The sequence below is a fragment of the Balaenoptera physalus genome (genome assembly GCF_965194825.1).
Source record: "Balaenoptera physalus genome assembly, chromosome: 21".
NCBI lineage: Eukaryota > Metazoa > Chordata > Mammalia > Artiodactyla > Balaenopteridae > Balaenoptera > Balaenoptera physalus.
In genome coordinates this window covers 27,187,064-27,292,113 of record NC_138902.1, presented here as the reverse complement: position 1 = coordinate 27,292,113, position 105,050 = coordinate 27,187,064, and the positions used below count along the sequence as shown (strand labels likewise).

At 38.9% G+C, this 105,050-nt stretch overlaps 1 protein-coding gene and 1 long non-coding RNA gene across 9 annotated transcripts; one reads left to right on the top strand and one right to left on the bottom strand.

The window, feature by feature from the left end:
• Positions 1 to 5,093: 5,093 nt before the first annotated feature.
• Positions 5,094 to 76,936, bottom strand: SLC7A2 (solute carrier family 7 member 2). 8 transcript variants are annotated; one of them, XM_082444495.1, is made up of 13 exons: positions 76,779 to 76,887; positions 74,543 to 74,627; positions 34,643 to 35,033; positions 34,010 to 34,165; positions 30,646 to 30,811; positions 29,350 to 29,483; positions 27,782 to 28,004; positions 25,802 to 25,941; positions 16,521 to 16,623; positions 14,776 to 14,981; positions 13,588 to 13,754; positions 12,751 to 12,859; positions 5,094 to 10,307 (listed from the first exon to the last, which is right to left on the bottom strand). In XM_082444495.1, exons 3-13 carry the CDS (start codon positions 35,016 to 35,018, stop codon positions 10,111 to 10,113), a joined length of 1,977 nt encoding a protein of 658 aa, XP_082300621.1. In that variant the 5' UTR covers positions 35,019 to 35,033; positions 74,543 to 74,627; positions 76,779 to 76,887; the 3' UTR covers positions 5,094 to 10,110. The 8 variants fall into 8 exon arrangements, with proteins under 8 accessions (XP_082300621.1, XP_082300626.1, XP_082300622.1 ...); XM_082444500.1 differs by lacking the exon at positions 74,543 to 74,627 and having other exon boundaries at positions 76,779 to 76,936; XM_082444496.1 differs by lacking the exons at positions 25,802 to 25,941; positions 74,543 to 74,627 and adding an exon at positions 25,411 to 25,547 and having other exon boundaries at positions 76,779 to 76,909.
• Positions 76,937 to 77,063: 127 nt separating this feature from the next.
• LOC309651658 lies at positions 77,064 to 95,759 on the top strand. The gene is made up of 3 exons (XR_014258282.1): positions 77,064 to 77,345; positions 77,616 to 77,697; positions 79,699 to 95,759. It is a non-coding gene; the product is annotated as an uncharacterized lncRNA (long non-coding RNA).
• Positions 95,760 to 105,050: the final 9,291 nt, after the last annotated feature.

Below are 105,050 nucleotides of genomic sequence, written 5' to 3'. Positions count from 1 at the left end.
ATCAGTGTCACGTTATCATTTGTTAAATGATTTGTTCTTTTCCCATCTTTCTGAATTGACTTTTAGTGTGTATTAAATTACACATGTACATAGGTCTGTTTCAGTTTTGTCTATTTTATTCTATTGATCTTTTTATCTGTACCTATAGAAACACCACAATGCATTAATTGGTACCGATTTATAGTATGTTTTGTTATTTGTTTGGGCAAGGGATGCCCCCATTATTGATCTTATGTTAATTATGCTTGTACATTTTCTCTTCCAGATGAAGTTTGAAATCACTTTGTTAACCTCCATAGAAACTTTGTGTTTTGATTATGATTGCATCGAATTTATATTTGGGGGAAGAATGGTCATATTTACAATATTAAGTCTTCCTATCCTAGAATGTGTCATAAAGTTATATATATTTCCATTTGTTCAAGTCTATTTTTATGTCCCCATTATATTCTATAATTGGTGAATGCTGGTATTAGGACAACAATTTTGAAATTCTGTAATCCCAAGCCTGCATTCTTAAGTGTATTTTGTGTCAAATACACTTTAGCTAAATTTGGGCTACCTATGTGTGTGTGTGTATGTGTATATACGTGTGTGTGTAGTTATATAGTTAAGCACTTATACAGTAATAAACACATAGTTATATTTTTTCCATGTAAGTCTTACTTGTTAATTGTTAAACTTAGTTCTTATTTTTACTTGCTTATGTATTTGTTTTGCTATTATGAATGAAATTTTCCCCCATTACATTTTCAAATTGGCTAACTGGTATATAGAAAATAATTTGGGAATTGTATTTTCCCAAACCTCTGTCACATATACTTTAGCTAAATTTACGTGTCTAAACTTATCCTAGGTCTGTGTTATGGTCTGAGTTGTGTCCCCCCACATCCCCCCAAATTTAAATGTTGAAGTCCCTCACGGACATAGAGAACAGACTTGTGGTTGTCAAGGGGGAGGTGGGTGGGGGAGGGATGGAGTGGGAGTTTGGGATTAGCAGGTGCAAACTATTACATATAGGATGGATAAACAATAGGTCCAACTGTATAACACGGGGAACTATATTCAATATCCTGGGATAAACCATAATAGAAAAGAATATAAAAAAGGATGTACATATATATATAACTGAATCACTTTGCTGTACAGCAGAAATTAACACAACACTGTAAATCAAATATACTGTAATAAAAAAAATCGATGTTGAAGTCTGAACCTCTAGTACTTTAGAATGTGGTAAATTAAAGGGGTAATTAAATAAAGGTAATTGAAGAGGTAATTAAATAAAATGAGGTCTTTGGGGAGGACCCTAAACCAGTATCACTGGTGTTCTTATTTATAAGAGGAAACTTGGATATAGACACACACACAGAGGGAAGATGGTGTGAAGATTCAGGGAGAAGACAGCCATCACAGGCCAAGGATCTGGGCCTCAGGAGACGCCAACCCTGCTGACATCTTAATCTCTGACTTCTGGCTTCCAGAACTATGAGTAAATACATTTCTGTTGTTTAAGCCGCACAGTCTGTGGTACTTCGTTATGGCAGCCCTAGGAAGTAATGCAGTCTGTTAGGATGGGAGCGAGGGTTACAAGAGATATAGGGGCTTTCCAAGACATGTAGCTGATAGTCACAAGGCTTACTATCCTTGAATGAGACAATCACAAGATGACTCCAAATTTGAAAAATAAAACTGCCAAAGCTGTATTTTTTATAGGTTGTATTTCACTGAAAAAACCCATCTGCTTTGTCTCTAGGGTGAGAAGGAATTTTATTATTAGATTCTCTGTTTGCATTCATCTCCATTCTTTCTCCAACAATTTCTGTAATATTGGCCAATTAAAATAAGCATTGCCTTACAGCTCTAAGTCAAATACAGCTTGAAGCCTGGTTTCCTAAGGCATGATCACTTTTTGTATGTTTGTGTTTGGTCACCGTAATGGACCCTCTTATTTAGTCTAAATAGTTTTCAGTTGACCTCTTGGGTTTTTAGATAAACGATCATATTACTTGCAACAGCCAGCTTTTCTTTCTTTCTTAGCTGATGCCTGTCTGCTCCCTCCACCACACTCTTACACCGGCCTCTAGTGTTTGCAGCCCACTGACCCCCCAACCTCATGAAGCGTGGGGTGGCTCAGCGATGGAACAAAGCAGGGGGTCCAAGCCTCCCCTGAATCGTCAGCCACTTCCTGATGCTGGAAAAGAGGAGCCTGACGACACAGAATCAGCCTCCTAAAAACAGCCTTTAAGTGTTGAATCATTATGTTGTATACCTGAAACGGACATAATAGTATGCGTCAAAAAAAAAATAATTAAAAATGAAAATAAAACTGTGTCCAGGGAACCACTGTCGTACTTGGGAGGGCACAGCTTTATCCGAGCGACTGTGCATTATCCCCTCTCTCCAAAGAGCAAGGGCAGCAGCCCCTGGCATTGGCTTAACAAACGGAGACTTGGAGAGAAAAGGGGAAAATAGCAGAAGGAGAAGCAGAAATCAGGAAATGGGAGAGCGAGAGAGGTAAATGTGATCCAGGGGTGGGGAGCAGGCCGCGCTTATAGACTTGGGTCTGTAGAAGCACATTTCTTTCAAGTTTCTTTAGAAGCACAGGTTGGTACACAGTGTGTATCTGATGGATGTTAAGAAGCATCTACCAAAGGCTAAGGTGCAATTTCAGTGCTTCCATCATGATGTTCTTATTTGCGAGCTCTTTCACATGTAGCATTTTCATTATAAATCGTAATTAATGGTAATTGTTTATGACTGCTTTGTTCTGAAAAATCTCCCCACTCCTCTGCTTCCTCTTACTCCCACCCCCTTCAAAGTGGTGAATAACATCAGGCATTTGTTAGGTAAGCTAAAAAAAAAATCAGCCTATATTTTGGACATCTACCCCCCCACCCCCAAAATGAGGATATTTCACTTCTCTAACTAGTCCTCATTAACTATAGTAATACCACTAAGATGATTTTTTTAAATTAGTGTTTTAAGCTTTGAGCAGGAGCTAACTTTAGTGGTTTTAAATATAGCTCTGAGAATCTCATTCTAATATAAATGCTAGACATTTTCGATGCTCCCAGAGCCACTCATCAAGAGACACCATGGGGTAAGGTAAGGATCCCAGAACCCTGGTCTACTTAAAATGGGGCAAGAGAAATTACTCTCCTAGCTCCAGGATATGGCATGCTGTAAAGATGTTCCACCTGTTGGCTGGTTACGAGCGCCTCTAAATGGCTAGGGGAAGACAGACAACTATCAGCTAAAATGTAAATGACTCAAAAACCTCCATCCTCTCCTTTCTTTACTCAGTGGTGCCCTCCTTCCTACTTCAGCAGTCCTGTGCCTATTTGTTCTCTCCTGCTTACTTGCTCTAAATGCTCACTTTTTGAAAAGCATCTGCTGTCAGTCATTTACAACTTGGGCCAATTTAAGTCAATGTTCCAAGAATATTGACATTTTACGTCTGATTTCTTCCAGGGCAGTGAAGCTCTTGCTTTTTGCTTGAAGAAATATCAGGCATTAGTGAGTGGATGGGGGAAGGTCCTGGAGACCTGGAGACTCAGCCTTTGGGGAACCCCAGAAACCTGAATCATGACAATGCTGTGGTCCTTGTAGGTTAGGGAATGCAGAGCCCAGAAATGAGCTTGCTCTCCGTCATGGAGATTTGGCCCTACCCTGAGCTGTACGGTTCTCCTGGGTAGGGAAGTCTCTATCTTGTGTTTCTATCTTCATGTTGACTGCTCCAGTCTTAGTAGAGAGTTAACAGGGATTCTTTACCAGAGACTATGACTTTTGGAATCTCTGATACCTAAAAATATCTAAGAGTTGGCTATGAATCTGTTACTAAGAAAGGTTCAGGTAAGTAAATCAGTATTGAGCTGAGTTTCTTTCTAGATAGTTTCACCCATACTTTGACCTACTTTAAAAGACAAGTCGAGATAATGTGATAATGGTGATTTTATGTCCTTTGAGAATTTTTTGGAGATATTTTATGGGATGAAATGAATCACTCTTTCCACACAGACAGATGGGGACTTATCAGCACAGTCTCTCAGCAATCTACTGGCTTCCTAAAATGGAATTCTATCAGTGGCCTTCTTTAAAGAACACTAAGGAGATGGTGGTCTTATCTCCAGGAGTTCCTGGCTGGACCCACAGCCCGACAACTGGGGTCTTGTCATGCCAAGACCCCACTCAACAGAGGTAGCTATAGTTGCTCACACTTTGCAGCTGATCCCATGGTGCCAGCACAGAGGCGGGGCCTCAAAACCTAGTTAACAATACTAATCAAGCCAACAATTAGCTAAATTAGGTTTTAGGCTTCTATTTGGGAAATACTTTGCTGTGTTAGCTTGGTTTTCAATGCAGGCTAAAGTGATACTAAAGTTTATTCAATTCACCATGGTGTTCCCTCCAATTTATATAAACCAATAGCAATTAAGTGTGTACACAGTGACATTTCAAAATTAAACAAGCTAATTTAGGAGATGTGCAATTTTAAGTAACTTAGAGCCATGTTAGAAAACTCTTTGACTCCTCCCTCCCCATCAAAGGGTAAAGAGGGCTGAAGTTAGTAAATATTTATTCACTATACTGTAAAAAATTTCTGTTAGTTACACATAACTGATCACCAATTACTAAAAGCTATGATTTGGTCGGAAGAATATCAAGGAGCTTCTTGCAGACAAAAGCAATGTCAAAGAGATTGGTCCATTAAATAAATGGCAGTTGACGCGGTAGGATCTCAGATGTGTGGTCCTGGGGTGGCATGCTTCAGGCGCAACTGATATTATTTGGAATGTGCCATGAGGATTGAGTATACGTGAAGACATCTCTTTTATCTTACAGGACTTGGTATTCATACGGTAGGCTGCCAGTTGAATATTCTCAACAGTAGATTTGTTTCCATTTAGACTGTACTATTGATATATTTCTGAGCTGTAAAGCTTCCTAAATAAAAAAGCAGTTTAAATCAGGTAAGTGTGAAATGTATGCTTTTGGTAGGTGTGATACACATGCATACTACACTATTATAAGTCGTAGTAAAATTTATTTTAAAAATACATGGTCATGTTAGAAAGCATATTTTACAGTGGTAAAGCAGCAGCAGTTTTTATTCATTACAAATTCTAAAAAAGAATCCAACTTTATAAGTAATACGGAACACTGATTATCATTAAAGACATTTAAATTTAAAATTACCTACTACACAAAAAAATCTCTATATTCGCATAAGACCAATGTATCTGTTGGTTTTTACAGACATAGAATTTCTGCAGGGTTTTAGGCCCTATCAACAGCTTCTATTAAGTACAGTGATAACAAAATAAAGCAATGAAACAATTGGGCACCAAAGATGAAGAGCCTGTCAACCAGGCACGGGCCAGAGAAACCTGTCCTGCTGGCAACACGAGGTTCTTTACCAACTGAGCCGAGGCCCACGCGCTTTCCTGCCCAAGGCTATTAGTGCTGGTGCAGAAACTGCAGTGGGCCAGGACCTATGGTGCCAGTTCCAGGAAGCAGCCGTCCTTTCCATGAGTCATAGAGGTTCCTTGGTCCTTATCATTTACCTTGTACTCATGGGCTATTTGGGGCTGAAGTTAAGGACCCCAAACTACTTTAGTTTCATGTGAAGTCTTTCACTTCATATCCTACCCTGTCATCACAAGCCCCCACCAACGGGGTAGCTATAGACGCTCACACTTTGCAGCCTGCCTGACCCAGGGCCCTGGTTATGACCCCCATGGAGCTGCTGTCAGTGGTCGGTGAAGGCTCTTTAAGGCCAGAGATTATGGCAGTGGCTTCAGCCGTGATGAATCAAAGCTAAGATAGTGCTCCCAGCAAACAGGGCTGCCAATTGGGTTGAGCCATAACAAAATGCATTTGAAATGAACATGACTAAACTGTGTACATATAAACAATAATGAAGTTACGAAACCCAACCACTAAACCAACAACCACAACAATAACAGATCAGGCCTCTCAAAATTCAGAAACCAGAAAGCCATTAAAAAATGTTTAAATATGATTATACAAGGAGATAAAAACAAAAAACAAAACTCAGCTAAACAACAAAGTCAAGCAACCTCATTTTCACATCTATGTGTCTGAAAAATGACCTGTTCTGGCATTAGTTCCTACATGAACTTTGGTACTTTTTCCCTTGATGTTTCAGGACAAGTTAGAAAACGTAGGTAGAAAATATACAGAGAAGGCACTATTTTGGCACTAGTCAAAAACCAAAAACAAACCAAAAAACCCAGTTAATCACAACTCCCCAAGAAATTCACACTAATCATGTGAATATTAATATTCCATGATGCACACTCTAAACCCAGTCCTTTAAAATTCTGTGGACATTGTGCTTTTAGTTTGAATTGGACTGTCGCTTGAAGCACATCAGGAGAAACCCAGACAGGGAACATCAGAAGCAAGATCACAGGTAAGTAAGAGTTGGAATCTTGGCACAATTTTATCATGTGGTTTATAATCTCAGAATATGCTGATCTAAGAGGAAAAAAAGCTAAGACTAATCTGCTCCCTCGGGCAGTATCAGCATTGGCGATGACTTTTCCATATTCTCCCTGCATTCAAATACGTTTTGAAAATAGTTTGGTAAATATAAATTCTAATTCAAAAGATTTTAACATCTACCTGTAAATACCCAGGACTTAGAAGATATTATGGCTAATATTTAAAATAAAAAAAGTTTAAAAATCTTTTATTCAGAAAAATTTGAAGAAGACAGGCCCTTGTCTTTTAAAGGAAGGTAATTCTGAAACATATTTTCTATCAACTGTGGTTGATAACAGTAAAGTTTTATAGATATCATCATTAGTTTTTCGTTAATGTATATCTCTCAAATGATGTTTTGGTCTTTTCCTGATACTCATCTCTGGGGAAAATGTGATTAAGCAGTACTCTGTGTTTCAGTATACATCAAAAGTTTTAAATTTTCTCATAAATAGTTTTTAAACTTGGATTTGCATAGCTACCTAGTTAAATGTAGGGTAGGCATGGCCTTTGTATGGTTATTCACAAATCATCTTTCTTTTTTAAGAGTATAAAATAAAGGTGCTATTATTAAAGTTTCTCACTGAGAATGTTCAGAGAGCATATTTCTTAGTGCAAAAAAGAAAGGTAATTCAAGCTGTTTTTACTCAGTCACAATTAAGAGAATGTATATGTATTTTTTAATTTCTGGAAAGGACTTTATATAAGTGTGACTGATTACTAGTAAAAGCTGTACAGAACATTTTGGCAATCCTAGGAAAGTAAAAACAACATTTTGTTCAAAAGGTTATAAATTCAAATGCAGGAACAGAGAGGTGATAAAAGGCCTGGTAGTACTGGCTTTCCCTAATAAGCACAAACCAAGACAGAAATGTCAGAAAAGGTGCAGCAGAAACAATAAACAGAAATCCCCTAATGCCCCCGCCCCCAACTCCATTTCAGATTATAAAGCACCTGGTATAATGTACCAGACTTCAGTGATTTCATATTAGAAACATTATAAATATATCTTTCTTAAAGAATCTATCTATAGAAAATATTATACATATAAAATCGCTATATATTTCAAAATAGTTTAAAACCTAAAAATTTTGCATAAGCATACCTATCAATATAAAACATTATTTTTTCTCCATCAGTTGGGTTTTTAAAATCTAGACAACAGTATTATTTCCAAACCCCATCCTAAACCCAGCTGACTTCTACACTGACGTTTGAAATATACACACACATATATATACGTGTATATATACACTCACACATACATACGAACATACATTTGAGTTTTCACAGGAAAAAAGCATAGTCACGGATAAAGCATCTTTTCATAGACATTTGTATTTGTAAAGTGTTTCAAGGTAGAAAAATAATGTTTAACTAAATTCTGCTCCTAATTGAACACAGTGGGCATAATAGTTTTAGCTGCCTGTCATGTTCTAAACAAATTTCTTGATATTGTTACAGTAAAAGTTTTAATATTCACATATGAAATTCTTCATGTTCCCTGTGTGAAGGGCCTGTTCTAGAATGATTTCAGAAAAAAAAGGGCTTCTCAGTATACTGCAATAACAGCAAGGACTTATGATTTGGCCCACAGTGCTTACAGAAATACTTTACGCCTTGCATAGCCAACTCTTCCTCTCCAGTAAAACATGCAGCTTAAAAGAATTCTGGGCTTCAGATTTTACCGTGTGCACCCTGGAAATTGTGGAATGTTAGTACTGAGTTCTATGTCAGAGATGCTACAACACTAGCAGCCAGAAACCCAGGCCTTCTACCTGTTTATTGGATACTTAATCACAATAAACTCCTCAACAATCATAACTTGCTTTTTAATGAAAAAAATAAAGTGACATCTCTTGGAAAAGCTGTCAGAAAATAAACGTTTTCCTTGCCTTTGGATTAAGCTGGTCACCTGGGCTTGATAATGTTCTTCCTGGAAATATAACCCATACATATGTAAGTGTTTAGACTCAGTCTCATCTAGTGAACCATATAATTATTTGTAAGAAAAATAATTCATGAGAAGCAAAACACACTGCAGATAAGTAGTCCACTATTAGAGAACCGTATAAAGTAAAATACAGTAATTAGAGAATCTTACATTTAAAAACAAATTATTTACTCATACAAAGGTTATTGTGTTTCTATGGCTTTAATTCAATTTGGTTAATTTTTCAGCTTGACATTTTAAACAATCATGTATTTTACCAAAGTATTCTATTCCCCAACCACTGATGGGTTTTTGTAGAATACTAGAGCTTGTGTCAATAGCTTTAGTGTGGTCATTTAAAAATAAATGAAAGAAAAAGTGCTAAACAATTTATGGGATGGGGGAAGAAAAACATCCCTGTTTCCAAAAGAAACATCAGAGGCAAATTAGATCTGAACCCCTAAAATTGGGTCAAATGCCCTTTAATAACTGAATAGGCACTTTAAAATCAGAATAGGGGAATTTTCTTTTCTTGTATCCCTTCATTTTTTCCTTTTTTTTTGCGTGTAGTAGAAAGAGAATTCGCTACTGAGTTAGAAAACAAAGTTGAACTGTGATTATTTATTAAGCAATGGAAAAAAGTATGAATCATTCCACCAATTGTGTGATCTGGGAGATTCTACTGGCTTATTTTAACTGACTTTTAAAACAGGGGTGCTTGGGGTCTACTTGTCCAAGCACATGTCTACTCTGATCTTCAAACATATCCCCATCTTTGCCACTTACATGAACTTCCTGCCCATGGGGACCACGTTCACTTTCTAGCACAAAGGGTCCCAAGTAGATCACACTACCTCCCTCAAGCCCCTGACTGAACTGGGACAGGGCAGGGGGCAATATATCATTCACAGAAGGTGAAGGCCTCACATTTAAGGACAACTGTTCTCAAAGAAGACAGCAGTTCAAAGGGGTGCCTGACATCTGATGACACAGAGGGCCACTCCTGCCCTGCGCAGTACGGCAGACACGAACACTCCTATTGGCGAAGGTTTTAGCAAACTGTCACACCTCACGGAAGAAAAATCTGTACTAAACCCACTGCTGGCATTTATAAGTTGTAGAAAAGGCTCATTTCCTATCCCCTCCTCTTACTCCAGACCAATGACAGACACTGTGATGGGTAAATGCATTTTTAGCATGTTCTAACTTGATATTAATAAAGCCTAATAAGGAAAAGCAACAGCTATTTCCCCAACCACACCCAGCACATACAAAATGTTTTTCTATTCCGTGATTACCTCCATTTCAGTATGTGCAGTATATGCTACCGATTAATGACAACACTGGAAAAATGCAATACAATAATAGTAAAACACCAACAACTTTTAACATTGATATTCCCCAACATATACAAACATATACACACACACTCCCACGATCCCACTATCTGGGGGATATTCATCACTGAGGAGCGAGCTCAGGGTGCTTTCCCTGGATGCATAATTCACCATCTGAGGAGGTGCTGTCCAGGCGAGTAAGTATAAATTAGGGTGAACTGTGTCTGCAGCAAACCGATGACAACCTAGCATGATGATGACATCCGTCACGGTTCACTCCAGGTAGGACATGTACGTGAAGACTGTGGACCAGCTCTGCTCCTGCAGGTACTAGCATTCACTTGTCTTTTCATGGAATATGAAAGGTAAACTCAGGTTTCTTTGGTGATGGTCATTTGCTTGAATGGCAGATTTTTCTTCTGTCTCTGCATTAATGTTGTCTGAATAAATATCTTCATCATCATCTTCATCCCTCGAATTACCCTCCAGGCTGTGTCTAATGCCATAAGCGAAGTAAATCAGGAAACCTTTTAGAGAAAAAAAATCAGTGTTTTAGGTGTGTCAGAAAATGGCTGTTTGTATGTGGAAGATTTAATACAGAACTTAATAGTGCCTTTTGCCTTCTCTTTCTGTGCTGTTTTAGAAGGACGGAATGCAAGTACAGGATATCCCATAAAAGGTCCCTGACAAACATTTTCCCAGTAGAATGTGCTTCTTCCTTTTTAACCTTTATAATCTTTATATGCGTGTTTTTTTCAATAAATATTTTTCAGATGTTTATGTAGAAAAAAAATTTTTTTACTTTCTCAACACTCAACACTACACTTTAAACAAAAGGATATGTGGGGGGAAATCTCATATACATCCCCAAAACAAGTGGTGGGTTAACAAAGACACAGTCAGATATTTTGGAAAGCATGCCCTGTGTGAACAGGGGACATGGGTGTGCCTGACACACGTTACTGTCACCAGGAGAGGATGAAAAACTGTGTACTAAGCCAACTGTTTATCAACAGCCATGCTGACTGGGGATCAGAGGGAAATGTTTTAAGTATTCTCGCAAGATATGTAGGCATCTTGCTGTATTTTAGCAATATTTTTAAAAATTGGTTGAGCATTTTGGGTTGATGTGAAATGCATTATAATTTTCCCATGTAGGATCATGGGAAGCAGGCTACCAATGAGTATTTTGGTATGTCCAGTTATTAGGAATGATTCTATTTCCTCTCATGTCCTTAGAGGTTTGAAGATCCAGCCTTCCCTGTCCTCAAATAAAGGTACTGTTATCACCATTTTACAAAGAAACTGAGGCACAGAAGCAGGGGTATAACACGGCCTAGGTGACACATCTAATAAATGGCAGGGGTGGATTGAAACGTGGAGAGTCTGGCTCTGCAGTTCATGCTCTTCCCCAAGGTCAAGTACATGATTAAACCTCAGTGAGCTACAACATGAGGAAAGAAGCAGTGGCTTTTGGAAAGGCAGGAAGGGTAGAGAAGTTCTCCACCAGATTACAAAGAGATTCTTCTGGGCTCAGAGTAGGGGAGAGAGTTCTATGGTCCTGTTCCCCGGGGGTTTGGGCTCAGCTTCCTGGCAGCACCTGGGGAGGTGGCGGGATCACAAAGGAATGGCTTTGCGGTGCGTTATGGAGGGCAGAGCCGACTGGCAAGCGATTCCCATCAGGATCCTGGCCCTGATGCAACAGAGCCACCTATCAGAAGTGGCCACAGTGACAGAGAGAATACTCTAGAGTAACCTGCGTGGAGGGATAAACTTTGATGCACCCCAATTCCTTGACACAGTGTCAGATCCCCCAAATATGGGCAAAACTCTAGTGTGGGTATGGGGGGGATGGGCAAAACTGACTAGGTTAAATCTCCTATCAACTCAAGTGGGTTGGTGGCTTGAGACTGAAATTAAGTTAATTTACAGCCACAAAAGCGATTCATTCATTCATAAGAGATTCATTCTTTTTTTTTTTTCAATTATGATTTATTTATTTGTTTATGGCTGTGTTGGGTCTTCGTTTCTGTGCGAGGGCTTTCTCTAGTTGTGGCAAGCGGGGGCCACTCTTCATCGCGGTGCGCGGGCCTCTCACTATCGCGGCCTCTCTTGTTGCAGAGCACAGGCTCCAGACGCGCAGGCTCAGTAGTTGTGGCTCACGGGCCCAGTTGCTCTGCGTCATGTGGGATCTTCCCAGACCAGGGCTCGAACCCTTGTCCCCTGCATTGGCAGGCAGATTCTCAACCACTGCGCCACCAGGGAAGCCCCTAAGAGATTCATTCATATTAAGCCAATGGGAGGACTGTCAAAAAGCATCAACTCTCAAACTCCTCAGGCCACCAAAACCAGTACAGACTTAGCTCTCATCTCTCACTGCTTCACCTTTCAGCCACTTCACTTCATCTTTTTCAAGACAGTTGGTACTCAGTGCTTTAGTTACAACAAAGTTAAACTCTTCATTTCTAAGTCAATTTTCACATAGGAAACTGAAGAAGTCATGATGAAAAACAGTGCAGAATAGATATAAATAAGCTCACTCATGTTATGTAATGCCAAATTCCACCCCAAGGCATTTTGATATCAGAAAAGAAATTTCTTGATATAAGCACATTCAAAACGTTGCCAGAAATCCACTGGTACTCTGGAAGGAACTGGCTTTGGAATCAGACTCTAGGGCTGCCATTTGCAAATTAGATCCTTTGACTTTTAGGGGCTTCATTTTTCTCACTCAAGAAGTTAGAAAAAATAGGACCTATAGAGTTTTACAGGGCTACTGGGAGAACTGAATTTTTAAAAAGTATCTGGAAAAGTAAGCACTCAGATGTTCTAAAATTTGGGAAGGGAAGAAACCGGAAAAAAAAGCCTTTATTTCTAGGAAGGGGGAGTGGATGCATTTCTGTAATCACAGTGCATGACATTGGAAAAGGAGAGCCCACGTTCAGAAAGCAAAAACATTAAAAGACCTACCAAGCGCCATCCAAATGCTAAATCTGATCCAGGTGTCTGCACTCAACTGGACCATCAAGTAAATGTTCACCAGGATGCTGAAGGCTGGCAAAAACGGTAAGAATGGAACCTAAGGGGGGAAATATCTTCTTAAATATACTCAAATTTTGAAAGCACGTTCCCCAAATTATTTCGACATGGTGGCAACTAATTTGACATACATACTTTCACACTGTGTCAGTAAGTTTATATTCTCACAAAAAGGACAACCTGAATAAAACCTACTCATCTTGAGAATACTAAAAGTAGCACCGTATTTCACATTGTTTACTGTAGCCCAAAGCAGCAGAGGATTTATCCAGCCCGCTAACACCTGCATCACCACCAAGATGCAACTGGTTTCAGGGTTTAGTTTAGTTTAGGGTTTACTAGTTTAGTTCAGCTATCAACAGGGCATGCCTCTGGAACTCGGGCTACTCATGGTATCTCAGGTGTATCCTCCTCTTAGTTCAAATGGGACAAGATCATTTCACTTGCAGTGGAAGGGCTTTTGGTGGAAATAATCTTCCTGGGAGGGTACTGAATTTCTAAAATAAAATATTCTAGTTATTCTTCTGATACTTCAGAATATCGGACAAGAAATTTGTTTACTATTATATAGAATAACGTGATAGGAGCACATTCAAGTTTTTGAAAAGAATACTTTAGACAAAAAGGAGCATCTCAGAATTGTGACACTCTTGTTCATTGGTTAACGTCATCAGAAGTGCTTTTTTTTAAAAGAAACAATTCACAAAAACTAATGGACAAGAGAAAATGTGCATAATATTTAGGATCTCCAATCCTCATGACACGTACCATGAAGGCTACTTTTTGCTGATTCTGAGGCTGCCTCCAAATGATGAGCACAATGGCAACGCAGAGAACAAGCAACAGCGCCAGAAGAGCGAGGCTCCACGCTTCCAGCCTGGCAATAGTGTGGACTCCGTGCGTGGTCAGAATACTCAGGCCCAAAATGAGAAATGCTGCAAAGGTGACACATTCACGAAACAAAATCAGAGCACGCCCTTCACTCAGACTCCTATGTTCAAACAGTCTGTTTTGATAAGTCATCAAGTTCTTTATAGATCTGCTCTGCCAAATACTAAGATTCTTCATTTTTATTCTGGGAAGAAATGGCTAATTTCCCTGATTTAAGAAACACGGCTCGCTTACTCATGACTGTCTCCCCTGAGAAGCCAGCCTTCCCCTCTGGGCACTACCGTCTTGCCTTTCGGCTCATGGGCTACAGTCCCAGATGAGATCACATGGATTGATGGGATGTTGTCCGGGGTGGCTACTTTCCTTTTTTCAAATGGGAAAAGCAGGTCTGTTCATGTTCAGCTGTTGTAAACACTGACTGTTTATGTAAACAAATAATATATGATCTGCACCTTTTCTCCCTATTTCAGAGAGCGACATCACCGCCCACCCACCCTTCTCTGACCATCAAGTCTGCATTAGGGCTCCCTCCTGTGTGCTCTCAGAGAAACCTGTACTGCTCTTAGCTTGTCACCAACAGTCCTGTTCTGCAAAGCCCAGTGAGAGCAAGGACCATCCCTCTTGATATCCCAAGTACCCAGCAGAGTTCCTGCCACACTGATGATGTTCAATAAGTGTTGCTGAAAATATGCCCGATTACGTAACTGTGGGTGAGCAAACAGGATCTGCTATATTGCCTCGCAGTCTCCTTGGGTCTCTGTTCAGTTATTGTCAGGTGTACTTTGCTTCACACAGGAAGCACCCTCACAGCTGACAAAATGGACCAATTTTGTACTTCTGCCACTCTCACCTTAGGGAATTTCTTCCTTTCTTCTTCAATTACCAAGATATAATCAATTTATCCTGCTAATATAGAGATGATCTCAATGACCAGTGACCAGTTAGGTTCAAATCTCAGGACCGAGGGTAGTGCTAACATATTCTTTCATCCTCTTTCACATCATACCTGCTCCACCTACATATACCTGCCGGGTCTTTATAACGTACACAGTGAAGGGGACTTACCGAGGAATCCTACCAGAAAGCTCACGAGAGAGGCCGACTGTTTTGTGGGCAGAAGCGAGGGGCTGAAGAGGGTTCGCAGGCTGAAGCCCTGTCCTGGCAGCACAGTGACCTGGGACTCGCTTTTGGAGGCAGTGTTGGCACACGATCTCAGAGCTTCTTTCTCAGGACAATATTTGGGTTGTTCGTAAGATAAGCCAGGCTGGTACCTATTCCCAAATAAAGGCACGTGTTTTATTCTCAACGGACACTTGGTCCAAATGAAACGAGCATCTGAGACTCTAAGCGAGACATTTCCATTCACAGCTGGTGCAGTAAATCCACGTCTTGTGGCTGCAGCCCCAGAGTGTACTGAGCCAAGCCACACATCTGCTCAGTAGAATATCTGCAGCAACTCTGAATTTCCTCTGATAGCCACTAGATTAGAAAGTTATGTACGTTAGATGCCGAAGAGAGTTACATTTTAAAGCGAGGCAAGTGTGACAATAGGATGATTATTCTGGAAATATCTATGTCCAAAGGAGATGCAGTTCACAAAAACAGCACAGAAATTCTGGTTAAATATCAGCTACAGAGTAACGTACAGCCTTCAGTTTGGCCTTCAAAGGCCTCACTGCAACCTGTCTCTCTGGCCTCATCTCCCTCATCTCACACAGCCACCTCCCACCCATTCTCCTCTATTACCGATCCTCTTCCTCTTCAGCTGGCATCAAGATATCAGCCTGCTTCAATTCCTAGTATCTGCCCAGTCTCCCCAGTGTGGTCTTTTCCCTCTGAGCAGCCTTTGGTTAAACTTAAAAGTAACATTTGTCCCCCTTCTGAAGAAGAAATATGCTCACTGAGAAAAAAATACACAAAAAGGGGGGTACGCAGAAGAAAACTGAAGTCACCCATTACACCACTACTCAGTATGAATCACTGCTAGCATGTTGGTACAATTTCAGCCAGGTATAAATGTAAATATGTGTATATGTACGCAAAAATCATTTCTTCGTGTAAATGTATGTTACTATTTAAACAAATTCAGATGCTACATATAGCTTTGCATCCAGAAACTGATATATTTCTCCATATAATTAAATATCATTTTATTTGCTGTTAGAAGAGTCCACTGAAAAACTGTACCCTCTTTATTTAACTATTCTATTTTTTTTTTATTGACGTATAGTTGATTTACAATGTTGTGTTAGTTTCTTGTATACAGCTAAGTGTGTTTATATATATATATATATATATATATATATATATATATATATATATATATATTCTTTTTCATATTCTTTTCCATTATGGTTATTTTAGGATATTGAATATAGTTCCCTGTGCTATACAGTAGGACCTTGTTGATTATCTATTTTATTAACTATTCTACTATTGATATTCAGCTTAGTTCAATTTTTTCACTATTGCATATATCTGTGTGTCCCTCTTTGATTAAATCTTTAGCATAAAAGCTTAGCAGCTGGATCACTGGCATTAAAAATATAGTATTCTTAAGTGTTTTTATACATTATGAGAACTTGTTGTTCACATAGATTAGGCCTACCTTTGGTAATTATCAATTTTAGTTGATTCTTTGCTTAAGGACCAAGTATGCTAATTATGCTTTGTACTCATGTTTGTACCTCTCACCTCTGTGAGACAACTAGCTCCTTGAAAGCAAGGTCAGTGAGCCCTAATTTTCTTTATTTCCCGGGCCCCACATGACACACAGTCTCCAGAACCATCTGGCAATGAGGGCAACTCACCTGAGGATGAGAACACAGGCTGCGACCAGAGAGTAGGCCAGAAGGGTGCCGATGGACATCATGTCCACGAGGGCCTTCAGGTCAAAAAGAAATGCCATCACAGCTATTGGGAAAAGAAAGAACAGTGAAGAAAACAGCCTGTGAGAAAACTCCACACAGCTGATAACTTTCAAGTCAGGGATAAGTGATGGGCACTTTTTTGTTTTAGTGCCAATGATAAGTCAATGAGAAAGGGTATTTCTCACAGTTAATAAGATGTTCTTTAGGTCATACAAATTGCTAATAAAACTTCAAAAACCCTCAGCTGTCTATCTAACAAAACACATCTACTTTGATTACTTAAAAAATATTGGCCTGACAAAGAGTGAAAATATTATATGACAGAATACTCTCCTTTGATGTTTCAGAAGAAAAACACTGCTAGGAAATATTGGCTGGCTCCTTTTTAAAAAAACATAAAAGAATTCGAACAGAAGAGGTTTCATTATAGATGTTACATAATCATTTTAATTCCCATCTGCATTCTGAGTTATATCTTCTACAGAATAAAATAATGTCCAATTAAATTATGTTTCTGATAGAGGCTAAATTCTACTCTGATTAAAACCACACAATCTGACTAAATTTGAGCGATCTGTGGCCCGTCCCCAGGCCCCAATAATGTTAAGAGGCAAAGTATAATTTATACAGTTGAATAGTCAACTTGCATTTAGCAATGTTTTTTCTCCACTGAAACATCAAAATAGTGATGATATTAGCTTGAATTTACCAAATAGTTGTCCCTATCATAATAAGTAGAAAACACCACATTCCACTCATGGGGTGTTCCAAACACCTCAGCAAGCTTTCTATCTCTATGATCTCCATTTATCTTCAATTCAATAATCCTATGAGACAGGGGAAATTATTTACATTCAGCTTTATAGTGCAGTATTTGACTGTTTTTAAACAAAACCCCAGCGATTTCACATGGTTTAACTTAACAGGATTATTATCCTCTTTTTTCTAGACAGGCTAACTTAACAAGGTTACAACTAGTAGGTAGAAGCGGGGTTCCAGCTAAATCAACATGCCTGTGCCCCTTCTATAACAGCACATTGTTTCTTTAAATACACCCCATGCCTTACTTTGAAAAATCTACGTTGCTAGTATAGTTATACATCAGATTAAAATTTTAATATGTTTTGTAAGAACCACAGATAACCAAAACAAGGTAGCCAAAACAGAAGAAAATGATTAATTATCCATACAAGCTCTCTGATTTAAGTTAAAAACAAGCAAAGCAAGATGTGGGACTACAAAATAACAAAATATAATATTTTAGAGCATTAAAAATGCTACAATTATCTTCTTTTAATTATTAATTTCAATATCTTATTATGCTGTCAAATTAAATTCTTCCTGAAGGAAGAAGAGTACATTTTAAAAAATTCTGAATACATAGTGAGAATTAATGGGCAAGATTTCACTGGGAAAAAAAAGCTTTTATGGAGTAAATAAAATATGTTGTCCTTTGTCAAGATTTATGAACTATCTTTAATATCATAATGCACTGTTTAATCATAAAGTGGGCCTTAAATCATCAGTGCAAGCTTCATTTTATGGGGGCAGAAATCTAAGCACTGAGAAAATAAGTGATTTGACCTCCCAACATACATCTAATAAAGTGCCAAATTTATTACAAAACATTTATAAAGTGCAGTTGTTTAGGCAAATACTTTCTGACTCTGAAAGAATCCCATTTCATACATAATTAAGCATTAGTATTCTCTAATCTAATTTCCCCAAAATTCAGAGCCTCAACAAAACTATCATTTTTTGGTTTGAATTTCTACTACCAAGAGTGTTTATTGTTTTATCTATAAAGCTGGCTAAAGTCTTTCTCTTCCTCCATATAACAGGGGCTTTAAGGCCATTCTCTTGATCTGTAAAATCTCTTTGAAAATTTCCCCACGGAATAAGAATCTGGACAACTAGGGTGCCTGCTGGATGCTGGTGGGAGACCTTGACGCCCAAGGAGATGGGAGGAACCCCCAAGTGAACCGGTAGGATGTGGGGGGACTGAGGGGGGAGGAGAAGTGGAGGCCAGACAGGACCAGTGCCCTGGAGGGGTGGATGGAAGTGGGGAGGGGTTCCCACACCTGGAGGGACCCTCGGGGACTCAGATCAAGGGGGAATGCGCTAAGCATTTCCCCTGCCCAATTGGCCCGGCTCTCAGGCAGGTCCTACACCCTCAGAGGCCCCCTCCAGGCCGTGTTACTCCTGGGGGCTAGGAGGGAGCTCGGGGGAGAACAGGAGAGGCAGGCGGGAGGGGCCCTCCAGGACCGGAGGAGCAGGAGAGGAGCAGAGAGTGTTTGCCCCTCCCACTCGGACCAGGAAGCCTGCTGCGCTCTTAGGCCGGGTCCCCCACCCTCTGAGACCAGAGGCACAGCCAGGACCCCTTCTGTCGAGCCTAAGCTCCACACCCCCACCAGGGCCTTTTCCAGCCCTGTGGGTCCTAAGCATAGTCCCCACCCACCACCAAAACCCCACCCCTGCCTAAGTCCCGCCCCCACAGCCAAGGCCTTTTCCACCTTTTTTTTTCTCCTCTTTTTTACTATTGTGGTTCTGTTTTACCTTCCAAAAGTTGTTTCATCTATATTTTTATTTTTATATTCTTTCTAACATACCTGTTAGTTTCCTAGTCTAATTTTATTTTTTACTCTTTGTTATTGTTCTCCTTTTTTTTTTTTTTGCCACCCCATGCGGCTTGTGGGGTCTTGGCTCATGAGCGGGGGTTGGGCTGAAACTCCTGTGGTGGGAGCTCCAAGTCCGAACCACTGAACTAACAGAGAACCTCAGACCCCAGGGAATAGTCATCAGAGTGAGGTCTCCCAGAGGTCCTCATCTCAGCACCAAGACCCAGCTCTACCCAACAGCCTACAAACTCCAGTGTTGGAAGCTTCAGGCCAAACAACCAGTAAGACAGGAACACAATCCCATCCATCAAAAAAAAAAAAAAAAAAAAAAAAAAGAGATGTCAAAAAAATATGCCACAGATGAAGGAGCAGGGTAAAAACCTACAGGACCAAATAAATGAAGAGGAAATAGGCAATCTACTTGAAAAAGAATTCAGAGTAATGAGAGTAAAGATGATCCAGAATCTCAGAAATAGAATGGAGGCACGGATTGAGAAAATACAAGAAACGTTTAACAAAGATCTAGAAGAACTAAAGAACAAACAAACAGCGATGAACAATACAATAACTGAAATGAAAAATACACTAGAAGGAATCAATAACAGAATAACAAGCAGAAGAATGAATAAGTGAGCTTGAAGACAGAATGGTGGAAATAACTGCTGAGGAGCAGAATAAAGAAAAAAGAAGGAAAAGAATTGAAGACAATCTCAGAGACCTCTGGGACAACACTAAACGCACCAATATTCAAATTATAGGGGTCCCAGAAGAAGAAGAAAAAACGAAAGGGTCTGAGAAAGTATTTGAAGAGATTATAATGGAAAACTTCCCTAACGTAGGAAAGGAAATAGTCACCCAAGTCCAGGAAGCACAGAGAGTCCCATACAGGATAAACCCTAGGAGAAACACACCAAGACACATATTAATCAAACTGACAGAAATTAAATTCAAAGAAAAAATATTAAAAGCAGCAAGGGAAAAGCAAAAAATAACATACAAAGGAATCCCCATAAGGTTATCAGCTGATTTTTCAGCAGAAACTCTGCAGTCCAGAAGGGAGTGGCAGGATATACTTAAAGTGATGAAACAGAAAAACCTACAACCAAGATTACTCTACCCAGGAATCATTCAGATTGAATGGAGAAATCAAAAGCTTTTCAGACAAGCAAAAGCTAAGAGAATTCAGCACCACCAAACCAGCTTTACAACAAATGCTAAAGAAACTTCTCTAGGTGGGAAAGACAAGAAAAGAAAAAGACCCACAAAAACAAACCCAAAGCAATTAAGAAAATGGTCATAGGAACATACATATCGATAATAACCTTGAATGTAAATGGATTAAATGCCCCAACCAAAAGACACAGACTGGCTGAATGGATACAAAAACAAGACCCATATATATGCTGTCTACAAGAGACCCACTTCAGACCTAGGGACACACACAGAGTGAAAGTGAAAGGATGGAAAATGATATTCCATGCAAATGGAAATCAAACGAAAGCTGGAGTAGCAATACTCATATCAGATAAAATAGACTTTAAAATAAAGACTGTTACAAGAGATAAGGAAGGACACTGAATAATGATCAAGGGATCAATCCAAGAAGAAGATATAACAATTATAAATGTTTATGGACCCAACATAGGAGCACCTCAATACATAAGGCAAATGCTAACAACCATGAAAGAGGAAATCGACAGTAACACAATAATAGTAGTGGACTTTAACACCTCCCACTTACACCAATGGACAGATCATCCAAACAGAAAATAACTAAGGAAACACAAGCTTTAAATGACACAATAGACCAGATAGATTGAATTGATATTTATAGAACATTCCACCCAAAAGTGGCAGAATACATTTTCTTCTCAAGTGTACATGGAATATTCTCCAGGATAGATCGTATCTTGGGTCACAAATCAAGCCTTGGAAAATTTAAGAAAATTGAAATCATATCAAGCATCTTTTCTGACCACAATACTATGAGATTGGAAATCAATTACAGGAAAAAAACTGTAAAAAACACAAATACATGGAGGCTAAACAGTGCACTACTAAATAACCAAGAGATCACTGAAGAAATCCAAGAAGGTATAAAAAAAAATATAGAAACAAATGACAATGAAAACACGATGACTCAAAACCTATGGGATGCAGCAAAAGCAGTTCTAAGAGGAAGTCTATAGCAATTCAATCTCACCTCAAGAAACAAGAAAAATCTCAAATAAACAACCTAACCCTACACCTAAAGCAACTAGAGAAAGAAGAACAAAGAAAACGCAGTCAGTAGAAGGAAAGAAATCATAAAGACCAGAGCAGAAATAAATGGAATAGAAACGAAGAAAACGATAACAAAGATCAATAAAACTGAAAGCTGGTTCTTTGAGAAGATAAACAAAATTGATAAACCCTTAGCAGAGCCATCAAGAAAGAAAGGGAGAGGACACAAATCAATAAAATTAGAAATGAAAAAGGAGAAATCACAATTGACACTGCAGAAATACAAAGGACTATAAGAGACTACTACAAACAACTAACTATATGCCAATAAAATGGGCAACCACGAAGAAATGGACAAATTCTTGGAAAGGTACTCAACCAGGAAGAATTAGAAACTATAAACAGACCTATCACAAGTAATGAAATTGAAACTGTAATTAAAAATCTTCCAACAAACAAAAGTCCAGGACCAGATGGCTTCACGGGTGAATTCTATCAAACATTTAGAGAAGAACTAACACCGATCTTTCTCAAGTTCTTCCAAAAAATTGCAGAGAGAGGAACACTCCCAAATTCTTTCTATGAAGCCACCATAACCCTGATACCAAAACCAGAAAAAGATATCACAGAAAAAGAAAATTATAGAGCAATATCACTGATGAACATAGATGCAAAAATCTGGAACAAAATACTAGCAAACAGAATCCAGCAACCTATTAAAAGGATCATACACCATGATCAAGTGGGATTTATCCCAGAAATGCAAGGATTTTTCAATATACGCAAATCAATCAATGGGATACACCACATTAACAAATTAAGGAACAAAAACCATATGATCATTTCAATAGATGCAGAAAAAGCTTTTGACAAAATTCAACACCCATTTATGATAAAAACTCTCCAGAAAATGGGCATAGAGGGAACCTACCTCAACATAATAAAGGCCAAAACCCACAGCAAACATCACACTCAATGGTGAAAAACTGAAAACATTTCCACTAAGATCAGGAACAAGACAAGGATGTCCACTCTTGCTACTCTTATTCAACATAGTTTTGGAAGTCCTAGCCACAGCAAGCGGAGAAAAAAAAGAAATAAAAGAAATACAAATTGGAAAAGAAGAAGTAAAACTGTCACTGTTTGCAGATGACATGATACTATACATAGAAAATCCTAAAGATGCCACCAGAAAACTACTAGAACTAATCAATGAATTTGGTAAGGTTGCAGGATACAAAATTAATGCACAGAAATCTCTGGCATTCCTATACACTAACAACAAAAAATCAGAAAGAGAAATTAAGGAAACAATCCCATTTACCATCGCAACAAAAAGAATAAAATACCTAGGAATCAACCTAGCTAAGGAGGCAAAAGACTTGTACTCAGAAAACTATAAAACACTGATGAAAGAAACAAAGATGACATAAACAGATGGAGAAATATACCATGTTCTTGGATTGGAAGAATCAATATTGTGAAAATGACTATACTACCCAAAGCAACCTACAGATTCAATGCAATCCCTATCAAACTACCAATGTCATTCTTTGCAGAATTAGAACAAAAAATTTTACAATTTGTATGGAAACACAAAAGACCCCAAATAGCCAAAGCAATCTTGAGAAAGAAAAACGGAGCTGGAGGAATCAGGCTCCCTGTCTTCGAACTATACTACAAAGTTACAGTAATCAAGACAGTATGGTACTGGCACAAAAACAGAAATATAGATCAGGATAGAAAGCCCAGAGGTAAACCTATGCAAATATGATCACCTAATTTACGACAAAGGAGACAAGAACATACAATGGAGAGAAGGCAGCCTCTTCAATAAGTGGTGCTTGGAAAACTGGACAGCCACATGTAAAAGAATGAAATTAGAATGCTCCCTAACACCATACACAAAAATAAACTCAAAATGGATTACAGACCTAAATGTAAGACCAGACACTTATAAAACTCTTAGAGGAAAACATAGGAAAAACACTCTTTAACATAAAGCACAGCAAGATCTTTTTTGACCCACCTCCTAGAATAATGGAAATAAAAACAAAAATAAACAAATGGGACCTAATGAAACCTAAAAGCTTTTGCACAGCAAAGGAAACCATAAACAAGACAAAAAGACAACCCTCAGAATGGGAGAAAATAAGTGCAAATGAAACAACAGACAAAGGATTAATCTCCAAAATATACAAACAGTTCATGGAGTTCAATATCAAAAAAACAAACAACCCAATTAAAAAATGGGCAGAAGACCTAAATAGACATTTCATCAAAGAAGACATACAGATGGCCAAGAGGCATGTGAAAAGATGCTCAACACTAATTATTAGAGAAATGCAAATAAAAACTACAATGAGGTATCACCTCACACCAGTCAGAATGGCCATTATCAAAAAATCTAGAAACAATAAATGCTGGAAAGGATGTGGTGAAAAGGGAACCCTCCTGCACTGTTGGTGGGAATGTAAGTTGATACAATCACTATGGAGAACAGTAAGGAGGTTCCTTAAAAAACTAAAAATAGAACTACCATACGACCCAGCAATCCCACTACTGGGCATATACCCTGAGAAAACCATAATTCAAAAAGAGTCATGTACCACAATGTTCATCGCAGCACTATTTACAATAACCAGGACATGGAAGCAACCTAAATGTCCATCAACAGACGAATGGATAAAGAAGATGGGGCACATATATACAATGGAATATTACTCATCTATAAAAAGAAACGAAATTGTGTTATTTGTAGTGAGGTGGATGGATCTAGAGTCTGTCATACAGAGTGAAGTAAGTCAGAAAGAGAAAAACATATACTGTATGCTAATGCATGTATATGGACTCTTAAAAAAAAAATGGTCCTGATGAACCTAGTGGCAGGGCAGGAATAAAGACACAGACACAGAGAATGGACTTGAGGACACGGGGAGGGGGGAAACTGGGGTGAAGTGAGAGAAGCATCGACATATATACACTACCAAATGTAAAATAGATAGCTAGTGGGAAGCAGCAGCATAGCACAGAGAGGTCAGCTCGGTGCTTTGCGAGTACCTAGAGGGGTGGGATAGGGAGGGTGGGAAGGAGGCTCAAGAGGGAGGGTATATGGGGATATATGTATGCATGTGGCTGATTCACTCTGTTGTACAACAGAAACTAACACAGCATTGTGAAGCAATTATACTCCAACAAAGATGTATTAAAAAAATTTTTAAAAACTGTGAGAAAAAAAAAAAGAATCTGTCCAAAAGCATTTTACATGGATATTATGACATGCCAAAAGGTAGGCAAATGGAGTTTGTTGTTGTTTTTTTTTTAACATGACTTAATATCAAAACTGTTGAAAGGAAAAATAGATTCCTAATGGGGTTTATGACCGTATAGGTATTAGTAACTCTTAGAGAACCATGACGGCCCAGGAAGTGGGGTTAGCCACCATACTGAGGGCGGTGATAACAATGACCAAGTATAAATTATCTCTGACATTTCTTATATTTAATTAAGAATGGGTAAACTTTAGCTTTTCAAAAATCCTATGGTCGTTTAGCAATGTTCAACTTAAATCCTGGACGAAAAAGAAAATATTGAATCATTATTTTTAATTAACAATTCAAGTATTAAGTAATCATTCTTTAATTAACATTTTGTGTGTCAATAAATAATTTTATGTGGTCTTTCATCGATCTGAAAAGCATTTGATAGCTGATATATAGTGAAGAACCATTACAAACCTTTGCGCATTTGTTAGAAGCCCCAAAGGTTAAGATAATGAAATAGGACCAAATCCCAAAGGGTCAGTTATGAATTTTGGGAGAGCACCACCACCACAATTTGCAGATGTGATTCCAATGTTCATACCCTAATTTATCAGTGATTTTGTTCTTAACTTACATGCACAGCAAGCAGACCCTCTTTATAAGTCCATGCATGCGCATAAAATGCTCAAGTCCAATGTTGAAGAATCCTATGTTTGTAAAGCTTACCAGAGATGACCCCTGCAGTCAATGTGGCAGCTACTGGTGACTGCCTCTTACTCACTCTGGCAAGAAATCTAAACAGTAAACCATCCCGGGCCATGGCAAACAGAATTCGGGGCAAAGGAAACATGGAACCCAGAAGACTAGAACAGAAAAATTCATAATCCACATGTGAGTTATTACAAGTATTATTCTAGATGAGTATATACTGGTAAAGACTGGACACACTAAAGTACAGAACCTATAGCAAAAAAAATTTCAAAATCGGAAATAATCACAAAAAAGTTATTAATCTTTATATATATCAAAACAGAAAACGACCTAATTTTCCATTTCTCTTCCAGAATCCTCGATGAAAAAAGATCCCCCTTTACTTAATAAAAGTCAACTCTCTCACCTGCCACCGCACCCGATGATAAAGTAGCAATTATTGGTGTCTTCGTTTTGGAATTGATTTGAGCTAGACATTTGAAAAGCAACCCATCCTCCGCCATAGCATAGATTACACGAGGCATTGGGAAAATGGATCCAAGAAGACTGAATAAAAAGCAAACACATGCAGTATGGCAAACACATTCATGCAAGATTACATCCCAGAACTGAAATTAAGTAATCGTATAAAACTCAGCATCACAGCTGTGATTATGAAGTCTTGTTATTTTTAAAATGTATTATGATTAGGCATTTAAAAATAGATACCAATTAACCATTGTGCTACTTATTATTCTCTTACAGATATTTGCCCAGCACAGTTATCAGACTAAAAACAATACTGCAAATAATTGTGCAGGCCCATGATTACTACTAAATTAAAACTAAGGAATTAAGACTTAAAAAAAAACCCCAATTGTATCATTAAGACATTTTTAACTTAGAAAATAAAATTTATAAATTGATATGTAATTACAGAAAAGATTAAGTAATTTGATTTTATAGTATAGTCACTTCATTTATTCAATAACTACACATTTTTCATATTTATTTTACCATTATTTTTCCTCATATAGTGTGATCTTTGATCAAATTAATAATTCTTAGCATCATAAGATAATCAAGACAGAAAAAGACAAAAACAAAATCAACTCACTGTAAATTTAGTACATAAAAACAGCCGCAATTAAACGTTAGTAACAGTGCAGTTAAAGAAAATGATTTTTGCTTTAGATGTTTTGAATTACTTGTGCGTTTACTGGCTGCATCATTCTGTACATGAATTAGTTGTAAAAAATAACCATTTAAAGAGAAAGTAAGTAAAACATAATTTTTAAATCCGTCTTCTTTATCTTTTAATAAAGCTGGGTTGAGCTTGGCCACAAATAAATCTTTGTCCATCTCTCTTCTAAGACCATGGTGGCAAGGTATCACCACAGTTCAGATTTTTGAAACTGTTGGAAACTATTTAGAATAAACCTCAACACTGGCAGATGGCTAAGAAACCAACAGGGGTAATTTCTAATTGCTGCTTAATATTATCTTGAATACAAAATAAAAGAGAGTTTGAGGGGAAAAAAAGCTAGGCTGATGAATTATACAAAAAAATTTCTTTTTCCGATTTCAGACTTTTAGAAAATTATTTTCACTTCAAAAAATTAGTAATCAAGCAGAGATTAATTTTTCTCTTTGTAAGAATGCTCTAAGTATAGCACAGTATCAAACTCAAATGAAATATCTTATGATCACATGTTAAATTAAAATATGAGTAGCTCAGGAAACTTGAGAAGTGAATCATAAAATATTAAAATAAGCAGCTACTGAAAATCTGAATACTTGAGATTCAACTATTCTTTTCGCATAGATTTATGCAAATTTCCACCATTAATTTGAGAACAGTAATTTCCATTTCTACACCAAGTTCACTCTGATCAGTGCTGAGAGGAAAAAGTCTCAGTGCTTCATAATAAAAAGCATATTATACTTAACAATGCCACAGCATATAGCTTCCACTCATTACAGACTTGATATTATTTTAAAAGACGGCAGAAAATGTCAAGTCTGCACATAAGGTCTCAATTGTCTGTAGCACTACAAGTTAACACCAAAGCCAGCAGGGCAACATACTAGTATAAGCATTGTAAAGTTTTACAGTGCATATATATATGAATATGTATGAAACATATAAATGTGTATAAATGCCATATATATCCACAGAAGCTTGGATCATCATTATCTTGAAAAACTGACTTTTAACTGACGGGGGAAATGTTTTTATCACTTAAGATTTTGATATGGCAATTTGGGCGAACTATTCAGAGAATACAGTTGTATAATGTGTTCCTCCTGTTAGGATTATTTTTAAAACATACAAAAGCAATTCTCTAGGCACTGACTACCTTTGCAGTAGCCCAGACAGCCCTGCCCCAAAGGCAATGCAATGTACCTTGTTGACAAAGCACAGAGGGAGCCTGCTGCAACGACATATTTGGCTGGACCCCATCCAACATACTCAAACGCTACAGGAAGCGGGCTTTTCTCATCGAGGAGGTAGTATGGCATCATCAGTGTTAAAGCTGCTGAGACCCCAAAATAGGCCATAAAGCAAACGAGCAGAGAAGTCACAATTCCAATAGGAATAGCTTTCTGAGGATTCCGGACTTCCTCACCTAAGGAAACATAAACAAAAGATTTGCATATTTAATAAAACATGAATAGGTAAAACATGAATTCTTCTTCTCCTCCTTCATAGTAATTCTACTTGGCTCTGTCCCTTCTGTTTTCTCAGCTTGCTCCGTCTATGCTAAATGATGTTTCTTCTCTTCTTGAGGGTCCTGTGCTGTCACATAAAGATCAAAGCCCAGAGGCAAGAAGAGAAAGCAAGAAATCCTGCAAGTCAGTTTCCCATTTCCAGAAAGAAAAAATATGCTATCCCAGCACTATTAAATGTTTAGGGAGAGAACAGAGTCTTTTTTTTTTTTTTTAAATTTATTTTTGACTGTGTTGGGTCTTCGTTTGTGTGTGAGGGATTTCTCTAGTTGTGGCGAGCGGGGGCCACTCTTCATCGCGGTGCGCGGGCCTTTCACTGTCGCGGCCTCCCGCTGCGGAGCACAGGCTCCAGACGCGCAGGCTCAGCAGTTGTGGCACACGGGCCCAGTTGCTCCGCGGCATGTGGGATCTTCCCAGACCAGGGCTCGAACCCGTGTCCCCTGCATTGGCAGGCAGATTCTCAACCACTGCGCCACCAGGGAAGCCCGAGAACAGAAGTCTTAATCCATTTGGAAAATGATTCCTCCACAGAGATTACACATCATGGCATTCTGCAGGCCCTTAATTATGAAGGCTTCCATATATATGAAGACAAACTTCTACTCAGTGCATTGATTTATATTAAATGTTAGTTTTAATACAAAACAGCACTTTTTCAATCTTTCTAATACAATTTGGCATTTGAAACACCCAAAATATGGTCAATTATAAGGCCATGCAATAATGTGAACCCAGAGGAAGCATTTAGGGACTAATTAATTGTAGCATGATTACTCTGTTGTACAGGATAAAGAGAAAAGAATTACCACAACATATTTTGTCCTGTTAAAGAAGAAACAATTTAAGAGCATGGTCATCGTTGTTACTCACGGTGATAGCACTTTCAGACCAAAGGTTAAGGGTAGTAATTATGACCGACACTTATAAAGTAGTTGACAACTTGCAAAGCATCTTTCATAATCTTAGGTACCCTTCATAACATCTGAGAGGTAGGTATTGCAGGTAACCTTCATAACATCTGAGAGGTAGGTACTGCTCTCCTGATTTTACCAATATGGAAACCAAAGCTCAGAGAGTTTCACTAATTTTCTTTTTATACAGCAGGTGTTACTTCTGGGTCTGGAACCAGCCCTTATTATCCCAAATTCCACTCTCTTCCCTTGAACCTCTGCTGTCACCTATGGGTACTCATGTGGTTCAAAGAACAATTTTTCCTTCGACATAGAGCCAAGAGTCTGCTCTTACCAGTTGTTGCAATGCAGTCAAATCCCACAAAGGCATAAAAGCAGGTTGCAGCCCCAGCCAAAGTTCCTGCAAAGCCATAAGGCATAAAGCCACCAGCCCCATAGATACTTGTTCCATTTTCAGAAGGTGGCTCCCTGAGGAAGAGGAGAAGCACATTGGAAAGTCATTTTCCTAGAAAACTGCTTCTTCAAGCAATTTGTCTCAAACTACAGCCTCGGAAGGTTATTGTGTTCACCAGCCCTTGGAAGCTGATGTGTACAAAACTGAAGGTAAACTCTGATTTTTTTTCACCCTATCCTAGCGGATGTGGTGGTGTTCTCAGTAGTGGCACCCCTCTCTGGTTACCAGCACTCAACTAGAGGCTGATCATTAGCATAAGCAGAAGACTCAGATCCGCTCTGGCTGGAACTCATAGCCAGGCAGCATTTTGAGAACAGAAACCCCAAATATGGGCCATGATCTGAAATAAAGACAAGACACTTTCTCTTCTCGTGGACAGTGGGGCAGACTGCACATCTGAAAAATTTACTAAGAGGACTTCTGACGAGGTGAAATAAAATTCTCTAATCTTGATTAATAATACTGAAGTTGAATATTCTATTACATGTTACAAATTATATAAAACCAGAGGATACTAAATTTTTGCCTCATCAGAATGGCTACAAACAGCATATGTAAAGAAAAACAGGTACATGTACATCACTTCATGTAATAGACATTTTTGTAATCTTATTTACGCATAGGAATATCATGCTTAAATAAATCTTAGGATGAAACCTTTCATGTATAATTAATTTAATATTTGAGATGATCAGGTTTAAAGTGAAATGCATAGACAATTCTGCTTATGCAATCAATAACATTCTCCAAAAAACCAGCAGGCATGAAAATTACTACACGGTTGAAAGAATGCAATGGAACCAAATAGTGTCCCCAAAGGAAAAACTAAAGGATGCATGACTCAAAAATGCTCATGGTTATTTTGAGGTGACAAATCTTTGGAGGGAAAAAACCATCCTTCCAATGGTTAGGACCTCTCTCTCCTTGCTCCTCTTTAAAACGGGAGCCACGCTTGAGGTTAAGAACCAGCAACTACATGGCTTTAAACAGCTGCTCAGTAGTGAGCACGCCTATGCATTCAGGAAGAACGGTCTTGAAATAGAACAAACCTTCAGAAAGTTCTCTGCAGCAAAAAGTTTGAGAACAGTTGTTCTAGAGGAAAATGTAACATAAGACAAAAGGAAGCAAATATTTTTTAAAACTCAAAATAGGAGGGGAAAAGCCCGAATATTTTACCTGGCACTTGCAGATATATTTTTGAGAAACTCTTCACTAATCTTCCAGTTTGCCACGTTTCCTTTCACAAACCCAGCGACCATAACAAAGAGAAGGACCAGGATATTAATGGCTGTGAAGACTTTATTCACCCAAGCAGACTCTTTTACTCCAAAAGATAAAAGACCTATGGAAAAAGAGAGGGTATTTTAATGTTTACCTAACCTTTAGAAAAAGGCAACAGCATTTTGAGACAGTTACAAGCTTTAGGATATCATTTCACCAGCATTCATATATTTAACTGACATTTATCCCTTCCTATTGAGAGTTCTTAGTCACCTGTGAATAAAACTAACTTGATTTCAGAATGCAGACTGTGCTCATAGCCAGGAGATCCCAAACTCTTCGATAAATGAATAAATTTAGTAACTGGCTTTTATTATCAATGGGTAGGTAAAGTAACAATTTTAATGAAATGCTGTTCTAAAAAGCCATTTCAAGGTTAATGGCTGAAAAAATTTTAAAGTAAAAGCTCAATCATATTGTCTGCCTCATATTTACAGAATACATTAAACAAAATAATTATTCAATTGTCATGACAAAAAATATTTTGTTAAATCCATATTCATTTTAATAGCTTTATTTTTATATTTGGATTGTAAATGCAATCAATTTCCTATTCAAGTAACTTGGAGATACAGAAAAGAAGAAAAAAGAAAGGAAATAAAGATCAAGTGTAATTTCCTTTCCAGAATTTTGCACACACACACGCTAAGACATACAGGCACACATTTACATGTCAACAAACATATAACCTCATTTTTAACAGTCACATACTCTTCTACTGTGTGGAGACACTACATTTTACTCCTATATTTACAGACAATCAGGTCACTGTTAGCTTCTTACAGCTATAAACAGTACTGACCTAATCATCCTTTTATAAATATCTTTTTACACTTTCTAATTATTTCTTTACAATAATTTTCTATAAGGTAATACCATATCAACGGTATACACTTTATATAAGACTTTTGGTTCATACCATCAAAACAGTCTCCAGAAAGTTTGGCCCAATTTAAATTGTCCATTTTTTCCCATTAGGCTATTCTTATTCATACTGATTTATAAGACTTATTTATACACTAATGCTATAAGCTCTCTCACTGTATATGTATATAGCATGTTTTCCCCAATTTATCATGTACTTTTAATCTTAGTGTTGATTAAACATGTAAGAAAGTTTTAGAATATAAATTTTTCCTCTTTAGTTTCTACCTCTAGAAAGATTTTCCCTAATATTAACCCCAAAACATTCACCTTTGTTTCCTTCCAGTACTTTCAAGATTATATCTATCATATCTATATCTTTAATACATCTTGTATAAGATATGAATTATGGATCAAAGAAAGTTTACTTTTTACTGTCGGGGAAATAACTGTGATGAAAGGCTTATATCACGTACATACTTGCTTCTTCCCCGTATCTGTACCACCCATGATCAAATAAGCAAAATTATCCAAGTAGAGATGAGAAAAGCTGAATTTCATTCTCCTACCTGTATAATTCCCAGAATTATATGAGAATACAACTATATTAACATAAAGGAAAACTGTATGGTCAGTACAGTTATTGACTCTGTCAGTACAATTACTGACTCTGTAACTATCTGTCAGATTAGGAAACACTACACAACTCTACACCTTGGAAATACACTATACTACTATACATTTGGGAAAATAACAAAGCCACTGCCAAGTTTTATAAAAGTTTCCCAATACCCCAAGTGCACTCTCCATTCTGAGATCCCCAACTCCCACCAGTAAATTAGCCTTCTCATCTAAATGCTGCATACACTTCCCTTGTATCTTTAATAAAACAACAGCCTCAGTTGAGAAGACATTTGGCATTACAATATGAATAAAGATAACAGCAGGAGGTTTTGGTCTTTGACGTTTCTAAGAACAAAGTTATCATGTAATCTTAGCCTGTCCTGAAAGAAAAGACATGATGGTTGATGAACACGGGACATAAGATGCAGGCCAAGGCCTGAGTCTTGCCATGGAATTTAATGACTGAAACTGTGTCATAACTACATGCTTCTCATCGTTTAGGGATTAAAGCTGAATATTTAAGGTCACTGAAACCATCCTTAAATAAAATGTGATGTAACTAATTTAATGTTAGCTAGGCGTTTGAGAAACCAAAACAAATAAAACCTATCACCTGTTGAAAAACAATTCATGCAATTTTTCTTGACATTAGAAGGAAAATGCCAAATAACTTGGACCTATAAATTTTGTTCATGTCCCTAACCATATCCCTACCTAAAACATTAAATTAGTGGCTAACATTTTAAAGGGTAAAGTTATTTTTTTAATTATGTAATTTTATAAGGAAAAATTATAGAAAGATAGGGAGAAAGTAGCTAGTGATAAGGTTGGACAGGAAAGCAAGGGTCTATCAAGCAGGAAATGGGAACAAACATGGACTTTATTCTTAGTGCAATCCTTGATGGATCTAAGCAGGAGTGCCAGGTAGGATGACAATCAAAATTGAAAATGCTCAAATAATTAAAACAAATATCAGGGGACAGCAGGGATGAGCTATCCCTACAAAATAAAACTGCCTGCCATCTAAGTGCTTACTATGCATCAAGCAAAAAGCCTGCACAAGATAAACACTGAAGTCCTCATTTTATGGATGAACAGACTGAGTCATGGAAAGATTAAGTCACTCAGTGTTCTAAAGATAGGAAGTGGCAGAGTAGAACTGAAAACCTGGTCACTCTAATTCCTATGCCTTTCTAAACTGTTATGCTACACAACTGATGAAAACAGGAAAATTCCAGTATCAAGTATGTTTGTCTCCATAATGTCTACATTAAAAAAAATGACGGGTGGTTTGAATATGCTCCCTTTTCAACCAGATGTCTACGTTACATAGGCATAAATAGAAAGACAGAATTTCTTCTAGACACAGTATGCTTGCAAATATCCTTAGTTGTAACTAACAAGATGAAATAATGCCAAAAATTTTATATCCTTCCTTATTGAAGCTCTGTTGCCATTCCTGCAAATCTCCAATTAGTATTATAAAATTTATGTACCTTATCTGATTATTTAGTGCATTCCAGGTATCATTGACTCAGAAGTACTATTTCTACCGTTCCATGTAATTTAGATTTATTTTTGAAACATACTTATCACAGAAGATAAAATGTGATTCTAGCTAGTCACAAAGCCCACAGATGTCCAATAGTAACTTATGTGTGTAAATATGCTGCCTAGCCGTGGAACTCAGGTCCCAAATTCAGTGGTAACCTATTTTCCTGGGACAACTAGTCCGGCTCATGTCAGGGAGAAGTGTAATTGGTTTGCTTACCTGCTAGAAGTAATATAAGGCACACAGCAAAAAAGTCAGGATACTCTGCAAGGCCAGTATAATTCATTTTGAAGTATGTCCTGAAAAACTGACCAATCTGTTTGCTAAGAAGTTCATCAAAGGTGCCACTCCAAGCCCTTGCAACACTTGATGTTCCTTCCAAAACATAGAACGTTCAGTGAATACAAAGTCAGTGGGAGAAAATTAACATAACATCTTTTGCTACTCTATTCTAGGATAAACATGGGTTAGTTCAGACAGAATTGAACATTTTAATCACATATACAATTATCTTGATAACTTTATAATTATACAATAGCAATCAAATGCTCAAGTCCATAACTGTGGAATCAGGTAATTTTATTTGCATTAAAGAACTATCGTTTTTTAAGAAAGGTTGTCAAACCCACTAAGAGATGGCATATTCAGAGATGAAGCAGAATCACCGAATTCTGCAATTAGAAGGAGACACTTTATTTAGAGATGAGAAAAATGAGACACGCAGGGATCAATAGATACTCTGATCACCTAGTCGCTAATTAATGCAGACCTACCACGGAACCCTAAGGCCGCTGACTCAGAGGTGCCATTTCTACCATTTTACCCAATCAGGTTGATTTTTTGGAAACATACCTATCACGTAAGATAAAATGAGATTCCAGCCAGTGATGAAGGCCCACAGTTCTCCGACAGTAACGTAAGTGTACAAATAGGCAGACCCAGTCTTGGGAACTCGGGCCCCAAATTCAGCATAGCAGAGGCCTGCCATCACGGAAGCCAGCGCAGCGATGAGGAAGGAGACCACGATGCTGGGGCCAGAATCCGCTTTGGCAACCTCGCCAGCGAGGACATAAACCCCGGCACCCAGAGTGCTTCCAACGCCCAGGGCAATGAGGTCCATGGTGGATAAGCAGCGGCACAGTTTGGTATCTTCTAGACTGTCCAGAGTGACGATTTTTCTCCGGATCAGACATCGCGCAAAAGACAGCGCTGCTCTGCAGGGAATCATTCTGAAGATGGCAACCTGAAGGAGAGTAGGGAGGGGGTTAAAAGCTGATCTGGAACCGTCATCCGTCCAGTTACCAGCCCAGCTTCTCCGCACAGCTGTGGCACCTCACTGCTTTTACTCCTTGCTGGAGGTGCGGCCCGGAGCAATCAGAAGGAGGGTCGAATGAGCCAAAGCTGTGATTTTCTCAGAGCTCACTCTGACGTGGCCTTTTAGAAGGATCTGCCACAAATGACTTATTTGGGGAGCAAAGGAATAGGAGCCTTGGGCGATTAAAAAGATTTGCCATTTTTGTTTGTTGTTGCAATTTTTAAGGATATGCCGATAGAAATATATTCCAAGAGATGGCTTATTTGTCGTTGCTTCAAGCAAAGGGGTAAATCACCTCATCTTTCTGGTTCTCTGTCTCTTTTCTTCAATCATTCCTTGAACTCATATTTTTTTAGGCCTTATTACACGCCAGGGATTGTGCCAAGATTATGTCTAGAATGGTGTGGAACGCTGGTATGGTAAAGTCCAGCTTTACCAGACTTACGTTCTAGGTGTTGCCTAAAAGCAGGTAAAAACGCCATCATTATGTGGTCTACAGCTTTATCAAATATGTGTGAGCTCTGCTTTCATTTCATTCTGTTTCATTTTAATGTGGAGCCACTTGAACCTTTTAGAATTAAAAAAATTCCCCCCAAAATATGCTTAGAGTTTTCTAAATAAAACTGCTATTCACTTATGCTTTAAGTATGAATTTGTAATAAAACACACATGCATATTCATATTTACTTGCAATTTCTAAATAAATAAAGTCAAAGTCCATGCCAAGTATGATATGTTCTTTTTTAAATGGAATGAATAAGGTAGACAGAAGGTCTCACTCCCCATACATTACAGGCCCAAACAACCTAACACTGAAAAAAAAAAAAAATGGTCAGGTTATAAAACATGGACTTAGTAAGGAAAAAAATACACATATTACAGCAAAACGTCTGAAGCAAAATATACCAAAATATTAACAGTAATATTGGTAGTGTACAATATATATTATATAGCTAATATGTTTCTAAATTTACCTCCAATGACTATGTACAACTTATATACAAAAGAAATATAAAAATTAAAAGGCACTGTATGGCCTTGTCTATGGAGACATATAACTCAGAAGACTAAGAAATAACTGAGGAATAGGGAATATAATAGTCCATGCTTCTCAGTCAATACAGTTAAATGTATTTAACTTTTAGAAGTTCAGAGTCATGTTTACCCTGATTGCACAATGATCTACAGAGGCTGAATGTTATCCCTTCAATCTTGTTATACGTATTATTAATAACTTAAACTCATGAGATCACAGCTTGACATCTTCTCTGAAGAACTTAGAGCTTTCTATCCTATGAAATAAATCCTTGAATATTTCTCAACCTTAATCTCTATGAAAGAAAACTATTATTAAAACTTATTTTATTTAAAAATAGTAGTATAATAAATTTTCTATACTGAATCTCAATGACTTGTTGCTCATAAGAGAAAAACATTTCTGGGATATGAATAATCCAGTTTCATGTTAACCCTAGTATATAAAGCTAACTCACTCAACATTATTCACACATCCATATAAATGCAAGTCCTTGATGTTGAAAGCAGCTGATTCAAAGAATCTAGAGAAAAATCCTAAAGAAAAATGAAAATGAGTGAAAAGTTCCTTGATAATAAAAATAAAGTTTTATACATCAGTATCTTCCACACCACCTGGCACAGTGCCAAGCATGGCACTTCACAAATACTTGTTGAAAAATTTGCAAAAACAGATGACATCTCCCATTTTGCCCATACTTGCACTTCCAAAGTCAAAATCTATCAAACTTCCATAAATCAAATGTGTATCAATTTCTACCCTTACCTAGCCCTTAAATAGCTATTTTTCATATAACACATCTAGAAGATAAGGGAGAGAAGTGTTTTGCTTAAAAAAGAATCAAGTGAAAAGTTGGAGTTATACAAAGGCCAACTGAGGTGGGAGGATGGCAATTGAAGGGATTTATAAATACTGACCTTCAATAATATTTAAGCATTTTTATACAACAGAGATGTGCAAAGATCAAGAACTGCCAACTGAAAATTGCTAAGAAATGAAGACCCACTGAATTTTAGTAATGATTTAAGATCACAGGAAAATGGGACATGTCATACACAACTTTAGGAAACAACTGATATACAGAATGAGGCACACCTGTTAGTCATTAATTAAATGAAACACTCTTGATAAAGTGATTGATTAACCTCACATGTTATGAATAAAAGACAAATTCTACAACTATTGCAAAGGAATCTGGAAGGAAGCAAGGAAAACTAAGAAGAAAGGAGAGTGATACGACTGTGCGTGAGCTTTTTATTCTTTTAACCCTTTTTTTGGTAATATGGTCACCATGTTGTTTTTGAAACTTCTAACCCCCCCACACAAACACAAGATAGCATAAAAATAAAAAAGAATAAGCAAGCCAACCGATAAACAACCTTCTTTGAAATGCTAAAAATAGTGAAAAGTTTTATTAGTAACAATTACCCAAAATGGATAAATGAGTGACCCTCATCTTGTCAATAGAAAAGTGAATTTAATTCACTCCAGATTACATGGGAAGCAGAACTGTTTACAGAAACATACAGCTTTAATCAGAGAAGGTCAGATTGCTACTGCCTCTTTCCTATTAAAAATGGAAAGTATTTCATGTTCAGTTTTTCTGCGTTGCCCTGAGCAAATAAGACAAAGCTGTCACTTGTCAAGCATTCATTTGCTTTTGAGTAACAGAAATGCAGACGTCAGAAACTCTTCTCTGAATTGACAGGTTAGGCAATGTCCTTGGCAAACAGTCTTAACTACGCACAACTGATAAAATACTGATTGCAAAAGCTATGATACAAAACCGACTTTGCAGAAATATAACGAGATGGGAAAAAGCAATGTAAAAACATACTGGGTCAATTTAATGAATCGTTGTTAAATAAACATTTATTAAATCCTAGCAGGTGTATCATATAGTCAATAAAGAGAAAAGAATCCCGTGCTTTTGTTAAATATGTTTTTGTGGAGATACACTGATATATGGAAGTAGAGTGGCAACAGGAGAATGAGAAAAAATAAGATATTTGTGTCTAATGTAATATAATTTGATATTTACTTTTTTAAAATTTAGTAACTTTTCCTTTAAAGCATTTAAAAAGATATGTTCCTTATGTAAATGGTTATGACAACTTTACTCTCATTTCTAGAGGGTTCTTTCATTGCTGAAAAAAATCCACTCATACTTATTCTTTGACACATGTCTGCATTTACTGTCCCTGGCTGGGCTCTGGTGTGTTGTCTCATCAGCAAACGACTATGCAGTGAAAATATGCAAGGATTTTGAAGGTGATTCTATTTGGTCTGGAGGACAGAGACTGTTTTTCCAAGAGCAGACAATGATCCAAACCATCATACCCACTGTCAGCTGTTTCCACCATGACCAAGGATTGGTACTGAGTATGAACCCTACATAAATGTAAGTAAAGGACAATGATGTTAGACTTTGGGAAGAGGCCCATGCAACACTCATACCCATGACCTGAACCTTAAAATATAAAACTCTAATCAACATTCCTATGAAGTCACAAATGATTCTGGTGATACTAGAAACAGATTCCTATCTTTTTTCGATAAACAGTTATTTTACTAATTGCTAAGACAGTGGCCTCTCTACTGAGGCATAAAATATGCACACATTAGCTTAGATCTGAAAATGTAATTCGCCAACAGAGAGCCTCGGAGGGATCTGCAACAGCTCAGGCAGCAGTAAAGTCTGTGAGTGGATTTAATGAGTCTGGTGATAGTCAGATCTTCCTGAGTCCCTTCCCCCATCCCCAACCCTAAGTATAACAGTTTCAAGACATCTAACTCCCCGATGGAGCCCTTATTAATTCTTGCCAGAAAGCTAAATTCCCTCCTCGGCAACTTGGAATTATCCCCTTCTCAAACGTCTTCAATCCAGGTTGTAAACTTGACCATGGAGAGTTTTAGGTCAAATAAATCCCTAGGCCTGATGATATAACAACACTACAGAGCAGACCTCTTTTCCACTAACCACAGAAATCTTGCAAAATCTGCTAATTACAGTCAAAAGTTGATCCTGGATTTTCACTTCGGTTTGAAAGTTTGACGTAGCATTTAGCTGCACAGAAATGCAGCTCCTCCCCTACATAAAGGCTGAAATTTCAAACTTAATCCTCGGTATCAGTATCACAGGCCCTGACAACAAATCTTACAGGAGAGAGGAGCTGTGGGGGCAGGCATTCCAACAAATCCTCACCGAATGAGCTCCTCCGAACCCTAACCAACTTTCCTTCCTCACGTGATTGCTGGTTTCATGGTGAGATATTTGCACTTTCTGGTTTGGGCCTGATAGGGTAAAAGGAATTAAACCATGTAAGCCTGGGAACTTTGCCCCATTGTGTGTGTGTGTTTTCTCTGAACTAGAGCTTTGGGGTTTGCAATCTCCAAACTCAACATCAATTACATTTCTATAACTTTTTTTTTTTTAACATCTTTATTGGAGTATAATTGCTTTACAAGGGTGTGTTAGTTGCTGCCGTATAACAAAGTGAACCAGTTATACATAAACATATATCCCCATATCTCCTCCCTCTTGCATCTCCCTCCCTCCCACCCTCCCTATCCCACCCCTCTAGGTGGTCACAAAGCACGGAGCTGATCTCCCTGTGCTATGTGGCTGCTTCCCACTAGCTACCTGTTTTACATTTGGTAGTGTATATATGTCCATGCCACTCTCTCACTTCGTCCCAGCTTACCCTTCCCCCTCCCCGTGTCCTCAAGTCCATTCTCTACGTCTGCGTCTTTATTCCTGTCCTGCCCCTAGGTTCTTCAGAACCATTTTTTTTAGATTCCATATATATGTGTCAGCATATGGTATTTGTTTTTCTCTTTCTGACTTACTTCACTCTGTATGACAGACTCTAGGTCCATCCACCTCACTACAAATAAATCAACTTCGTTTCTGTTTATGGCTGAGTAATATTCCATTGTATATATGTGCCACATCTTCTTTATCCATTCATCTGTCGATGGACACTTAGGTTGCTTCCATGTCCTGGCTATTGTAAATAGAGCTGCAATGACATTTCTATAACTTTAAAGTTCAGAAAATATTTTCAAATTTTACTGTAGGCTAAATAATTTAGTGAAAGGGGAAAAAAGATATGGACATAATACCATGGAATTATTGATCTTTCTTTCATTCCTCTTACTTTTAAGAGATTAATTTCTCATAAAATACACCAGAAGTACAATGCAGGATAAAAGATAATCAGAAATGGTAACTGTTCACTTTGGTAGGTAAAAAACAAAAACAAACAACAACAACAAACTTTTGCATTCAAACCTAAAACCTTTATTTTTCTGGAAAACAAAATACCCTTTCACATATATTTCACTTATATTTGGTCCAAAACTTACCTTTTCACCAAAGCAAAATTTATGAACAGTATCATCCTCCAAAGTTTTCCCCAGATAGGCGAACACAAATGCAGAAATAAGTAAAACTGAAGCACACAACTGAGACCACTATAAAGTCACAATCATTGTGGCAATAATATTTATGTTTTCTCCCCTTTTATATCAAATCGGTACTACCAGGAAGTTAAACTATTTTGAGATTTCTGACACAGAATCCAGACACAGACAAGCATCTTTCTAAGGACATCTGAAGCAAACAGCTGATGGAGAATTCTAGTTTGTACAGGCAGCTGGTGCTTCAAAACACGTCAATCCATTTAGCTTTATTAAAGTCCAAATTACAGGAATAAGGCATACCTAGCTGTCTCATTCAAATAGCTGCAGAGCAATTTAAAAAATTAAGTGTCCAACTTTTGTTTTAGGGTTGGAGAAGAGAGGAAGTAAAAAAAAAAAAAAGAAAAAGAAAAAAGAAAAGAAGAAACAGAGCCCCCAGCACCTGGGTAATCAGAGTATCTGCCCCGTCAGCGACCCACTCACAGTCAAGGATCTTGGTGGCTCGCTTCAGCCCCGGGCAGACGCCCGTTCCCATTTAGGCTGAGCAATCTCCGGCTAATAAATCACTCCAAATGCCAGAGGGTACCACCTGTTACCATTCCCCAAGCAGCCACTGAAGGAAGTGTCCTTGGCTAAGCCCAGTCACCCTTTACATGCCATTTCAAACATCAAGAGATACCCTTTGCAGAGGTATTTCACGCCCGTCATTACCCTAGGAAGTGCTAGGCTAATAAAGATGGCTAATGTTTGTTGAGCACTTACTGTGTGCTTACTAAGCCCCTTTAATTTATTCTTTTATGAACCTTCACAATATCCCTATAAGATCAGGACTGTCATGGTATCGATGAGGAAACTGAGGCAGACAGAGGTCAGCCAATATCACAGGTAGACGTGGAGCCAGGGGTGAACCCAGCAGGCATGACTTTGGATCCTTTATTCACAGCCACTAGGTTGAGCTGCCATCTCGCCAGACAGCCTAGTCATCGCCCACCTGCCCACACCTCCTTGCAAGAGAATCTGCTCTCCTCACAGCACTGTCCTTCCGTCCCCCAAGCCACAGGTAACCAGACCAGACACCTGACTCTGGGTTAAATATCCAAAGGCCGGGTACACTCATTCAATAGTCTTGAAAATCTGAATGACACCATTGAATGGGTCAGGCCCTCCTGTCCTTCCTGATGTTGAGTGTGTGAGCCCTCTGTATCCATTCAACAAACTTCCTGTTCACTTACTCTATTGTGAGTGATCTCTGTTCCCTGAAACCAGAGGCAACTGATGAAGGTCAAGGTGGTATCAGTAGAGCTGGCTCCAGCAACCTTACTCCTGATTTCAACCCTCCAAATCTTCTGCTACTTCCTGCCATGTCTGGTGGGTTTCCTGATAATTCCTCTTCTTTCCTAGAGCAGGTGTCCTGATGGAATAACTTGAATTTGTTTAGATATTTCTCCAATAAGGTATTCATAGAGTTTAATATGCATTAGGTCTGTCCTTTATGCACACGCACAGACATATATACCCTCTACCTGAAAAATGTAACTTTATATAGGGCAGAGAAAATCTATTCTTAGACATACAGCCAACCTGGGTTCCTGGTACCACTATTTCTCCAATGTCCACTACTGAGCCAGGAACATCCTCTACCTTGTCAAAGTCCCAGAAATAGCAAACAAGGGCTCTACAGTGCTTACTAAAGATGTTTCAAACATTTTGTTCACCAATGAATTACAGTAGTAAACCAGTAGCAGAGCTATTATTCACCTAATGAAGGGAGGGAGAATGAAGGAAGTACTGGAGATATTTTATCATACTCGAGAGGGTTTTTAAGAGTTTCCTGAGTCAGAGAAGAGAAGTTTCTCAACACCCCTGCCTTAAGACCTTAATGTCAGTGGGTTATTTTTTGTTAAAAATTGCAGATTTCCTAAAAGCACTTTCCACCCTTTTATTAGTTCCACAAATGCTTCAGTGCACACCACTAGACACTGCAACAGCTATGAACACGCTGCCAAAATTTCTCCCCTCACGGCACTTACAGTGGAGCGGCCAGCGCAGACAGCGGCCAGTTCAATATCATGAAGCAAATGCTTCTGCACAAGGGAAGGCCAGAGGGGCCCACAGTGAAACCACACAACTCAGATTGGGACTTGGACCCAGCTAGAATTCAGATTGAGACTTGAACCCACGGTCTTTTAATTGAGATCACACACCTCATCTTAGGACTTACTGAAGCTCAGGTTCTTGACGTCTCATCGCAGAAAGAATTCAGTGAGAGACAAAGTGGTAGATAAGAAGTGGATCTATTTAGAGAGATACACATTCCATAGAGAGAATGCGGCCGGTCTCAAAAGGTGAGAACGGCCTTGGGAGAAACACACTCCACAGACAGAGAGTGGGCCATTTTCATCTCAGAAGGCAAGAGGGCCTGAAATATGGGTGGTTAGTTTTTATGGACTGGGTAATTTCATAGGCTAATGAGTGGGAGATTATTCCAACTATTTTGGGGAACGGGAGGGGATTTCCAGGAATTGGGCCACCGCCCACTTTTTGCCCTTTTCTGGTTGGCCTTGGAACTGTCATGGCGCTGGTGGGTGTGTCATTTGGCTAGTGTATTACAACGAGCATATACTGATGCTCAAGGTCCACTGGAAGTCAAATCTTCTGTCATCTTGGACCTAGTTGGTTCTAACCCATTTATGTCACATCCTCAAGGGCTATGTCATTCTTTTAAACGTTGTGCCCTGCCCTCTTCCCTCTTGTTTCAACAGGAGGGGCTCCTCACTCAGACTCTGACTGGGGTTCAGGTGGTCAGAGGAACTTTCCTAGAGAGAGCTATGTCTAGTCTGAGACCTGTGAAAGGATGAGTTGGATTTAGCCATCTGAAGGTGCAACGGGAAGGAGGCTGGGGGGAGTGGGGGGGATGAGGAGTGCTCTGAGCAGAGGCACAGAAAGTAGTTTCATACACACAGAGCTCAGGGGCTGGGGGAGAAGCTAGAGGGAAGTAGCGGTAAGCGGAGGGGTCCCCAGGCCATGCAGGGAGCTTGGACTTGACCCTGAGGGCAGTGGGGAATCACTGAAGGACTTTAAACCAGATACACAACTTGACAATTATTGTTCTGATTGTGTTATACGGAAGGGATGAGAAAGATCAAGACTGGAGTTAAGGGGAAGGGTAAACAGGCTACTGGGATAATCTAGGCACGAGGGAGTGTGACCTTTACCCTTTACTAGGGTAAAGGCAGTGGGGTGAAGAGAAATGGATGGGCTACAGTGCCCTTTAGGAGGTGGAGGATATACAGTTGGTGACCGTGTGGATCTGGGACCCAGAGCTGCTAGATGGTTTGTGTGCCTTTCATTTATATGAGGAATTAGCAAGAAGGAGGTTCTTTCTGACCACTCTGATTTTAAGGAATGTGTGGAATTGCCATGTGGTTTCAGCAAAGCTCAGGAGAGCACAGAAGACAGGAGATCTGAGAATGATCAGCATAGAGATGATAGTTAAATAGACAGTATCACCCAGGGAGAGACTGTACACGAGAAGGGAAGGAAAGGAAATACCAAAGATGCACACATTTAAGGAATGGGAAGGAGGAGGAGGAGGGGGAAGGGGAGGGGGATGGAGGGAAGGGGAGGGGAGGAGGGAAGGAGGTGAAGGAGGAGAGGAGGAGGGGAAGAAGAAGAAGAAGAAGAAGAAGAAGAAGAAGAAGGAGAAGGAGAAGGAGAAGGAGAAGGAGAAGGAGGGGAAGGAGAAGTAGAAGGAGAAGGAGAAGAACCACTACCACCGCCCACAGAGGAGCTGGAAAGGAGAGGCAGGAGTGATAGGAGGAACCAGGAAAAGTTCTGACCCAAAAAAGGAGTGAGCTTTCAAGAAAGAAGGAGTGGTCATCAGAGTCAGATGGTGCTCAAAATGAAAGGAAAATGTTTGACCTTGGAATTTTGTGGCAAAGAAGCCTTTGGTGACCTTGACAGGTGAGGTTTCTGTGGGCGGTGGGGTGTAAGCCAGGTTGCAGGGGCTGCAAAATTATGGGCAGTGAGGAAATGAAAGCAATACGTTCAGGAGCCTTTTTCAAGCCAATGCCCTGAGGGGTCCATGGAATCAAGGAAGAGCGTTTTATACAGAAGAAACTTAATCTGTTTAGATACCAATGGGAAAGTGCCAAGAGAGAAAGAGAGGTTGAAAATCCAAAAGGGAGAATGGATAAAGCAAGGTTCTTGAGATGTGGAAGACTGAGATCAGTGCTGGGTTGAAGAGCTGAAATTAGGTAGAAGGAGAAATGGCATCTCCACCTTAAGAGTCAAGAAGGAGAACAGTGCGGGATGAGCCAGACAAGTTTGTAGGCTAGGTGATGGACTGCTGAGCTCTTATTCCGTCTGCAAGCTCCAAAAATCCAAACGTTATAAGGCATGTATTTTATAGATAACAATAAGAAGGGATGAAGAAGTAATGTCAGCATGACTTCAGTCTAACTTTATACAAGCACAGTTTTGTTTTTGTTTTCACCATTTAAAACTTGCACTCCCATTCTAAACACACAAAAAATAAACAGATAGTAACTTTAAATATATGCTTCTACAACATAGTTAAAATTTCCATGTCAATCTCTTTGATCTGTCAGAAAACTAAACACAGGAGTTTTTGACATGACGTTTTCACGAAACAAGGTATTCTAGATGAATGGGCTCTCTACATTACTGATGTTTAAATCTGTATATCTTTGATGATTGTTGATCAAATCTTGCCACAATTCAGTGATCCTCCTAAACGCTACTGAATTTGATGGTGGCTGTCTGCTACGGTACCAGGCATTCAAGCTGCCCATCTTTACAGGAAGGTGACTCATTCCGTATCACGTCTCAAAAAACTGTTTAATAAGACTGACAGAACTGTTTTAAAAACAAACAAATAAATACTCACTATTACCTTAATTCCAATTTTAATCCACTGTCCACACAAATTAGAATCAACTCAAGGATGCCAAGGAAATCCAGATGACCTGGACGAACCCATGCTCCTGTCAACAAAGAGCCACTGCTCAAGAAGTTTATTTTTACTTATTTCTGGATTAGTAGCTGAATTTCAGATTAAAGATGCTAGAAGTACATTCATGGACTAGGAGGTGTGTTAAAGTACAAGAAAGCTCTTTTTGTCTGAAGGCAAAAACTGAGAAGTCCTTTAGAACACTCTGATTTCTTCTAATCATTCTCTTTCCAGAGCCAAAGTATCCCTCTTAATTCACTTACCACACACCCTCCTCAAAAGGCTACCTAATTTAGTTGTTAGAATGCAGTCACTTTTGTTTCAATGCTAGGCAAAATTCCTTCCATCAAACTGTGGCAGAAAAGGAATTCAACCAGAATTCACATTCGTTTTTAATTCATGTTCAAGAAATTTAGATGGATACCATGTCGAGTATACTTATGGTTTATGGTTTTGCTGTAAAGTCATTTCTTGAAAAATAGTCATTTTTGAAACTATATTTTCAGTTTTGAAAAGCATGTTCTGATTTGGTACTTCTTAAAATACAGAAACAATATATCGCCAGAGATTTTTATCCTTAGCATCTTGGCAGATTGTTGAAACACTGTAATTGGCTGAGAGGTTTGGAAATTCATGTTGGCTTCCAATAAATCTGAATGAAACTTTTCTATTATGTGCTCAGAGAAAGTAATTAAAACAGTAATTAAATCATCGTCATGATTCAGAGCCTCTAAATTCAAGTTTAGAATATGCAAACTAAGAAGAATTTTAAAAATTAAAATAACTTGAAATGGCGAGGTCCTTAAAACTGAAGACTGATAGTCTTGTCACATTTATATTCTGCTTATTAATATGCAGTAACTACAAACAACTTCTCCAACTTAAGTTTTCACCAGATTTTTCTGTTTTTATATTATGGCATAGACTGAACTCAACTGATCAGTTGCTTAATGACTGTCAATTTCTCTAAAAATATCAAGCCTTAGAAATTAAAAAAAAAAAAAAGGGAAATGGTCTAAAGGCAATTTCTAAACAATATTCCAGGGGGCAGGGGAGATACAGGCAGAGGGAGAAACACAAATACAACAGACCGTTATCACATAGTGCGCTTGTGGGAAAGGCAAGTCCAGGGCACTACCAGAACGCACAGAAGGGAGTGTGCCCTGTTCAGGGGGCTGGGGGGGTGTCAGCAGGGGAGATACAGGCAGAGGGAGAAACACAAATACAACAGACCGTTATCACATAGTGCGCTTGTGGGAAAGGCAAGTCCAGGGCACTACCAGAACGCACAGAAGGGAGTGTGCCCTGTTCAGGGGGCTGGGGGGGTGTCAGCAGGGGAGATACAGGCAGAGGGAGAAACACAAATACAACAGACCGTTATCACATAGTGCGCTTGTGGGAAAGGCAAGTCCAGGGCACTACCAGAACGCACAGAAGGGAGTGTGCCCTGTTCAGGGGGCTGGGGGGGTGTCAGCAGGGGAGATACAGGCAGAGGGAGAAACACAAATACAACAGACCGTTATCACATAGTGCGCTTGTGGGAAAGGCAAGTCCAGGGCACTACCAGAACGCACAGAAGGGAGTGTGCCCTGTTCAGGGGGCTGGGGGGGTGTCAGCAGGGGAGATACAGGCAGAGGGAGAAACACAAATACAACAGACCGTTATCACATAGTGATAATCCATTCCAGAATTTATTTTTTTTAAAAAAGGCTGAATACCGCTTAAGGAGTCCTTAGAACAAAGAATACAAATATGAAACTCAATATTGAATTTTTCTAATAAAGAAGCAGTATCCAAAATCTTTAATATTCATTTTGAAATTGACAATTTATACAATCAGCCATTTCTTAAAATCAGTTATTTAAAACTTCAATTTTTCTTCTCTTACTTTATTTGAAAAAACCCTTTTGGTGGGTGGGAGGGATAAATTAGGAGTTTGAGGTTAACAGATACACACTACTATATGTAAAACAGATAAACAAGGACCTACTATATAGCACACAGAACTATATTCAATATCTTATAATAACCTATAATGGAAAAGAATCTGAAAAAGAATATACATATAACTGAATCACTTTGCTGTACACCTGAAACTAACACAACATTGTAAATCAACTACACTTCAATAAAAATATTTTAAAAACAAAAAAAAATTTCTTGGAAAAATATACTGAATTTTATATAAATATCTATAACAACTAAAGTTATTTCCCTAATAAATAGTAACCAATCCTTAAAATAATCATATTAATTTGCCAATTCTTAATCAGAAGTTCCTGGAAATATCTATCTTGATTTTTAATTTTGAATAGCAATAACTTAAATTACTATATAATTTAATATTCCTACTATTTCATAATCTTCTAAAAACTCTATTTGGTAATCAATGATTAATAGGAATTTTCTAAACAAACAAAGTATTTAAATAATGTGTGAAGAATGGGCTCTAAAAGGAATAGGATTTATAAAAACAAAAAGTATAAAGCATTGTAAAACCTGCTGCTATTTAAGCAGAAATTCAAAATATGTATACACATATAACTACTACTCATCCAGTTTCTCAAATTTTGTTTTTCCTTTAAAGAAAAAGAAAAAAAATATGTTCTCCTTGTGACGCGAACTCTTAGGATTTACTCTCAGCAACTTTCAGATATTAATCATGTTGTACATCACATCCCTAGCACTCATCTAAAACATTCACCTTTAATCTTTTTGTTACTCAAAAATAAAACTGTAACTTGGCCTTCTCACCTCTGAAACCTCTCTAATGGCTCTGTAGTACAATCTGGCAATGGTGTACTCGAAGTATTAAAATAAGAAGAAGGCACACTCCTGCTGCTTCTTTGCAAAGCAAAGAGCCGTTTCATCTGATCTTCAGAGTATTCAGCACCAAGATGCAGAGAGAGAAATATCTCCTGTGGGGCTCTGATTCCAGCTCTATCCAGGAAACCAGCACTGTTATTTCCCAACCCTGACTTTAAATGAAACCATGCCATGCAGAGACTTGTAGATGAATGATTTTGGTCAATCAGGGCTTAGTATCCGTAATTTTAAAATATGCTTGGAAAGGTTTATAAGTATCAGCACACTCCTAAGTAACAGAGAATTATGAAATATGCAGAATGAGCTAAATGTTAATGCTTCAAACCTATCATACCTAATCTATCGTATCTAATCGGCCTCCTGCCAACTTCTCCAACTCGAACAATCCAGCCTGCGTTTCAAAACCACCCCTCTGTCATCTGATCTCAGCCTGCCTTCCTAGCCTTATCCTTTTCTATCCTCCACATGAATACTGTAATCCAATTTGTCCATCAACTGCCCCTAAAATCCTGCCCTCTTGTCCACACATAGGTGACAAGATTTATTGACCCGTCGGATTCTGGTTGCCCCCTTGTCATCTAGGGAGGATTCGGTTCCCAGGCCTTCTGAGCTACTGCAGGGACAGCAGGAAGGTTCTTTCTTGCCCGTCTACCAGCTCCTGAGCTTTCCTTTGACTCAAGGAAGAAAAAACCCACCTTATGCTTAGCAAATGTAAAGCCAAGAAGCAGGCTGATTTATATAATAAAGGGCTGGGGGTAAGAGAAGAAACCACAGCCTAGAGAGAATCCACCTGGCAGAGAGAAGTGGGGAGGAGAGGAAAGGGGGATTTTGAGAAGTGCTGGTATGGAGTATGAGTTGGATGTCCTTCAGGAGATACAAGTGAATGTGGAAATTCCTTTTAAATATACTTTGGGCAGCTGGTCAGCGTTTCTTTGAATATGACCGACCTCCCTCCCAAAAGAGAATGGCTCCCGTGGCACTTGGGTAGGATGGACACTTGGTTTATGCTATGTGCCCTCCTATGTGCCCTCCTGCTCCCTCCCCGCCAGAGAAGGTAAAATTGCTGGTTTGGTATAAAACAAAATGTACACATTTACATACCATCACTTCTAAATAGGACTTATTCAGCTTAACAGAAATGACTGGCAATTGATCCCTAGAAACAAATTTAATAGAACAAGTCAAGTAAGGGCAGCTGAGAGAACGTCAGAAAAGGAATGAGAGAGTTGTATGAAAGATGTGAGGTTAAGGATAATTGCTGCAATTACAGCAGAGGGTCCGGAAAGACAAATGCATCTAAATAATTCTGCAAAGTCTTCTTTGAGATATAACTGACATATAATATTGTATTACAAAGATGTTTTAAATGAATTCAGTTACTTAGTAATCTCCCAATGATATTTAATTTTAAAGCCCTTTTAATGCTCTTACTTTTTAATTATAAAGTACAAGGAAATGTGTTTCAGAAATCTTAACATCACATTTGAACCCCTAGTGGATACTTCACTGGGTTTTCTTTTAATGTCTTCAGAGCTCCTGGTCTCTCACCGCCTCCCGGCTTCCTGCACAGAGGACCTTAGAGGCAAACACTCCTCACTTCACGGTCACTGCAGTAGGCCTTGCATCTCGGATGGGTGGCCATCCTCCAAGGGCGAATACTTCTCAAGGCTCCTGCTCTCAACTTGTGTAGTTCCCACTGCTAGAAGACCCTTCTTTTCCAGAGCCCTCCTGTTACTCCTACCCATTGGCCTAATTCTGCCCTAAGAATAAAGGCAGAAAGTCTTGCCATTCAAATAATTCCAAATGGCTATCATCCCAAGATTTCTCTCCACGCAGATAAATACATTAATTCAAAGTACAACACTCATAAACACTAACTTAAAATATGACACTCCCAACAAGTCAAAGCATTCCACATGTGGTCAAGCAAATATAGAGTCTAATTTATCACCTTCTCCATTCTATATACTTCTATTATTCTTTTTGTTTTGTTTTCATTAGTCGCATCAAACCATGGCAACACAGCGCGCAGAGCTCCTCTGGGTCTGGCGCCTAGCTATCTCCTCAGCACATCTTCTACCTCTTCCTCAGACCCCTGTGCTACACGGGGCTTCCTTTTAAGGTCCTCAGAACTCTGAGCCCCTTACTGCCTCCAGGCTTTCTGCATAGTTGCTGCTCCTTTCTGGAAAGTTACTCCTTCTCGTCTTCGCCTGGAGAGCTCCCAATCCTCCCTGACACCCTCCCCCAAGCTAAATGAGGTCACGCTATTGCTTATGCTCACAGCACTCCGTATTTTTTTATTTTTATTTTTATTGGCGTATAGTTGCTTTACAACGCTGTGTTAGTTTCTGCTGTACAGCAAAGTGAATCAGCTATACGTATACATATATCCCCTCTTTTTTGGATTTCCTTTCCATTTAGGTCACCACAGAGCACTGAGTAGAGTTCCCTGTGCTATACAGTAGGTTCTCATTAGTTATCTATTTTATACATAGTATCAATAGTGTACATATGTAAATCCCAATCTCCCAATTCATCCCACCCCGCCCCTTTCCCCCTTGGTATCCATACGTTTGTCTCTATGTCTGTGTCTCTATCTCTGCTTTGTAAATAAGATCGTCTATACGAATTTTTTCAGATTCCACATACATGCGTTAATATACGGTATCTGTTTTTCTCTTTCTGACTTACTTAATGTAAGGCCAGACACTATAAAACTCTTAAAGGAAAACATAGGCAGAACACTCTTTGACATAAATTGCAGCAAGATCTTTTTTGACTCACCTCCTAGAGTAATGAGAATAAAAACAAAAATAAATGAATGGGACCTAATTAAACTTAAGAGCTTTTGCGCAGCAAAGGAAACCATAAGCACTCTGTACTTTTGGAAACAGGGTCTTTGCTGGTGTTACCAGATTAAGATTAGATCATTAGGGTGAGTCTTAATCCCATATGACTGGTGTCCTTATAAGAAGAGGAAAATGCTGTGTGAAGACACAGACAGATGGGAAGAATGCCATGTGATGACAGAGGCAGAAACTGGAGTGACGTAGCTGCAAGCCAAGAAACACCTACAATTGAGGGCCACCACCAGCAGCCAGAGGGGGCAAGGAGGGATTTTTCCCTCCACGCTTCAGAGGAGCATGGCCCTGCTGCCACCTTGATTTTGGGTTTCTAAGTTTCCAGAGCTGTGAGACGATACATTTTTGTTATTTTAAGCCACCCAGTTTGTGGTACTTTTGTAATGGCAACCCTCGGAAATGAATACACTCCTTTACTCTAAGTTTCTGGAAAGGAAGGTCTATATTTTCTTCATTTGCTGCATTCTCAGTGTACTCATAGTGATTAAAATATAGAGAGGAGTGCAGTACACATTTGTTCCGTGAATGAATGACTCACACTTGGTTTCTAGTTAACTAAAACCTTCAGGTCTTTTTTTTCTCAAAGACATCAACATAGACTGGTCTTCTTGATTCCATTTTATTTCACTGATTATTTTCAAACCTAAATTCAGAATTTTAAGTTTCATATTATTTGGGATTATGTGTAACATAAATCCATCCATCAGTGTATTAAGCATCTTACCTACCTTTATGTCACTGCAAATTTAACAAGAATGACTTCTACCTTAATCCAAGTAAATGATAAAAACGTGACAGGGCAAAGGACAGAGTACCATGGCATGCCACCAAGAATGTCCCTCCAAGCTGGTATCGACCCATTAATCAACACTCTCAGTATATCGTGCAAACAACTAGAGATCCACATTTCTCTCCTGCTTATCCCAAGGTTATCACAACACATGGTATTAAATGCTTTGCCGAAATGCTACTTGTTATGTTTAAACTTTTGAATTCCACCATTCTGATAACTATGTAACAAAGAGGGTACAGAGTTTGTTAGGCATAACTGTTCTTGATGAACTCACGATGCCTTTTGGGGACTGGTCACTTCTTCTCCAACCCACACACCACACAGTCCTAGAATTTTGCTGGTGAACTGTATCCAGCCCCCTGATCTGTGGTTTCCAGGATCTACATTGGCCTCCGTTTTGAAGACAAGGGTTACTGTCTCTTTCTTGCTGTTCCCTTTCTTGTACTTCAGGGCACCTCCAAGATGACAGATGGTCCCACTACACTCATATCTACAAATTATTTTAATATTGCGAGATGTAATTCATCCAGGCCTGAAATTGTGAGATAGTTTAAAGCAGCTGCATTCTCTCTCACCAATTTGGGCCTCAGCTTCCCTTTCAGTTATGTGTTCTATCCTTCTGGTCAGAGAGCCACCCTTCTCCTAAACACAAGAGCAGCTCTGCCTTCCCTCAGTCATCTATTGTTACCACTCTAAGGTCCCTCTTATTTCTCCTTCCTGATTAAATATTTCATAAAGATTCAACTCAAACATTCCTTTGCTCCTTTTAATAGATTCATACTTTATTCTTCCACCTTTGAAATCTGAGTCCCTCAAATGAATTCCTGTGACAGCCACAGTGAACCTTTCTGGTGTGTGCCCTTCTCATTCCGCACTCTGAGCATTCACTATCTGATTAGGATTTTGATTATACAATCGTCCCTCGGTGTCCGCGGGGGATTGGTTCCAGGACCGGCCATGGTTACCCAAATCCACTGATGCGCAAGCCCCATAATCAGCCCTACGTATTCACAGGTTCCCTATTTGTGGGTTCCACATCCGCGGACACAGAGGGCCAACTCTATTTGTCTTTTCTTCTTTCCAAACATTATTACCTTTTAGGGTTACATACAGTCCATGAAATTATATCCATATTTTCTCTGAGTATTTAAAAGTCTAACTTTTAAAAATCTAGAGTACGTAGACTGAGTCTGCCAGACGGCCGTTAGGGAACATTCTAAGGTTTAAACAAATAATTTCCTTGTCACCAAGAGACAAACATTTTGTGAATATCCCCAAAAAGTAGAGCTTGTGCAAATTCGGTGAACTGCCTACGCTCCTACTTGGCCTCCCTATTTCATTTATCTTTGGTCAACAAAGACCAAGTTTGTTTAAGAATCTTTCACAGGAAGGTTTCAACGAATCCCGCTTGCGGGAGGGTCGTTGTTTGCAAGCAGCAGAACAATGTTTCATCATCTACGGCCCTCACACCATCCAGTTGCTTAATGTACTCTGAGCGTAAGCTCACAGGCACCCAGCCACGAACAGAGGTGTAGAAGGCAGGATTCTACCGTGGTCATTTGAAGGTAAGCAGCTCATTGTCGAATTAAAACTCTGGCAAACAAACCCTCCTGGATTATCACTTGTGCCTCCCTCAGGACTTGCCTACAGTTCTCCAAACCCGTATCTGTGTAGTGTCCTGTTTCTAGGACAGCTTTCTGGGAGTGTAAAGATAATTTATTGAGGAATCAGAAGAAACTGCAACAAATACTAACAATTACAACTATGATTTTTGGCCACTTTCTTGCTTCATATTCCAGAGCTTACTTACTTGGTTTTCTAAAAGACTTCTAAATACTTCCTTTTTCTTCAAATAGAGAAATACTTATAAGCAAAATGTTATTTCTAATGGGGCAGACTAAGGGCCCAGCACATTTAGGACACCCAGTGAAGGATATTTTTCAACTTGAAAAGTCAAGGCAAACTTCTCTGGTGGGCTGAAAGGATAATAACACAACTGTAGCAAAAATATGGGGAAAATACATAGAAACATGGTTCCACGCTGGATTACAACTTTATCTAGGTGCAGGGATAGAGTCTAGTTCTGAGTCATCTTTGACTCTTGCCCCAATCAATAATTTTCGGTAATTTCTCCACTTCCAAAAGTTAAAGTGCTATCACTGTGCACAGCCGAGGAAGCACAGGGCAACTAACCATGTGTGCTAAGAACTTGTTTCTAGTGGCATATTGTGGCTCTGTATTTTTCCCTGCTACAAACAAACTAGAAAAAAAAAAGTCAGGACTAGATGTGAACGTCACAACTATGTACATAAATGCATAAACACTTTAGCCAATTATTGTACTCATTCCTGAAGCAGAGATTGAAGGGAGAAGGGGCAGACAAAATGCTTTTCATTTGCCTCTTTTCAATGGCAATAACCACAAAACAACAACTAGGATCCCACCCTTCCGGGCATCAAATAGAAATTTGAGATTATTTTGCCCTCATGTAAAATTAAACACTTTAAAAATTCTAATGAGAATCAAGTATAATGATAATATTACCATCCACACTCATTTGATCCTATAGCTAAGTGACAAAAGCAGACTCCTAAAAACCACCCAGAGGGAAGACCTTGGGGTTTTAGAGGCAGGTGGACCAGTGTTTACTTCTTAGCCCTCATCTCCTCTCTGGTAAAATGAAGATATTCTCATAAGGTGGTTTTGAGATCAAATGAGATAATGCATGCGAAGGGCCCACTACAGAGCAGGCACTCAGTGGATGGCAGAGGCTGTTGTTAATTTATTATTATAATATAAATGAAGGACCCAGAGACATGTGTTTGACATTCATGTCTTGGAACGCCAAAAAGAGTCCGTTTATAAAAGCCACTTATTTTTATTTTAAAATATTTGTAGGTACATAGAAATTAGGATTTAGAATGAAACTGATTGCCAGTCCAGTGCTCTAGATTTAAAGGAGAAAACTGAGGCCCAAGGACTTTTTTCTGGGCACACAGATAGCTAAGGAGACTGGCTCAGGCCTCCCCATTCCACCCTACCTCTTGGGTAGGACAAAGGGAGTTAAAGTAGCCCAGCTCAGTAGCAGTTTTATGCACCTAATCAAATAGTCTCCTAGCTTATTTGTATATATAAATGCAAATCATTTCCAAAGGAAAACCCACCCTGTTTACGTCTTCAGGGTTCTCACAGATTAAATTCAACATAATATGTGTGTTCACAATAAAAAATTCCCCAATACATGCAATAAAATAAACCACTACTTTTTTGGGGGTGGGTGGTGGTTCAAACAACAGAAATTTATTTTTTCACAATTGTGGAGACTAGAATTCCAAGAGCAAAGTGCCAGCAGGTTTAAACCACTACTTTTAATAGTCAATGAAAACAACCAACAGATTTAACCCCCCTAAGTCTTCAGATACTGGAAATACCAGACAAGCGTATGGAATAACTATGCAGAAAAAGTTTAAAAAATTAAAAGATTAAATTTTTAAAATGACTCAAAACAAGAGACCACCAAAATAAAAAGGCAGATTTTTGAAAGAACTAAATAAAACTTACATAGATAAAAATATAATCGTAGAAATTAAAAACTCAGCATATGAGTTAAACAGCATATTAGAGAGAGAAAGAATTAGCAAAAGAGAGAATTCATGAACTAAAATGCAAGGCAATAATTACATGTAAGTTGTAGATCATAAATTCTAAGTTTTTTGTATTATTAGGGAAGAGATCTGGGAGACTTTTTAAAAGTATGCATGGTAAAATTTCATATGGTCTACACTAAAAGAACAGAAATAGAGTGCATATCATCTAAATAAGTAGAGGAAATAAACGGAATAACAAATAAAAATCCCCCAAATGCAAGAAATAATAAAAAATATAAAACACATATAAAACATAAATTAAGATGATAGAAACATGTCTAAAAGACCAAGAATTTATAGTGAATATGATTGACTAATTTTACAGTTAAAACTCAAAGAGTATCAGATTGGATTTTTAAAATTCCAGTAATATGTGTTATCACAGAGATACATCAAATCAAAAGAACCTGGAAGTGTTGAAAGTAGACAGAGAAAGAACAATCATGCAAGTGCCAATAATAAATAGAGACAGAAAAACCAAGCAAATAAATACTAGTAAAAAAGAAAGCCAACGTAGTTACATTAACATAAGATACAATAAACATTAAGACTAAAAGCCTTATTAGGGCCATTACACAATGTGAATAGATTCAATTGACTAGGGAGAAGTTATTTTAAATTTGTATACACTAATGAAATAGCCTCAAAATACATGAAGCAAAAATGGAGAGAACTATAGAGAGAAATTGAAAAATGCACACCTTTGGTAGGAGATTTTCAACTTACCTCCCTCAATTATTGATGTTAGATATAAAAAAAAAATGATCCATACTACAAATGATTTGAACGTCACAATTAATTTGACTTAATTAACATATAAACTGTAATCAGAATCTGCTAAGTGTCAGCCATTGCTCTAGGCACCGGAGAAAGAGCCGTGAACAAAATACAATCCTTACCCTAATGGAAAGCACAACTTAGATGGGGAGACAAACAATAAAAAATACAGAAAGAAATGTAGGGTACTCATACACACAGAACACTCCATCTAACAAGTAGAGAATCCATACTCTTTTCAAGTCCATAAGAAACATATATAAAAGCTGATATAACTTAGACCCTAAAGTAAATCTCAACAAATTTCAAAGAAAACCAAATCATACAAGTCTGACCACAATGTAGACTGGTCAGTTAAATCAATCACAAAGCCATTTCAAACCCCAAACTTAAGAAATTTAACAGCATACTGAAGAAATTTAGAATAAAACTTTATAGCTTTCATAGAACTACAGGTTTAGAAAAATCTTCCAACGATCAAATGTCCCACTTCTATGCAAAAGAACTACATATAAGCTACTCTAGTATAATTGGACTGAATTTTAAAATATCTTCATCCCAGAACTTATCAGTTCCTTCTAGGTTTTTTTCTATTTTTATAACACTCTTCACCATTAAAACAAATAGAAAAACTCTCCTATGTTGAAATTTTAAATCTCTTTTGCCTGTCTTCATTTCTACTTCTACTACCATAAAGTCCCTGTATTCATTATGATTTAGGTTCAGCTGGCAGTGACAGAAAACCCCAGATAACAATGGTTTGGACCAGAAGCTCATTTCACTGTTGTGTATAGTAGGTCTACAGGCTGACTGGCTGGGCCCCACTGGATCAAGGGCACAAGCTGCCTCTAGCTTGTTCCCCTGGCATCCTTGCTATACAGCATTCACCTTATGGTCTAAAGGTGATCATCAAACTCCAGCTGCCACATCTGCCTTCTAGTCAGTGAGAAGTAGGAAGTGCAAAGTGTCCCAGTCAGCTTGGGCTGCATACCAAAAATACCGTAGACTGGATGGCTTACACAACAAACATTTCTTTCTCACAGTCTGGAGGCTGGGAGGTCTAAGATCAAGGTGTCTGCAGATTCGGTGTCTGGTGAGGGATTCCAGCCTTCTGATTCATCCATGGCCATCTCCTTGCTGTGCCCTCACATGGCAGAAAGGACAAGGGAGCTCTCTGGAGACTCTTCTATAAGGGCATTAATCCCATTCGTAAAGGTTCCACCCTCATGACCTCATCACCTTCCAAAGGCCCACTTCCTAATACCATCACCTTGGGGGTTAGGTTCTCAACATATGAATTTTGGTGGGGGGCACAAACATTCTGCCCATAGCAGAAGGGGTGAAGAGAGAACCCTTTTTTAAAGGATACCTCCTAGAAGTCACAGAGGTCGCTTTTCCTTACTTGATATTAGCTAGAATTAGTCCAACGCCACAGAATGCTTCAAGAGAAGCTGAGAACATAGTCTTTATTTCAGGTGTTCACGTGTGGGTCCATGTATGGGAAGTAGATGTTGAGGACAAACATCTGAGAAAATGTGATAAGATACAGTAAGAATCCTGCCCAGTCCTCCTCTCGGCCAGCTACCAGCGTGGTCAAATGAGTGCACGGCGCACGTGGGTCCCAGGCCACACGCTCAGCCCTGCTTCTCTGTGGCCAGTAAGGTTTTTAGTCTCTTAGGCCCCAAGTATATCCTGGATCCTTTTCCTCCCCTTGCCTAAGAGGTTGTGCTGCTGCAGCCATGATAGTCTTTAGGGCACAGTCTCAGTGATATTCTGAGGCTTCAGTTAAAAGAAATTCCAAATACAATTTCCTGAGCATGGCCACTGGGTCATATCTCCCTAAAGAAGTTGCCTGACAGAAAATTTTAAAGTGGGAAATGAAAGCATTAAGAAACTCGCCCTCACGTTCGGGTTTGATTTCTTCCTTTCATAACTGGCTACATGCATGCTAGCAGTGCATCATTCTGGGCAGGGACACAAGTAAAAAGCTAGGCTTTCTTCAAGGCTTCTCCTCAAGTTTTCCTCCTTAGCACCCTATGCTAATGAGAGACATGCTGCCAGAAAGCCAAAAAGAGGCCCATTCTTCCTACTGGCACCACCTCTGGTCTGGGTGTTGCCACGGCTGTCTTCACAGAGAGCGAGGTCTGACCCAGGATTCCAGAAGCACCGGATGGACGGCAATTCCGTGTGGGCCAGACAGCAGAATTCCCTCCGTGTAAGTCCTTAACCAAGAAGGTTACCCAAACTAACAGGATGGAAACAATGTGCCTAGAATTAAACATCAAGAAACGATCGGCATCCTGCCAAATTAACCTGATATAAATTATTCCAGTCCTACACTATCCCTTTCCCATCAATCACAAAGAACAAACACAGGCCATTTACAAGCTCTTTTGTGTGTGGGAAAAACACAAAGCATGCCAAATGTTGCCTAGATTCTAAGGGGATTTCTCTGCACTTTTTCTGAAGTGTAAACATGTCTTTGACCTCCCTCTATCAAAATATACAATTTCATCTTTGGAATATATTTTTCCTAGAAGGCAAGTACTGTAAAAGCTCAAGGAGTACAAAAAAGATGAATAGGGGAAAAAATGTAGTTACCTGGCATATATTAGCCTAATCAATAATGTCAACAAACCAGCAAGAGTAAATATCATTATGGTACTATGTGTTTTCTTTCAAAATCAAATTGTATCTGAAAAACACCAAGCCTGAAATAGGTTTACAGAAGATCATTTCAGTAACATGCATTTTGGCTCAAGGTTAAAAATTTAAGTAACCGTGAGGCAGGTAACAGAATTGACTTGCTTTTAAGATACAAATAGCAGTTCTGCAGTCACAAATCAATAATGGATTATAAAATAAACTAACATCCTACTCTACTAAAAAATAGATCCTCTTGTTTTGAAGACTTGGAATTTGCAAATATGAAAACACTAACACTGCTGCCCATGGGAACTTCATTTGTGTGTGTGTGTGTGTGTGTGTGTGTGTGTGCGGGGGCAGGGGAACTTCTAATACGCCCAGTTACCTCAGTTAAAACTTCCTGTGAATACCCTTCTTATTGCTGTAACCTCAGTTCATCCATGGTCCTCACTTCGCAGGAGCTCAGTTATTCCTTGTGGCAATTCAGACTCCTCACTGCCAACCGAATGACACACTCATGACCTCATCATCCAAAGTCTCAACTATGACCCAATCTGTGCCTCCGGCCTTCTCTTCCTTAGGATTAAATCAGTTAATGCAAGTAAAGTCCTTAAAACAATGCGTGGCACATAGTAGGTACTCCATAAACATTAGCTATTACTATTACTCCTCTTCTCTTCCCCTTCCCTTACCCTCCTTCCAATTCCCTTACATTCCACCTTACTTTGGTCAAAGAGAAGCGTGTGCTCTTTTGCCAACAGGTCTCACACTTTTCAGGGTCCTTTGCTCACACTGTTTCCGCATCAAGAATGTCTTTTAAACCTCAATCTCTATTTGTAGATACCTCTTTACTCCTTTTTCAAGATCCTTTTCAAATCCTACCTTCTCCATGAAACTTCCGCATGATCCCTCAAACAGAACCCACATCTCTGGATGGCATTCCTCACCTATGCCCTGGACTGGAGCGTCACATATATTTGGCTTATCACCCCGTCCCCAAAACATATGTATCTGATAAGCCTGCAAGGCAGAAACTTCGTTCTGTGTGTCATCATATAACCCCTTTGGATATAATCACACACCCTTGAACTGAAAAAGACGCTAAAATATGTTTAATTTTTTGAGGTGAAAGTAATTTTTGTGTAGAAAAAGTACTGGCCTTTTTACTTAAAGAACTAAAGGATGTGTGTGTGTGTGTGTGTGTGTGTGTATTATCTATTAGAGCCAAAAATACATTCTCATAAATCCCTAAGCTTGATATGACTCGGCTTTGAAATATATTTTGATGGAATGTATGCCACAAGAAGAAACTTTCTACTGCTGATGATTCTTTGCTAAAACACATTTACTATTTTTTACACAAAATGTGTTTAAGATTTGAAACATATCTGTCATTTATCATAGTCTCAGAAAGTCCCAAATTCTAAAATCAGTGCCAAGTAGCATTCAAAACTAAATATACTGCAGCTTTAATACATGTGTTTCACTATAATAATCATTAATAATTTCTTCTTATAGAAAACTCTTCTTTTCCCCTGTTCACTGTTGGAGGATAAGATGTTTCAAGCTACCAGATGCTCTGCTGGTAGACAGTGATGGCGGACCCATTACCAAGGCTCACAGAGGAAGCAGGGCGCTCTTCCTGGACCGGTCTAGAAGGCCTTATAGAGAAGAGGAAGAAGAGAGTATTTTAAGCAATCAGAAAGAGTCAGCTTGGCAAAGTAAGTGTGAACGCTGCTTTCAGGAACCTGGCCACCCTTATTCAGAAGACCTGAGAAACTCACATGTTCTTTATATAAGTGACCTTTGAATGAATGAAGGGTACAAGATGGAGCGGCAGAGGGAAAAGTAAGAGAGACAGTGTGAAGGGTATGAAGCAAAGCTTAGAAGTCCACAAGGCAATCAGAAACAAGCACCTACGTACAAGGCGGCGTCAGAGGCAAAAGAAGAGCCCGTAACTCCACAGCCCCCATGGAGGCTGGCCTGGGGGCACAGAGCTGGAGGAAACAGGATTCAGAGACAGGCAACTTGGAATTATCCAGGGAAGAGAAAACGCAGCAAGAATAAAAAAGAAGAGCGAGACTTTCTTAAAGATACTTCTTTAAGATATTGCTTAAAGACAGTTCGACCATCAATTTAAAATTTAAGAAGAGTTCTGGGAATTCCTGAAATGAGATATGTTCATAAAATATACACAAATAAACCAGCACCACTAAGACTTTTTCTTTTGCTGCTACTACTGAGAGCTAACGTTTATCAAAACACCGTAGGTTTTAGGAGGTAGGCTAAGTGCATTACATACATTAACCCAAATAAATTACCCAACAACCCAATTAGGTACGTACTATTCCTATCCCTAGCCTACACATGCGAAAACCAAAGCTTAGAGAGGTGAAGTATTAGCTAGTAGTATCGAGGTCAGGACACAAAATCGAGTCTGACTCACAACAGTAAGATATGATACGGGCATTGACCTTTTAGAAGCAATGGAATGAAGTCTCACAATGTTTCTATTTTGTTACAGTCACTGAAGGTTTTTACTGGTTTGTGCCATCTAAAGATACAAGCGTGAAGTGTATCTTTCAGAGTTCAGCGTTCCTGTGATGAACCCTGGACCAAGGAGACAGCGCCTGGACGAGCAAAGCGCTCACCACCACGTCCTGCAAGTGAAGCACAGGCAGTTCTTTGCCAATAAACAGTCCGGTTATGAAGTACAGATTCTAAACGGAGATGAAATACTATCCAGAGCATGCCTTGAGGAAAGAAACTTGTCGCCACAGCTTGGTTCAAAGCCAGTGTTCGCTAACAATTACATCATGTAGCTCAAGATAGCTTGCCGAAGAGAAACTCAGAATCAACAGAGCTGCAGGATACTGTTCCTTTAGTTTTGGATATGGTGGGGGGAAAAAAGAAAGAAAGAAAAAAGGAATAAATACTTGAGACTATCCTCTGGGGAGAAAAAGACAACTGAAAGAGAATTCCACTCATAAGCAAGGCCATTTACCACAGGCTTCGGGGTATGAAAATACAAAGTGATCACTGGGGTCATTCATTGCTCTCGTGTTATGTTCTGGGCACCGGGTATACATTATTTAATCCTCACGACCACCTCAGCGGAAATGCTGTCCAATCCTCAGTTGACAAAACTGAGGCTCAGAGATGTTAGGGAACTTGCCCAAAATCACAGACCTACATTTGAAGCCAAGGTCTGTGTAGCTTCAAAGTCCATGCCCTTTCCTCCATGCCCTTTCCTCTATAACCATTTCAGCGCAAAGAAATGCAGAATTCTAGCTGTTCCCAGGCTCCTGGCAGCCCGTCTAAGACCCAGCTGATGATGAAGGGCATCACGCAGAGACCAAAAATATACTAGGCAGACTTTGGAATTTTAAAACCTCATCTGCAATAGAGTCTCACCTTCCAAATTCATGAACCACTATTACCTTAAGATTGAAAGTATAATAGTTATTAAAATATAAGCAATGGGGAAATTTTTAAGGACCAATTAATTAACTAGATAAGTATCATAACTTATGTCTGTATTAAAAATTCTAACATATATTAAAACTCATTTCTTCTAGCTACAAAAATTTTAAACAATTTCATAAAAGAAGGCTTCCTGCAATAAAAAACTGAACACTTTTACTACTTTTACAAAAACATATACCATTTTCTGAAACACTGTATTCATTTCACAGTTTATCTAGTTCATTCCTTATCCATCTCTTGGGTTCTCAAATATCTCGTATTCTCAGTCCTCCCCACATGTCTGAATTCAAAACATATCCCAGAACAAATAAAGTCTTGGGCCCAGCAAATCACATCTTTCATGCTTTCATTTTGCTTAGATTTTATTTCAAATGGCTTCTGATAATATCAGAGACCTTTCTCTTCTATTACCAAAAGTTTTTCTGTGGCCTCATTTTGTGCCTGGAAATAAATTGTTATAATTCAATAGAAGTCAGCATTATTCTCTCAATCTACAGAAGGAATCTGTTTGAAGGGATGAAAAGGGGGAAATCAGCAGAGATATTATATTTTTTAATACATCATTTTAAGTTTTCGTATAGAATTCCCATCTTAACTTTTTTTTTTTTTTTTGGTTGTACCAGGTCTTAGTTGCAGCAGGCGGGCTCCTTAGTTGTGGCATGGGAACTCTTAGTTGTGGCATGCATGTGGGATCTATTTCCTTGACCAGGGATCGAACCCAGGCCCCCTGCACTGGGAGCGCAGAGTCTTATCCACTGTGCCACCAGGGAAGTCCCCCATCTTAACTTCTTAAGAGCACAGAACCCGCTACTCCAATTCTTCAGTCTGCTGTTTCAAACTCCTCTTGGGTGTTGCTGTGGGGGAAGGGGTCTGAGCCCTGTTGGAAACCCTCCGAATGTAAGCTTCATGAGGGCAAGAACTTCGTTTGACTGCTTTGTTTACTGGTGTATCCCAAATACCTAGAGAATGTCTGGCACATAGCAGCCACTCAAATATTTCCTGAATGGATGGATGCTTGGCTGTAGCTTCCATCTTTTTCTTAAATGCTGACCAAGTATGTCCAGTAAAGAGTGACCAGGGTAGGGTGAGGGGCCTGGAAGCCATGTCATGACTTGAAGGCAATTAAAGACAATGCAGGTGTTCAGGTATGATAAGCAGGGATGTAGCTGGGCCCCAGAGAGGGAACCCTGCTCTGAGTCTAGCCAATTAGCTCTGAGGGTTACCGGCCATGTGTCTGGGCAAGTCACTGGACTCTCAGTCTTCCCATCTTGGAAAGAGATGTTACAGAAGTGATATAAGGGTTAAGTGAATAAGAAAAGTGCTGGGCAAAGAGCTTTAGAAAGATAAGTTGCTCATATTTCTACATTTTGCTTCTTTTCACTCTTGGGGTGGGGGAAAGCCTTAGAGAAGAGATGATAGCTTTCTTTAAATATGTGAATGGCAATGTGTAAGAAGACGACTCCATATTATACTAGAAGACAAAACTACAAAAAAAGGATATAATATAAAAAAGAGTAAGACACTGACCCAATACAATGCAGCACACCCTAATAAAGAGTGTTCCTGTCCATTAGAAGCTGCCTTCCAAGACAGGTGTTAGATTTCTGTCATTTTAAAGAGAGGACAGGTGATTCAGAATGATTCAGAAATGTGAGGAACCAGGTCTAGTTAAAAGGGTATTAGCTAAATTATCTGCCAGCTCAGATTCTATGATTTAATGATACAACTTCTTTTTTGTGGCTGATAAACTAAGTTTGTCATGATTCTCTGCAGATACAAACCAATAGTCAGAGAATAGGTAGTTAGTTTACACCAAAGTCCATATTGCCAAAAACCGCCCACCCCACTCAACTTCCTCATCTTCCCAAAAAAGTGATAATCATGTAAGTTCACGGTGACTAGAAAATTTTAAAAACCCACAAGGTATGTCCTCATGATATTGATGACTTGGAAAAATGTCAAGGGGTATTACACCATTACATATCCCCTATTCAGATCAAATAAATATTGATTTGGTAAACCTTTCTCAAGTTTAAAGGTTCACCTTATGCAACAAGTCTATTTTAGTGTTCGCAACTGTAATTCCTCTGTCTCTCCCCTTCCCCATGTACCCCTGTATGGAATATTTAACTCTGAGTAGCGGGTAATAAAAACCTCTACCAATGTACCTACCTATCACACATAAAACAATCTTCCACAAGACCAGAAAAGAAAAGCTCTATCATTCACCCACGTAGCCTAGAAAATCACAATAGTAAATGCTGGGAATATTCTGATCACACACAAACAGGAGATTTTATCTTTCTCATTTCAGCAAAATTTATCAGTCTCCACCGCCTTTATCCTCACTACTGTATGCTTCCAAGACTTAAGGAAGTTGTGATTCATAATTTGAAAAAGTAGAACTGTTTGGAGATGAGGCTTTAGTTGATCATTTTTACAAGAGGACATTTTTGGCTGAATGAAAGGATAATGAAGCTAGCCTAAGAGACAAATATGAGCTCTAAGAAGCAGGAAAAGGACATTCTACCAAGATTGAATTTTGCTTCCGCTCAGAGTATCTTTAAGATAATCGGGAAATCTGGAAAACCTGAAAATTTAATAGGGAAATCTGGAAAACCTGAAAATTGATGGGAGTCAACTCCCATCAATAGCTACTATATGGATATTTCCCAACCTCTTTCTTTCTATGTGTCTTTTTAAGAAGGGAAAGTAGATTTGGAATTGCTTCATTTGCCGGTGTGTTCTGCCATATTTAAAGAGATCTAGGATACAAATATGGGTTTTCTGGGCTGCAGTCTCATTCCACAACGTGACAGTCTCACAATGGCAGGAACTCTGCTTGGTTCTGTATAAATGTTTTATCAGTCACTCTTCCCAACTCCCAGTGTATGTTTTTGGGACACACAGTATTTTTAAAATTGATTGCTCTCTGGTTCACCACAGTTCCCAACCATTCCTTACTATTTTGCACTAACCTGTTTCACTCATTTGTATCACATGCCCGTACCCAGGGAATTGGGACCAAATCAACGGGAGACTCTGTGAGGTAAAGGAAGCCTCATGAATGTGCTCAGCTACTTTGCTCCCAAGCAATCCTGTAAGGGCAGAGCGTGTACTCTTGCAGGGAAGAATCAAGATTATTACGTGTCTTTGATATTTACATGCTCTTTGTGGGCTGAGAGAAGCCCAGGATTTTCCTTTTTGACCTACACTGTTACATAGACATTTTGGGGATTAAGAAATTAAGGACAAAATGCTGATTGTTTTCTTCAGTTATAGATAGTCTCAACATTCTGTTTTTAAATATGAAAATATTATTATTTATGATACTAGTTAGGAAATTTTGACTTTCCTGCAGCTATGTCTGCACATGTACAATCTCCAGCTCACTCTTACATAGTACACACACCTATGAGGAATGGTTAGGCATGGTTCTGCTTAAAATGAAATGTATAGGCTCTGAGCCTAGAATCTCATGATTTATTAAACTAGCAATGCCATATATTATGCCTTTAAAGACATGGAAAATCCAAGTCAGAAAATAATTGCAGTAGAAGTTCTGTTGACAAGAATACTAGAGAAAAATTACTTTCTCTGCCTGAAAACATTATTCTACATACATCATTTTTGGGAGGGCAAAAAAATAAAGATTTTTGCATTCTTTTTTCCCCCTTTTATTTCACTCAACAGAAATTATACTTAGTTCAATAAAATGAGCACCTTTCTTCCAATTCTTGAAAACAGTCTGAATTCTGATTCATGCATACAAAATTAGAAGTGAAATTATATAGCTCCACTTTACTGATTTCTCTGGTCTAATATGTAATGAATTAAAATTGTATGTGATGATGTAAAGCCCCATTCCTAAAACAAAAGACTCTTGAACTTTCAATTACCATTGGTACCAACTACTACAGCTGCTACCTGCACTCCTCACTAGTCAAGTTACCTCCACTTCGGTAATACCATCCTGCCCACCTTAGGCCACCATCACGTACACATTTCCCACCACACACAAGCATCGACCAACAACTATGAACAGGCCAGTGATGGTGAATCAATAGAAAGTCAAATATTGGATTGTAACTCTACTAAATTCTTTCAAAATTGGGATTAGCAAAATGATGTGGGTTCTTGAAACTTTAAGGCTTAAAACCCTTATAAAAATTAATTTACTACCAGTTCTAGTAGTTCAATGAGATAAATAGTGCCTTATGCTTTCAAAGTCACTGGAACAATTTTTTTGCAAGCAGCACATGGAACATACCCAGCATTAGCAATGCAGTAAGAATAGAAAAATACTTTAATTCACCAGAATAACTTTTAAAATGATAATGCTAGGCTGTTTGTCCTTCACATTTCTTTCTTACTCTGTAGCAAAAAAGATCAGAATAATGTAAATATGCTATTCATTATTCAGAAAGTTCATATGATCCATTTCAGTGAGATAAAATGCACTATCAACAGAAATTTTATGCAAAGTCTGTTCTTTTTTTGTTTGGTTCACTGAACTAAGTGCAAACCATCTGTTAGCTATGATAATCAGAAAAAGTAAAAATTCAAACAGCTTTTTTTTGAAAGATAGCACAATAGCACTCCAAACAGAACTTGTTTAAAAGCACCACTTACGAGGTATAAATCCTAATGACTTTAGATGGCTTAGAATCCATATGTAAAGTCTTTTTATTTTTAGGTTAAGATTACATTTTTCCATTTTGGGGCTAAAATATGCTATTTAATAAAAACTGTTCACATCACGAGCTTGTCGCTATTACTAAAATGTCTTATTCAAATATGTTAATTTCCAAGAAATTTTAAAATTAAAAACTTTCAAGTTAAAATTGTATTTTGATCCCCACTTATAAAATTCCTGCCACCTAAGTAGTGTATTATAGTGATTATGATTTGCTTTTACAAAAACGGAATGGCCTGATATAAATCAGCGCTTTTGCTAAGTCAAAAAGCTTGAGGTCAAGTCTTCACTCTGCTCCTAGCTGTCTTGACCTCAGATGAGTTACAACTCTTAAGATCTCACTTTCTTAACTATTAAAAGAGAGCTCTAAAATGTCATTCTCAGGAGCTTACTTCCCTTCCAAACCTGCCTAGCACCGTGCTTGGTACATACTTAGAGCCAAGAACTCTGTAACTGTCCATGACCACAGGGGCTGGAGGTGAAAGCTTCCAAACTTCAGAAATTGCCCACAAGACAGCTTTCGGTGTATTGTTAAGTTTAGAGAATGGAATACAAAACCTGCTATCACAACAGTGTCTCACCATCTTTACAATGGTAGAACCAAATTTCCAGGCTGCAGTGCCTTATTCATGTACTATCATCTAATGAAAAAATGATTTTGTTTTAAAGGTGGAATTCTAAGTTTCAGGAGAGTTTACAACAGGCACGTTTTCAAAGCTCTAGTACTACAAATTTTATCAACACCCGCTATTGTTTCTCCATGGCCTGTAAATGCGCTTTGTGCTATTTTCTTGATGAATACTGCACACACATCCTACTCCACCTACACAACCACTATGTCACAAATGTAATGCATGTAAAAGAGGGCCTTTTTGCAACAAAACCTTACAGATCTTAACCACTTACAAAGCAAGTTTGGCAATGGATAAGAATTTCAGCAGAGAAACCAACTTAAAAATTCTTCACTCTGCTTTGCTATTATTCATTAGGCATGTTATTAAACAAACATGACCAGTAAAAGGAAAAGCTTTCAGTTAGTTATTTTATACTTTGAAAACTGACAAGGCTCTGCGGTGATGCTTACATCTTTATTATGACCTCTTTAGTTCTATTAAACTATAAGTTTATTACATTTCAGAGATTTCTACAAGAAGATCCATGCCAGACTGACATTGAGCCATAAGGTTGGATTTCTAATGTCACTCGAAAGGTATTCCAATTTTAGATAAGGAAAGAGAGCATGGATTATTCTTACCCATTCTTTCTTTTTCTTCCCATTTGTGTATATATTATACATACTCAATGATCTCAGCTTAACTCAGAATCAAATTTATTTCCTGGTCCATAGGTAGACATAGACATCTGTGAATCTCAGAATTTGGAGGAAAGAATTCTGAGAATTTTGGAGGAATTTGATGCTGGTGACAATTAAAGTCCAAAGTATCCCTTCAAGGCCAGGGAACTGCTTCCACCACGGCACAAATGGGAATGGTCATCACTGCGTTACTGTCCGAGCTCTTTAACTCGGAGCATCTCACTGCCCCACCCACCTCTGAGCCCGTTCTCAGCCCCTCCTCGGAGGCCACAAGCAATGTTATATCAACAAGGGGAAAGGACGTATGACCGGGAAGGCCCCATCCTGCCCCAAAGTGTTCTCTCCTAAGACAGTTTTCCCACGGGTTGAAATGTCTTCTGAATTGCAGAGTTCTTTCTTATTCTGGGTTCCAGAAACCCTAGGTGTCCACTGGTTGGAATTCAGGGATTCTTGAACTCCCATGGGGTAGGGGCATTTTACATGCATATGTGTGGTTCTTCTTTCTTCTACTGAAGTATAGACATTATTAGAATCAAAAGAACTTGACATCTTGGATATTTTGGATATCAAAGAATTCTAAGTACTATAGTACTTATACCAAAGAACTGTAAGTGCCATTAGTTCAAATACAGTTGATCAAAACTGTATGAAACTTGTCATGAAGCCTTTCATTAGAAAAGACATATGTCAATGTAATCTTTTCTTTTTCAACCTGAATCTCTTTAGTTCTCCCACCTGATTCACTTGTCCAGTCTTTTAGGAGGTACACAGCTACATTTCAGGGACTGCTTAAACAGCATGGACCTCATGTTGTAAACATTAATATGATTCTACGGAAAAGAATATGACCTTGAATTTCTCCTCCAAATATGTCTATGTAAATTCATAGTATAGGTTAAAAAGCCAAAGAGAGGAAACTATTCACTCTGAACACCATGAAGCTCCATAGAGACTAAAGTGGGAGCCCCACCGGCCTCTCTCCTTCACCTCTTCAGACACATGCTCACACGGCACGGAGCTGGTGCTCAATACTTACTCCAAATGCTGAGACGCACTAAAAACTCAGCAGTGCCCTTTAATTTCAAAGGGATGAAAAAACTGAACTCTCAGTAAGTTTTACACTTGGATGAAGGTTGTTAGTCCTTCTGTCAACTCCTTCCTGAAAGTCCAGATCACTGCAAAACGTCAAAAACTAAAAGCTGAAACAGCAATCTCACTTTGCCTGATTAATCATAGTCAATTTGACTTCATTTTCTAGCATGCGCTGCCTTGGAACAAAGGTAAATTCCTAATGTCGCCCAAACACTCTAGAATGTTAATAAGCCCTCAGGATGGAGTGTCAAAGCTCACCCCAGGCTCCTTCTAAGTCTCACAAAAATATCTCCCAAACAATTGCTCAGATTACAACGGAATTAAATAAACCACTTAAATCTTTGTGTTGGATTGAAATACAAGTATAAAATTGTGTTCTTTAATATGATAATTAAAGCACATAAAAAAATCTATACAGAGTAGCCTGAATTTTTTTGGACATAGGCTTTTCCCAGAGGAATTCATGTCCAAGTTGATACAAACTATAAGGAAGTTTTCATTTGGATTTTTATCAGGACAAGCACCTAAGCAAATTGCAAATATCCTGTGGACTATGAACCCCATTGAAAAATAATAAGTATCCTTTGCTTCAAGATACCAGGAATGTTATGGAAGTGAATATAAAGGAATTTTAGGAGGAAAAAAAATCACTGTCTAAAGAAAGCTGTCCTTCTGAACGAAAGGAAAATTTCATTCAGTACAGATGTTCTCTACTTGAAGGAAAAACACAAAGGAGACATTTGTGGAAATTTTATTTACTAATTTATTTAGGGGAAATTTTAAATTTTATTTATTCATATATCATTTTAAAATCATAATACAGTGAATAGCCACCCACCACCCAACCCAAGAATCTAAAATGGGTAATATTTATTGGCCATACATGAGCCAATAATGGCATGACAAAGTGTACTGCAAACAAAGAATTATGATTAAAGGAATTCTGAGCATCTGAGGTCCATTAAACAAACACCCTATGAAGTGATTTTTACCTAGTAGAAATGGATTCACCCCAGGATTCCTTTAAATAAAGATTTGCCTATTACACTGAGAATGTAAATCAATTGCCTGTTCCCCCCCACACACACCACCTCTTGGGAACAATTATCAGATTTTTTTTTTAAAGGTACATTCACAAGAGCCTGAAACCTGGAAGGTGAAGCAGTGGTACCCAGTTCCATGTCTTCATTAAAAACCCTCCTTGTACAATAGAAGAGCTATGTTGAAGATGGCAGTAAATATATTTTTGGTTATATAATTTCTTTTAGAACATTTTTTTCTTCTTCTAGGTCAATGGTAGGAACTGAACTGAATGGTTTTCCTTCTAACAAAAGAACTCTTCCCTCTCTAACAAGTAACAGAAAAGTATCTCTTCAGCAACCAGCATTTTTTATCAGTCCTTTGTCCATTCTAAACGGAAAGCCAAGACTGGAACCAACACTAAACTGTAGCTGGGACTGCTTTCCTGGATTTCAGAGGGACTCCTGCAGGAGAAGCAAAAGTGGGAGGGATGGCTGAAGACCTCTTACGATTTTTATATTCCTGACCAGGCCCCTTATGGGTTTTAAACTCACTAAGTTTGTATAAATGCACTAAACTTAACCAACGTAACACTCAACTGTCAGAGTGAGAAGTTAGGATAATCTCATGTTCTTAATTTGACTGCACTTTTGGAATGACTTTATTCTTCAAATTTTCCACCTAAAATATGATCTCCTAATGTGTTTTAACTTTCCTCCAAGACCTTTCAGAATAGTTTGAATTCTCAGTTAAACATCATAATTTTCTTGAGTGTCAGGGTAATAAATGACCGACGGTTCTGCCAAATGAGTAATAAGTATTATTGCCCCCTCCCAAATGCACATTTTTGTGAATAAACGCTCAGCCAGAACTCAAGTCTAAGTGACCCAAGTTTCACCAAAGAGCAAATGGAGGAAGAGTGATAGTGGTTTTAACAGCAATAATAGTAACTGTAATGGTGATGACAATAGTACCTTAAATTGATGGAGCATTTAGTCTATGTCAAGAAAAACAACACACATTATAAAAAAGAGAAGTGTAGAACAGACTGTTACCGCTCCTCCTGATACCTTCAGCTTTGTGTATGGCTCAATCAAATGGCAGCCTTATCATTCTCTTCCTACTGTGTGTGTACTTGTTAACTCCTTCACTGGTGGTCAAAGCCCACAGAGACCAAGTCATTGATTTATTCTTCGCTTCTCTACAGACTCTCGATCTGGGCTGTATATATTTATAACACATATTCATCCAAAATGGATTAGCTAACCTCCGATCATGGAAGACTCCAAATGGACCATCTCCTAGGATATTCTTAGAATCAAAGTCATATTTCCTATTCCAAGGGAATCCCAATGTATCAAAACAGTATTCAGTAATTTGTTTGCACATACAATTGCTAAAAACTATGATTTCGCATGCTAGTTTCACAAAAATCAAATCCAGCTGTTTCCACCAAATGGATGCATTTTTTTTTTTTTTTTTTTTAAGAAACCAGCAGGATGAATGGGGGCTGGTGAGGGAGATAATCCAAAGGATACACATACTTTGGAAAAATACAATTTGCATGTGATACAGAGATGACCTCCCATCCCACCACTCAAATATATTTCAAATTCTAGAGATTTTAGTGTGATTATTTTAAAGTAGAAATTGAATTGCATTCTGAAAAATCTTCCCCGAGTTCACATTGAGAAAGTAAACAAATAAGGCTGAACATGCCAAGAGAACCAATTTTTTCCTTATGGTTCAATATATAATGACTGTTAATTCCGCTAGTGACTATCATCATTATCATCATTTACCAGATGACAGCTGGATATCCAGAGCCAAGTGAAGAAAAGACCCTAACCCGTCAACTTTTATCTTCTAATTATGATAAGTTACCAACTCAGATAGCATCTTTCTGCCCACAAAGGAGTAGAATGAATAAAAAGTGAGCTTGAAGGTTTATGTTAAACTTGACTTTTTGAAAAGACAAACATCTGTTTTTAAATGGAAAGATCCATTAAAATCAAAAAAACGATGGGCAACAGTGGAAGTATAAAATGAGAGCATCTTAATGACAGTATCGTCCAGCATCCCTGGCGACATCAAGCTCTATCCACGGTGAGCACTAGGTCTCCACTGGAAGGAAGTGGGCTTTGATGGCATAAACAGCATTGTATTAGGTATGACTGTATGAAGACTTAAAAGCCTTGATGAAACCAGAGTGGGCGAAGGAAAGAAAAGAATTTTCCCCACAACTGTGGGAAAAACTAGCAAGAATCAACAAGGAACATAAAAATTCTTTGTTGTGTATTGTTCATAAAATATTCCAAAAATGAATATAACATAGTCAGGGCTTTTTTTTTTTTTTTAAACTCCTAGAAGAAAGGTTATGAAATGTTCTTATCTCATCCACCTCACTGCCGAATCCCAGATGATACAAGTTCTGAACAGAGGCGCTAGTTAGTATGCAGCACTAGAATAGGTGTGAACATATGGGTTTTATTTTAGTATTTTTTATTTTATTTTTGTAGTGGGATAAGGAGAAGGCATAAAATTAAATACATGACATTTGCAGTACTAAGCCATCACATAGGACACCCCAGCTGATGTTTCAATCCTGGATGTAAGAAACTTCAAGATTTTCAACAAACCATTCATGTTCGTACACACCCAGAAAAACCGAGAACCACAGACTTTTCTGAGGAGAGATATTGTAAGTAAAAGTCTAAATATGAACAGAAGAGATGTGACCCACATATTCAAATCCAGACTTTTAAACAAAAACCACATTAACTCAAATCTTAAGTCAACACTAATTGTACTTACCAATGAGAAGGTTAACAATGGCAGCAGAGGCCATTCTCAGAAACATTTAAGGTTTAAAAGAGTCCACAAGCACTTGAAAAATAATAGCATACTGCTTGTTTCCACAGATTAATATATAACAGTTATTTTTACTAAATTGGACAAAAAAAATTAATAGGTAAATCATGCTCTGATTATCTGAACTCAGCTAGTTAGAGCTTGATCAACTAGAGTCTGGTGGAAATGAACCCCCAGTTGTTGCTTTGGTTTTGTCCATAGCATCTACAACATTTCCACAGACACCACTTCTTAGAAAATAGCCAGAAATGCAATGAAAGGAAAATATAAGAGTCAGGACAAATTTGTTACTACCAGTAAAACAAAAACGCCAAAGCACGTGTGCTTTTGACGATGGAACAGAAAGTAACATCATCTTCATATTTCAGAGAATGTGTTCCTTGTTTGCTTCCCGGTGTAGAGGGTACTAAAGTCATCTGTTTATAGGTGTTGTTACTTTACATAAAATTACAACAAAATAAATAACTACTCTTAAAATCCATCAATGGAGGGTTTCCGGAATATAAAAATAACTGTAGAATCTCTCCAAAATTGGAGCTGCACACTACTTTTCGATGTCTAATGCTGAGTACAGAGTAGGGACTCAGTACTTTCCAATGAAGGAATATACCTTTGAAGACAGACATAACACCCTTTTTTAAAGTATTAAAATCAATGGCATTCACTCAACAATAAGGAGCACATGTTATGTGCCAGACATTGTGTTAGGCTGTAGAATGAAAAGCTATTAAAACAGAAAACAATGAAAAGAACAATATCATTATTTTTTTTCTTATCCAGGCTATATTTACATGGTTTTGAATATTCAGGTAAAGGTGTAGGACTAAGTTAACCACTTAAGTCCTCAAAATCATTTAGACAAGAGGTATCATGTAACTGAAATCTTAGTTAACTGAGTTTTTCAGTATTCAGTTGGGTGCCAAAACATCCAAATGGGCACGTTACTAAGTATGTGAATATTCAGAAATATACTCAACTGAAAATGTTGCTTTTGTTCTAAATGTCTGACATGCAGTAAGTAGTCTACAAGAAGCCAGTCCATGAAATCAGTGGGTTCATATCCTGTTTGGGGAAATAATAAAACAAATAGCAACCTACCGGTATCTTCAAGGCTCTGTTTTGAAAGTTGGTCACTGAAGGGCATCAGAATAAAACCAGCAGATGGCTCTGAACACTTAAAAAATACATACATGTATAGAGAGACAGATATGGATATATGGAGCAGCGAGCAAATATAACAAAACAGAAGGGAAGACAGAAACTAAGCTAAATAGAGAAGTCACAAAGGAAGACTATGAGGGAGAGTCCATTTGAAAAAGTAGGGCCAAAAAACAGAAGGAATGGCCACAGACAAGGGCTCCAGGTCTGGCCAGAAGAGCCAGGAGAACCCATGATAAATTACGCAAGGCAGCCTGAGAAGAGAACAAGGTGGGCCACCTAGAAAGGAGACTAGGCACCTCCACTCTGAGAAGGTGAGCAGGTTTGCAGTAGAAAGCAAGAAACATGAACTTTAAAATCCTTCAGACACATATGTCCCAATGACAAAAACACATGAGCGTGCAAGACGAAAAACTCCAGAGTATTTTCAGACTTTTAAAACTCCAACAGGTACCATGTCTTCCCTTCCAGCCTCTAAATCCAGGGATAATGATTAGAGACTTTGGAATCAAAAGGGCTTTAGTAGTAACAGGTTAAGCTAAACGAGGCCAAGGATTCTGCAAATTGAATCCTTGCAGATACCATGCAGAGTTTTACTCTGGTCTCCAAGGCCACGGCACACCCAAAAAGACTAAGGTAAATGACATTCCCCTAATCAAGGCACAGTGCAGAAACCAAATGAGGGGCAACGGAGGAAACTTGAAAACTCCTAATAAATAATGTGGCTTCCAGAGTCATCCAGAGTAGATAACTAGCAACTTTTCAAGGAGAAATAAAAATGCATATGTTCTATTTCACTAAGAAATCATTCCATGTCCAGCTTTAGTGCGATTAAAAGAAAAAAAGGATTTAATATTACAAAAAGGAAAAAGCAACCATAAACATATAATTAGCATATTCTTACCCTGTACATCTTCTAGAAGAAGATCACAAGCACAAATGTTTGCAATTTCCTGAGGAAATAATTACTATTAATGCTGAGGGGGAAGAGAAGTGACAGAAGTTCTAAAGACTGCCTAGGGCAAGAATAAAAAAGCATCAAGTCAGAGGCCACAGACACACTAACTTCGTATCTCAAGTCCCCGCCGGGATTCAGATAGCTCTGCTTGAATAAAATCCGACGATATCCCCTAGTTAAAAGGATGAGTGTTTCTGTAGAAACGACTAGATAAATCTTATCACCAGTCGTAAACGCTTTTTTAGGCAGTTCTGCATACATATTTGAGAGTTGGAATATTTGAACATTTTTACTCCTGAAATCTGGGTACTGTTTGCACTTCAAAAGACTTATATAACTCTGTGAGTGGATTTCTTTTCAATATCTTTAAGATACAATCTCTGAAAATGTTAGTCCTTGGATTGGATATACGCATACCCAGAAGTTGCAAAGCTCTCCGGAGGAACGGGTACTGTGGGGTTGACCGGCAGAGCTCCTAAACGTCAAGAATGGTATTTGGAGTTCAAGGTTGAAGGCGGCATGAAACAGGCTTGAAAGAGTATAGCCCATCTCAAAAGGGTTTAAAACTGCACATTTACTTAAGAAATACCCCAAACAGACAGCACGACGGGCCCTTTTACCTGTCCTACCAGTACCAGGCAGGTCAGGGTGTGGAAAGACTTCCAGAGCTCCGAGCGGTGTCCTATATGTAACCCAAGAGCCTCAAGAGAGCGGCAGGCGACTTCGGGGACCCGCCAGTGCGCAGGGCGGGGGCGGAGGCCCGGCCGGTCCTCCCGCACGAGGGTGCCCAGGGCCCCTCGAGACCAGGGCGGCCAAAGGGACCCGCGGCGTCGCCGTGCCAGGCCGCCTACCGGCCCCCGTGACCCGCACGGCGGCCGCGGATCCCGACGCCCTGGGCGCCGCACAGGGCGAGGCGAAGCCCGGAGCGCGGCCCCGGGACTCACCGTCTCCGAGGGGCCGAAGCACGGCCTCCGGGCAGCTGCGCGCAGCTGGACGCGGCCCCGGGCGCCTCCGCCCCAGCCCTTCCCCTCCGGCTCGGCGCCCAGACCGCCCCTCGCCTGCGGCCCCTCCGCGCCGCCCGACCCTCGGCAACTTACTGCGGCAGCGCGAGGGCCGCGACGAGGGGCCGGGGGTGGGCGAGCGGCTGGAGAGTATCGGGGCCCGCGGCTCGGAGAGGCTGCTGGAGCGGCCGCCGCCTCGCTGGTCCGCGCCGAGACGAGCGCCGGGGCCGCCGCGCTGCAGAAGGCGGGCTGGGCAGGTGGGCGCCGCTTGTGTAGCCGCGCCGGGGGCGGGGCCTGGCCGGGGGCACCGCCTCCCCCGCCCCCCTTCCTCCCCCCACCAGCCCCCGCGCTCGCCGACCCCCCACCCGAGCCCGCCTCCCGCGCCGACAGTCCAGGCCACGCTGGCCAGCCCTCGGGGTAGGAGGGTCGGGCTGCAGCGCCGCGGAGTCTGTCTACGGCCCGGTGCCCTTGGCCGTGCGCTCGGCCGGGGCTAGGCCCGTGGGCGCCGGCGGGCGGGGGAGGCCGAGCTCTGCCGGGCGGCGAATTCTTGCTTTCCCTGGAGGTCCCAGCCTCGGGGGCATCTCCGAGGCTGCTTCTAAGTAGAGTTCCTCTAAGTGGGAGTTCTGCCCCCGATTTATTTTTTATTCTGAGAAGAATTTGCAAGTAAGAAAGTAATGATAATAAAATATGTCAAGGATCGTAATAAATAGAACCCAGATGGGCGTGCTTTGTCAAATAGTACTGCTTCACCAGTAAAAACCTTAAACCGTTTATTACAATGTTTAGTTGCTAGTTTGAAAATCCCGGTAATGTGAATAGGTAGTCCTGATGATTTAGGGGTGGGCTTATAAGAAAGTGACATTTGCTGTTTCTGAGAGAGTAGTAAGAGTTACATAACCAAGGTTTCTCATGCTGTGCTGTTGTTTACTTTAGGGGTCTCTGATAAGATTAAAGACACGTATGAAACTGTTCATTTCAATCCAAAAGGAGGCCAACACTGGCACTGAATTGAACAGTGAGTATATATTATTGTTTTTTTGTTGTTTTTTTTTGAAATTTTATTTATTTATTTATGGCTGTGTTGGGTCTTCGTTTCTGTGCGAGGGCTTTCTCTAGTTGCGGCGAGCGGGGGCCACTCTTCATCTCGGTGCGCGGGCCTCTCACTATCGCGGCCTCTCCCGTTGCGGAGCACAGGCTCCAGACGCGCAGGCTCAGCAATTGTGGCAGATGGGCCCAGTTGCTCCGCGGCATGTGGGATCTTCCCAGACCAGGGCTCGAACCCGTGTTCCCTGCATTGGCAGGCAGATTCTCAACCACTGCGCCACCAGGGAGGCCCTGTATTATTGTTTTTGTTTGATGGAAAGATCTACCTTATTTTGTTGAATAGTGTGGTAAACATCTTTATTCATCTACCAGTAATGCTCTTCCCTTTGGCAAAGTGCCAAATTCATATTGCGGAATTATATGTACATTTTTCATGTGATGTTCTAAATCATTCTTAACTTCTCTAAGACATGTGTTCCCAAGAGAATCTGATTAAAGATTTGGGGCTTCACTCCAGAAACTGGACCATGTACAAAATCTCAATGACTATTTCAGAAGCGCATGTACCTCATGAAGCCATTAAGAACTCCATTAAAGAACTGGAAATCTAAATAGCAACATGGCTACAAGAGTATTATCTGTTCTAGTAAATGTCCTAAGTCATAGAGACACTGTTAATATAAACTTACTTTTATAGTATAAAATGGATTCCTTATGCAAATAATTATTAATGACATTGAGGAAAATGATGCGTATAGACTCTGACACCAAATTCATTCAGTCCCACAAAGGCTAAGAGGCATTGTACAGGGGGGTGAAGACTCAAGACTCAAGAGTATTTGTCTAATTTCTAAAGGTTAAGAACATAATCTAAATATTTTTACCTGTTTTTTTTTCTTTAATAGAGATTACTATTTTTTAATTTATGAGATTATTTCCCGGCATATTTTTATTTAAACATTGTGAAGGGACAGTCTGTAATTAGGTTGCAGAACAATGACTGGGGATAAACTAATCTACCTGACATTTAGAAACTGCTAATTTAGTCAAAATACCAATCTTTGAGTTTATCTAGTAATCTGCCCATCTGATTTTGGTACTTCCTGAAACAATACATGTGTCCATGTGTGTGAATAATAAAAGCTATTTCATCTCTAAGCAAAAACGAACAAGTCCTTTCTAACAAGCACAATGTTTGATGAATATCTTGACACAGTAGAAGTTTTTTTCTTTAATTAATTTATTTTATTTTTGTCTGCGTTGGGTCTTCGTTGCTACGCGTGGGCTTTCTCTAGTTGCAGCGAGCAGGGGCTACTCTTCGTTGTGGTGCGCAGGCTTCTCATTGAGGTGGCTTCTCTTGTTGTGGAGCCCAGGCTCTAGGTGCGTGGGCTTCAGTAGTTGTGGCTCGTGGGCTCAGTAGTTGTAGCTCGCGGGCTCTAGAGCACAGGCTCAGTAGTTGTGATGCACGGGCTTAGTTGCTCCACGGCATGTGGGATCTTCCTGGACCAGGGATCGAACCAATGTCCCCGGCATTGGCAGGCGGATTCTTAACAACTGTGCCACCAAGAAAGTCCCACACTAAAAGTTTTGATTTATATATTCCTTTTCCTGTTTGCAATTATTTGTTAACTGTGAACCCCGTATCTCATCTTTGGTTATTACTCAAATGTTAAAATGTATTTAGATGTAGAAAGAATAGAAGATCCACAGATCTAGTATGAGTCTTTAAGACTGACTCTGAGAGACAAAGGATATTAGAATAGAACATTTAGAAATAAAATGTTTGACATGGACTAAGCTATTTTGACATCTTCATTTGCATTTCCTTTAGCACTACTCTATTCCTGCTACAGAAACGGAATTATTGTCTTCTCCCTATTTGATTAATCCTTTCACCCACCTTCTGCCTCACCTGTGTGGAGTACTGTACAGTAATCACTTTTCATTTTCATCTGTCAAACTTCCTGCTTAGAAATGAAACAGACGGGGCTTCCCTGGTGGCGCAGTGGTTGAGAATCTGCCTGCTAATGAAGGGGACACGAATTCGAGCCCTGGTCTGGGAAGATCCCACATGCCGCGGAGCAACTAGGCCCGTGAGCCACAACTACTGAGCCTGCGCGTCTGGAGCCTGTGCTCCGCAACAAGAGAGGCCGCGATAGTGAGAGGCCGCGATAGTGAGAGGCCCGCGCACCGCGATGAAGAGTGGCCCCGGTTGCCGCCAACTGGAGAAAGCCCTCGCACAGAAACGAAGATCCAACACAGACAAAAAAATAAATAAAATAATAATTAAAGGTGCTAATAATTAAAAAAAAAAAAGTTAAAAAAAAAAAAAAAGAAACGAAACAGAAAATCCAAGTTAGTCATTTTCAGCAGAAGGAGTAATCTAGGTTGTTGTCTTCCAAAGATTTCAGAAACATTTGTGCATGTCTGAACTCCTAAGGTTTTATGAAATTACAGGAAAGTTCAAGGGACTTTTGTAGCTCAATAAATTCCACACCCTGTACTCCTACACTTGCCAAATACAACCCAGAGTAAGTCTCATATCCACGAATAAGGGATTTACTTTAACTATCAAGGCTGAATGAGTTGATTCTTATTAGTTCTAATTTTGACTCCATTATCCCCAAGCTATTTCAGCAAAGACAAAGCTAAAATCCCCCAGTTTTTAAAAAATGGTTGGATACTAGATATTGAAGCTTGTTTTATAATTGAATAAATAGGCTTGAAGGAGAAAAAAATATTGGATCAGAGTTCAGACCACTAGAGTTTCAAGTGCTTTCAGGCCACTGTTGTTCTCCATTTCCCTTTCAAAAACATGTAAAAAATTAAAGGTGACTTCCCACACATTCCATATTTACCCATCCCTTAAGATAAACAATAAAATATTGAAAAAAATACAATAAGCCCTTATAAGACAAATTATCTTTTAAATTTGTATTTTTCTACTTGTCTTTTAACAAAGACCAAATAATGGTTTCGCAATGATTTTCAGTTCTGCACTGCTCTCCCTATGAATTTCCCTACATCCTGCCACTCTGCTTGTTTCTGGGTTTTCTTTACATTGGCCATTAATCAAGAATCGCCCAGAGCTCCACCCGTTCCGTGCTGGTCTCTGTTTCCTTCGGCCAGGATTCCTGCTGGGACTGTATCTGCTGAAAAAAGTCAGCCTTCTCAATCCAAACATCTTCAGTCATCCCGTTGCTCTAAGGACTGAAAACCAGGGAGGGGGTCAGGAGAGAGCTCAGCTGATGTAAATCCTTCTCTGTCCCTCCACCTTGTCAAAGGTTCTCACTGCTCCAGAGATGGCTTCCTAACCATGTCCAGTGGACTTTTCTCAGTTTTCAACTGCCTCAAATTCTCTCTGGCTTTCTATCCTTTTGTCTTGAAATTGTTTTCCCCCTTGGCTTTTGTGATCTCTTCATTTTCTTCCTACCATCCTTACAACTTTTTGTCCTCCTTGCTAACTGTGGAACCCCTAAGAATAAATTCTTGAATCATTTAATCTTCATCCACCTTCACAATCTTAGTTGTTATCCATTCCTAAGGCTCAGCCAACTTGACGGCATCTCTCCCAAAAGCTACTTTGTTAGACCTTGTCTTTGCTCCAAACTGTGTCTCTGGGGAGATAAACTTGCAAGTACTTGAAATTATATGATTGAAGAAAAATCCATCTCTTCCTTAGACTGATACCTCTCTCCAACTTTCTTCTTACTATTCTTCTGGTACTCTTTAAGTTATACATTCTCCTGGTAGTAACCTTAAATTGTTATTTACAGCTCTGTCCTCTACTTTTTTTTATGTTCCATCGGTCACGAAGTGCTGCTACTCTTCCTCCGTTGATTCTGTATTACAGAAACAATTCTTTCTCTTGATTTCTAATCTCCGTCTCCCTAATCTCTATCCTTATCATGTTTTTTTTTTAACATCTTTATTGGAGTATAATTGCTTTACAATGGTGTGTTAGTTTCTGCTGTATAACAAAGTGAATCAGCTATACCTATACATATATCCCTATACCTCCTCCCTCTTATGTCTCCCTCCCACCCTCCCTATCCCGCCCCTCTAGGTGGTCACAAAGCACCGAGCTGATCTCCCTGTGCTCTGCGGCTGCTTCCCACTAGCTGTCTATTTTACATTTGGTAGTCTGTATATGTCCATGCCACTCTCTCACTTCGTCCCAGCTTCCCCTTCCCCCTCCCTGTGTCCTCAAGTCCACTCTCTATGTCTGTGTCTTTACTCCTGTCCTGCCCCTAGGTTCTTCAGAACCTTTTTCTTTTTTTTAGGTTCCATATTATCCTTATCATGTTAAGACAAGTTACTGCAGTCTTCTCAACAACTCATGGTGTCTTCTCATCGATTATAGAATCAAACTAAACTCCTATCTTGTACAGACCCCATCAGTATATCTTCTTGACTTATCATGTGTCCAAGATGGTAGCCGCTTGCCACGTGCACCTCTTGAGCGCTTGATTCATGACTAACCTGAACTGAGATGTGCTGAAGAGTAAAATATACCCTGAATTTCAAAGACCGTACAATCAAAGTCATGTAAAAATGGCTCACTAATAATTCTTTCACATGGATTACATGTTGAAGTAATGTTTGGGCTAGGCCATATACATCATTGGAATTATTTTCACCTGTTTCTTTTGACTTCTTTTCTATGTGACTGCTAGAAAATGTTAAGTGACAAACGTGGCTCACCTTGTATTTTACTGGACAGCGCTGCTTTAGACAATCAACAAGCCTGTTCTGGGCTAAGCAAGATGCAACAAATGTTTCAAAAAGCACGAATAATCCACCCCTTCACAACCCAGCTAGGGGGATAAGACATTGAGAATCAATTATTGACACAACCAGTAGGAAAATGTCATATGACTGAAGAAGAAAATTAGCCCTGTGGAAGCTTAAAGGAGAGAAGTGGTCAGGAAGCCTTTTCTGAAGAAGTGGAATTTCAAAAGATCCTTGAAGGACAGATAGATTGCTTTTCTGCAGCTGTGGAAGAAAGATAAAGCCATTCTGGGACAGAGGAGGTGGGAAAGCACTGAGGAGGCTTGGGGTAAATGTGTAGACCATTGGCTGGGGTGAGTGCCATGCCCTGGAAGGGACTCGGGTCGACACATCTCCTGTGCCTCTATGGGCTCAATCACCTCTAGGATGACTTCTTGCCTGCTTTTCATCATTCTCTGTCCCATTGCTTTCTTCCAGGCTTTACCATACTCAGGACCTGAAGCTAGGATAAAAGGTACATGCATGTTGCCAGCCAGATCTTTACCCTGCTTCTGATGAAGTTTCCAGAAAGCGTGCTCCAGTGTATGCTCCCAGACAGTGGCACCGCATGGTGTTTTTGCTGAGGAAATATTCTCCCGCACTGGGGAAACCTTTGAATGGAGGGTCCGACCCAAGTAAAGAACAGAACTCAGTATTTATTTAAATTGCCACCTATCTACGTTGGCCAACCATTCTGATTTGCCCAGGAGTATTCCAGTTTTAGCACAAAAAGTCCCATGTCCCAGGAAACCCTTCAGTCCCAGGGAAACTGGGATGGTTGGTTCGTTTCACTTACTCTGCCATGTTCCAGGTTCTGACTTTCTTTTTCCTTTTTAGTCACTACTGTGATTTCTAAGACAAAATGCCAGATAGTACAATTGTGTTGAAAGGGAGTGTGGTTGCTTTCTCTGGTCACAGCAGTGCTGACTTGACAGCATTTTTTCTCAGCCTTGGTTTTGTGATGTCCTAGGGGGTCACAGTTCTTCATGTTAAATTCATTCAACTTCCATTTTAAAAATATGTCACTGGATACACTCAATCAAATAGAAGGGGGACACTTCCGCTCTAAAAAGTGGGAATAGATGGAGTCCTACCTGCAAGTAACCTTACGTCTTCACTGGAACCTAATCATCCCCGTCGGTTCCCTGGTACTTCCTCCTGAGCCTCTTTCTGGGCCCTGGGAAGCCATGCTCCTCTTGTAAGTCCCATTCTTGTTCCCAAGGCCTGATAGCTAAAGGACGTCATCAATATGAAGAGAAAACACCTAGATGAGAAATTCGAGGAGCAGATGCAATTCCAAGTTCTGGCAAGAAAAGGGTTACCTGATTAAGAAGTCTCCTCGTCCCAAAGGAATGAAGCAACAATGGTGAATGGGTAGGTGATAGGTTTGGACTTTTAAGATACTGACCTGAAACCTTTCAGATCATACCATCTACACCATATATTCATAAAGCTTAGTTGCAGTAGAATCACTTACTCAAAAGTTCTTGCACAAGTCTGAAAAAATATCCAAATTCCAATTTCCACTTAGCAACCACCTCTTGCACGGTGCTGTGAATTCCAAGTTGCAAAACTTGGGTCTCAAAATACTCATGTGGAAAATGTTACTATCTACCACCTTCCAGGGCTTCTGTGTAGCCTCATCAAAAAATTAAATACTTGGAGGTCAAACAATGAAAAGCAAATTAACCTCTGGTGGTGGGGGGAAGGGAGAGGGACAGATGGTTCCTTGCTTAGCATGACTTTGACGTTTTACTGTCTGGCTTGGGCTCCATCCCTTAAAAGATCCATCCCTTAAAAAGCTCTATGAGTGGGTAACCTGTCCTAAAGACCTCAGGGGATGAGAGCTTCAGAGAGTATACTTTTAAAGCTCCCACCTCTTTTACTTTTATATTTGGATTGGCACGAATTGGTGCCTCTCAGCAAATTAAGCAGTCTTTTGTGCCTTTTGTATCCTAGACAGAGAGGCAGAGTCTGTTTTAATGATGAGCAGTCTGGTACGCCGAGTTTCTTCATACAAGTCAATGTTGGTTTACTCCGTCCCAGGGAGAACACCTGAGTTCTTCCTCGGTTACATAGAAGGGTTCAGAGTGCTGGCTCTCATGTGGCTTGTTCCCTAGTCTCTACTATCAAATGTGACCGCACTAGAAACTGCGTGCATTTTCTCCAGAAGCTTTAGGGGAAATTGCCCTTTTGTGCTTTTGGATCTGGAGAGAGAGCTTGTACAGCCAGGCTGAACCTGAGTAGGATCCTGGCCTAATTTGGAAGGCACTTCAGTTCTGCCTGGGTTTTCATTTTCATCTTTCCCAAAATTTAATTCTGAGGAAGAAATCATGAACTAAAAAGATATAATTACGTACAGATGTGCAGTAAAAAAACACAAACTAATCCTACTGGTTGCTAAGTTAGCTAAATGTATGATTTTGAGCAAAAAGTTCTCAACTGCATTTTTTTCACTTTCTTTTTCCTGTGAAGTGAGGATAATAATACTTTCTTTAACGTCTCCAAAAGATTGTGAGGGTGATACACAGGTAAGCAAAAACGCTGTGAACAAGTTAAGTCACTCATTAAGGTTTGGCATGGTTCATACCCCATCAGTCTAAAATTCAGTTCCAAATACAATTTAAAGTTAAAAATCTAACTCATTTCTCAGGCTATGCGTGTAAACCACGTAATGTAGCATTATCTTTAACATTACATTGAAACGAATAAAATAAAGTTTTAAATAACTGATACTTTTAAGCCAGGTTGATCTGTCCAAACAATCTTCCAACAATAGTTCTATCTTTCGGGTCATCTCCCCTGTGTCAGCAGCAGTCATCGCCAGAGTGTGACCCGTGACCTGTTAACTGGCCGAAGGGACCTCAGTCTGATGATCATACTGCTTTCCTTTCTGTTGGCCCCTGTGTTGACCTTCTTTCTAGCCTTCTTACAGTTCATGGAAACTTAGAGCAAAAAATAACTAGCAGAAGAAAAATAGGAGAGAAGAAAAAAATCTTGAAATTACAACATTTTAATTTTAAATTCTCAGTCATTTCACAGCCTATGTAGGTAAGTGGTAATTATTAAAAGTATACAAAAACACGTTCCCATTTATTATTAAATGCATCTAAGGATGAGTCTTAGGAAAATCTACTGGGACCCCACTTCTAACGCTGCAATCTCAGCCTCCCAGCAAGGCCAGGCAGGTAACATCAAACTTTGAGGCTAGCTGGGCATCAGACGATAGTGGGGTGGGGGGAAGGAGGCTATAGAACTGAGAAAACATTCAAATACAAAAATTTAAACACTGAGCCAGATAGGCAACACACAAATACAGGCTGAATTAGTCCCCAGGCAGGGCTGCCAATTTTCCACATCTGTTCTAAAGGTTACTCATATAACCGTGCAGTCAACTGAAATTATTTATTAAAGTTATTTTTTAAACCACATTCACTATAGGCATAGTGGATATTTAATTGTCTGTACTATTCTAGTACGTTATTCCCTTTAAGGTACAGTTTCACTTTTTTTTTTTTTAAGGAAATACGAAGTTTAGTGTAAATTTCTTTCAAAAAGTTACATAAGCAAATTTCCCATGAGAAACTCCACTTGTTCGTGTGGGAAACTATACAAAGGAGTTTATTAGCAATAAGATTGTGCATGATCATCAGAATAGCAAAGTAATCATTTTTAACTGAGTGCATATTCTAATCCTCCTGTATGAATTATGTGAATAAAATCTTTGAAGAATTGTTGAGGAGGCAATCTTGGCTAAATTGAATTTGACAGTGCCCCTTTATCTAGTTCCAATGTGATTAGACTATGGGGTGCATATAGACTCATAGAGGATACTGCTTTAAAATATGGTGCAATGAGTACATTCCAGCATTAGATAAAGCAACTCAGGACAATGAACACTGCATTGAATAAAAGTAACTTCAACATCCACAGTGTAACATTTCCTTTTTGGGAGGAGGGGTTCAATTTGATAGGCTGTTTCACATCATTTTATTTTTATGAAAGTTTGACAGTAATATCCAAGGGGGTAAACATTCATTTTACAACTGTGTATGTTTTATACCCTTAAGTTCCAGCCGGTTGTGCCCTGCATGACCCCAGGAGGTGCCATTCTTGTGGACAACAATGTGAAAAGCATCCCTGGGATTCAGGCAAAGTACAATTTACACAGCCTTAAAGCAACCTCACTGAAGATTCAAGGGGTAAACAAGCTGTTCTGCATAGGCATGTTTCTCAAAGAGCAGAAATTTGTCCACTTAAGTACCCAAATTTAAAACATCTGTGTGTATGTACATAATTGTAAATAAGCACTTTAACTGTTTTTTTAAATGAGTGTACAACTTCCTGGATCCTTAAAGAGATGATGCAGATGAAATTTTCTTGTACCTTTGGGTCACGATTATGAGGGTGCAAATAATGAGAACACTGTAATGTGTGTTACCCCATGGCTATTGAAGTGTGCATGGTATTTTTAAAATGTTATGAATATGTCTTTAAAGAAAAGACAATTTTCAAGGACTCTATCTTAGCTTGGATTTCCCCGGAAACCAACATGAGACAAGGATTTGACTGCAAGAAATTTATATGGGAGGAATAAGGAGATAGGGAATTAAGATGGGGGAGGGAAGGAAACTAATAAAGGGTGTTATCAAAAGCATCATGTTGACAAGTGGCGCTTAACCCTTTGGGAGACAGTGTAGATGATGTGTCTCAGAATTCTCTCATTGAGGGAGAGGGAAATGGGACACTTACACATCAATTCCATCACCTTTGATGCAGGGCTTCTCCTGGGGGCTATTAACTCTCCTGGAACATGGACAAACAGGCTGAAATAGCCAGAGAAAGCCCTACAAAGGCACATGAAGGACCTTGTCATCTCCGTCCTCATTATCTCATAGCAGCCCTGGATCCTCGCGTTAATCAGAACTTCTTTCTTTGCTTATTGGCCACCTGGAAGAAGAAGCTGAAAATGCCAAGGGAGAAGATGTAACTTAGGTTCAGTGGAACCTCGCTCTGTCCCCTTATAGAAGGATCCCTCTCCCTCCCAGGAACCAGGACCCAGCATAGGCAAAGTGGTGGGAAGGGGAAGCACAGATTTCCAAGTCATTCCCTGACCCATGTATTTTAAACACGAACACTGTTGCAGGCTAACTTGTTAAATTAAATTAGGGTATATCGGGGCTCACAGCCCCTGCATCCTACAATTCAGTTCAAGATATGACATGGTTCTTGATTTCTTACCATGGCCAGTAGAGGCATTTTCAGGAGACTTCCATTTGGCCTTTCTTAACAGATGATTTACTCTGCAGGTCAAAGAACCTGTGCGGGGTGAGGTTTTGCCAGCTCTAAGAATAGTCATTTTGATTATGCCCTTGGGCAACACAGACATTTCTACTTGGTTGTCCATAGATGCACTGGATCTCCTGTCAGATGAACTTGGGCCAGGACTCCAGACTCCACTTATTCTCTAGCCTCTGAGTAGGCCCGACTCTAAAAAGGGGCCACGTTGTCGGCTTACATCCACCAGGGTGAGTATCCTGCATCTCACAACTGGAACTTAATTCTGCTGAGGAAATACAGGAGTACACACTACAGTTCCATCTATTCTTCCATTCAGTGTGTTTATGCCCCCAATTAAGCATGAGACAGGGGCTGTGAGTCTGTTTGTCATTCCTTAGCTGCTTTCAGATCCCACGTCATCTGTCGTTCCACTGCACCAGTTACGACTCTGTGATTTGAAGGTACATATACTTTGTACGACATGGTCTCTAAATGCAATCCGTAACTCATCCAATGCCAAGCAAAGTAGCGATCTGTTCCAGTGCTGGAGGAAAACCAATTGTGAAATAAGTAAGAGATAGTTTGCCTCCTATGAGGTGACTCTTGGCATCCACCACCATCCTAAGAGATTTCCAAGGGTCATGCTTTTCCTTTGCCTTCACGCTACCCTATTTAACCTAACCCCTGAATAAGATACAGTGCCTTTGTAACATTTGCCCTTCACTGGTGTCATTTAGTAAAGCGATTTGGGGGAGGAGCTAATTCTGTTTTCTCTTTGAGTGTAATATTTACCTTTAATTTTGTAGCTGGTTTGCTAAGCTTGTTGACGTATCTCTGAGGCTTGCCTATTTTTTTCTCTCTAAGAAGTACAACTTTTAATATCTTTTATTTTGTTCTCTTCTCTGTCTTTAGCAATAAAACGAATCAATTTTATACTAGAAGGTATTATTTTGTGCTTGTTCTGGACATAGGTTCACCAGAAGTGTTATTGCACTTTTTCTTTTTTTTTTTTAATGCTCTGAGAGTTTCCATGGCTTTCTTTTACTCTTTGGCAATGTTTTATGATAAACGGTGTCCTGGGCGCTAGTGGTGATGGGATTGCTGGTCTCATAAAAGCATTTTCAGATATCCTTCAGTATCTTTCTTATTTCCTTCTCTTTTGTAGCTGCTTATACAAAATCACCTTTCAGATTCATTTGTCCCAACACATACTGGTTGATATTCTATATTCATGTTCGTGTGTTGTGTTCCCTTTCTACACTTATGGCTTGCAATTAGATGTTTTGCTTATCTTATTTTTAAGTAAATCATTCTTGGCCGGTCAATCCATTTTTAGGATTGATTGTGAGAAGAAATAAAATCATCAAAGAAGAAAAACCTATATGCGCATTTTTATCTGACCCATACTCTCCCATAGAACTTCACTGGTGATAAAACAAATGAAATCTGCAGCATTTTCAATGTGCTTACAAGTATGTGCTTACAAGTATGCGAGAAGGTGAGTGGCTATTCCCAAGCATGAGTTAGATAACATCTTAAGATTATTTTTATACTATGGTTCTACTATTACCTCCAGGAAAAGAAAGCAAATGCAACCAAATGTATTATAGGACAGTGGAGAACCTGGGATTTATATTTTTGCTCTTCAGTGTTCTTTCTGTCCATTGGTAAATTATACTGTTGTCATAGAACCATTGAAAGCTAGAGTTGAAGTGGGTTTCTGGCATGACCCAGCACAGCTATTCCATTCTTCACAAAAGAGGGGACCTAAGTAATTTAAATGTCTTTTCCTAAAGTCATAGCCCTAGTTAGTGGTAGAGCTGGGGGTGGGGAGATACCCAAACTGAATGTTATAATTTTTTCGCTATCATTTTGCTTCTCAAAGCAAATCCCATGACTCTGCCTATATGTAATGTAGGAAAATTCTCTGGAATTTCCCCAGTCAACTGGACGTCTTGACTTCAGGGAAGAATGTAAATGTCAGGAGAGGTCCACCACCAATGCATCACTGCTCTCGTAATAAAGGGGGCAGGTGTCCTGTGGGTCAAGGCTGAAGCAGTTGGCAGGAGAGTAGTACTTGCCTCAAACACGCTTCACCACTAGACAAATACAGGATTTCAATACTTAGGACAACTTGCCCTGTAACCTTGTGATTTCAAACAGAGATGTGAGTGGAAGTGTAGGTAGAGAGACAGAAAGGCAATGACTAGGCATTTGCCAAAACCATGTGTCAACTAAATGAAATGTGTCAAAAACCTGTACAAACACAAAAGATAAAGCACATGGCGTACGTTATTAGAAAAGACAAATTTTCGAACATTGCTTTATCTATCTCCAATGTACTGCTTAATTTTTCTCTAAGGGATTAAAACGATGTCTTCTCAATGGTTGGGAGAGGTTAGGTTATGTCTCTATGGTTAGGTGAGGTTAATAGAGAATATTATACAAAAGGCAAAGCTTTTAATACAACTTAGGTGAAAATAAAGCAAGGCTGAATTGTTGGCTCATCTTTCCCATCTGGCAGCCCTGTGATTAGTGGTATCAGGGGGTGTGTGGAGGGGGTGTGTGGAGGGGTGTAGCTGGAGAGCTGCAATCATTGCTTTCTCTCTGGTGTTGACGTAGGTGTCAAAAACTGGTTGACATGCTTGATATGTTGGGCAATTCTTGTGATAACTTAGTTCAAGCTTCTGCTCTTAGGCAAACACCTAAGTGAAAAACAGACTGTAAATGTCCACTAGCTGGAATGACCAGGGGCTAATCTGGTTTTGCTCCATGTACAGTATACACTTCATCCCAGCAGATGGTCACGATGGGGTGGTGCAGGGCGATACATGCTTTCTTTTCTTTTTTTTTTTTGCCAATATTGTATACTAACTTTATTTTATTTTTTTTTCACACACACACACTGTATTTTATTTTTACAAGAGATAAATAGACTGACACCAAGCATTGTAAATGGATGACCACAACAAAAGCAACAATGATTGCAATTACCAAACACGAAACACACTCATACTATGTCATAATATTGACATTCAGTCCAGTAATTCTCCACTGTAACAGCTCCGTTACTTTGCAGTGAAAATTGATTGATACATGCTTTCTTATGCAGAGACCCACTGATGACAAATTCTCTCCTTTACACTGTTAGCTCTAGTTTAATGAGATCCTGAAAATAAATGTTAGGCTAACATCAAATAATGTTTCTAGGGGAATATATAAGGGGCTAAACCACTTTCCTTAAATTAAATCTTAATAGTGGTAACTTGATTTTGTGAGTGCAAAAGGGAATGCTATGACACCTCTACATGGGTTTGAATATAAAAATTATGTTTAATCTGCTGTTACCATAGATTTAGCTATAAAAATCATTTCAAGGACATTGTGTTTTGATGTAATGTACAACATGACAAATATAATTAACACAGCTGTATGTTACATATGGAAGTTGAGACTAGTAAATGCTGAGTTCTCATCACAGAAAAAAAAATTCTATTTCTTTAATTTAGAACCTATATGAGATGATGGATATTCACTAGATTTATTGTGATAATCACTTTATGATGTATGTAAATCAAATCATTATGCTGTACACCTTAAATTTATATAGCGCTGAATATCAATTATATCTCAATAAAACTGAAAAAAAAAAGAACATTATGTTCTTACACTTCTCTGGGAAAAAAAGTAGACCTTTCTAAAAATAATAAAGGATACACACACAGGCAAATTTTTTCCTTTTAGTTAATAAAAAGGAGTAACACTATGCAATTTTGAAGCACAGCTGACATATATTTGGCACTTAATAAAACAAACTTGGTAATAAATGAATAATTATTTGAGCTTTGAGGGTTTTTTTCCCTTCAGTAAGCCTTATAATGCTTTGAAAATTCTCTTAATACAATTGCATTGGTCATCATCCAGTTCATAGAGAAATATGGAGCTTCTTAAACACCATATAAGCAGATAAAATGTACACAGTCCGCTTTCCAAGAGCTTTCAGTTGGAAAGAATAGTCAATTAAATCAATATGTAGGAAAAATTCAGATATGTAAGTGTACAGCAAACTTAGGGATAATATAGCAAAATCCACATTATTGAACCTCCTTTTTTCAACACAATAGTTGATTTTATATAAATAAAATTTTATTTTCCCACCCACCCATTAACCCCTAAATGAAATATAGTCAACTTCACTTCCACATAAATTAGCAAATCTGAACACAGAATCTTTTTTTTTAGTTTCATGTATTCAGTAGAAAATCATAAACAATGCAATAGTCATCCATAAAGCCCAAAGTTTAAAATAAGGGATATCCTCAAATGAGACATTAAAAAGGGGAAAAATAAAATTCAGTGCTGTGCCACGTTTTTCGTAGAATTCATTAAGAATACAAATGAAAAGAATTTCACCGGGTTTGGTTGAGAGAAACACTGTACCAAGTTCTTCCCAGAACATGTTTTGACAACCATGGTTGCACTTGGTTTTTGAGCTCATATGCATTACAAAGCAAATGAAATCCGTATGTTTCTGATTCACTTACACTCAACTCATCAAAATGTAGTTGTAGGAGCTTCTTGATGTCTGAGCAGCTTATAAACCATACTTTGCCCTTATGAAATAGAACTCAAAGACAGAATTGGTTTGCATTTAACATATAATTATCTAAAAGCTATCTGAGGAATTTCGTTCAACCCATGTGGCTTAATACATATTGTGCTATCTCTTGGAAATGAACAAGCAGTACAGGATGTTTAGCCAAATAAATCCTTACTACCCCTTCTTCCCATTGCCTTTTTGCTTCCATTGGTTTTCAAGGGAAACAGAAGGAATTTAGCCTGCCAAGAGAAATCTGTTCTCTCCTCAAGGAACATAATATATTCGATTAATTTTCTCTCTGATTCTTCATGTAAACAATAATGAAAAGAAAAAAAGAAAAAGAAAAAGAAAAAGGACTTCCATGGTGGTCCAGTGGTTAAGAATCCGCCTTCCAATGCAGGGCACAAGGGTTCGACCCCTGATCGGGGAACTCAGATCCCACATGCCGAGGGACAACTAAGCCACAGTTAGAGAACCCCACGCGCTGCAATGAAGAGCACTCTCACTGCAACAAAGACACAGCACAGCCCCCCAAAAAATGTTTGTCAACCATGGAGTTAAGTAATTCTCATTCCTAGTTCTTGGTTGGACTTTTTTTTTTTTTAATATTTATTTATTTTTGGCTGCGCTGGGTCTTCGTTGCTGCGCGCGGGCTTTCTCTAGTTGCGGCGAGCGGGGGCTGCTCTTCATTGCGGTGCTCAGGCTTCTCACTGCGGTGGCTTCTCTTGTTGAGGAGCACGGGCTCTAGGTGGGAGGCTTCAGTAGTTGCAGCACTTTGGGCTCAACAGTTGTGGCTCGCGGGCTCTGGAACACAGGCTCAGTAGTTGTGGTGCACTTGGTTAGTGGCTCCGCGGCATGTGGGATCTTCCCGGACCAGGGCTCGAACCCGTGTCCCCTGCATTGGCAGGCGGATTCTTAACCACTGCGCCACCACGGAAGCCCTCTGGGTTGGACTTTTATTCAGGGAATTTTGATCAGAGTTTGATTATTGTTTATAACGACTTCAAGTGTTAGCTCCACAAAGACAGTGACTGTGTTCTTTAGCCTTGCGTTCCCACATCTGGCACAACACCTGGCACGGGAGACTTTGTTGAAAGAATGAGCATGGCAGGTCTTGTCGAGGCGACTGGTCCTTTGTTCCTTAATAGAGTATAAGTGGCACTACAATCAATTTATTTTAAGGAGATGTGCTTGGGGATAATATAGAGATGTAACAGTAAATCTGATATTGGGTTTTGCAGAAGATTTGAAATATTTTAGCTGCTCAGATCATCAAGAATTCTTCAGGCAGCCTTTAAAGCTGCTATGTTATAACCAAAATGGGATTCAGGAGAGTCGCCAAACAAAAAATCCAGTGGACAACTTTACTGTGGGGTCAGTAACATTCCGTGCTACCCCATGAGAGAAGGTCTTCTCCGAAGACAGTGCTTCTAGGGCTATGGGTTTCTCTGTCACTTCCTCACCTACCTGGTGGGATTGGAGTCCAGCCTCAACACAGCAACTGGTCCCTTGATACATGGACCTTGTAGGCAAGGACTTCGTAAAATGTATATTTACTAGTTTGGTCTCTTTTCTCCATTAAGCTTATTCCACAGATGACCCTGCAATTATTTTCCAGTCCCTTCTAAAGGGGATTTTGTCATTACATCCTCTCCTCTCAGCAGAGCTTAAGGTGCAGTGAGATATAGAAAAAAAAAGTATTTAAGGTCAACAAACCTTAAACTGTGTAACCCTGGGTAAGTGGTTCAACCTCTCTGAACTTCAGTTTGGTTATTTCAAAAGCAATTATAATAACTAGCTTGAGGACTGTAATAAGAATTATACACAGTGCCTAGCACATAACTGGTTCTTATAAATATTCGTTTTTTCCTCTCTACTCTGATAGCCTGAAGAATATCATACCTACTTGGACCCTCACATTTATTATTTCAGCTCATATTCATCAGGTACCATGAGCTAGGCAGTCTGTTAAGTAACTTGGCCGTTGGAGTGAAGGAAAGGGATGTGACCATGTCCTCTTGGGGTTTCAAATTGAGTGGGAGGGAGACATTAAACAAGTACACAGATGAAGATGTATTTACAAATTGCAACATTCTGTGAAGCAAAAGTAGAGTACTGTAGGCACTGATCCTGCCAGACACCCATTCCTAGTCAACCGACTTGTTTCCAGGCAAATATCGAGATTTGTAACACCCAGTGAATTTTCATGGTCCTAGCTGCAGTCACATGTGATGCTTTCCAATTGTATTTGATTTTTATGGCGTTGGGAGGGATCAATACTTGTGTCTATCAGACATATAAAAACACATAAAAAAGAGTGTGGGATTCATATTAAAGCATTAATATAAAGAGAGGCTAACATTATCATTAATGTTTGTTTATTATAAATCACCAGTAGATTTGCATCCAGAAGACTGTATGACACATCTGCTTACACTAGGGGTATCCTATAGGCAAGATTCTTATTGCCAACATAGAACAGAAAGTAGCCATCATATGTTATTGCCCAGGAAGAGGAGTGCTCTATTCTCTTTTTTCAATTTCTTGAGGTTACTTTACATATTAAAAATTGCACATATTTAATGTATACATTTTAATGAGTTTGGACATATGCATACACTTGTGATACCATCACTACAACCAAGATAATAAACATAGCCATCACCTCCAAAAGATTTCTTGTGCCCCCTTGCTTGTTTTTTGTTTGTTTGTTTCATTTTGTTTTGTTTGGTGGTAGTAAGAACACTTAGCAAGAGATCTGCCTTCTTAATAAGTTTTTAAGTGCACAGCACCATATGTTAAGCATAGGCACTAGGATGTAGAGCAGATCTCCAGAATTTATTCATCTTAATGTAACTAAAAGTTTGTACCCATTGAACAACTTCCCATTTCCCCTCCCCCACCCCGCCGCCTTTTCATTCTCTGCTTCTATGAATTTGACTATTTCGATACCTCATATAGTGGCATTATCAGTATTTGTCTTCCTGTGACTGACTTATTTCACTTAGCTTAATGTCCTCCATGCTGTTGTAAATGGTAGGATTTCCTTTTTTAAGGCTGAATAAGATTCCGTTGTATGTATATACCATTTCCCTTATCTATTCATCTGTTGAGGGATATTTGTATTGTTTCCATATCTTTGCTATTGTAAAAAATGCTGCAATGAACATGGGGATGTAGATATACCTTCGAGATAGTGAATCATCTCCTTAGGATATATACCCAGAAGTGGGATTGCTGGATCATGTGGTAGTTCTATTTTCAATTTTTTGAGGAAGTTCCATACTGTTTTCCATAGTGGTTACACCATTTTACATTCCCATCAACAGTGTTACAAAGATTCTTTCCGATTTTGTTGACAGTGATTTAGAATTCAGAAACAATGTAATGAGTGACGATTAGGGACCCAGACCAGCTCACATGGCATAGATTACCCATTGCATAGCTGAATCATGATTTTTAATAGCTGTAAATTGAGTTCTGAGCCCTGTGAAATGAGAAGTAGAAGATAGAATCTTCCTTCTGATGTAGGCCTGATCCCAGACCAAATTTAAAAACAGGCAACTGCGAAAGGTGCACTTTCCAGCTTGCCCCCTCTACTCCTCCTACCAAGAACCCAGAGCCGTGGTGTTATCCAAAAACTATGCACTTGAGTTTGCTCTAAGTGATAAATAGTCTAAAAATTGGGGGTGGGTGGAAATTTATTTGTTTATTTTGAGTTAAAAAAAACCACTATATTTTAAAAGCATAGAAAATACAGAAAAGCAAAAAGTCCCAAATTTTCATCATACCAACATATATATCATTCTTATATATTTCCATTTCCTTTTTTTTGCATAAATGTAATGCATACTATTTGGCATCCTGATTTTGTCCTTTTTATTAACTTATATGCATTTTTCCTTTTGCTGCTTTGTATTTTTAACCATCACATTTAACGCACTTAATGACAGGTGTTAGTTCACTGGTTAGATGGCCACTCTTGATGTCATTAATCCTTCCACTTGTGCTGGAAAATTAGATTGCAGCTGATTTTTTTTTTTTTTTTTTGGTGGCTTAAAACAACACAAATTTATTATTGTGTTGTTGTATAGGTTAAAAGTCCAACACAGGTTTTACTGTTCTAGTGGTGACACAAGGAGATGGGATGGGTCCGTCTCCTTGCTTTTTCTAGCTTCTAGAGATCACCCACATTTCATAATTTGTGACACCTTACCTCCATCTTTGAAGCTAGCAACGTCACATCTCGCTGACCGTTCTCCTGTGGTTTCATCTCCCTCTGATTCTGACCTCTTCTTCCTTCCTCTCTTGCTTTTAAATCATCATTAGATTGTGCACACCTGAGTGATCCAGGCTACTCACCTATTTTAAGGTCCACTGATTAGCTAATTTAATTCTATGTGAAAACTCAATTCTCTCGTCATATAACTTATATTCACAGGTCCTGGGGACTACAACGTGGACATCTTTGGGTGCATTATTCTGCCTACCATAGTTTCCTCATAAAAACACCCTTGAATCTTTCTCTTCCTTCTACATCCTCAAGCATCTTGATTCGGCTCTCACATTTCCACTGCAACTGCTTGCACTAAGATCACCAATGACTTCAAAGACCACATTCAGAGACACTCTTTCACCCTCATATCGTTTTATGCACCTGCAACATGTGAAGCAAGGAATTCAAAAAATTTTTTTTAACTTCCTAATTGAAACTGTCTCCTACCTTGCTTTCTGTGGAAAGTCTTCCCTGGTTCTTTTACCAACACCTGATATTTTTTGTTACTACAAGTTAACACCATGAAAAATTTCTTCTTCTGTATAGTTTTTTTCTTATTTAAGATGATCTCCTTAGAGGTCCCAAAATGGAGACTTCTAGGTAAAAGTTTTGGGAAAGAATGTGCCAAGTTGTTTTCCAAAAAGATTGTATCTCTTTAAACTGCCCTCGAAATGGTGTGAAAGCACCAGTTACACTTATTTCTTGCCCATCTTGCCTATTACTTTTTTAAAACTTTTTATATTGAAATATATATACATTCAAAGGAATTTGCAAGGAAATGGACAGAGAAGTCCTGTGAAACCTTCATCCAACTTCCAATGTAAACATCTTGAATAACTACAGCAAGTTTTTATATGAGCATAATATCAAAACCAGGAAATTGACATTCATATAATCCACAAATTTTATTCGAGCTAAACATGCAGGTATTTGTGTGTGTGTGTGTGTGTGTGTGTGTGTGTATGTGTGTGGTGCTATACAATTTGATCCCGTGTATAGCTCCATGTAGCCACCACCACAATCAAGATACTTTACTATCTGTATGTCAACTATATTTCAAAAAAGAAGAGGAAGAAAGAGGAGGAGGAAGAGGGGGAGGAGGAGGTGAAGAGAAAGGGGAAGAGGAAGGGGAAGGGGAAGAAGATACTTTACTATCACCACAAGACTCCCTTTTATTACCCCTTTATGGCCACACCTATCTTTCCTCCCCCATCCCTAATCCCTGGTGACTCCAAATTTGTTCTCCATCTCTACAGTTATATTATTTCCCCAATGTTACATAAACAGTATCTTACAATATGTATCCTTTTGAGATTTTTTTCCACTCTGCAAAACTTCTTTGAAGTTCATCCAACTTACTTCATGTATCAATAGTTTATAACTTTTATTTCATGGCATGCATGTACCAGTTTGTTTACCCATTCAGTCAGTGAAGGACATTTGGTTCATTTCCAGCTTTTGACTACTATGAATAAAACTGCTGTAAACATGTTTGAAGTTCTCCGTGAAAATAAGTTTCTGTTCTTGAGAATAATTGCTGGCCTGCAGGGTATTTGCATGATTAGTTTTATAAAACACTGACAAACAGTTTTCCGGAGTGGCTGTGGCATTTAACTTTTCCGTCAGCAATGTACAAGTGATACAGTGTCTCTGCATCCTCTCCAGAATTTTGTGTTATCACCATTGAAAAATTTTAGCGTTTCTGCTAAGTGATATCTCATTATGGTTTTACTTTGCATTTTTCTAATGAGTAATAATATTGAACATCTTTTCATGTGCTTATTTGCCATCTGTATATCCTCTTTGGTGAAATGTCTAGTTATTTCTTTTGCCCATTTTCTAATTGGATTTTTTTAATGTTCAGTTTTGAGAGTTACTTATTCTAGATGCAAGTCCTTTGCTGGATGTGTGATTAGAAATACTTTCTCCAGTTGATAATTTTTATTTCTCATCTTTTTAACAGAGTCTGTCACAGAAGAAAAAAATTTAATTTTGATGAGGTCCAACTTATTAATTTTCCTTTTATGAATTATGCATTTATTATTTAGTCTAGAACTCTTCATCTAGTCCTCATTCCCAAAGTTTGCCTTTCTCCCCCTTGGAAGTGTTATAGTTTTACATTTTACATTTAACTCCATACTGAGTCAAATTCTGTATAATGTGTGAGGTTTAAGATATAGACTTTTTAATTTGTTTTGTTTTTTTGCCTATGGGTGTCCAACTGCTCCAGTACCATTTATTGAAAAGGCTATATCTCCTCCATTGAATTGTTCTTTCCCCTTCGTCAAAAATAAATTGAATCCATATTTGTGTGTATCTATTTCTGGGTCTCTATTCTGTCCCACTGATTTATATGTGCCTTTGTATCTGCCAGTACCACAGTCTTGGTTACTGTAGCTATGTAGTAAGCCTTAATCTTGGGAAGTTATTTCTCCCAATATGTTCTTCTTTCTCAAAATTGCTTTGGCCATTCTAGGGCTTTTCCCCTTTCCATGTAAATTTTAGAATAAGCTTCTCTATGTCTATAAGAAACCTTGTTGAGATTTTGATAGGAATTGTGTTGAACCTATAGGTCAATTTGTAAGAATTGACATCTTTATTACTTTGAGTCTTCCAATCTTTGAACATGTATGTCTCTCCAAGTACTGAAGTCTCCTTTGATTTCTTTATTCAGCATTTTGTAATTTTCATTATCTAGATCTAGTACATGTTTTCTTAGACTTATACCTAAGTATTTCATTTTGGGGGGTACAATTGTAAACGGTATTGCATTTTTTAGTTTAGTTTTCACTTGTTCGTTGTTAGTGTATAGAAACAATTTCTGTATGTTGATTTGTATCATGTGACTACTTAACTCACTTTTACGTTCTAGGAGTTTTTTTGTAGATTCCTTGGCATTTTCTATGTAGACAATTCTGTTGTCTACAAATAGAGATAGTTTCATTTCTTCACTTCTAATCTGCTTCCTTTTATTCTTCTTACTTGTATTATTATCATAGCTGGAACTTCCAGTACAATGTGGAGGAACAATGGTGAGAGTGTGCATCCTTGCCTTGTTCTTGATCTTATAGGGAAAGCAATCGGTCTTTCATCATTAAATATAACGTTAGCTGTAGACTTCTTGCAGAGGCTCCTTATGAGGTTGAGGAAGTTTCCCTCTATTCTCATTGTACTGAGAGTTTTTACCATGAGTCAAAATTGAATTTTGTCAAATGATTTTTTTTTGCATCAGTTAATACGACCATATGATTTTTCTTCTTTAGCTTATTGATATGGTAGGTTACATTGATTGATTTTTGAGTATTGAACCAGCTTTATGTTCCTGGAATTAATTCTACTTAGTCTTGGTGTATTAGTCTTTTTATACCTTGTTGAACTGCTAAAATTATGTTGAGGATTTTTGCATCTAACTGCATAAGAACTATTTGTCTGCAGTTGTGTGTGTATTGTCTTTATCTGGTTTGAGTATCAGAGTAATAATGGCCTTGTAAAAGGAGTTGGGAAGTATTCCCTCCTCTTTCTGAAAGAGATTGTATAAAGTCAGTGTTCATTATTTGAATGTTTGGTAAAATTTTACAGTGAAAATATCTGGGTCTGGATAGTTCTTTCTCAGGAGGATTAAAATTACAAATTCAATTTCTTGAATACTTACAGCATTATTCAGGTTACCTGAATAATTCAGCATTATTCATGCATTCATCTTGCATGAATTTTGGTAGTTTGTGGAGTGCAGAAAGGGGGAAGGGGAAAGTATTTGGGTAAAGACAGTGTTACCACAATGTAAGGCAAACTACACCTGAAAGCCAGCCCAAAGCTAAATACTCCCTAACAGATACTACTTGTTACTTTTCTCACTAATAGAGCTCCCAAGCTCACAGACTTTCTAAAGGATCCAGCTTTGATATATTGTTTTAACAGCACATGCAACTTGTTTAGAGCGGGTAACTGTAGCAGTAGCTATTAGTCTCTATGTGTAGTTCAGAAGTCAGTATCCATTTTTACAAGTATAATATGTGCTGATTCAGGCCCACTACTGGTTTTGTGGCAGTACACATTCCAAGGCACATGTAAACTGAGTCATATACAGACATGGGGCAGTGACAGAACACACAAGCACCTGCGACACAATGAGTTAAGGTAGAGCAACCCCAAATGCCTTTGAAACAAATACATGCCTTAAAAACCAACTCTAGCATAAATGCTCTTTATTTTCAATTTGAGAATATTGATTATGAACAAAAAGAAAAAAGGTTTAAATTTATTTCTCAGAGAAACTGATCTAAATGTTAAAGAAACTGCTGCTAAGTATGGGGAGAAGCAAGTCCCTGTTCTGTTTCCTCCTTCCAGCAGTGTCAGAGATCGTGGACAAGTTTCTTAGCACCACACCCTAGGAACCATGACTGAGGCTTTTCCAACATCTCCAGTCTCTATGGCACCCGTATTCTATAAACAGAGTTTAGTCACTCAAACCTGTGGCTTTTTAATCATATAGTTGGCAAGGTTGCTATTGGCTGCTCACAAAGAATTCTGTCTTTCTGAAAAGCGCATCTGTTGACTTAGGATGGTCTTTTCATGTGGATTTTCATGTTTATCACTTTTTAGCAAATAGTCACAGCATGGGTACCCCCTTCAAAAACAGATCTGAACATTCACGAGGAATCAATTTGTTAAGTCTGCTGGAAGGACACAAGACCTGAGGATGTTAACCAAATCCCCAGGCCTGGTTAGGAGTGGTCATTAGACCATCAAATAATCAGGGACCCTAGATGATCACAAATACAAGCCAGAAACATCCCAAAGTTATCCTGACTCATATTACAACCATCTACCCATTACTAATCCAGTTCTTGGCCAGAATATCTTTAAGAACAGACTCTAACTTTCCTAGGTCACCATAATGGAGATTTATTTTTTCAGTTTCAGAAGAAAAAGACACAGATGAGTACTGTAACTCCAGACTACACACATTGTAGGATTTTTATCCTATAAAGTTTCACATTATAGGGATTTGGTCATCATATGAAAATTACCGGTCTCTTAAAGCACGTATTTTATTTACATTTCTGCTGTTGTATTTAAGAAATAAGAATACTTAAATCAGAGTTTCACTTCTAACATTTTTATTTAGACAATCTTTTGTTCTTTTCTGGACAGACGGATTATAGGCATACCTCATTTTATTGTACTTTGCTTTACTGTGTTTCACAGATATTGCTTTTTTTTTTCTTTTTTTCTTTTTTTAGAAATTGAAGGCTTGTGGCAACCCTGAGTCAAGCAAGTCTATCAGTGCCATCTTTTCAATAGCCTTTGCTCACTTCATGTCTCTGTGTCACATTTTGGTAATTCTTGCACTATTTCAAATTATATTTTTTATAATGATCTGTGATCAGTGATCTTTGATGTTACTATTGCAAAAAGATTATGACCCACTGAAGGCTCAGATGATAGCATTTTTTAGCAATAATGTATTTTTTAAATTAAAGAATGCACATTGTTTTTTTAGACAATGCTATTGCGTACTTAATAGACTACCGTATAGTGTAAACATAACTTTTATATGAACTGGGAAACCAAAAATTCATGTGACTTGCTTTATTGCGGTGGTCTGGAACTGAACCCACAATATCTCTGAGGTACGCCTGCTTGTATTTTGGTATTGTTTTATAAAATGAAAGTGAAAACAGTGAGACATATGTCTTCTAATTTTTTGAATAAATTTTATCAAATAAGCTTACAACAACTTAAAGTATTAAAAATATGTAGGGGTGATGACATGATAACATTGCATTCACTTCATTTTGCAGAATATGACAAATGGAAAGAGACACTGTGTGTGTAAACCCCATGATTACAGCTGCTTAAGCCCCAAACTGCAAGGAAATGGTCCCAATTTCTTCTTCCATGAAAACGTGTAGCTTGTTATCGTCCTTCATTCTGAACTTCCTGAACCTTTTTCAAGTCTGCCCTTCTGTCCGTATTGTGATGCCTTTCTATTTCATGCTGAGAAGCAATAAGATGTGGAGTGGAAAGATGCCTCTGATTTCCCCAGGTGAGAGAACACGCCAATGACAAAGTTTGTTCTGGTGTTTTATTTTCCCCTAAATCAGTGCTTCCCAACGTCTATGAGGATAACAGTGACCAAGGCACTTGTTAAAAATACTAATTCTCAACCTTTGCCTTTGAAGAGTCTAATTCAGTAGGCTTAGGGTGGGACCCAGGGAGCTCTCATTTTAATAAGTTCCCAGGATGCTGTTACTATCAGGGCAGTTTAGGAAATGTTCAATTAAAGTAGGTTTTTTTGCACATTGCATTTCAAGGACCCCCTTTAAAGAATCAGGGCCACTGAAGGAGGCTGTGTAATTTGTTCTCCACCAGCCCTGCTGGCTAGGAGGTGCTCTCTGGCAGGAGTGTGTGGGATCTGGGGAAGGAGAGCTTGTTAAATTTGTCCACCCAGAGGAGGCGCTTTTTTCTAATTGGCGCCACATTGCACCTGTGCTAGCAGCTGACTCTCGTCAGAATGGCCAAGAATGCTGGTTATATATACAGATTCCTGGATTCTTACCTAATATCTATTGAAAAAGGATCTCTGGGTTGGGTTGTATTTTAAACAAGCTCCCCCACTTCCCACCACTGTGACTCTAGTACATATAAAAGTTGGAGAACCACCAACAGCTTAGACCCAAACTCAAATAGCAATCTCTTTGATAGATGTGGCTCTGTATTCTTTAATCTCTAATCTTTGAGGACCTCAGCTCCTTGGCCCAAAGGCTCTCTACCAACTCCTAATACCTTTGAATCCGGAGCCAACTGATAATAAACACTGCACACCCAAATTATGATTTCCATCACTGGAGCTCAACCACCGCTACCCTGACCTGCATTGCTGTGTTAACCCAACGCCTGTGTCACCCTCATTTTCCTCTTAGTTTCCACGCTTTATTGGACTCTATCCTTCATGTTTCAGTCGTACTGCAACTCATTTGAAAATTTGTCTCTATTCTCTATAAATTTTGCAAGGTCCCTGAACCCTGTCTCCTCTGATATTTCATCTGCTTCCTGCCGTGTTGCTTTCCAGTCCTTGATTCTCTGCAGCTCTTCCTTCTCACCCTGCTCACTTCTCCCCACCTGATTGGCTGTTATCCACCCACAGTGCTCAGCCTCATGCAAACTCAGCACCAGAGAAGTTCCCTCTGGACGTGCTGGTTTCCTTCCTGTGGGATGAACCAAACAGCTTCTTTGGATACCCACAATCGATCAAGCTGGTAGGAGCTACTCAGGTTTGGATGTCTGGGAACAGATGTTATTGAATTGGTTTTTATTTACTTTTTTATTTAGTCCTGTGATTTGGCTGCTGTTGCACTAATTTTAGTCCACTGCATTTCACAAGGTAGTCTCTGATTTAAAGCTTAGTGAAATGATACACGGGAGAAAGGACGAAATGAAAATCACCACAAAGCTTAATCAACTTCCCCAGTCCTTATTTATCTTATAACTACAAGTTTGTACATTTGACCACCTTCATCAAATTCCCCCACCCTCTACCTTAGGTAACCACAAATCTGATCTCTTTTTCTGAGTTTTGTTTTTTGCTTTGTTTTGGGTTTTCTCCCCAATTTTATTTATTTATTTATTTATTGACCATCACAGGTGGTATCTATTTTTATATTTTTTTATTTTTAAGTTTTTTGAATTTTTAAATTAAATTAAATTAAATTTTTTTATACAGCAGGTTCTTATTCGTTATCCATTTTATACACATCAGTGTATACATGTCAATCCCAATCTCCCAATTCATCCCACCACCACCCCTCCCCCGCCGCTTTCCCCCCTTGGTGTCCATACGTTTGTTCTCTACATCTGTGTCTCTATTTCTGCCCTGCAAACCGGTTCTGTTTTGTTTTTTTTAAGAGTCCATAAGTAAGTGAGATCATACAGTATTTGTCTTTCTCTGTCTGACTTATTTCACTAAGCATAATGCCCCCAAGGTTCACCTATAGTTAACCCTGCTATATGGCATATTTGAAAGTTGCTAGGAGAGTAGACCTTAAAAGTTCTCAGGACAAGGGAAAAAAATCTTTCTTTTTGGTAACAATATGAGGTAATGGATGTTAATGAAAACTATTGTGGTGATCATTTCATAGAATATGTAAGTCAAATCTTCATGCTGTACACCTTAAATTTATACACTGTCATATGTCAATTATATCTCAATAAATCTGAAAAAACTTAAGCAACTTCATATTTGCCGGTAAACCTTGCATAGTGATTTAAATTCTGCTTCCCCCTTTCTTAGAATATTTTCTAATGTTAGAATTTTTAAAAATCTGTATCCGAGGGGCTTCCCTGGTGGCGCAGTGGTTGGGGATCCGCCTGCCGGTGCAGGGGACGCGGGTTTGAT

Coding starts and splice junctions, on each gene's coding strand:
- SLC7A2 (XM_082444500.1), bottom strand. CDS start 35,018: ATGATTCCCTGCAGAGCAGCGCTGTCTTTTGCGCGATGTCTGATCCGG. Junction 12,860..13,587: donor AGCAAAAAGTAGCCTTCATG/GTACGTGTCATG, acceptor TTCCCCCCTTAG/GTTCCATTCTTACCGTTTTT. Junction 10,308..12,750: donor TAGCATTTGGATGGCGCTTG/GTAGGTCTTTTA, acceptor TTTCTCTAAAAG/GTTTCCTGATTTACTTCGCT.